A 144,179-nucleotide genomic window follows, 5' to 3' on the forward strand; every position below is an offset into this window, starting at 1 on the left:
ACGGACAACTATCGGGTAAAGTAATATAATTTTATTATACATGGGAAAGTCTTGTTGTTTTGGGGGGAGATGGCGCTTCCGCTATATCTTTGTGTGGAAAGTCCGCTGAGACGATAAAATGTATCCAGAGAGGAGGCAGTACTGCTAGAGTCGATAACAGCGTGAAAACAAAGATGAACCATTTTGTACCAGAAATACAAGAGAATTTTATTTAGGTTATTCAAGATAAATGAGTAAATCTTTAAGGAAATTACCACACACAAAAAATCATTTATTTTATGAATTGTGTTCACAAAAATTTTTCAAACACTGAATTCATAAATTTTATGAAAGAAGTATGTAATGTTTTATATTATGAATTAAATGTAGTTTCCTTTCAACAATGAAAAAAAATTACTTTTACATATTATTTATGAAAAGAGCAATACATTAAATAAAAACCCGACCACCTCAGTAGGTTAGGTTGGTAAGGTTGCAGCCCTATTTATCAGGCTCATTTAGACTATTCAGTCCATTGTGATACCACATTGGTGAACTTCTCTCTTACCACCGAGTGCTGCCCGATTCCATGTTAAGCTCAATGACAAGGGACCTCCTTTTTTAGTTGAGGAGTCATTGAAAACAAAGACAAAACTCATTATGGGATGCGACGCAAATGCACATCATACTATATGGGGAAGTGGTGACATTAATACAAGAGGAGAGTCACTCCAGAGTTTATTTTGCGTACTAATTTGGTAGTTTGCAATAAGGGAGATGCCCCAACTTTCGTCACTAAAAACAGGCAAGAGGTTTTGGACGTCACCTTGGCCTCGCAAGAACTGAATGAAATGATATCTGAGTGGCAGGTTTTAAGTGAACATAGCTTCTAAGATCATCGCTACATCAGTTTCAAATTTGATGTTCATACCACCAAGACCATATTTCCGCCAAATGTTAGGAAAGCTGATTGGAATATGTATAGGGAATCGTTCAATATGATGATACCGGATATACAAATATAACACTGTGCAAGATATCGAACATGCAGTGCGCGGATTACTAAGGCCTTCAACATCTCACTGAAAGCTGCATGCCCTAGAGGGAAGCTAAAGGGTGATACGGTCAAAATTTGGTCAATATAAACTTGACGTATTTCTTTCAATTTTGCATTTAAAAAACCTGAACACCCCTCATTTTGAAGGTGTGTGTGTGTAGAATGTTGCTCCTATTTTGATTTTGGAATTCACTCTTCAGTTGTCAAAATGCCGTCCAAGCAAGAAGAGCAGCGTATCAAAATTTTGCTCGCGCATCGCGAAAATCCGAGCTACTCGCACGCAAAGCTGGCAAAATCGCTAAAAGTTGCCAAATCAACCGTTACAAACGTACTTAAAGTGTTTGGGAAACGTTTGTCGACAGCCAGGAAGTCTGGATCGGGGGGAAATCGAAAACCGGAAGCCGCTGAGAAGACAAAGAGAGTTCCCGGTAATTTCAAGCGAAACCCTAACCTCTCTCTCCGAGATGCCGCAAATAAGCTGGGTGTATCGTCTACAACCGTGCATCGAGCCAAAAAACGAGCCGGACTATCGACTTACAAGAAGGTAGTGACTCCAAATCGCGATGATAAACAAAATATGACGGCCAAAGCGCGATCCCGGAAGCTGTACACGACGATGCTGACGAAGTTTGACTGCGTGGTAATGCACGACGAAACCTACGTCAAAGCCGACTACAAGCAGCTTCCGGGACAGGAGTTTTATACGGCAGAAAGGGAAAGGTAGCAGATATTTTAAAGAACATAAAACTGTCAAAGTTCGCAAAGAAATATCTGGTTTGGCAAGCCATCTGTACCTGTGGCTTGAAAAGCAGAATTTACATAGCTTCCGGGACTGTCAACCAAGAAATTTACGTGAAAGAGTGTTTGAATAAACGTCTGCTGCCTTTCCTGAAGAAACACGATTGTCCCGTACTGTTTCGGCCGGATTTGGCATCTTGCCATTACGGTAAAAAGGCCATGGAGTGGTAAGCCGCCAACAACGTGCAGGTGGTTCCCAAGGACAAGAACCCTCCCAACACGCCAGAGCTCCGCCCAATTGAGAAATACTGGGCTATTGTCAAGCGGAACCTAAAGAAGACCAAAAAAATTGCTAAGGACGAGCAGCAGTTCAAACAAACTGGCTTTCTGCGGCGAAGAAGGTGGCTGTACAAAATCTGATGGCAGGTGTCAAGCGTGAGGCCCGGCAATTCCGATTTGGAAAAGCGAAAGCCTAACTGAATATTTTTCCTGAATTTTATACTAATTGAACTTGAAAAAGAAATTTAATTTAATTTTTTAAATAAACGATTTCACCGATTTACACGCGTTTTCCCTTGACCAAATTTTGACCGTATGACCCTTTAAGGGGGAAAATCGACCACCATGGTGGTCTACGGAGTTAAGTAATATGAGGAAATCCTGCAGGAAGCTCTTTAACAAAAAAAATTCCACCAGAGCTCCTGAGAATTGGGACGGTTACAAGAAGAATCTGAGAGGATACAAGCGAGAACTGAGGAAGGCTCAGCAAGCGAGAACTGAGAAAGGCTCAGCTCTTGGAATGATTACTGCAGCAGTATTGAGAATGCGTCCAAGGCTTCCAGATTACGGAAGGTTCTAGCATCCACTAACTCTAGGTTTCATTAAAACATCGGAGGGCAATTGGACAATGTCCAGTGAGGAGACGCTGGAGGTACTATTTGACACACATTTTCCTGCAAATCAGACGGTTGAACCATGTCGGTCATTTTCTATCGAGGAAATTGTATCGGAATCTAGAATAAAATCGGCGTTAAATAGCTTTGGACCATTCAAATCCCCCGGACCTGATGGAATTACTCCTGCGGAGTTACAAGCAGTGATTGACAAAATTATCCCCTGGTTGTCGGCGATATATATATTTTGCCTCAGATAAACCGATCTCCAAACACACAAAAATTGGATCATATCGGTTCTTAAGTGTATATAGCCCCATTTTACAACCCCATATTTCAACTATGGCTCTACCTATTTGTAGACTTCTCTATATATACCGGTCAAGAGCTGAATTATATATTTCATCTGTTTTTTTGTATAATATATACCACGTATGGGCTACATTTTAAATTTAGTAGACGATGTTAAGAACTTTTATGTTGTCTTACCATCGGCAATTATTACCTCAACCCAAGTGCACAGAAAAAAATTTTAGTAGTTAAACTAACGCTAAATTTAATTTATTTTTATTGGAAAGAATTTATTTGCTTGTAACAGGTTGGCTGATAAGTCCCCGGTCTGACACATAAATGGCGTCGCTAGTATTAAATGCATATTATTTTTATATAGTACCAACCTTCAAATGATTCGTGTCAATTTGATGTCTGTAAGTCAATTAGATTGTGAGATAGAGCAACTTTCGTTATTGTGAAAAATGGAAAAAAAGGAATTTCGTGTTTTGATAAAATACTGTTTTCTGAAGGGCAAAAATACGGCGGAAGCAAAAACTTGGCTTGATAATGAGTTTCCAGACTCTGCCCCAGGGAAATAAACAATAATTGATTGGTATGCAAAATTCAAGCGTGGTGAAATGAGCCCGAAGAAGGGTGAACGCAGTGGATGCCCGAAATAGGTGGTTACCGACGAAAACATCATAAAAATCCACAAAATGATTTTGAATGACCGTAAAATGAAGTTGATCGAGATAGCAGAGGCCTTAAAGATATCAAAGGAACATGTTTGCCATATCATACATCAATATTTGGATATGCGGAAGCTCTGTGCAAAATGGGTGCCGCGCGAGCTCACATTTGACCAAAAACAACAACGTATTGATGATTCTGAGCGGTGTTTGCAGCTGTTAACTCGTAATACACCCGAGTTTTTCCGTCGATATGTGACAATAGATGAAACACAGTCGGCTGAGTGGACATCGAACGGTGAACCGTCTCCGAAACGTGGAAAGACTTAAAAGTCCGCTGGCAAAGTAATGGCCTCTGTTTTTTGGGATGCGCATGGAATAATTTTTATCGATTATCTTGAGAAGGGAAAACCCATCAACAGTGACTATTATATGGCGTTATTGGAGCGTTTGAAGGTCGAAATTGCGGCAAAACGGCCCCATATGAAGAAGAAAAAAGTTTTGTTCCACCAAGACAACGCACCGTACTACAAGTCATTGATAACGATGGCAAAAATTCATGAATTGGGCTTCGAATTGCTTCCCCACCCACCGTATTCTCCAGATCTGGCCCCCAGCGACTTTTTCTTTTTCTCAGACCTCAAAAGGATGCTCGCAGGGAAAAAATTTGGCTGCAATGAAGTGGTGATCGCCGAAACTGAGGCCTATTGTGAGGCAAAACCGAAGGTGTACTACCAAAATGGTATAAAAAAATTGGAAGGTCGTTATAATCGTTGTATCGCTCTTGAAGGGAACTATGTTGAATAATAAAAACGAATTTTTGTTAGGCCGGGGACTTATCAGCCAACCTTAGTTAAATTTTATTAAATCTTACTTTTTTGTCTCAAAAATTTTAGTTCAATGACCGTATAGTTAGAGTGAGTATAAAGTTCAATGACCGTACACATAAGTTCAATATGAACTAAAGCAAAAGAAGATGTTCGTACGATTCCCAAAAATAGTAAGAATGAACTACCGTATGGTTAAAATGGTCATGATTTGGCGCCAATGATTTTCTTCTTTACTTTTAGTTCATTTTTTCTTCTATGATGTAATTTCGTAAACTCAAGTTAAAGTACACAACAGGGCATTAAAATTTCCTGGTTTTAAAAACGCTTTGTGGAAATCTCAAAATGTGGAGTAAAATTTAGTTCAATTTTCGTGCGAGATAGTTCATTCTTCCTATATATACAGTTCACTTTTTTTCGGTGTAATTCGATTTTGGATGACAGTCTTTAGTAGGAATTTCTACGCAATTCATGGAGGAGGGTTCACATGTTAAGATTCGGCCTGGCCGAACATATATATGGCCGTATATACTTGATTTAAATTTTAGTAGATATTTCTATACTCGAGTGACAACCATGGTTGAGCTCTCATCATAGTGCTTTAGAAGAAAGCTCATAATACTCGAATATTCTGGATATACTAACATGATTTGATAGGCACATAACCTTCCTAGGTTTGAGTACAAAGACTACCTTTGCTTCGTGGCAGGACTTTGGAATGTAGGTATTTTCGGTCATATATAGTCCGTGCTATAAAAGCAAAGCACAGCAAATTATTTGTTCATCTTTAATTCTAATTCTAAAAACACTAACATATATTAAGTCTTTCACGCTAACCAATCCGTTCCCACGTTCACTTCATCGTAAATTCTCGGTTTGTTTAAAAACTTAAACAATTGCTAATCCTAAATCAAACAACTATAATTACTTACAAAACCAACATCATTATTACCCTTAGCCACTGATCCACTGATGGCAATTATTTGTCAATCCTTATCATTTTTACTAAATACTTTGCCTGTTAATCATTTCGAAAAATATTGAATTTCAATTATAGTCCTTTTGCGAATTTTTGGTATTCGAGGTCCCACTCCCCTTCAATTAATGTACCAAATTACCATCATAACTATCAATGGTCATGATTGTTATCAAAGTAAACGGCAACAAAAAGCTAATGCCACGTGCCATTTATTCTCAGCGCCAATGATAGGTAGCTCTACTGAGTGTTTATCTCATTCAGGGATTATAATCAACCGCACAATGGCCAATCCTATCGGGAACATATTGTCGACATCACTTACCAAAGTAGTGTTGAAAAGGGGTGTGCCAATGTGAGTGTGTGTGTGATGACTGTTGCACAATTTCATTATCTCTTAATCATCTTTCAATGGTTTTACGGTATCCCGCAGTCCTTTGGGAATTTTATTGAAATTTTGTGGCAAAGAAAAAAGGACCTCCCGTAAGTATGTGAATGCCTTATCAACAGGTTTGTATTTCGTGTAAGTAGATGAGCAATGACAAGTACTGGGCAGACAGAGAGTGGTGATTTTATCACTGTTTGAGTACACTGAAGTGTGGGAACCTTTTGTGGTTCGAGGATATTTTATGAATATCCTTTACAAGTTAAATTCACTTGTGTACTTGTAGTTGCAATATTGAATGAAAAACCAGTTTATCTTGTGAATTTATGATTTGAAGGTACTTGATTTTTAATTGAAAATATCAAATTACCCAAATCCGTTCTTTGTGAATTTGTTTTCAGTAGTTTTCTCAGTAATATTTGACGATTTTTTTGAAAGTAACATAAATACAAATGAATTGATACTATTATATTTGGTAAGGTTGGTCATTGGCAATACTCCCATTACCAATATGGATTTTGTTTCCACTACCAAAGAGAATTGACAATTCTTGGGATCACGGTTGCCACTCAAGCCCAAAATTTGGAGAAAAATTTACCAAAAACTACTAAACAAAAAAATTTTATTTTGCAAACAAAATATTATTTCTATAAAAAATTTTATCAAAATGTTATTTCTATAGAACATTTTGTCAAAATTTTATTTCTATAGATAATTTTGGCAAAATTTTATTTCTATAGAAAATTTGGCTAAAAAATTTATTTCTATAGAAAATTTTGTCGAAATTTTATTTCTGTTGATTTTTTTGATTTCAGCTTAAAACCATGCGTTGACTAAACTACAAGTGTAGCTTAACCAACAGAGGAAAATAATGTTTGTCAAATTTATTTGGGCAAAGCCCTATAGACAGCAAGATGGTTGGATGGACGCACGTTTCGGAATTACCACATTCCTCATCAGCATCCTCTACTTGCAGCAAAACTATCAACCAATTATCAGAATAAATTCAGGCAGTTCACTAAACCCAAAAGTAATCCACACTTGAACCTTCCGAAAAAAGGTTTTACATGATAGCCGGCCAACTGCACTGAAATCGATGATTTGACTTTGGCAAAGGAAAAGAGATATGTTTGTACGAATTTATTTCGATATAAGCCGAAAATTTCATTGCTATAGAAAATTTTGTCAAAATTTTACTTCTATAGAAAATTTTGTCAAAATTTTACTTCTATAGAAAATTTTGTCAAAACTTTATTTCTAGAGAAAATTTTGTCAAAAATTTATTTCTATAGAAAATTTTGTCAAAATTTTATTTCTATAGAAAATATTGTCAAAGTTTTATATCTATAGACAATTTTATCAAAATTTTATTTCTATAGAACGTTTTGTTAAAAAATTTACTTCTATAGAAAATTTTCTCAAAATTTTATTTTTATAGAAAATGTTGTCATAATTTTACTTCTATAGAATTTTTTTTTTTACGGCACGTAATATCAGTATTCGTCTTTAAACAATCGTAAACCACCCTATCCCTACACTGAAAAATATTGTCGTGACGCCAAAGATTTCATGTGTTTAAAATACGAATGCAAATTTAGCTTAGCATCCCAGCAAAAAAATTAGGAAGCACTTCTAACGGCACAACTTTAAAAGCACTTCCAAAAATGTCCTTCCAAAGATGTTCTTTATTTTAACTACTCAGGAAGTTCTTTAAATTAATTTTTTTTATAACTCGCTTTTTTCATACTTTTAAAGGGCAATTTTAACATTTTTTGTTTCAAATATTTAAAAAACAGGGTAAGGATTAATAAAATGATATACATTATTTAAATTTTGTCGAAAAAATTTCTAAATTCATTCTAGAAAAATTGCGAAATTTTGAACTTAAATATTGGTATCTTAACATGAAAGAAAATTTTGTTTGACTAAGGTCAACCTGACTTTAGTAATTCTTCAAAATTAATGAAATGGTCTTTTAATTTGTTGACTTTTGGTATCTTGACTACAAAGTAAAAAAACATTCAAAGCATTTTTACTTGAAGCATAGCATAATCTCTACTTTGAATCGAATGTGAATTTGGAAATTTAAGCTGTCGCTAATATATTTTAAAGGACTTTGATAGCACATGAATGAAAAATTAAAAAAAAAAACGAATAATGCCTAGAATCAAGTACGTAAAACTCAAATTTAAACAAGTATATATGGCCGTAAGTTCGGCCAGGCCGAATCTTATGTACCCTCCACCATGGATTGCGTAGAAACTTCTTCTAAACACTGCCATCCACAATCGAATTACTTAAGTTGCGGTAACGCTTGCCGATGGCAAGGTATCTTAAAACCTCATAACACCATCTTCTAAATTGTATGTAAGTCCATACGTGGTATATATTAAATCAAAAAAGATCGATCCAATACGTATATAATTCAGTTTGACAAAGTAGACATAAAATTTTGACAAAATTTTCTACAGAAATAAAATTTTAACAAAGTTTTCTATAGAAATAAAATTTTCACAAAATTTTCTATAGAAACAAACTTTTGACAAAATATAGAAATAATAATAAATATAGAAATAAAATCTTGGTAGATTATTTTTGGCTCGAGTGGCAACCATGATTATGAACCGAATAAAATTTGAACAAAATTTTCTATAGAAATAAAATTTTGACAATGATGAAAATTTTATTATGAACCGAATAAAATTTTAGCAAAATTTTCTCTAGAAACAAAATTTTGACAAAATTTTCTATAGAAATAAAATTTTGGTAGACTATTTTTGGCTCTAGTGGCAACCATGATTATGAACCGATATGGACTAATTTTTAATATGTACCAAATCATGTACCAAATTTTAGGCGGATCGGATGAAATTTGCTTCTCTTTGAGGCTCCGCAACCCAAATCTGGGGATCGGTTTATATGGGCGGCTAATGGGGGCTATATATAATTATGGACCGATATGGACCAATTTTTGCATGGTTGTTAGAGACCATATACAAACATCATGTACCAAATTTCAGCCGGATCGGATGAAATTTTCTTCTCTTTGAGGCTCCGCAAGCAAAATCTGGGGATCGGTTTATATGGGGGCTATATATAATTATGGACCGATGTGGACCAATTTTTGCATGGACCAACACCATGTACCAAATTTCAGCCGGATCGGATGAAATTTGCTTCTCTTTTAGGTTCCGCAAGCCAAATCTGGGGATCGGTTTATATGGGGGCTATATATAATTATGGACCGATGTGGACCAATTTTTGCATGGACCAACACCATGTACCAAATTTCAGCCGGATCGGATGAAATATGCTTCTGTTAGAGGCTCCATAAGCCAAACCTGAGGGTCCCTTTATATGGGGGCTATACGTAAAAGTGGACCGATATGGCCCATTTTCAATACCATCCCACCTAAATCGATAGCAACTACTTGTGCCAAGTTTCAAGTCGATAGCGTGTTTCGTTCGGAAGTTAGCGTGATTTCAACAGACGGACGGACGGACGGACATGCTTAGATCGGCTCAGAATTTCACCACGACCCAGAATATATATACTTTATGGGGTCTTAGAGCAATATTTCGATGTGTTACAAACGTCGAAATTTTCGTCAATTTTCATCCGACCCGATTAAAATCCACACTAAAATTGGTAAATATCGTTCGAAGATTACCAATATCTCTTATGAAAAATTATTCCACAGATTTTATTTCCTTAGCCTTCTGCATTGAAAAAAATATTTGCGTGATATTAAAAATTTCTCAACCTAAATTTTAGGATGCACTATTTACAAAATTGTCAGGACAAATGTCATTAAAATAATGACATTTTAATTAATTAAATTTATAATCTTTGCTTCAAAAATGTTTTTCATTAAATTTAGGACACGAATTTTGTAAATTTGCGTCTCTCCGTTAAAGTCGCATGTCTTTGAACAAAGGCAAATTTTCCTTAAAGTAAAAAAACACATTTTAATTTAAAGCAATCGTCCTTCAATTAACGGAATCTTTAGATTCAAGATAAAAACGCTTCAAATATACACAGAAAAAGTATCACGAAAATTCTTCCAATTAAAATTTTAATTGAGTTTTGAAAAATATTCAATTAAAAATTTAATTGATTCAACAAATTTTTTAATTGAAACAAAAGTCAATCACAAAAATTAATAGTATGAATCAATTTTATGAATGGATCAATTCATTTGTTAATAGATACTATCATTTCTGTGATTGAAGACATTTCATTACAAAAAATTATTGGATCAATTAATTTCATGATTGAATCAGATTTATTTTGAGTGTGTATGCTAATACTTATTTTGAGGATTTATCATCTTTGGTTTAAATTTTTTTTGGAATTAGGTAAACATTTTTTACTTTGAAGTATCCGTTATAATTTGAATTTTTAAACTGGCATTTGTTTCTACGTGAATAGCTTTATTAATATATCGCGAAAAAAGAATGAATTTCGATAAATGAGATCTGAATCCTAATTTTACTTTTATTGATCCTAGATTTAAGGCCAGATAGGTCGCTAAAAAAGTCTTTATTTTAAAGAAGCCGCATCTTCGGCTCGGAATCAATACCAAATTCCTTAAGGTTAAGGTCAATATCTTTGGATCCAAGTAAAGTTTTTTTATTTTGTTTTATTTTTAAAAATTTATAAGAAAATTTCCCGAGCCCAATAAATTTTCCTTTAAAGGAAAATTTAAATGGTAATGGTTTAAAATGGTAAAGATCTGGCGCTTAAGATTTTTTCTTTATTTTTAGTTCATTTTTGTTTTTCGAGAAGGATGCATTTCGTAAATGGTAGTTAAAAATCCAAATATGTCAGAAAATTTTCGTTAATGCAGCTATTCTCAAAATTTGGAATATAGTTCAGAATTTCATAAAATTTTTACATTTTACAACAAATGCACCCACATTGAACTTCGTATGGAGCTAAAAATCATGCAATTTTGAACTTCAATTTTTTTCTTCAAACTACAAAATTTACTTTATCAAGCGAAAAAAAATAATTATGTCTAATAAATTTTCTTGAATTTGCCGAAAAATATTTACTTATTTTTGTGATATCGGTTTGTTTGTAATACAGTTTGGATACATTTTTCTAAAATTAACCAAAATGTTATTTCCTGTTGGATTCACTGTTTTTTATACCCTGCGCCACACTGTGGAACTGAGTATTATAAGTTAGTGCATACCCACCCAGAAGGAGACGAGATAGACACATGGTGTCTTTGGCAATAACGCTCAGAGTGGGTCCCTGAGTCGATCTAGCCATGTCCGTCCGTTCGTCTGTCTGTGAACAAATTTTTGTGATCAAAGTCTAGGTCGTCTGTTTTGGGTCAGAATAGAACCCGATAGATTTTGGAAGAAATCAGTTCAGATTTAGATATAGCTCCCATATATATCTTTCGCCCGATATGCACTTATATGGGCCGAGAAGCCAGGGTTTTACCCTGATTTGCTTGAAATTTTGCACAAGGGGAACAATTAGTACTATATCAAGTGCGTCAAATTTGATTTAAATCGGTTCAGATTTAGATATAGCACCCATATATATCATTCGCCTGATATGGAGTAATATGGCCCCAGAAGCCAGAGTTTTACCCCAATTTGGTTGAAATTTTGCACAAGGAGAACAATTAGTATTGTAGTCAAGTCAAATTTGATTCAAATCGGTTCAGATTTAGATATAGCTCCCACATATTTGCACTGGGAGTACAATTAGTAGTGTAGTCAACTGTGGTAAATTTTATTGAAATCGGTTTAGATTTAGATATAGCTCCCATATATATCTTTCGCTCGATTTGCACTAATGAGACCACAGAGGCCAAAGTTGTACTCTGATTTACGTGAAATTTTGCAGAGGGAGTAGAATTAACATTCTAACTACGCTTGCTGAATTTGGTTTAAATCGTTTCAGATTTAGATATAGCTCCCATATATATCTTTCGACCGATTTAGACTCATATACCCACAGACACCAAAATTTATACCCGAATTACTTGAAACTTTGCACAGGGAGTAGAATTAAGGTTCTGGATATGCCAGCCAATTTTCGTTGAAATCGGTTCAGATTTAGATACAGCTCCCATATATATCTTTCGCCCGATATGCACTTATATGGTCCCAGAAGCCAGAGTTTTACCCTAATTCGCTTGAAATTTTGCACTAGGAGTACAATTAGTAGTGTGGACAAGTGTGCTAAATTTTGTTGAAATCGGTTCAGATTTAGATATAGCTCCCATATATCTTTAGCCTGATTTTCGTCATATGACCACATAGGTCAAAATTGTAATCCGATTTACGTGAAAGTTTGCACAGAGAGTAGAATTAACATAGTACCTATGCATGGTTGAAATCGGTTCAGATTTCGATGTAGCTTCCATATATATGTTTTTCCGATTTGGGCAAAAATACCCACATTTTCCTTTTAAAATCGCCACTGCTAAGTCGAAAACTTGTAAAAATTATTTCGATTTGCCCGTACTTCTAATACATATCTATCAACCGATAAATCATAAATACACTTTCGCGAAGTAGCCTAAAAATTGGTTCAGATTTAAATGTTTCACATATTTTTTTACTAACATTGCGTTCCACCCCAGGGCATAAACCGACTTAAATTAAAAGTTTATAAATTTTGTAGAACTCTAATAAATTTTGTCCAGATCAGGTCAGATTTAAACATATATATGGAAACATAACCCTTTATATATAGCACCCAACACATTGGACGGATTTGATATGCTATCGAAAATGTGGATCTACAAAGAGGTGCAGGATATAATATAGTCGGCCCCGCCGACTTTAGACTTTGTATGCATATCAGTACATAAATATATAGTTCCCATATACATATATTAACATTAACTGCTTGCTTCTCGATGCGTTACAATCTGAATGGCAAACTTATTACACCCCCATCATACAAAAAAAAAAACAATTTTATGGAAAAAAAGTCGGGCGGGGCCGACTATATTATACCCTTCACCCCTATGTAGGCCAAAATTTGTGTTACCATCTCAACTACTTCACATTTGCTGGAAGCTATAAAAAGGAGACAATTTTTTTACTTCTAAAAAATCTCTAGAATTAAAATTTAAATCGGCTAACGCTATAAATTTGTGCGGCAAAACCCTGGATTTTGAGGCCATATAAGTTCAAATCGGACGAAAGATATATATAGAAGCTATATCTAAATCTGAATCGATTTTGACCATATTTGGCACATACAATAATATCGTTAAAAGTACCGCTTGTGCAAAATTTGAAGTAAGTCAGGGCAAAACTCTGGCTTTTGAGACCATAAAAGTCCAAATCGGGAGAAAGATATATATCTGAGCTATATCTAAATCTGAACCGATTTTAACAAAATTTGACACACTTAACGATACTATTAAACGTACCCATTGTGCAAAATTTGAAGCAAATCACGGCAAAACTCTGGCTTTTGTGGCCATATAAGTTCAAATCGGACGAAAGATATATATGGGAGCTATATCTAAATTTGAACCGATTTCAATCAAATTTACCAAGCATTGGTAGAATGTCAATTCTACCCTCTGTGCAAAATTTCACGAAGATCGGTAGTAAACTTTGGCCTCTGTGGTCATATGAGTCTAAATCGGACGAAAGACATATATGGGAGCTATATCTAAATCTGAACCGATTTGGCTGATATTTTGCAAGATTTTCGAGATTCGTTAAATATTTGGATGTACGGTATTTCAAGAAAATCGGTTGATAAATACGCTAACTATGACCAAATCGGGGATATATATATACGGCAGCTATATCTAAATCTGAACCGATTTTTTCCAAAACCAATAGCGATTTTCTCTGTCCCAAGAAACGGCCCTATACCAAATTTGAGGGCGATCGGACTTAAATTGCGAGCTGTACTTTGTGCACAAAATTACATATACAGACAGAGGAACGGACAGACAGCCAGACAGACGGACATCGCTAAATCGACTCAGAATTTAATTCTAAGCCGATCGGTATACTAAAAGATGGGTCTATGACCACTATTTCTTAGCGTTACATACAAATGCACAAACTTATTATACCCTGTACCACAGTAGTGGTGAAGGGTATAATGAACTACTTCGTGGGAAAATTTTACTAAATTGTATTCCAGTTTTTGAGATTTCCATAATGTGTTGTGCAAATAATAACAATTTAAATTTTTTCTACCATTTAAAAAATTCTTACGTCCCATAAAAACAAAAATTAATCTAAATCTGAACCGATTTCGCTGATATTTTGCAGGTTTTACGGGACTGGCAAAACATTCAGATGTATGAAATTTGAGGACCATTGGTTCATAAATACGTGAATTATGATCACATCGGTGATAAATATATATGGCAGCTATATCTAAATCTGAACCGATTTTTTCCAACATTAATAGCGATTTTCTGTTACCCGAAGAAAGACGTCATACCAAATTTGAGGACGACCGAACTTAAACTGCGACCTGTACTTTGTGCACAAAATTACATGTACAGACAGACGGACATGGCTAAATCGACTCATAATTTAGTTCTAAGCCGATCGGTATACTAAAAGATGGGTCTGTGACTACTATTTCTTGGCGTTACATACAAATGCACAAACTTATTATACCCTGTACTACAGTAGTGGTGAAGGGTATAAATATTTGCGTCAAACATTATTAACAACGCTGTAATTCATTCTTAATATTTAGGAGAATTGTACGAAAATTTTCATTTAAAATTGACTTATTTATACGGTCATTGAACTTTTTACCCTCGTTTAGTTCTTAAAAATTTTGAGATATACTTAGGATAAAGAAAATGTCATTAAGTTGGGGAAATTTTTTTACAAAAATTAAAAATGAACTAAACATAAATTGCTTTGCTACAAACATAAGTTAAACTTTTCTGTGTATGGTGTTTGGTCATAAAAGTAAGCGAAAGTTTTACGTCTATGTTTTCACAATTGTTTTATTTAAAAAGACATTATAAAAGAACTTAAAGTACATAAGCAATAGACTGTAGATACCACAAGTACTCATACTCATTTAGATAAAAGAAAACAAAAATACAAACTTAATTATACATATGTGTGTGTATGTGCCTTATATAATTTCAGTTACTTTTCCAATATACTGTGTTTGGGTTCGATCTTAGGATCTTGAGGAGTTAATTTAACAATTTTCGCTGATTCTTCCCATATTTTCATGCCCTTCTCTACATCCATGGCGGCTGGATTCAAACTGGCTTCCTTACAATCCATAAAGTATTTACCATTAACATTGGCAACTTCATCGGAGGTGGCCAAATAGATGGTGGTTTGGGCACCACCTTTTGGTGTCTTAAAGAAAGTCTTGGTAAGGGCCTTCATGGGCAAATTTAATGGGAAAGGTACATTACGCCAGATACCAGAATCAATCATACCGGGATGCAAGAAATTAACAGTGACGCCACTGCCAGCCATACGTTTGGATAATTCTCGGGCAAAGAAGATATTGGCATATTTCGAAACATAATACAAATAAGCAGCTGGGAATGTACCAATTGGATTTAAATTATTTTCATTAACTGAAGCCAAACGATAGAGTTCAGAGGCCACAATGACGATACGAGATGGGGCACTCTTTCTCATCAAATCGATAAGTAAATGAGTCAACAAAAATGGACCAAAATGATTGGTGGCCATTGTCAGTTCAATGCCATCGACACTGGTTTGACCACGAAAAGCCAAGGCCATACCGGCATTGTGGATAAGGACATCGATTTTATTCTCTGTCTTAAGGATGTCAGCAGCAAATTCACGAACTGATTTCAAACTGCCCAAATCCAATTTCTTTACAATCAATTTGTTGTTGCCAGTTTCTTTGGAGATTTCCTCTGTAAATAAATTGCATTTTAGTAAGTATTTGTTTAATCGCAATTACAAATATGTATGTGTTACCCTTGGCAGCATTGGCAGTTTCCAAATTTCTGCAGGCCATAATAATGCGAGCTCCACGTCTAGCCAATTCGCGGGTGGTCTCTTTGCCAATACCACTGTTGGCACCAGTAATTAAAACAGTCTTTCCTTCCATTTTTGTCTGAAATTGAGAATATATATGTTATGTTAGTCTTGTTTTATATTAATGAGCTATAAATAATTTTAAAATATTTGGAAAGTTCAGATAAAAAGAGAGGGAGGATTAAATTGGGTAGACTACAATGGTTATCTAAGCAATAGTAACACATAATACTAAATTAAATTAAAGTCTTAATAAAGTAAAAAAAAGTATATATTTTTTTTAAAATTTAATTGATGAAACAAATTTTTTAATTGAAACACAAATCAATCACAATAGTATTAATTATTTTTTAATCGGATCCATTAATTTTTTAATTGACTTTCAATTAATTTTTTAATTGATACTATCGTAAATGTGATTGAAGACATTTCAATTAAAAAATTAATTGGATCAATTAATTTCGTGATTGAATCAGAAACATTTTTTTGTGTGTAGTGAAGAATTCATTTGTAGCCTTACTTTAAATGAAAAAAAAAATCCAGTCAAACACTTCCATTTAGAATATATTTATACTGAAAAAAGCACTTCCAGAAATGTCCTCCAAAAGATGTTCTTTATTTTAACTACACACATTTCTTTTATGAGGAACAAAATTTTAGACAAACAAAATTTCGTTTTGAAGCTAAAGAAATTTTTTTTAAAAAACAAATAAAAAAGGTTAGAGGCCATCGTTTGATCGTTTCTCATAAATACGTCTTTAGTTGCTCTTAAAGAAATACATTGTACACTGAAAACCAGTGATGCCAACTCCCGAAAGGCAAAAAGCACCAAAACTGTATTATAAGTTCTCATATACCACCTCGCACCACAAAAACTACAAAAGCCAAATAAAATTCAAGCTCTTCTATGCTTTCATCCAATTCATTTCGGTCAGTAATGTCTTACAAATTTCAAAATATTTTTTTAAAGGAGAAAAACATTTTTTCGACATTAAATTTGGAAATATTAATATTTATTTCAGTTATGAGTGATTTTGTTAATTTAATACAAACGTTTTTAATTACATCTTTTATCAAGTTCACAAATTCGGCACTTGTCGCTAGACATTTTCCAGCAAAAATTCCTGTTTCCAGGTATGAGTATAAGTACTCGTATGCCTGCGCCAAATTGATTCTAACCAATACCCTAAATACCAATATTGATTAACAAATGAATCTATACCATCTTAATAACAATCAAATTCTACATTTGGCAATGTAGTTGAGTTTAAGCTTTAAAAAAATATTTAACTTAATACTGTTCAAATTGAAAAAAGCACCAAAAGCACTAAATGAAAATGCCAGAAAACATCAAGTTGGTGCTTTTTTGAAAAGGAATAAAAAAGGAAATTTGGTGCTTTTGGAAATCAAAAAGCCCTAAATTTGGTGCTAAAAGCACCAAATTGGCATCACTGCTGAAAAAAAGATTTTGTCTTTACACTAAGAATTTTGGTATTGATTCCGAGCCAAAGGAGAGGAGAATTGAGGTAAGCATTCATTTTGTACACAATTATCTTTTAAATTTTAGTTTTGCGTACTTGATTCTAGGAAACAAATTTCAATTTATTCAATTTTCCGTTTTTTTTTCTTCGTGTGATATGAAAAAATTCAGACTCGATTTTAAGTAGCAAATATGCTATGTTTCAAGTAAAACAGGCTTTAATGTAAAGTATTGAAAAACACCTCCTATATTTGAATGCTTTTTAGCTTTGTAATCAAGATAGAAAAATTCAACAAATTTAAAGACTATTTCATTAATTTTGAAGAATTATTGAAGCGTTGACATTAGTCAAAGAAAAGTTTCTTTCATGTTAAGATACCCAGTTTTAAGTACAATCACTTAACTATTAAGACAAAACGACTTCATTGAAAAGTTTATCGACTTTTTAATAAAGAAAAAAACTTTATGTTGAAAAAAACCAATCTTGATTTAAACTTGTGAAACCGTTTATTCAAATTTTGGTATCTTTTGGTAGAAGTTTTTCAACAATTAAATTATTTTTATGTATACTGACAATATGTGAAAAGTTATACAAATTTCAATGATATTTTGATTTATATAAAATCTGGTATGCACAAGTAACAATTATTAACATATTCTCCCCCACGTAAATTGACTTGGGAAATTTTCATAAATTTATGTGGATTCGACATCAATTAAGGCCAGTTTAGATATAGGTCGTTTGAGGATGCCGACACTTGTTCTAACATCTGCTGATCTTGATATGCCGTCTTTTCCTTTGTACAAATGGACTATTCGACCAAGTCCCCATTTTGATCTAGGAGCGTTCGTATCACATATGAGGACCAAACATCCCACATTCATGTCTTTAGTTGGTAGGCACCATTTCACGCGACGAGTGAGATCGGGGAGATATTCTCTTATCCATCTTGACCAAAATCCATTTTTTAAGTTTTGAGCCACTCTCCATTGTTTTCTCAAACTATTGAGTTTTGGATCGTAAGTTGCAGGTACTTGATTTGAGTTTGTAGTTCCTAGCAGGAAGTGGTTTGGTGTTAAAGGTTCCGGGTCGTGGGGAGTTACTGGAGTATGCGTAAGAGGTCTTGAATTTACTATATTTTCAGCTTCTAGTAGGAGACTGTAAAACACTTCGTATTTTGGGATCATATCTCTCATCAGTACATGTAGTGCTTTTTTAACTGACTGTATTAGTCGTTCCCATGCTCCTCCTGAAGCTGGGTCGAATGGCGTATTGAAAAGCCATTTTATTCCCCAAAAACATGACGATCTTTTAATTTGGTCAAAGTCTAAAAATTCAAGTTCATTTCGAAGCTCTTTTTTTATACCAACGAAATTTTTTCCATTATCGCTTCTTATTTGAGTGGGAATACCTCGTCTGTTTATAAAATTTCTTAAAGCAATTAGAAAGGCATCCGTGGACAAATCGGTTACAATTTCCAAGTGTATTGCCCTTACTGTGAGACACGTAAATAATGCTACCCATCGTTTTTCGTGTCGGCGGTGGAAAGACACATTAAATGGCCCAAATATATCTACTCCTGCATATGTAAAGGGACGAATAAATGGTGTTACCCTATCTGCTGGTAGTATCCCCATTTGTGGTTGAGTTGCGTTTGCCTTCCTTATTTTGCAAAGCACGCACTGATTTTCAATTCTTTTCACTAATACCCTAAGGGAAGGTATCCAATACTTTTGTCTCACCATTCCTATAACAGTCTCTGTGTTTTGATGGCATGTTTTCTTGTGATAGTATTCAACAAGTAAAAACGAAAATCTATGGTCTTTCGGGAGAATAATAGGTTTCTTAGCATAGTCAGACAGTATTTCGGCATTACCTAGTCTTCCTCCGACCCTTATTAGTCTTTGCTCGTCTATGTACGGACTAAGAGACACCATGGAACTGGATTTATCAATTGTCGTTCCTTCTAGCAGCTTTGAATATTCCTCCTGGAAATTTTCTTTTTGAATCTCTCTTACCAAAAAGAATTCTGCATGTTGTATTTCATCGGAATCCAATTCGTTTCCTTTTGTTGAATTTCTTCTTATAATAGAAGCGAATCTCAAAATCCAACCCATGACGCGTATTACTTTAGTGTATTTGGATGACCGATTTATGATGGAATTAACAAATTCGACATTTTGTATTATTATTAATGAAAATTTCGACTTTAAGAATTCATCACTTCTATCTTTTATGTCCAACATCAAATTGTCTTTTGGCCAGTGCTTTTCATCTTGTTTTAGAAAGTCTGGACCAGTTTTCCAACGTCCCTGTGGTTCGTAATTGTATGAAAATCCTCTTGTAGCGGTATCGGCTGGGTTCAAGGCCGTGGGGCACCAACGCCAGTCTGTGATTTCGGAATCCTCTAAGATTTCCGAAACCCTATTTGCAACATACTGCTTATACTTTCTATGGTCTGATCTGATCCACTTTATTACTGTGTGTGAATCACTCCAAAAGAAAACTTCGTTAACCTTTATACGGTCGTGACATGTTGTTATTGTTTGCTTCAATCTTGTTGCCATTACAGCGGATTGTGACTCTAATTTCGGTATCGAATGATAACGTATAGGAGCGCAACTCGTTTTCCCGGCTACGAATACGACGTCTGTCTTTTCTTTGTAAAGAACTCTCCAATAGGCCACAGTTGCCATTGCGTCTTCGCTTGCGTCGCAGAACATATGTAGCTCGATTTTCACTGCTGGGTCAATTGAAAAATAATACCTGGGTATTGCATATTGAGCGACTTTGTCCAAATTTTGAAGCCATTTTTTCCATTTCTCATTTATTTCTTCAGGCAAACTATCGTCCCATTCGACTCCACATTGCCATGCCTGTTGCATCAAAATTTTCACCGATATCATATAATCGGCAACAAATCCGAAGGGATCGAAAACGGACATTGAAGCACTGAGAAGTTGTCTCTTTGTAGGGATTACTTTCATTTCTAAAACTTCCTTTGGAACTTTGTGAAATTGAAGTTTGAAAAGAAATACGTCCAAGCGTGGGTCCCAATTCATTCCCAGAATTCGTTCAATGTGATCTTTACCAATATGTACAGTGTTATCGTTTGATATACCTAGGGTTAGCGCTACGGTTTTCGAATTTGTAACGAGATTATGCATAGTAAACCCCCCCGCTTGGTGAATATGTTTTATATTTTGAACAACCCTAATGGCTTCTTCGTTTGTCTCAAAACAGTCAACATAATCGTCGACATAGTGATTATTTATAACACTATACGAAGCTCGCGGGAACATTTCAGAAAACTCGGCCGCGTTAGTATTCTTAACATACTGTGCAGTACATGGGGAGCATGTAGCTCCAAAAATCATTCTCTGCATCACGTATGTCTTTGGCGGCTTGGAAGGATCTCCGTCTCTCCACAGGAATCTCTGAGCATCTTGGTCTGGGGTTACTATCTTCACTTGATGGAACATTTCTTTTAAATCGCCGCACACTGCAATTGGAGCTTGTCGAAATTGAAATAATACTTTAATCAACGGCTGATTTAAATCAGGGCCTGGAAGTAGAGCCTTATTCAATGAAATTTTGTCTACTTCTGCTGCGGCATCAAATACAAGTCGAAGCTTTTTTTTGGTTTCAGTTTTTACGCCAAAATGTGGCAAGTAAAAACATTTCCCGTTTCTTGTGGATGCTTCTTCTTCAGATAGAATTCTTGCGTATCCTTTGTCAATATATTCTTGTATTTTGTTCCTATATTCTTCAGCGTATTGGGCGTCTTTTCCCATTTTCTTTTCTACGAGTTTAAGGCGGTTGAAGGCCATGGCATACGTGTTTGGGAATCTTTCAAATTCATTTCTCCATAAGAGTCCAGCCTCAAATCTATCCCCTTCTTTTTTTACCGTTTGTCTAAGAAGCTCTAAAGCCCTTTTATCATTTGGGGATATAGTCGGCTCTGTATGGCGTATACCGAAAGTTTCAATACCAAAATATTCCTTCATTAGACTTTCTAGTTTTTCAAATTTATCAGGCTCGTCGAACGTATTTAGTGGCCGTAAGTGACAAGAAACAAAGTCCTTCTTGATATTTTCTTCCACTGGTCCATATACTAGCCAACCAAGTCTCGTTTTAGTTTCAATAGGTTCAGAAGGTGATCTCATCTTGGGTGTTTCAATCGGAACGGTTAGGAAGGCATGAGCAAGGCTGATAATCATCTTTAGCTTCACGTCATTATAGCTGGAAAAGGGACATTCGACTTTAGTTATCTTGTTATCAAATTTTTGCAGCGGCAAATCAATTTTATCTGTAGAATAGACATTTTTCATATTATAACGCTCGCAATCTGGACCTCTTCCACTTATTGTGATATCCACGATTTCAACACTTTCCCGCGATACCTGGCGATTAATCCATTGAATTTCTAAGACGTCTTTTCTACCTTTCAATCCCAACAGATTTTTTACTTCCTCGTCAATCATCGAAACATTTGCTCCGTCGTCTATAAATGCATATATTTCAACGGTCCGGTTTGAGCCATATAAACGCACCGGAATTATCTGAAACAATACTGATTTTGCGTTTACCTCTGCTAGACAACTTCGGGCTTGAGTTTCAAATACTTCGGTTTTACCTTGCTCCTTGCTGTTATGTAAAACTTCGTTATGAATACTACAACATCCATTGATTCCACACTGTTTTTTTGAAAAACAGTTTTTTGTCTGATGTCCAAATTTTAAGCACGAGAAGCATAGCTTCAAATTCTTTACCTTTCTCCATTTAACCTGAACTGGAAGGTTTGCAAATGTTTGGCATACAGAGAGTGACTTACAATTTTCTTTACAAATCGGACATTTTCTGTCGTTAATTGTAACACAAGCGAATTTTTTCTTAGCCTCCTTGGAGTTCATAGGCAGAGAATCCTTGACTATGTTAATTACTTTTCGGAGCTCTGATAACCATTCTGCAAATTCTCTGACAGTAGGCATGTGGCCAAGCTGAAGCGATTTTTCTGCCCACGATAGTCTTTTATTTGGCGGAAGTTTTGCTACCAGCTCACTTAGCAGTAATGGGTTGGCAAGGTGATGGTATCCCCCTACGGAGCTGAGGAATGCAGTCATGGTTCCCACCTTGTGGGTGAATTCAATTAAGGCATCTAGGTCCGAATCTTCCACGTTTGGTAAAGATCGTATTTTTTCTGTCTGCGATCTTATTAGCTGTTCTGGCCTGCCATAAGACTCCTCCAGCGTTTTTATTATGTCGCTCACATTTTTCGAAGATGTTAGTAATGACTCTACCGTCTCTCTTGCTTTTCCTTCTAAGCAGTCCCTTAACCGCATTATATTGTGTAGGTCAGAGTATTGAAATTCTTCTGTGGTGGTTAGGAAAGATTCTTTAAAGGTAGGCCAGTCTTCCGGTATTCCGGAAAACTTTGGTAAGGGGTAGATTTTCTTAGCTCGATGTATAATAGGCTGCGATTCGAGGACAGGTTGAATTGTCTGTCCAGTTCGGTTGGGAGCCATTGGCGGTTGTTGATTTTGTTCGTGGTTATTTAAAGATAAAATTGTACTTACATTTTGGTTTGGTTCCCTAATTACTGATTGATTTAGTTCTCGAGAAATTTCATCTCTTACTTCTGCGCGAAGTGAGGTTAGTGACTCCCGCATTTGAATATTGTTGTTTTCAACCATGACTTGAATAGATGATATTTGACTCGAAAATAATAGCCTCATGGACTCGAATTGTTGTTGAAACATTGCAGTTACTTGGTTCAATTCAATATTTGGCGAAGTTATTGATTCAGGTGACGACGATGGTAAGGGAGGATGTAAATCGACCAACGGGATATTTGTTTCCTGGTGTTCTCTAGCTGGCGAGTTTGGTCTTCCACTTACTTGTTCTTGATGAGGGGAATCCTTTTCCGGAAGCCCTCGGGATGGTGAACGTGTCAATGGCATTATTGGCGAAAGACCCTGTAGTCTTCTACTTTTTCTCATAAATCTTCTACGTTAGAAGCAGATTGTTCCCAATATGAACAAATATCTTTATTTCAGTGATCCTTCACAAAAACAGATCCTATTCTCGTTTTCAAAACAAAATTTGAATAAATAATTGTTGAAAAAAACCAATCTTGATTTAAACTTGTGAAACCGTTTATTCAAATTTTGGTATCTTTTGGTAGAAGTTTTTCAACAATTAAATTATTTTTATGTATACTGACAATATGTGAAAAGTTATACAAATTTCAATGATATTTTGATTTATATAAAATCTGGTATGCACAAGTAACAATTATTAACACTTTATATCAGAGAAATGCGCCTTCTATGGTAGGCAAAATTCGAATTCGTATTTTATTGATACTAAAATTTTGTCTCACGACAATATTTTTTCTTCAGTGTATGTATGTACAGTAAAACGCCCTATATTTTGTCCACATTTGGGAGGTGTCCAGTTATAAGAGGTTATGCTTAAAGTGTTAATATAACAAACGTACTTATGAGACGTGTCCCAAGTTTGCGAGTTTTCACTGTACAAAGTTCTCAAAAAAATATAAGTTTCTTAAACAAACATAAGTTTCTCAAAAAAATGTTCACCTTTTTTCCTTCTAGTTGAGAAAATATTAGGGCAAACATCAATAATAGCCACTTTACATCCATGTGCAGTTCAACATCATTATAAAGATATTAAACATTTCAAAATGTTTTCATTTATATTCTTTTAATTGAATACTTTTTATTGTTATTTATACACACTTTCATTAGCTTTAAATACAATATTAGCTATGTATTTTTATTTTGCCGAAAATAACAGTTCGTTTCTATTGAATTTGTGTAAATGTTTCAAATAAAAAAAAATACAGTATTGAAACTCTAAAAAACTAGATTCATTAACTAAATTGTTTGAAAACCGGAAAGGGAGTGGTGGTAAATATGTTTACCAAAAAATATATCTACCTAATATACTAAATCGTCTGTCATTGATTTTTGTTATCATTTGCAAATATCTAAATATTTAGTCTATGACATTGACATTGGATTTTTTTCGCATATCGGTCTATAATGCTAAACATTATAGTCTATTGTAGGTATTGATCATCAACACATATTCAGTATATTGTAGTCATCCAATAAAGAGATCAGAAGTGAAAAGAGAGATACTATTTGCTCTACTCTTTTTTTCATACATAGTAGCTAACACAAAATGTTTCCAATTCAATAGACCATTGTTTTGAGGGAAAATATTCTTTTTTATTCTAATGGCAAAAGTATGTGGAAATAACCTAAATTTAGAAATCCATTCATTTTTGTTCTACACAGAAAAAAATATCAACAAAATATTTCCAATTAAAAAGTTGATTGAAGTAGAAATTTTTTTCAATTAATAATTTAATTGATACAAATAACTTTTTAATCAAGATAGAAACCTTAAGTTAATTAAGTCAATGATTGAAAATTTTTAAATTTTTTATCAAAAAATTAATTGATTCAATTAACATTTTAATCAAACTCGGAAGACTAAGTCAGTAAAAAAGTGATGGATTTTTTTAATTTTTAAATACAAAATTATTTCAAAATATATTTTTTTTGTTAATCAAACTAAAAATACAAAGTCAGATTAGAAAGTAATTGAAAATAGTTACCATTTTAATTAAAATATTAATTGAGTTTTGCAATCAACATCAATTAAATTTTTAATTGAATCAATCAAAAAATTAATTGAAATTTTCAAATTAAATAAATTATTTTTTTAATCAAATAGTTTTTAATTTTCAATTAAAAATGTGATTGATACTATCATTTTCGTGGTTAAAGACATTTCAATTAAAAAATTAATTGGATCAATGATGCCAGGATAGGGATTTCTAATCAGAATCAATACTTTTGAACTTTCAAAATTCTTTAAAAAATTTTAAAACATTTTAATTTGGAATAATCGACTTTTTTAAATTTTGAAAAAAAATTTTTTTTTGAATTTATAAAAAATTTTGTAAATTTAGTTTTATTTGCTCTCAACAATTTTTTAGAGCACTTTGACTTTATGACGCCATTTCTGTAGATAAATGTGCTTTTTTGTCTCCTCATCATGGCCCAGCAAAAAAAAACGTTGCCAAAAAAGTAGTGAAAATGTTATTTTTGGAGCCGGAAGCGGTGAAAAATTGGCACAGAAGCGATAAATTTAACATGGGCTTGACATAGGACAATTTCAACAGCCGTTGTGATTCGAATTCATTGTTTTGGATGCGAATTAAAAAAAAATATAACATATTGCCGAATAAATAATTTTTATATTTTTTATAATTTTTAATACATTCTAACGCTTAAATGATGTCAAATATTTTCAAAAATTCCCAATTTTTCTAAATTTGACTAAAATTTTAATAAGTTGTACCATTTTATTAATTCTCACTCTGTTTTTAACCCATTTGAAACAAAAAAAGTTAAAATTACCCATTAGAAATATGAAAGAATTAATTTATAAAAAAATAAATTAAAAGAAGTTCCTGTGTGAATAAAATAAAAACATCTTTTGGAAGACATTTTTGGAAGTGCTTTTAAAGTTGTGCCTTTGGAACAACTTCCAAATTTTTGCTGGGGAGTTTTTCAAACAATTTGCTGTTACGCTCACTAAGAGCTCCCTTTACCGAAAATGAATGCACATATAACGAGTAATTTCTCAATGAGGAAATTCAAAACACACTCAAAAAAAAAAGTGAACCCTCTATTTCACTAAATCCAATTTAACTTTATTGTAGTTCATGGAATTATTATGTTTTGAGAAAGTTTCGTTAACTTTAACAATTTTTTGCGTTCGTTTGTTAGATGGACTAAAAACACGGGAAAAACTATACACAAATGAGGTATATAGATTTACTAAATTCGTAATTTTCACTAAATAGTTCATTATTTCTTTAAATTTGTAAATTTTACTACAAATACGTCCATCGTGAACTTCATATGGCACTAAATAAATTCTTGCAATTTTGAATTGAAATCCAATTTTTTCCTTCAAACTACAATTTTTTTTTTTAAGAAATGAAAAAAATTTAACTTGATTTTGTCGAAAAATATTTACTTATTTTTGTGATATCGGCGTGATATCAGCGTTTGTAATACTGTTTAGTTAAAAATTTCTTAAAATAATTTAAATTTTCTAAAATTAACCAAAATTTTATTTCCTGGTGGGTTCACTCTATTTTCAGTGCAAACAAAATAAGAAAATCGCATCAATAACAATTTTGGCATCAATTGCCAGTGTTCAGAGACTCGATAGTAACTCACCGTAGTAAAGAATAGTGCAGAAGAAGATGAAAAAAACATACCTAAATTGACAAAAAAAATGTTGTCGTAAGCTAAACAATTTCAAGCCTAGCTTAGAAAACACATTTCGCTGATAAAAGAAATTTTTACTTTATAAAAGTCAATTTTCCATTAGAGCTATTTGGCTCTATATAGAGAAAGGCAATTTGATTCTAAAATGCTTATCCTTACTTAAAGAAGATTACATTAAACTGAAGTGTTATGGCTTTAATAAACCTGACCCATTTCTTAAGTATTGTAGAAATTGTCATTATATTCCGATATTTAATTTTGCAGTTAACATATTTGTGAAGATATGATAAAATATGAAAAAAGTCTTACATTATTTTTTTTTTTTCACAGTATCAAGTACACAAAACCTATATTATAAAGTGAATTGGGTTTTATATGTAGCCTTAGTGTAATTCCTATATTTTTTGGTTCGGAATCAATGACAAAGTAATTAAAGAAAAATTTTTGGAATAAATTATTTTTTTAGAGTAAGCATATTTGAAATCTTTCTTCCACAGTATAAACAAATTGGAAGACTTTTATACAATAAGTTTATTATTTGGTATTTTGAAAGGTGGGTTGAGGAAACAAATGTTAACATGTAACCCCTAATGTTTATTTTAACAAAAAAGGAAAGAAAAATATATAGTTTCGGAATGATGAAGTTTTCATATAATAAAAAAAAAAAACAAAACGTTTCCGATTCCGTGGAAATATATCTTGATTATCCAACACTATCGACATCTGTCACCTCTGTCATATAAACTGTATTTAAATAGGTTTCGGGTCAAGATCTTTTCGATTTATCATTAGTTTTTTTTTTCAGAGCACTTTAACTTTATAACGTCATTTCCTCAGTAAATTCTTCCGGCTCAAATTGTTTATTGAGTTTAGTATTTTTCCACAAATCGCTTACTATTACATTGAAAACGCATACGTAGATAATAACTGGGAAATACCATTAGGCCACAATTTGTAGTACATATTTACATTTATTAGAATAAGAGTAATGACAATATAGGGGGGATTTTTTTTGCTTATTTACAATAATCAAAAGACGTACTTAACAAAAAAGGGAAATTCAAATAGGGATTCTACAAAAGATCACTATGGGGATGGCAAAAAATATATTACCTCAGTAAAACACCTTCCGGCAGTTATACGCAAATAAAATCTTATACTTAATAAAGTGGCAACAAACCCAGAGATTACAGCCATTATGCTAATATCACGCATATAATTATCGCTGCTAGGCAACCAAGCCAACAAACCCATCTACAAAATATAGATGTGCATATATTTATTTATTTTATTTTTATTATAATTTTGTGTTTTCATTCAATATTCATTAAGGAGGTTAGCAACGTAACTGTCTAATCTTAAGATATATATAGTTCGAAAATTTCTCTCTTAAAAGTTTATATGCTGCTATTATATATTATGTTAATCGATTTTGACGTGATATTAAATCAAAGCAAAAATTCGAATTTAAATTTGACTCAATATACATATTTTGGTGGAATATGCAGAATGCAATGGGATTTTAGGTCGATGTCCAATCTTTATAATTTTTGTTTGTTTTTTGAATGGAAGATTTTTGCAAACGTTTATGACCATTGAACTTTATTTTTGCATATGCTAATATTGCCAAGGCCACTAAAGTTTACATAAAAAAGATGTATTTCAAGTTGTAAGCATTACCTTGGAATTATGTGCATTTTTTGTCAAAATATTACAGACATAAGAAATGCAATATAGAAATTGCCTTTTTCTGTTTTTGAAAATAGTTTGTCAATGTCGAAGTATACTCGTATATCGATCAAACATTTGTGAAAAGTACATTTGTAATTAAATATGAAGAAAGATATAAGTTCGAACTGTTCCAACTACACACTAAAAAAAGTGAATCTTCTATTTCACTAAAGCCAATTTAACTTGATTTCAGTTCATGGATGATCTGCTGAATTCGAAAAAAATGTTTAATAATTTTTTATGGAACAGTTTTTGAGATATCCCGTTATTTTTAGTTTTTCGCTCTTTTTTCACTAAACAAATTATATCTCGAGTTAGAAATGTCTGATTATATCGTTTTTTCACTAAATATAAAAAAATTTTTAAAAAAATTTTTCGAATTCAGCAGATCAAAATTCATAAGAAAAGTTGTCTCTCATCAAGTGTACATGGAAAAAAAATTTGTGTGCATACATTAGTTAAATGAACTAAAAAAAGGGGAATGAAGAAAACAGATATACTAAATTCGTACTTCTCACAAAATAGTACATTATTTCTTTAAATTTGTAAATTTTACTACTATGCGCCCATCTTGAACTTCGTATGGCACTAAAGACATTCTTGCAATTTTGAATTCCAATTTTTTCCTTCAAACTACAAAATTTTCTTGTTGAATTTGTCGAAAAATATTTACTTATTATTTAGTTAAAATTTTCTAAATATAATTTTTCTAAAATTTATCTAATTTTTCAAAATTTCCAAATTTTTCGAAAGTTTTTCTTCCTGCTGGATTCACTGTTTTTTTCAGTGCATGATACCCTAAACCAATATTAATTGAAATTAATTTATCCAATTCATTTTTTAACTTAATTTCCTACAATCACGAAAATTATAGTGTAAATCCCAGAATAAAATTGAATTAAAAAATATACTTTATTAAAAAAATTAATTGATTTCTGCGACACATTAAATTTTATTTCAATTAAAAAATGTAATTGATTTTGGTCAAAAAATTTTTTAATTGAGATAATAATTTATTTATTGTATTATTGCTTATTTGTTTTGTCTTTTAGATGACATAATTTTCTTGTAATAACATAAAAAATAGAATGAACCATTTAAATTTTGAAACAAATTATTTCCGAACAATTTTCAATTATATTTTTAAAATGAAATAATTAATATTTTAATTAAAAATGTAATAAAATTTAATTTAATTAAAAGGTGGGGCGTATCAATTGTAACTAAATTTTATTTTATTTTACTGATTGTAACATAATACTAATAAGTTCACTCAAAAAAAGTGAACCCTATATTTAATTTTATTTTAGTTCATGGAATTATTACGTTTTAAGAAAGTTTCCATGATTTTAATAATTTTTTGCGTAAGTAAGTTCGGCCAGGCCGAAGCTTATGCGCCCTCCAACATGGATTGCGTAGAAACTTCTACGAAAGACTGTCATCCACAATCGAATTATTTGGGTTGTGGTATCTTAAAACTTCTTAACATCGTTTTCCAAGTTGCGAGTTAGTCCATACGTGGTATATACTAGACAAAAAAGGTATGTATAGGTAAGTCTACAAATAATTACGAATCGATATGGACTTTTGCACGGTACGTAGAGACCCAGAATTGAAATATGGTGGTCGCTTATATTGGGGTTATATATAATTATGAACTTGATATGGACCAATTTTTGTATGATTGGGGATAGATTTATATGAGGGATATATATAACTATAGACCGATATGGACCTAGTTAGGCATGGTTATTAACGGCCATATACTAGCACAATGTACCAAATTTCAACTGACTCGGATGAAATTTCCTCCTCCAAGAGGCTCTAAAACCAAATCTCGCGATCGGTTTAAATGGGGTCTATATATGATTATGGACTGATGTGGGCCACTTTTGGCATGGTTGTTGGATACCATATACTAACATCACGTACCAAATTTTAACCGAATCGGATAAATTTTGCTCTTCCAAGGGGCTCCAGGGGTCAAATGTGGGGATAGATTTATATGGGGGCTATATATAATTATGGACCGATTTCGACCAATTTTTGCATGGTTGTTTGAGGCCATATATAAACACCACTTATCAAATTTCAAATGAATCAGATGAATTTTGGTCTTCCAAGAGGCTCCGGAGGTCAAATCTGGTGATCGGTTTATATGGGGGCTATATATAATTATGGACCGATGTGGTCCAAGTTTTGCATGGTCATTAGAGACCATATACTAACACCATGTACCACATTTCACCCCAATCGGATGATATTTGCTTCTCTTAGAGGCTCCACAAGCCAAATGGGGGGATCGGTTTATATGGGGGCTATATATAATTATTGACCGATGTGGACCAATTTTTGCATGGTTGTTAGAGATCATATGCTGACACCATGTACCAAATATCAGCCGGATCGGATGAAATTTGCTTATCTTAGAGGCACCGCAAGCCAAATCTGGGGATCGGTTTATATGGGGGCTATGTGGACCAATTTTGGCATGGTTGTTAGAGACCATATACTAACACCATGTACCAAATTTCAGCCGGATCGGATGAAATTTGCTTCTCCAAATTTGGGGGTCGGTTTTTATGGGGGCTATACGTAAAAGTGGACCGATATGACTCATTTGCAATACCATCCGACCTACACCAATAACAACTACTTGTGCCAAGTTTCAAGTCGATAGCTTGTTTCGTTCGGAAGTTAGCGTGATTTCAACAGACGGACGGACGACTCAGAATTTCACCACGACCTAGAATATATATATATACACTTTATGGGGTCTTAGAGCAATATTTCGATGTGTTACATGGTGGAGGGTATAAAAATTATATACAAATGAAGCATAAAGATTTCGCAAATTTGTGTCTCCGACAAAATAGTTCAGAATTTCTTAATTTTTTCTGTCAATTTTAAAAAATATATATATATGAAAAATAATAGTAATTTCTGTTTTAAAGATAACTTCATATATTTAAGAAAGATTGTGGAGTTTAAACTAAGCAAAACATTAATATGGAAATTCTTTTCACATTTGAAAAAATTTTGCTAAAATCAAGTAATTTTCCCGAAAGGTGAATCGTCTATAAATGTTTTTGGGACATTCAGACGCATAGCCTTTTTTGTCGTTAGCGGCCAGTTTTTATTATTGGTATACAGTGTTGAAAGTTGTTTTCTTGTTGAAAATAGGTTTCACCAGCGCAGTTGCCACATCTAATATTATTTTAAGAACTGTAGTGTGACTGAGTTTCTATGCACGCACAGAAAAAAATGTTTGGACATGGTTGCCGCATCCATTTAATGCTTATCTAGAGTAGGTAATGGTCGCGAAAATCATGTATTTTGTCTTTGTAAAACTAATTTTCGATCGGAGAAAAATATATGTTGGCAATAAGCATTTAAATGGTTCCCAAATGCCACAAACATGTTCTACTATTTAAATGATAGAATTTGAGACCATTACATGGTCGAGAAAATCATGTACCTGACCATTCATTTTTTTTTTACTTTTTTGCAGAGAAAAAAGTATTTTTTAGGTTACGTATAGACATGTCTAGAACCATTACATGGTCATAAAGTCCATGTACATTGTTTTCGTGACCATTTAATTTTTTATTTTATTTTTTTTTTTGCAGCGAAAAGAATTGTATAAAAACATTAAGCAGGTACACACGATTTTTATTTTGCGCGTCAGTCATGTATTGATTGTTTCTTGGAATGGACGGAGAATACCGAATTACTGAGTTTTATGTTAATTTATTTATTCAAAAGTGGCACGTGAACACAAAAAAGGAAAGTGTAATTGAAAAAAATGTACCTGTATTTTGTTCTGCATTTTGATATATGGTATAATTTATTTTTATTTGCAGTTACATGATGTCTGCGTTGGTACATTTGATGAACACGAAGTAAATATGGAATGATTACTTATTGTTGAAATTGAACCAAAATAGAGTGTGTAAAAATATGTGATGTTTGCTTGCACGACATTATAAATACAAATAAACAATGAATTAGTTTATAAATAAATAAAAACAAATAAATAAAGTTAATTTTGTGTTTTCTTTTCTCAAGTGGCGTCCTTTTTTCGACGATGAAAAAAATTTTTTTCATAAAGATCAAAACATTTTAGGTTGTGACCATGTTCTTTTAACTGGAAGAAAAACATTTTTGACGAATACCATAACATTTTAGATCGTGACCATTGTCTTTTAATGGAAACAAAATTATTTTTATCATTATAATAACATTTTAGATGCGGACAATTTTATTTTTCTTAGAACCATGTTCACTGAGCCAACATGGTTGCAGGTTAAAATGTTACATGGTCGTCGCAAAAATAGCTCCTATCATATTATTTTACTCTTCGAATATGATTGTGACAATCATGTTTCTTCTCTGCGTGTGCTCATTATAAAAATGGCTAGCAAGGTCTTTATGTATAGTTGTAGCTGGCTGTTTGACCAATATGTCTTAAGGCAATCAATGTAATATGGCATTAAAAAAAATCTGCATATGTCCTAATAAATACACCTGAGATACACAATGTCGCCATTCGATTATTTTTTCTAAATATATAGTATATCTAATTGTATATGGTAATCAGACCCATAATATTATTCTATGTCACCATCTTTATACTTTCATTTTCTAAAGAGAGCAATAGACTGGTTATAGCAACATTCCATAGTAAATTCCTCCTTGGGGAATATCTCCCTCTACATACAAAAATTTCTATGCCATGGAATAGCTCAAAATGACTTTTGGCGTTGTAGTAGTAAAGCAATCGAGTATGGACTATATATTAAGCAATTGGTACTGAGAAATTGTAACAGCATGCGATAGAGATTCATACTAGAATTTTTTTATTACCATATAAGTTAACTATGCAATAGTGAGATTCTATAAATTTTTGGTTTTAGAACATCATTTTTGCTACTGTAGGGCATATTTTACATTTTTTCATCTCTAGGGGATTTTTTCAATTAAATAACAATTTTATTTATATCTACAAAGTAAGATTAGAACGATCCAAACAATGTGTGAATTTAATTACCATTTCTATTAACACTTTGAATTTTATTACCTAACTTATATTTCAGATAAAATTCTTAGAGACCGCCATTTTACTCAATACAACTAACCTGTTTTTTTGCAAATCCCTTAAAGTATAAACAGTTTTTCTTTTCAATATTAATATAGTAAATGTAATAATTAATATGTGTATATTAACTAATAATTAAATGATATGACTTTCAATGTCAATAGTTCTATGGCTGTTTATACACTAAACCTAAGGTTACTGGCCCATATATGAAACTAGTGTACCTGACAAGCATTAATTATTTTATAATAAAATATATCAAAACTATTATATTATTATATAAATAATACAAGCGTAAATCCATCGTTATGAAATACATATCTATTTAGTATTGATGTTATAAAACAAAAATATATGACGGTGTTATCACACCTTTTGTGTTTCCACATTCAAAATTTCGAATTGTGATTTTAGGCTAAATACATGAAACAAATAATAAAACATAGATCAGTTTGTGCTATTATTAGGGTAGGTCGTTGTTTGAATTAAAACAATAAATTTATGTGTCCAAGTAACCTTAAAGACTGGAAACACTAGAAGTGATTATTCCCTTTTACAGTTAATGGAGACATCCCAAACAATGAAAAAAAGAATAAAATTAATATTTCCTATTACATATATTTTTCAAAAATAACTAGTTTATCCCAATAGTTGTTTACATAAATTTAAACAAAATCTCAACAAAATTAATTTAATTTGAAAAAATGTTAATCTAATTTGAGTTATAAAAAATCAAAATTTTGTAGGTGGAATGCGTCGCCTACTCAATTCCTTGCCAATAGTTGAACCTAATTATATATCAAGAAATTTTTCAATGAAATATTACTAATGATGACACTTATGCCATAATTATTGACCAAACATCATCCACAAATGCCAATAATCTCCACACGTGCAGACTGAAAAAGCTTCTTTTTGCGTTTTTAGGGTCCTGGACGTCCGTCCGTACATCGGCCCAGCAATTTCTTGTTTCCAAAAAACACAGCTCAAAATGTTATACAATCCCTATATAACTATGATGTTATTTTTGGATGGGTAATATGGAACTTTTTTGTCGCAAAAATGTAATTTTCTCTAATTTTTACAGATTCCTCCATATTTTACAGATTAACTATACCAGTAGTGTTGGTTGAGGATATAATATAGTTGGCTTTTATATAAGTGGGCTTTTATTAACTAATTTCAAAGTTGATTTAGCGTAATCCAATTTTTTTTTGTTTTACTCATATGCGAACAAGAGCAAAATATGCATTTTCGAACCACCCTAATCATTTTATGCAATCATTAACATAAAACTTAAAAAAAAGTTCAATGTCGAGACCAAAGAAAATACTTGTGTAACTATGTAGCCATCATAAACAGCACAAAAACACAATACAAAACAAACGATAAGAAACACAAAACGAATTCGATATCATGATAAAATGAAACTAAAGTTAATGACCGCAAAAGTAGCCGTGTAGTAGGGAAGATGGAACGGAAGAAGAAAACATTCCACGTCATTGAAAACTATGGAAAATAATTGGTGATGCTTCTTCCAACACTTACTGAAGTGGAGGCCAAACAATGGATTTCAGTAACAAGTAAAACATACATACTTGCATGTTTACTAAATTACAATTGGGGATAGCGACACTTTCCCAAAAGATTAATTAAATTTCTCCAAATGAAAAATTTTTTTGTCAACCCACCCTCATTACCACTTAATTATGCCATATTTCTCTGGGATTATATGTCATTTTTTTTACTTACCTTTTATGTGAGTGTTTTACAACAGTAGTTAATAAAAAAAGTATTTCTCTTCTATATGATTGCACTTATTTACAAGCCCCGGCTTCAATCTTTGGAGTTAATAAAATGTATACAACCTTCGCCTTGAACGTTTTCTTTAAGACTGGCCTTTAAAGCCATGAATTGAGCTTCTCTATATTGAAACTCATAGTAAAGCCACGTCTTGTTTGTATAAGTTACGTTTTAGTTTACACTGCTGTGTATTGGCCTACTTCTCATTTGAACTATGTCTCCTACCATTCTCACACAACTTCGGTAACAGGTTGTTTTACGCTGAGATTGCATTTATTGTTAAAGTCAAAACAACCAAAACTCAGAGACCAAACATTGTAAGTATTCGCTTTGATGCATTTTGTTTTCTTTCGATTTCCTTTTAACATTTTTTCACTCGCTCTCTCTCTCTTTCAGATTTTTTGATGCCTCATTATATTTTACTGTGATTGTTGTTGATTTGAATTTTAGTTTTTGGGGCCACTTATTGAGTACATGCATCAAGTTTGTTGCTTAAGTCTTTTGTTTACTCTGAGAAACAGAGAATATATTTCCTTTGTTCGTTTGTTAAACTAATATTGGTAGCAGCATCATGCGCTCAATGAATGTTGATGTATGTATCTATGTCAGAGTTTAAAGTACTTTATGGGTGACTCTATGAAATCGAAATTATATCTCTGTATTGCAAAATTGTCGCCATATTTTCATTAAGAAAGCGAGTTCAAAGAGTCATTGGCAATTCGTTGAAATACATAACACATTTGTGCTTAAATGGCTTTATATCAAAGTTTTATTTTCTTTATTGAACTATATAATGAATGCAAATATATATTTAACAAAGAAATTCAAAATAGAATGCCATACTGAAAAACACGCAAGAAACTAATACTTTAAGCTTAAGAACACATTAGTCTGAACTTACTTAGGTGGTCTTAAGCTTAATTTTAAATGATATTAACCTATAAATAAATATATAAAAAAGTCGTAATTTTAGACAATAGATTCCATAGCTTTTTAATGCCTAACGGGTTAGAGGTGTATTCAGGAACCAGTAGGACGAACAGAATGAGGTTAGAGATGTATTTCAATAGGGTAATTAGGTACGTTTATGGACTGCGCACACATGATCATGTATCGGCATATGTTAGGGACTTTTTGGGTTGTGCTTTTGACAATTTTATAAAGATTAGCCTGATGACACTAGTTTATAAAGTATACAAGGCCAGAAGTCCACAATATTTATCATCTCATTTTCGGTTTGGGTCATCTATCAGATCTCATTCCCTGATATGTCCCCGGTTTAATACCCTGATAATGCGGAATTTATTTGAGGTAAGGGTATGTCGTATCTGGAATATATGTATTCCATATAAGGGTAGACATTTTGGCCATTCAGTTCAAGAGTTTGATATCGGATAAAGTGTTGATAATGGGTAAATTTTTTTTTGTTTTGTGGGGAAACGTTTCATATCCATGAACATTCTATTTTTTTACCTTATGTTATATATAAATGAATCTTAGTGTCATGATACATTACTCTGTAATCATTTTGGCCCTTTTACGACTTATAGATTATGAATAAAATATTGAATTGAATACATTTCAATTCCAGCATTACTAAGAGGGGATAATACACTGCTGAAAAACTCTTTTAGTGTTTGGCCGAAGCTGGGATTGAACCCATAACCCTTTGTACGTATTGCTTACTACTGCACCACGGTGGCCAGTGTTGCCGGATATTGGTGATTATTCCCAAAGTTGGGGATATTTTTCGAGGATGGACAGGAACATTTTGAGTTGGGGACTTGGGGATCAGGGTTGGCCTGTCGAAAATTATGACTTTCGCGACATACGTGTACGACGGTATTATACGTATATCGCAAAAGTCGTAAACTCTTTCTACATTTCTAATTTTGGATAAACGAAATTGTGAATACTTTTTAATTTAATTTAGTTTGATGGCCTGTTCCTGTATATCGAACGAAAGCTTTCTTTCGTATTCCAAACGAAAGAAAATTGATTTTTGTTCTTCTATTTCGAAAGGCAAGTCACTTCATATTTTGTTGTCGAGCAATAAACGAACATATACAATAAGTGTCAAGAAAAAAGTAAAAATGTTGTTAACAAATGAATGAATTCTCAGGCGAAAAATTTGAAAATACTCATTTTTGATATTCAATGTCTTCTCATACAACCGAAACGAACTTTCAAAAATATAAAAACTCAAATTCATTCGAATTGGAGTGACTGCCTTTCTTTCGAATGGGTTTCCGTTCGATATACAGGAACAGGGCATGAGTATTTAGAAGTAAATTTTCGTTCATAGATACAGGGTGACCGAACTACCATTTTAATTATTGGAGCATTTTTTTTTGGTTTTCGATCACCGGTCTCCAGGTGTTATGTTTCGAAATCTTGATCGTATTGCAGCTCGCAAGCTGGTATGACAATAAATTTTATATTTTTTTTAATTTTTAAATTATTACGGATTTTCTTTGTTTTTTTTTCATAAAAACTTGTCAAATTGACAATTGAAAACGGCCCTTAAGGAATGGTTTTAACATAAATCATCTACCAGAGCATATGAAGCGAGAAGATATCATATTCATAAGACTTTGATGAATATTGACGTTCAACCATAAGTTCCCGAAACATCCCTTGAGGCACCAAAGTAAATATCTCTCATATCAAATAGTACAGCCCTACACCCAGAGAAGGAATATGATCACCTCAAACATGTTTTGAGAGCAAAATGTTATTTTTGGATGGTGACCATGTAACATGGTTTTCGCAACCATGTTATTTTATCGGAAATCATGTATCTGATTTCGGCAAGCAGGTTATATTTGACGAGAAAATAACATTTTAGTGACAAACATGTTACATGGTCACCATACAAAAATAACATTTTGCTCTTAAAACATGTTTGAGGTGATCATATTCCTTGTCTGCGTGTATATAAATGGGATCTTCCCTCTTATAGAACATTCCTAATGGCGTGATACATTAAGTATTTGCATGCAAAAAACAGTGAATCTACCAGGAAAAGTTTTAGTTAATTTTTGGAAAAAATAGATTAAATTAAGAATTTTTTTCTAAACTGTATTAGAAACGCAGATGTTACACCGATTTCACAAAAATAAGTAAATAATTTTCGACAAATTCAAGTAAATTTTTGACAAAATTATTAGTTTTCTTTTATTAAAGAAAATTTCGTAGTTTGAAGAAAAAATTGGAATTCAAAATTGCAAAAATGTATTTTCAAGATGGGCACATGATTTGTAAAATTTACAAATTTTAGGAAATTCTTAACTTTTTTGGGAGACTAAAATTTAGTTCAACTTTATGTTTCATTTGTGTATAATTTTTTCCTCTGTTTTAGTTAATTTAACTAACGTACGCAAAAAATTATTAAAGCCATGGGAACTTTCTTAAAATGTGATAATGAACTCAAATAGAATTGAACTTTAGTGAAATATAGTGTTCACTTTTGAGTGCATAGCACCTCTGTGGCTTCTGAAGTGTGACTTCCACACCTGACTGTTTTACTGTTCCTTCGAGCATTGTTTACAGATTGGTCAACATGTCTATAGGTAATAGATGCAATATGACTTTAAGGGATTTTTAAAATTTTTTTCATTCTCTATAGCATTTCCATTCCTGGTTGATTATGGGAAGGATCTGCGGTAAAGTTAGCAAGAATTTCGTCCCCATTGATCTCAATTTCTAAGCTGCAAGATAACAGCCTTTCATAAAGAAAAGATTCAATCTTTATAAAAATCATTTGTTTATTAAGAATAATACCTTAATACCTCCCAATTTAGTTGCTTTGTAGAAAAGTTATAAATAAATAAATATAAATACAAGAAAATACCAACTAGCTTAAATACGATTCGTGCTTTCATCTTCTGAACCTTCAAATTGTTTGGCCAGAGAATTGTACCAGTCATTGACGTGGTGTGACATAATATCCATAAGTTTTGTAACTTGAGTCTTTATGGTTTTTACAAACTTCTTACTAATGGAATCGATATCGTTATCCGATTTGCTTGTACTACGAACAGCTTCATCAACTTTGTATTCAAATGCACGCAGACGGCGTGGAGATATTTCATTGGCAGCCACTATGGGATCTTCATCCTTTGAAACCATGTTTTCATGCCATGAATGTGAATTATCTACGGATCGTTTGGAACGTAATGCAGTTAATTCCCACCAAGGTGTTTCATCAAATTTAGGCTTGGAATTGGAAGATTCTATTTCACGTTTTGCACTAGACTTATCTTCTTCCTCCTCTTTATCTCCTTCTCCAAGCAAACTTTCGCCCATAAAATTTGTAAAACGTGTTTTTCTGGTAGTGGATGATATTGATGATGCTCTTTGACCCTCATCATCTTCTGCATGGGAGGATTCTTCCTCTTTGTCATGATCCTCATTAATTGGTTTTCTATACTTCATTTCACTCATTTCCATTTGTGCTTGAACAAATTCATCGGTACTCTCACTAGTAGAATTTCCATCAGTATCTGTTTGTTTGATATGGTCTTCTTCGTCAGCATGATCATCACCATGCTCTTCAAAATGGCTGCCAAAAACATTCGATTCATCTTTCTCGTTTGCACTTTTCTCAGAAGATTCATCAAAGCTTAAAGAATTCAAAGTTGAGCCCTTATTCATCTTTCTACCCACAGATGATTTAGATGGACTAGCAGGCAATGATTCATAGAATTCAGTAGGTAATAGACGTATTGGTTTCATTTCATTAACGATGGTTTTGACAGCTTTTACTTTCGACTCTTTTTTAGATTTCTTTACCGGTTCTATGGTCAGCTCCTCTTCAGGCACACTATCACCATTCACAGAGGCTATATTCTTCAGATAAATATCACCTTCGGGGAATTTCACATAGGCTGGTTCATGTTGAACACCAACGTTTTTGAAATATTTTTCCTCATCAAATTCCAAATCTTCGATTGGACGCTTTGTAGTCTTCTCAGGTTTCTTTACAGTTGCTGTCCTTCTGGTGACTGTGGTCTTTTTTCCATCACGTGTCATAAAAAAAGGTCCCGAATATGTATCCGAGTTTCGAGCACTTCTACGCAGCAAAGGCAGATCCACATTTAGAGGTTCCTGGAATAGCTTACCCAACCACTCCATGGCCGCTTTTGTTCTCTCTGGTGAAAATACATCGCGTTTGATAGGCGCAGTTTCCGAAAGATTCGGCAAGTTAATACCTTCGGCTATTTTTTTAAGAACTCCAGGGCCATCAAATGCAGTATTATCTAAAAGAAATCTTTTGTGACGTTCATTTGGATCTAAAGAGCGTCGGTGGCGATATTTTTTACGTCCCGAATTCGAGGTCTTTGCAGCAGCTTCTTTTATAAGTTCTTTAAGCAGGCGATCAGAAGATGTATATCTTTTCTTTTTCTCGGTTGATTCTTGACTTTGTTCCTCTGTGGAAGATGACTCTTCTACTTCGGTATAATGGCAATGCTCAACATTAGCATTTGGTAATACCCAAAAACTAACCGATGAGGCTGGTGTTTTAAGATGCACATAGGAATGGGATTGCTTTCTCTTTATTTCCGGTTCCAATGTCGAATTAATACTAACTGGATTATTGTTCAGCATTACTTCACCATTGGACATGGTCAAAGCATATTGCCAAACCTCATTGTCCTTTAGTTTACTCATCGATTTTACGGTAATCTGTAAGGGTGTACTCTGCTTATTTATAACCATAAAGGCAAGACCTCCCGACTCACTACTAGCACAATGAGTATACAATTTATTGCTGCGACCAAATAGACCAGACAATGGTTTAGCTGCAAAAACTCTGGAACCCATAACCTTCTTGTACAATGCCGTCACATAGAAACTATACTTGGGAGATTCCATATCGGAAAGCGATATGGGTTTAAATATGACATTGAAACCATTATGAGCAGCATCGCCCATTGTTTGGGCCCATTTAAGACCTTCTTGGACTTCATCATCATCCATAAAAGATAAGGTTGGATTAAAGGTCTTTGGTAGTGTTAGCCAAACGGGAACTTTCTCTTTGAATAGGACTTTTAAGGCGGGATCATGTTCATTAAAAGCTCCAGTCAAGCTGTTACCCAAAAATGTTTCTGATGAACTAAAAAGGAAGAAATGAAAGTAATGCAATTATACGGTGGAAACTAAGAGAACAGAGAACAAAATTTTCTATAGAAATAAAATTTTGACATAATTTTCTATAGATATAAACTTTTGAGAAAATTTCCTATAGAAATAAAATTTTGAGAAAATTTTCTACAGAAATAAAATTTTGAGAAAATTTTCGATAGAAATAAAATTTTGTCAAAATTTTCGATAGAAAGAAAATTTTGAGAACATTTTCTATAGAAATAAAATTTTGAGAAAATTTTCTATAAAAATAGAATTTTGAAAAATTTTCAATAGAACTAAAATTTTGAGAAAATTTTCGATAGAAATAAAATTTTGAGAACATTTTCGATAGTCTTAACATTTTGAGAAAATTGTCTATAAAAATTTAATTTTGAGAAAATTTTCAATAGAACTAAAATTTTGACAAAATTTTCTACAGAAATAAAATTTTGAGAAATTTTTTTCGATAGTAATAAAATTTTGAGAATATTTTTTATAAAAATTGAATTTTGAGAAAAATTTCAATAGAACTAAAATTTTTTGACAAAATTTTCTCTAGAATAAAAATTTTACAAAATTTTCTATAGAATAAAATTTTGACAAAATTTTCTATAGAAATAAAATTTTGACAAAATTTGTTATAGAAAAAAAATTTTACAAAATTTTCTATAGAAATAAAATTTTGACATAATTTCCAAAAAAAAAATACAAAATTTTCTATGGAAATTAAATTATTTACAAAATTTTCTATAGAAATAAAATTTTAAATGTTATATGGAAAACAGTTTAACTCCATGTCAAATAGTTAAAACGAGTAGATTGGATCGTCATATATTCTCAAATATCACACAGTGTTTTAAGACTTACCCAATCCAACCGAAAGCCGCATTTAAATCTTTAGACATTTCTACATAATTTTTAGTTTCATCAGGACTACTGCCAGAGGAAATATCAGCACCCATAATTTTCCAATTGATGTCGGTGTCCCGGAAAGAATCCACCATTAAATCGAATGTCTTCATGTCATTAACATAATCCGAAGCAGCCGATGTACCAAAGTCTAAAATCGGATATACACCTTAAATCAGTTGGGAAAATAAAAGTGAACTATGAGTTAAGCAATACCACTCATACCTGTACCCAATTGCCAAATACAATCGGTAATTCCAACAGCTTGGGAGTTATTTAGAATTTTAAAGGCATGCATAGGATCCCAATCATTGGGGGCATAGGGGACTGGTATAATCATGGACCAGTCCATGGCTCTATAAAATAATCAAATCATAATCAAAACGATGGAAATTACATTTCTTCAGTGGCCTAATTAAACCTACCTAGTCCATTTGTTGAAACCTTTCCAAACAATCTTTGTGGGATTACGAAGTTTTGTATTAGTTTCGGATGCAAAGTAATAATCGCCAACAAATTTAAGATGCGAATGATTCAATAATGAAGCCATACGCGTTATAGATTTCCTGTAAAATAACCCATGGACAAATCAATGAAGTTTTCTCCTTTAAAAATCGCCCCTTTACTCACCTATGGGAACCATCTAAAGCCTCATACAAGTCCTCTGGTTTCATTGTGAAACTAATAAATTTATCACTTACATCGTTAACAGGACGATTTATATTCAATTGAACCACAATATCGCCAAGGGTTATTCCTATCCATATTGTTAAAAACCCAAGGGTTATTAAATATCTCCAGGAGGTCATCTTTTCAAGATGAAATTAAGTTACTGAATTTTTAGTTTAGCTTCTATCTCACGATATTCTTGTGTATTCCAAGCGTTGTATCTAACTAGACCACTTAACCATGATATGCGTGTTATTTTAAGATTTTTCTTTTGGGGCTCTGAATGTTGATGAGTTTTTATAGAATTTTACAAGAAATTCTTAAATGTTCTTGAATGCATGGTCAGCGCATTTCTTAGAGTTCATTGAAGCAAAAGACGTGCATGAGAAGCAAGTACATTTTCATAAGGTTTACTGAAATGCAAATCTTAGCGTACACATTTGGAGTTTTTATATATATAGTTATAATGACAAACACTGAGAGAAAATCTTCTCAAAATAACATCAAATATTATGGTATTCTATTATAGTTAATTTTATCTGAAGCGTAGAGCCCTTTCATATTAGGCTCGAAATCTACTAAAAGTGAAATTCCTTTTTTTATAATTTGAAATCCCATATCTTACACTCAAAGAAAATAATGGTAATAACAGCAAACAGTTTTGTATATTTCAACTACTTCGGTCTGCTGAAGAAGGGAATGCTGCCTGCCGCTTCGAGTACACATAATTTCAGCAAGGCCAAATTTTTCATTCTGCTATCCTACTAACATATTCACCTTATCTGACACGAAATTTTGCCATGTGAATCCGTCCATGTTTCGATGTAACCTTCATATAGCCCGATCTCCCAATTTGACTTCTTGAGTTTCTGGACACCAATATTTATCCGATTTGCATGAAATTGAAAATCTAGAGGTATTTCAGGTCCACACATAAGTGTGCCGAAGATGATGTGCACCGGTCCCAGTTTCGGTATAATATACATGCCGATTTCCCGATTTGACTTCCTGGACTTCTAGACGCCGCAATTTTTATACGAATTGCCAGAAAGTCAAAATTTAGATGTATTTTAGGCCGATAACCAAGTGTGCCGAAGATTGTGTGAACCGGTTCAATTAAATCCATGTCAAGTACACACAAAAAAATATTTTTTGTCTTCAATCATGAAATTAATTGGTAGATACAATATAGCATAAAATCTTTACCTGTTTTAGTAAATGCACCTGAAGCACTCTATGGGACCATTTGTTGCATTCCTTCTGAAATCGCCTGGGGAACACGTTTGCCACTCTAGTCAAAAATAATCTACCAAAATTTGTAGAAAATTTTACCACAAAACTACCAAACAAAAAAAAATTATTTTGCACAATTTTATTACTATAGAAAATTTTCTCAAAATTTTTCTTCTATAGGAAGTTTTGTCAAAATTTTATTTTGACAAATTTTTTAATTTTTCTATAAGTTTTATTGCTTCAAAAAATGTTGTCATTTTGTTTATTTATATTGAAAATTTTGTCAATAGTTTATTTATACACAAAATTTTATTTCAAAAGAAAATATTGTCAACATTTTATTTCTAGAGAAAATTTTGTCAAATTTTCATTTCTATAGAAAAGTTTGTCAAATTTTCTTTTCTATGGAAATTTTTTAAATTCTTCTATAAATTTTATCAAAATTTTATTGCTTTAAAGATTTTTGTCATTTTGTTTATTTATATTGAAAATTTTGTCAATAGTTTATTTATATACAAAATTTTATCAAATTTTATTTCCATAGAAAATTTTGTCAAAATTTTATTTATAGAGAAAAATTTTTGTCAAAATTGTATTTCCATAGAAAATTTCGTCAAAATTTTATTTCTATAGAAAATTTTGTCAAAGTTTTAGAGATAATTTTTGTCAAAATTTTATTTCTAGAGAAAATTTTGTCAAAATTTTATTTCCATAGAGAATTTTGTCAAAAATTTATTTCCATAGAAAATTTTGTCAAATTTTCATTTCTATAGAATATTTAGTCAAAATTTTATTTCCATAGAAAATTTTGTCAAATTTTAATTTCTATAGAAAATTTTGTCAAAATTTTATTTCTATAGAAAAAATTTCGTCAAAATTTTATTTCTATAGAAAATCTTGTCAAAATTTTATTTCTAGAGATAACTTTTGTCAAAATTTTATTTTTAGAGAAAATTTTGTCAAATTTTCATTTCTATAGAAAATGTTGTCAAAATTTTATTTCCATAGAAAATTTTGTCAAATTTTCATTTCTATAGAAAATGTTGTCAAAATTTTTATTTCTATAGAAAATTTTGTCAAAATTTTATTTCTATAGAAAATTTTGTCAAATTTTTATTTCTACAGAAAATTTTGTCAAAATTTTATTTCTATAGAAAATTTTGTCAAAATTTTATTTCTATAGAAAATTTTGTCAAAATTTTATTTCTATAGAAAATTTTGTCAAATTTTTATTTCTACAGAAAATTTTGTCAAAATTTTATTTCTATAGAAAAGTTTGTCAACATTTTATTTCCATAGAAAATTTTGTCAAATTTTCATTTCTATAGAAAATTTTGTCAAAATTTTTTTTCTATAGAAAAGTTTGTCAAAATTTTATTTCTATAGAAAAATTTTTGGCAAAATTTTATTTCTATAGAAAATTTTGTCAAATTTTTATTTCTACAGAAAATTTTGTCAAAATTTTATTTCTATAGAAAATTTTTCCAAAATGTTTTAAAAAATTTGTTCCTTTATTTATATAGAAAATTTTGTTAACAGTTTATTTATATACAAAATTTTATCAAATTTTATTTCTATATTTTGTCAAAATTTTATTTATATTTATATAAGTACCTATAAGTTGGAGAGGAATATATTTTGCAAAATCTACCAAAACATCAAAAATTCTACCAATCTACCAAACAGTAAAAAAATCTACCATTTTTGGTAGGATTCTCAATCAATTCCTAAAGTTGTGATCACCGAGACCACTGCTTTCCACTGTTAAAAGTCGTCATTGCAATGTGGGTACTAACCTTGCTCTTGGCCCTTGCATTTGTGCCTTTGCAGTATTTACTCCCAGGCCATTCTCCATGATCAATTTCCCGGTAGTCCGTAGCGGTTTCTATATGAAATCTCTAATTGTACCTGTAAATCTCCCGCTGTACCACATCATCTGCGTATGGCACTAATTTTATCCTTCCTCATTGGGTGAGTGCCCGTTCACATGTTTGTTTTCTTAAAACGGCTAAAATACGTCTTTTTTATTAAAAGTTTACCAATCACCCCCTTTATCCTTTTATCGGCATTTAAAGTTGACAAAGCATTTATTATTGAACTCGGATGTACATTATTGAATACTCCTTCAATGAGCCTTCAATAAAGTCGACTATTTGGTGCAAGAATATTGGACGAAAATCCTTTGCAAGTCCCTTATGAAAATATTTCCGCATTATATTAACCAATAAAATTCGTAGTAAATATTCTGGTATTTTTCACTCTATTAAGTTTTAAATTTTATTTTTCTCTTTCTCAATTAAACTAAATTGTTTCACATATCTTTGAAAGAATTGCTATTAATATGGACACAACAAAATTAAAGTCTTGTACTTAAAAAGGAATCTGTAATCAATAACTTAATGCGAATTAATTTCGACTTTTCCAATATTAAAGACAGCCGCACTCGTATTCATCGCAAAGGATACAACATTGAGAATTTTTTTGTAGAATTGTATGATTTTAGTTTTTTCTCATAATTTTTGTTTTTTTTTTTGCAATTTAAATTATTATATTAAATGATAGTACAATTTAAATTAGAACAAAATTACAAATACAACAAACCACTAGCGGCAGCATGAGCCATTAGAGTATTGGCAGCTTGTTGAGTTTCCAATAGCAAACGAGTTTCCTTTAACCAATCGCTAGCAATTTTACGGGGAGCACCTTGTAGCAGGTTCATGTATTTCAAGGCAGTCATTAGGTCACCACGATCCACAAAATACCTACGATTAAAATACAGAAATGTTGTTTATGCCAGTAAATGTTCAAGATATATTCGGCCTTACCTGGCCCTATTCAAAATATCGTAAGTATCTAATTTACTGAAATCGAATTTCTTATTTTGAAGCTCATCTTGTGAAATGGGATCATCGGGAGTAAGAATGAAGAAAGATTGTAAATAGGATAAGAAATATTTGGGTATACTGGCTCCTTCTTCGGGTACCAATGCTAGTTTACGAGCCACTCGTTCCACATTCAAGAAGCGTTCACGCAAAGCATCCTCAGGGAAAACGCCACGCTCCTGAGCTTCTTTTGGTAGATTTTGAATAACAACAGCAACCAACTCGTCACCCTCTAGAGTGAAAAAAGAAAATATCGGGATTTAGAATAAGTTCTTAGAGGATAGTAAAGTTTAAACATTTACCTGCAACTTTAGTAATGGCTTTGATTTCTTTCTTTAGTGGGCGCAATTTGTTTTTCCAATCTTCACCGGGTTCACCAGTCCTCACGGTTGACCATAAAGCTTGACAAGCGGCCCACAAAGCCTGAGCTTGGTGAGCAGAACGCTCGGATTCAGCACGAGCTGAAATATTACAAAAAGAATGTTTGAAAAACCTGTCGTGAAACCAGTATGTACGGACGACATTTTCGCATACAATAAATTTTACTAAAGGTAAAACCCCGCAACGGCATAACTTAGGTAAGGGTCATATATTAATATTACCCAACTACATGGTCAATTTTTGTTGTTTTCTGCATATGACCCACTTTTATTACAGTTTCAAAATTGCATAGTAAATGGGAGAAACTCAGGTGGCAGATTTTAAAGGGCACCAAATTCAAATTAGGAAATCAGTTATATCTCATTATGGATGTGGTTAATATAATACACCAATGTACTTATATACCCAATTTCAGCCTTTCTGAATGAAAAATGAATGACATAAAATATTTATAAATTAAACTAAATAGATGTGAACTCGTATCAAGGAGTGCTGCTGCTTCGATGAAAGGGGATATTAGAGTGGCGTGTCTCATTACGTGTGCAACAACATAGATACTTTAAAATACCCAGTATTACTGAGAGGCGATTTACCACAGCTGAAACAATTTTTGGGTTTGTGGCCGAAGCTAAGATTGAACCCATGGCACTTTGTAATCAAGGCGGGCATGCTAACTCTATCACTCACAGGATTCTATAATAACTATCGATTGAAAACCTTGCGCCACTCTTCGTATCAGTCACCATCACATATCAAATGTAAAATATAAACCCTTCTATCGACTTTGGGAAAGGCAGCTGCAGTCATCCATAATTCTGATGGGTGCCATCGCTAACCGTGAAAAATATGGAGTTATCAATTAGCTCTGGCAAGGCTATATCCCTCTGGACGATGTCTACGATAGAATCACAAAGCTCGTGGTAGACATTAAAGACAACTACTATAAACCGGTTATACCCAATCGGCACACTTTTTATATCTCTATCTCGGCAGCTGCATTGTAATGGTGCAAGCTACCCAGCTGGGTTTCATGGATCACCGCGACATTGACTCTTTTCCACTTCATCATATCTACGAGATCGGTTACACCCACCAAAAGCCGTACGGTGGAGTATATGATTCCAATAGCCGGGCGGTTCAATATTTCCTCTATCCCGTATAGTACCAGAACACTACGGAGGAGATTCCCCAGATGAATATATATAGCTTAGAATTCCATGGCAATTAAGAATAAAAATATTCTATATTGTATTGCATATGGTGTATAGAAATAAAAAAATATAAATAAAAAAATCCAAATGTATGCTAACTGCCAATTATAAATGTGTGAAATAAAGAAAGTACTACCTTTTAACTCAGCATCAATATCTTAAGCAGCATTTAAATAAGTGTTATATTGAAATATGTACAACATTATAATTATCTACAAGAAGACCTACCTTGTAAGGCGGCATCCATACCACGCAATTTACCCAACATTGCAGCCAATTGCAATTTGTAGTTTGCCTTCTCTGTAGACAATTTGTCTTCCAACTCCTTGGAATAGTTACGTTTCAATTCACTTTCCCGCATGCTAATGGCGTCCTTCAAATGGTCCATATGGGCTTCGGCCTGTTGTTTCAAATGTTGACGTAATTGTCTCTCAGCTTCAGCACGAATTTGCACGATTTTCTTTTGATTTTCAATGGCCAATTTACGTTTCTCCGTTTCCAACATATATTCCAATTGAGCCTTTACAGCCTCGGAATCATTGTCACCACGTAAAGCATCAATGGCACGTTTCAAACGCAATTCACCATCGGTTTGCAAACGTTGCAATTCCTTTTGCAGAGCCAAAACATGGGAGTATGCATGAGTGATGAAAAGATCCATATCCTCCGAAGACAAGAGCAATTTTTTATCAGCCAAATTCAATCCGGGAAAGATGGATTCAATTTCTTCAACAAAATAATTGCGAGCTTTCTCTACCTAAAAATAAAGATAATGTTTTTAAAAAGGGAAAGAGTCGTGCAATGCAATACGAAATGTTAAACCCGCTGTAGAAACCAAAGAAATTTAACCTCATAGGGAAGAAGTTTGATTTTGTTTTAGCAAAATCGAGAAAAGCATTATTAGACAACTTAATTAGGATTTTTTATGCATTGTGTCAAAAATCGGTCCTAAATTAACCATCTTCGACACAACAGTTTGAGAATCACAATTAACACCTGATGTTAAGCTACTAAATCCATCGCTCAATCGATCGATAGCGAAGCTATACCTAATATGACTAATAGTTCCAGACTCTAGAGCAATCAAATCGAAAGTTTTTGTCATTTTTAAAACTGTGAACGACTAATTTATAACATTAAGGGCTAGGTTGGCAAAAATATGTTTTTTTCTCTATGTATTTAACCTAAGACATACACCCAAAGAAATTTGTTAGTATGGACAGCAGAAAAGTCTGCTAAAACAGCAGAAAGTCTGCTGAAAAAGGGACAGCAGTCACTGTTTGCTAAAATAGCAAACATTTCCTGCTATTTTTTAAGCTCGATTACACTAAAACATGTTTTATTTTGTCAACATAGGAGCTATCCTAACAGAATTAACACAATATTTTATGAATATCTATAGTATTTGAGCAAAAATCTGAATATTTATCGAATTGAGGCATAACAGCAAACAAAATGTTTGCTGATCGTATTTAGGAGCTTGTAAGTATATTACAGAGCAAAAATATACCAAAAACTACTTTTGGTTCTTAAATATGCTTTGGGGAAAATTTTATAACCTAAAAATTTTATAAATTGTTGTTCATTAGGCCCTGAAGTACAAAAATATAACAGCAGACATCGACTGCTGTTTTTAGCAGACTTTTTTCTATGAGTGTACACATTACACTTTTAAAATTCACTTTAACTAGATTTCAACTGTCATTTGCCTTATAAAAAAGGGATTTCAAATCCACTTTTAGTAGATTTCAAGCCTAATCTAAATGGGCTATAAAACATTGGAAACTTTTTTCTAATGAACTTAATATTTTTTGGGTTCGAATTTTTCGGAAATCAGAATGCAAAAAATATACCATTTAACGTTTTGTAGGATATTTTTAAGCAAATAAACTTCGATGAGCCTTACCCCATGTAAAACCTAGTGAATGGCTCATAAATGATGTTATTCAACCAAAATGTAAACAAAATATAAAGTCTTTTTATTCTGCGACACGCGAGGAATTGAATATTCCTACTTACATTTCTCCAGTATTTCTCGGACATGCTAGCGAGATCCTTGTTCTTGTACAGCTCATCCTTAACAGTGTTGATGTGATCAACTAAAGTTTTGACTTTGTTGCGTACAGCAAGGATTTGATCATGATTATCGGGTTTAGCGGCCTTTGCCAAAGCAACTTCACATCTTTCTAAACCAAATACAGATATGTTGACATTTAATTCGATATACCATAAGAAAAATTAAGTAAACGTCTTACCTATTTTCTCAAGGGCTTCACGAGCTAATTTTTCTGCTGTTGCTACAGAAGTATCGCGAGCATTGGTTTTATTCTTCAAAGTTGTCCATGTTGAGGAATCTAGATTCTCAACAGCTACGTCAACAATACGGCGAACATCATTGTTAAAACTGTAAAAAAGTCACATACATTCGAATTATGACTAGGATATATACGAAACCAGTTATAGTTACTTTTTGAGAATATCTATAGCTTTATTGTATTCCTGAACAGCTAAGGCAGCGGCAACTTCTACAGCATGTTGCAATTCTAAAACATCAGAAGGTAATGGTTCGACAGGTTTGGGAGCTGGTTTCGGTTCGGTAGCTTTGGCTGCAGGTTTTGCTTCTGAAGGTTTCGATGCAGTTGCTGAAGGCACCTATATTTTCATCAAATATTAAAAACTCCAAAAACACCCTTTTAAAATTTTGTTTTAAAATACTTACAGCTTTCTGTACGGGAGCTTTTGTCTTAACCTCTTCCGTTTCTGTAAACATTAATAGTCAAATGATAGTACATGGTTTCCATTTTATATATCGTAAACTTACTTTTAGGTGTATCTTTCGCCGAACCTCCGAATAATCCGGTCACGGTAGATGTAGCACCTTCAATGGTTTTTGACACACTGTCAAATTGCTTCTTAACACTATCAAATTTTTCGTTGATACCTTTAAATGGACTCTCTTCTTGCAAAGCTATTTTAATAAGGGATTCGGCACCGGGTACATTCTGTTCGAGGGTTTTTCGAAAATCTTTGTCGTATCTGGTTATTTATGTGAAATTAATAATATATAAGATTCGAGAAATTAATTTTGAATTACTGATTTACTTACTTCGCATATTGTATCGCACCTCCGACTATTGCGAATGGTGTAAGAAGTACAATAACTTTACCAAAGCCGGCTTCCCGTACATTTGGTGGTAAGCCATTACTGTTGCTGTATTGTCTACGAGACTGCTGTTGCAGAGTTCTCTGAAAAGAAGAAAGCGATACAAAAATTATAAATATTGTGAATCTCTTCATCCTCATTACTTCTGCACACGGCTTCAATTGTTCTGAATTTGTAATTTTTAAAATTTTTGAAATTATGGAAACGTGGACCTTGCGACTTTAAAACTATGCTAGCATCACCTTTTTGACTTCCAAGATCATTGTAATTTGGGTATGTGGCGTGACTTAGATTTTTTTGCCTTTTAATTAGTTTTTCGTTAAATCGAGCTAACAACAAAAGTGGATCTGCCTATTTTGACCAACATCGAACATCGATTAGTCCATTTGACAGATAATAAATAACAGATCTGAGTCGACGGTTTCTACTGAAAAAATTACTTCAACCAGTTTCAACGTGGTCGGTTTATGAAAGCAAACAAAACAAAATCAGCCATTTGGAGGAGTACGAGCTATCTAAAAAGTAGGCATTGGATCTGCATGGAATTTTTAACATGAAAAATATATCGATGCTTTTTTCATTTAGTCTGGCCATCAAAGGCTTCGTGAGATCATTTCGGAGCAGTGTTTGGCTCTTTTTTACTCGACCGGAAGCGCTAGGACACTCCACAACGAATGTCTGGAGAAGGGTAAGACGTTCCCAGGACTGTACAATTACGAATTAATGGGGCATTTCCACCACCACTTGGCGAAGGCAATATTGCTTCTTAAACACCATAACCCTTGTTATTCACCCATCGCTTCGCCGTCTTGATCAAACGAAAATCGCCGATTGGTTTATATAGTCGCATATAAAAGAAAGGCTAATATCATTACCATGAAATTAGAATTCTTCACCTAGGGAGAAATTCCACCCTAATTTTTATTCGATAAAGTGCGATTCTAGGATATTCAAGAAACTACTTTTTGTGATATATTTATATTGACAAGTTTTGTTACGCTTAACGTTATTTCAAATAAATATATACTAATTTTGTTGGTAATGTTAACTCAATGTAACGATGGCCGAGGGAGATATCTTCTGCAATATGATCAATTAGAATTGTTGCAACTTAGACAAACTAGAATAATTTACCATTGCCAACTATCTCCTTATAAATTTTCCTCCTAACCGAGCAATTTCATATAATTTACAAGGCAAATCGTAAATATAAAAATATATTAATATCAAACAAATCTATAGGACTAGATTGCAACAGTCGCTATTCAATGCCATAAATTTAAATAAATGATGGCATCAGCTGCTCAATAGGAAAAGAACAAACTGAGAAGTACCACTTAAACTACAACACTAGAAATCTATTTTGTAACAATATTTTATATTTGCAGGCAACTCCGACCTAAGAAGCATTGTTTTTCGTAGTAAATCATCAATATTTCAAACTCCATATTTTGGAAATATGAGGATATATCCAAGTATCAATGGTGACATAACAGTCCGATTAATTTTTTCGACTTTTTTGAGTGCTACCACACTAAAATACATGGCAAGAAAGGTGAGGGGCTATGGTATGTTTTGCACAAACAATATCACGCACACACATGTCATGAATGGGGCACTGACTTTGGATAGCTGGCCTCAACTCCAACTCACCTGCAGAGCATTTTTGCAAGGCTCCCTCAAGACCAAACGATACATAATTGTTTAAGCTAATGTTCTGGATTTCGACGCTAGTCAATTTTGTTTGGACCGGCTTTGAACCTTTTCTTCCTAGAAGGTCTTTCCGAAATCAACTTGACCGAGAGCAGCAGAATAACTACAGAGAGAAATAAAATTAAATCAGCAGTTGTCAAACTAAAAGTGTCAGGTAACGAATGTCAGCATTGAAAGAAATGCCAACAACTTAGTGAACATAAGAAAACTCGTTTATTGAGTTAAGTTAGGTACTGTAGTCGGTTCAGTGCTTAAGCTGAGTACTATGTTCAGTTTTCACGGTTACTTTTTTAATTAATTAATTTAGAAATATAAGATTATTTGCAATCATTTCCTTGGATCTTTTCCATCCATTATTTGACAAGACTTGATCAAAATTTAATCGTCTTCATATATATATTTGTACTTTTAATTTAGTGTTTTGGTGAAAAATACGAACATAGTACTCACCTTTTTACTAAAATCTATATGACGAAGATTATATTTTTATGAAGTCTTGTGAAATAATGAATGGCAAAGATCTAAGGAATTGATTGTGAATCATTTTATATTTATAATTTAACTAATTTAAAAAAGTAACCGTGAAAACAAGCTGTTTTTCAGCTTGAAAACTGAACATAGTACTCAGCTTAAGGTGGGTATTAAGTTCGAGTTTAGCCGCTAATGCTTAGTACTAAGTTCGTTTCTGCGAAAAACGAATATCTTCATCTATCTCCGCAAATAGGGTTTCAAACCCAGGGATGTTAACTTATTTATGCGAAATAATATGCCTGCCTATTTTTTCGTGCGAAAAATCCAGGGTTGTATAAATATGTGTTTGAAAATGCTCAAAACAAAGATTTCGCATTTATTCCGCGCTAACGTTTTTTGTATGGAGTATAACAGTTTTTCGCGCGAAAACGTGATCTTAGTACTAGGCTTAAACTCGAACATAGTGAAGCTGAAGCCAGCTTATTTTCACGGCTGAAACCAGCTTATTTTCACGGTTACTTTTTTTAATCAATTAATTTCGAAATATTAAATGGTTCGCAATCAATACATTGGATCTTTTCCATCCATAATTTGAAGAGACTTGGTAAAAATGTTATCGTCTTCATATATATTTTTGCACTTTTAATTTAGTGTTTTGGTGAAAGACTCGAACATAGTACTCACCTTAAAATCGTCATTTTTTCACGATTACTTTTCTTTAATAATCCATTTTAAGGAATACAAACATTGTGAAAACTTGCTTTGGGATATTCCCCATCAAGTTATAATGAAATCTGCATCAAATATGTATAATTTTATGCCTTTATTTTACTGATTTAGTTTTCACTTTAGTGAAAATTAGCGGCTAAAGGTGGGTATTAAGTTCGAGTTTGGCCGCTAAAATCGCAATTTTTTCACGATTACTTTTCTTAATTAATCCACTCTAAGGACTACAAACTTTGTGAAAACTTGCTTTGAGCTATTCCCCAACAAGTTATAATAAAATTTGCAACAAATATGTATAATTTTATGCATTTTTTTTACTGATTTAGTTTTCACTTTAGCGATTTTAGCGGCTAAACTCGAACTTAATACCCACCTTAAACTCGAATTTAATATTCACCTTTAAGGTGACTACTATGTTCGGAAATAGTTCCATCGAAAAACTAATATCAGCATTTATCACAGTGAATGGGGTCCCAAACACATGGCGGTTAACTTATATGTGCGAAATAATTAGTGAAAATGGGAGAGTTGCACCAATATATGTTCAAAAAAGTTTCAAAAAGATTTCGCAGTGTCCATTTTTGTAGCGTAGCTCCAATGACACAGTCCATATGACAAAAATTCATAGCTTTTTCCATGGCTGAACAAGAAGGTTAAATCATGGGCCCATATGATTACAATTTTTTTATTTCTACAAAATTTTAAGATGTCAAAATCATATGTTTATGGTGGTTGCAGCTCTCCAAATGACACTGCATAGCAAATGCATCTCAAACAAAATCACACATTCATAGCTGGAGAATGATTCGAAGATGACTTGAGTATCTTGACAACATATTCCAGACCCAAAATACCACGCACATCAGTTTTTAAACTGCATCATGAACTGTTTTTGTTAATAGCTGTCGAAGAGCCATTTGACTGACTTCAATTCTTAACTTTGGTGGGTATTATAGTCTTATTTGTCTCATATCGGCGTTCCTCGGATGAATTATCCACTTCACAATCACTCATAGGTGACGAAATTAAATTTGAACCTTTATTTTTCTCTGGATTTGAATTATTTTTTCAGGACAATTGAAAGAATAAGTAATTGCCATTTTTACCAATGCCATACGATTCTTTTATCAGCTGATTTTGACTTCTTAAACAACATATTTAAATTTTTGTTTTTTTTTTTATCGTGATTCAACCTCCTTATTCAGCCATGGCTTTTTCGGTTTGGTCAGCCAATATAACCGAATACTACTAAGCTACGGAACGGTTTTTAGTAAAATTAAAACTCACAGAAAAGTATGATTTTGACAATTTGTTATTGTCTTGTCATTCGTATTCACACTTCTCTTGGTTATGTGACTTCGATTTTGTAAAATATATGTTAAATATTTTATAATAACTGAAAAATGCTGCGCTCTTTAGTTGGAAGTGGTAAATATACGTTATATATTGCTTAATTACAACAATTTGTAAAATTTTATTTTATTTTAGCAATTAAGAGCGCTTGTTATGTTTCTGCATTGCGTTCAATTACAGTTGCTTCATCGCAAAAGTATTCATTCTCCACACTACAAACCTTAGCTGGAAGTAATGTTTTCCCAAGATTGTCTTCGCCCGTAGTGCAGGCTAATTTATTGCAGCAGTCCATTGCCGTGCAAACACAACAATCACGTAGTGTAACAAAATTCTCCTTGAATAAAGGTAAACGTAAGTCGGTGAAAGCTGTTGTGAAAAGGTTCCGGCGTTTAGACTGGGGTGCTTGGATTCGCACCTATACAGGTCGACAAAAGAAGTTATTCTCCAAATCATCAAAAACTAAACGCCGCCTTCGCCAACATGTTTTCACTAATTCAACTCAAAGTTGGTTGCTCGATAAAATGGTAACTAGTTTCTGGCGCCGTCCCAAAAATTGGGTAGATGATGTCTATGCTCCATACCACAGACGAGATGAATTCTTTGCAACCAAAAGTAAAACATTTAAGGTCTAATTTAAGGAGATTATTTTAAATAAAATTGTTATCAATCTGAATTCAGTATGGTTATATGAAGATTATCATGGAATAATTGCCCAGCAATAGCTATGAATATAGTGAGTATGCAACCACCACTGCAGTTACTTCTACATACCAACACCGGCACGTGATACCTTGCCTTTTCCTAGGATTGCAAGCATATATTGGATTATACTTATTTTCCGAAAAATATGCACTTCAGGGGATGTAATGTATTTTATGAAGTTCGATGCTTAGTACAATTCGATTTTATTAAAAAAAAAAAAACAAAAGAATATTAAAGTAAATTATAAAACAACTTCGAATTGCTATCATACTTAACGAACATGATGAAGAAAAGAAATACAAAAAAATATGGTAAAAATAAATTAAAAAGCAATTTGATATCGCTATCTTATTCAGTAAAAGATTTTGGCTATACTGGGTATATGTTCGTACACTTGTGTTAATCCTTTTGTATTACATCGTTTTAAGTAACTTTTCAAACATTTCAAAGCATCCAAATGTTTACCAAATGTCGCCGGACCTTTTATCATCGTTTTTATGTGGCACGAATTCAAGGCCGTAGCCAGGATTTTAATTCGGGGGGGGGGGTTCAACTTAAAAAAAATATATTCATATAATCTCATGTGTACAAAATTTTATTTATGCATAGGTATGTATACAATATTTTTATAATATTAAATTGAGCCGACGGGCTTTTTGGGCAGCAAATAAATCAATGACTTCTTCAGTCAGCACATTTATTCGGCGATGAACCGACATTAATGCCAATCCATTGAGTATACTCTCGCTAGTCGAATTTCTACACTGAAAAAAAAAAGCATACTCGGTTCCAAAGATTTTGTCTTTACTTTAAAAAATTTGGTATTGATTCCAAGCCAAGCGGAGAATACAAGTAATGATACTTTTAAGACACAATTCTCTTTTAAATTTAGGTTTTGTGTATTTGCTTCTAGGAAGCAAATTTTAATTTTTCGCTTTCTCAGCTTTTTTTTCTTCATATGCTATCAAAGTCCTTAAAAAACGATTAGGACTCGACTTCCAGTAGAAATTATGCTATGTTTGAAGTAAAAAACTTCTTTAAAATAAAGTTTTGAAAAACATGTCCTATATTTGAACAATTTTTTGCTTTGTAGTCAAGATGCAAAAAGACAACAAATTTAAAGACAATTTCATTAAATTTAAAGAATTTTTCTGAATTATTAAAGTCAAGTTGATCTTAGCCTATAAATTTTTTCTTTCATGTTAAGATACCCATTTTAAGTCAAATCACTTAATTATAAGGACAAAACGACTTCATTGAAAAGTTTATCGACTTGTGGACAAGGAAAATAACTTTATTTTAGAGAAATGCGTCTTCTATGCTAAGCAAAATTTGTATTCGTATTTTAAAGACATGAAATCTTTGACCTCACGACAATATTTTTTTCAGTGTAAGATACGTCTTTAATCTCATCATTGTTGAAAATGAACGTTTGGATGAGCACGTAGTAACTGCAGGGATGGAAAATGCAGTACTATAGTATAGTAATTAAGAAAAGTTGACTTGGATATGAAGATGGATATTCCTTCAATGATTTTGTTTTTGATTCCGAGCCAAAGATAAGGCTTCTTTAAAATAAGGCATGTTTTTACGGAGCTACACTGAAAAATATATGTACGTGATATTAAAGATCACGCAACCTAAATTTTAAAATATTAACGAAATTTCCACAATATTAAGGACTAATTTCTTTAATGTAATGAAATTTTAATTAAAATAAAAATTTTGGAAATTTGAGTCAAGGCAAAACTTCCTTAAAGTAAAGAAAAACATTTTTGATTTAAAGAAATCGTCCTTATCTTTTGAATCTTTGGTTGAAAGTTTTTTCTTTTAATTAAAATCATATTTTTTTACTTCGAAGTATCCGGTATAATTTTTATTATAAAATTGGCATCTGTTTGTACGTGTATACCTCGAAGAGAATGAAAATTTGATAAATAAAATATTTATCCTAATTTTAATTTTATTGATCGTAGATGTAAAGCCAGATAGGTCACTAAAAATGTCTTTATTTTAAGGGAAGTTCAAAATCTTTGGATCCAAATAATTTTTTTTTTAGTGTATCTAGCTTAAGATCTAAGCCATAGGCGTAGGAACGACTGTGGGGTGGGGACTTAGACCCCGCAGAAAAATTTTAGACCCCCACCCCCCAGAATTTGAAAACCTATTTACGAGTTTCCACTGTGGTGCAAAATCTGCGCAGAAGCGTTGAATTTAACGACGAACAAGTAATGAAAAGATTTAATTTTTTTTCGTATTTTATCAAATGATATCCGATCCAAAAGCTAAAATTTCAATGCTTAGTGGGATTTAGTACCTTTTGTGTAGACATTTTTGAATGATTTAGTACTTTTTGTGTAGACATTTTTGAGTCGATATCAGATTTATGGTACAATAGCTTTGACAAAATATTTTAATATTTTGAGAAAGTCTTTATCAACCTTATTTGCTAATAGTCTTTTACAAATATGGCAAAACAGATATGTTCATGTGGGAAGAAAATCTTGATTTTGTAAAAGACATAGTCAAAAACAGGATTTTATTGAACTTCAAGAATGTTTTAGTCGAAAAAAGAATGCGATTCTATATTATCGATTTTTATTTCTATATAGAATTTTTGCAAAATTTTATTTTTATAGAAAATTTTGTCAAAATTTTATTTCAAGTGAAAATTTTGTAAAAATGTTATTTCTATAGGAAATTTTTGCAAAATTTTATTTCTATAGAAAAAATTTTGCAACATTTTTTTTGCAAAATTTTATTTCTATAGAAAAATTTATTTATATAGAAAATTTTGTCAAAATTTTATTTTCTTTAAAATTTAGTCTCTTGACAATAATCTTCCAGTGAAATTTTTGTTGAAATTTAGTAAAAAGTACATTTCTGCTCAAAAAATACCTTTTTTGTACTTTCTTAAAAATTGTATTTTCCATCCCTGAGTAACTGGCAAAGTGACCAAAATTTTTAAAAGAATATGCGCGTTTGGAAATATCACTTTATTGCACTCTCCAAGTGCTTCCATCGCTGAATTAGGCAGGTTCTTTTCGCAGGTTTTGCGCCATTTCATTTACACATGTGTGTTTGGCTGTTTCGTTGTTGTTGCTATGGCCAAACAAAGCGAGTCATGTTCACAAAAAGAACAACAAACACACATAAAAAGCAGAAATACGTTTTCCAAAAATGAAATTTGTGGTGCGAGAACAAAAATAATTTGTTTTTTTTCGACCGTCGTTTGACGGGCTTTTCAACTAGTATTCTATGATTTGTGCAAGTTTTATAGGTAAGCGTTTTTCAAAATAAAACCTCCCGCTTTTCTTCAACATCTTCGATAAGATTTTTCTATGCAGCTAAAAATATATATTTATTTATATAAAAATATTCATTCATTTCGGGGGGGGTTTGATCCCCCTCATCCCCCCCCCTGAATACGGCCTTGCACGAATTGCATTTCACATGAACTCATTGTTCAAAGGAGGATAGTTTACTTAGATTTTTTTACGAAATTGTGCTTTTTATAGTATACCTCATTTATAATAAATTTTTACTCACGGTGTACCATAAATGTTTATTAGCTCAATTGGGTCGAATATGAAATCTAAGGCCCATTTGCTCTGAATGAAGACTACAATTTATTAATAAACAATCTTAAAAAGGCACAAATTTTAGAAATTGGGGTTATTTTTTCGGGACCCCCCGAAAAATCCCGGGATTTCGGGAAGGGATTTATCCCGAGTGACAGCCCTATTTATAACTAGAAAGGAACTGTTCTGAAGTAGGCAAGAGGTTCAAAAACCACCAGTACTCGTCCAGATACAAGTCAATAAGTCTTTCAACATGGTTCAGCGAACATATTAGCTAAATGCGCAAGAAGTAAAATAGAAGCAAAAGTAATTGGTTTATAAATGAAGGTGTAAACTGGTTTCAAATGTGAAACAGATAGAATGATCTACCCTTTACACAGCTACTTTATAGCCCATTCACTTTTTTGTAAGGCAAATGACTGTTGAAATCTATTTAAAGTTGACTTTGAAAGTGTAATGTGTATGAGTTTTATATGAAGGAGCATAAGCGTAGGAAGGCCTCTGGGGAGGGGGCTTAGACCCCCCCAGAAAAAATTTAGCCCCCCCCCCAGAATTTGAAAACCTATTTACGATTTTACATTTTTATTAAAATTAAACAAGTATATACAACCGCACAAAGTTCCGATGGCAATGTTTGAAGTCTGATATTTATGAAATAGAGCTATGATTGAACTTATGGTTTAGTTTAATAACTAAAGCTCCTTTATTATATTGTTTAGCCTGGTTTAGTCATCTTAATTAAAAAATAGTAATTGGTATTAAAACTATTCTTTCATAAATTAATAATGCTACAAAAAAACGTCGCCAAAAAAGAAGTGAAAATGTTCTTTTTGGGTCCGGAAGTGGTGCAAAATTGGCGGAGAAGCGAAAAATATTGTCGTGAGGTCAAAGATTTCATGTCTTTAAAATACGAATACAAATTTTGCTTAGCGTAGAAGACGCATTTCTCTAAAATAAAGTTATTTTCCTTGTCCAAAAGTCGATAAACTTTTCAATGAAGTCATATTGTCCTTATAATTAAGTGATTTGACTTAAAAATGGGTATCTTAACATGAAAGAAAAAATTTATAGACTAAGGTCAACTTGACTTTAATAATTCAGAAAAATTCTTTAAATGTAATGAAATTGTCTTTAAATTTGTTGTCTTTTTGCATCTTGACTACAAAGCAAAAAATCGTTCAAATATAGGACATGTTTTTCAAAACTTTATTTTAAAGAAGTTTTTTACTTTAAACATAGCATAATTTCTACTGGAAGTCGAGTCCTAATTTGGAAAATAAAGTTGCCGTTAACTCGTTTTTAAAGGATTTTGATAGCATATGAAGAAAAAAAGCTGAGAAAGCGAAAAATTAAAATTTGTTTCCTAGAAGCAAGTACACAAAACCTAATTTTAAAAGATATTTGTCTTAAAAGTATCCTTACTTTTATTCTCCGCTTCTTTGGCTCGGAATCAATACCAAATTTTTTAAAGTAAAGCCAAAATCTTTGGAACCGAGTATGCTTTTTTTCAGTGTAATAGGAACTCGTCATAGAACGAATGTCCAACGTTTCAACAGCCGTTGCAATAAATTTGCATCACTTCTTACGGTGTGATCAGAATTCAGTGTTTTGAATGTGAATTAAAAAATCGTGTGATATTTTCCCAAATAAATAATTTTTATATATTCGTTTTTTATTTGATTTTTGGTCGACCTTTTGTTAGAATTATATAAGTATTTATAAAGACCTCGAGCTTCAAGAAACATTAATTTGTAATAATTTTTATATTTGTTTGAATATTTTCAAAAATGATCGATTTTTCTATAATAGATTTAGCAGTTTTGTGGCAAAATTTGAATAATTTTTACCATTTTATTTATTCTTACTCATTTTTTAAACTATTTGAAAAAATAAAACAACAATTACGCATTAAAATATGAAAAAACTGAAGTAAAAACTTCCTGTGTAGTTAATATAATTAACTTCTTTGTGAGGACATTTTTGAAAGTGCTTTTAAAGTTGTGCCTTTAAAACAAATCCTAATTTTTTTGCTGGGAAAAGTGTGGAACTACTTTTAGTTGCTTTATTATATATTATTTTGATGTCTTTTTTCATTCATTTTTATGAAATAAAACAATAATTGCTTCAAATTACAAATAAAGATAATAATAATAATAATAATAATAATAATTGAACTTATGAGTTCAGTCTATAAATTTTTAGCTAGGGGGGCTATAGCCCCCCCTAGGAAAGTTGTCCAGCTACGCTAATGTGAAGGAGTCGGGTCACATCTTATCTTATTATACCCCACAACGATTTATTTTATTTATTTATTATTTCTTTCCGAATCCAAGCAGCACCGCCATATATGGATTCCAATTTTAACATTACAACTGCTTACAAAATTTATATACAAACGAATAAATATAAAACAGTTAACAAAAAATATGAATATTTTAAAAAATATAAAAACTACACCATGGTAATTCAGCTGAAAAAATGAATACAGTAGCAAAAATTGTTTTGCTTACAAAAAATCATAAATAAAAAACAATAAATGAAAAAAGAACAGATCCAACATGAATATATGTACGACTATTCTTATATGCTCACATGGGTTTAGCCATTTCCAAATTTAAATAACGGACATTTTCATTAACATTGTACGATAAATCAATTTCAAGGGTGTAGTTTTGTGTACTAAATTGTTCTAAAAATACAACACTGTATTGTAGTGTTCTTTGATTGAATGTTCTTTCTCGTTCAACCACCATCACAATTGAAACTGACAATTTGCTTACCGCATATAACAAGTCAGGTTGGCCGAGCGGTCTAAGGCGCCAGATTTAAGCTCTGGTTCCCGAGAGGGAGCGTGGGTTCGAACCCCACACCTGACAATTGCTTTTTATATTATTTTGTTTTTAATATATTATTAATTAAATACAATTAACCACCCTAATGATTTTTTTAGCAGTTGTACTACTCTATAGAGTTAATAGTTTTCGGTACCATATAGAGATTATTTATAAGAATTCATTGTGATATAGCTAAGAAGGTTTATCGATGCATGTGATATCTGCTCAGATATATGCTTATGATTAGCACCTTCGGGAAACAATTAAAAATAATGTTTTTTTACCAACCTTCGGGAAACAATTAAAAATAATGCTTTTTACCAAAATTAGTTTTGGTTTGGAGAACAAATAAAATATGCGATATCGATACTTATAGAAAAAAAAAATCTGCTAAGAATATAAGTCGATGTCTGCTATATTATTTCGGGTTTTAAAATGTTACCTAAAGTAAAGAATAATGTCTATCCTCAAATATCCCTAAAAACATACAAATTCTGTTTTTTGTTTCTTTCGTACGGTCCCATCGCCCACTTTCCCGCCCCTTCCGACCGTGAGGGCCTCGTCCCCATGACGTAGGGACAGCGTACACAACATGATCCGGACCATGGCGGGGTGGAGGCAGAGGGATTTAAGCAGCTACAGAGGACTCATCAGCCGAATATATTACAACACAAGACCAAATATTAAGTTATTCAATAAAACAAATGTATTAGTTATCCAAATATGCTAAAATTCTGGACTTCACCGTTTCAATACTTAAGTTAGTGTCAACTAGATGATAGATTGAATTAAAATTAATGCACATCCTACGAATAGGCTCCACAGAAGCATAATTCGAACGTTGAAAATCAATGAAAAGTAACTGGTAATTCCTAGATGCCCTAAAAGGAACATTTATCCTAACATTTAGCCTATACATCATCATGGAGCTCAACATCGTCCGTCGACTCCTAAGAGTAGGCAAATGAATCAGCCTCAATCTAGAAGTGTAAGGAGGAAGTATTCCGATTTTTAGCAATTAGAACTTTTTATTGCATTGCGATAGATTATATAGATAGTTAACTTTTGTTTATTCGTTTCAGCCAAACTAATTTGAGAGAGCCACCTATTAAACCTATATACCAAAAATACTCCACATTGGTCCATGTGGACATTTTGGCCCAATTTTTATTAATATCGGCAGATTTCTTTATTGTATTTGTAATTTTCAATATTTGATGATCCATATTTCTTAAACTGTCTGATATTATTTTTATTTATTTTGCAAACCATTTTTATTTATTATACGATCGTAAAATAAGTGATAACATCATCGACGACAAAACTTTTATTGCTAAAATTTTATATAAACAAAATTGATTTCATACAACTTATTAAGAATATCATGTATTAATTAAATGCACAAATTTTTTGATATTAGTAACATGACCAACATATTATACATTTGCAACAATTAACTAAAGCGTTATTGTTTTGCTTGAACAAATATACAATGGCACAGTTTCATATTATGGGGCTACTACTTTATTCACCAATTTACCGATGCATTGAATTTCACTTTCAATAACATCGCCAGCTTTAAGGTATTCGGGAGGGTTACGATACATGCCAACACCTTTAGGAGTTCCAGTTAAAATAATATCACCAGGAATCAGTGTCATAGACCTACATAAGGTAAACAAACAATTAATTGATTAGTTACAAAATGACAAAAATCTTAAAATTATAGTGTAGGATTATAAATTATATTGTCCTAAACCATATTGCTCAAAAAACTTACTGAGACAAACGGCTAATCATATCATCAATTTTGTATATCATATTGTCGGTATTGCTACGTTGTTTTTCTACTCCGTTAATTTTACACACCATTTCCAAATTTTGGGGATCTTTTATGAGACTCTTATGTACAATAGAAGGACCTATTGGCAGGAATGTATCCATAGATTTACCAATTAAAAATTGTCCACCATTTCGTTCTTTTTGCCAGTCTCGAGCAGATATATCTTGGGCTACGCTGTAACCAAATACATAATCTAATGCTTGTTCACGGGTTACATCTTTGCATTTCTGTCCTATGATAACTGCCAATTCCACTTCCCAATCCATTTTCTGAAATAGATTTAAAGTGTCATGGAAAGTCGTTTAGGTTGTTTTAAGAGATAACGAAATGAAATATCTCTATTTTTTGCTAAAAATTTGTCTTTGGCTCTATATGTTCAACAATTTTCGGATGTTGAAGTATTCTATTCAACTAATTAATGTTAATATTATTCAGTAATTAATATTAAACGCCAGCGTATTGATAACATAAATGTATGTGTACTCACGTTTGTTATTTTGTGAGCTATAACATTGCCCCTTGGACCCACAAGTGTGTTGTTGAATTTACTAAAGAACATAGGTCTTTTTGGTGGCTCCTTATTTTGTTCCTCGCAATGATCTTGGTAGTTAAGACCTATACATATAATTTTTTCAGGATTGGTAACGGGTGGGAGTAGGGTGATTGAATCATTCATTTCCTCGCTTTTGAAATTCTTCAATTTTTCTTCCAATTCAGATAACGAATAATTTTGTTTGATAAATGTGATCATGTCGTTTGAGACACATGATCCCGATGATAGTTCAACCAATGAGGTTCCATCTTCCGTTACCACACCCAAACGTTTGCGATCATCGTTTTTACGTAAGAATTGGACAAATCTCATTTTTGGCACCTTCCTTTGCGTATCAATAAGAAACAAGAAATTATCGCTTATCGTGATTCCAGACCTTCACTAACTTACGTTTCACTACTATACGAACGCATACAGCCATACAATCCAGTTGTGGGTCGGTGTGCGTGATATCTTAAGATTCCAAATGCTCGTACCGCTGCCATTCTGTCGATGAATTTATGCAATTGCAATATAGTTACTGATAATTTATACCCTATATAGCACGTTCTTATATAAGGGATGTGATCCAAGTTAGATCTTTAAGAAAAATTCGCAAATAATTTGTTGTTTTTTGTTTCCGATAGGATGTAAATAAATAATAGCCGGAAAATTTATGCAATCACAATAACAAATTTGACATTTCTCAACAGATGTTACTTTACACGATGACTTTAGTATATTATAGCTTAAGGTGGGTACTATGTTTGTTGGCACGAAAAAAACTTCACTTAACCATTCTTTCGCGTTGAAAAATGAGAGTGTTGACAATACATTTCGAACGAAGAAAACAGCTATTTTGGAGCTATTCCGCGTTTATTTCTCCGCAATTTAATTGACAGCATCGCCAAATGTCATACTATTTTTACTTATACATACGCAGCAGCTGATTGTTTACATACACGCATTCATGATAATTGTTTTGAAAAGTGTTTTTCTACCAGTTTTTGGATTGTTTTGCAAAAAAATCTCATACAGCACTGGACACTAATAATTGTTAAGAATAAAGCACCAGCCGCTCTACTCCTGGTGTCTTACCACATTCTGCAACAGCTTTTACAACATGTGGTACATTGTCTTCTTCAGCTTTTCCAAATGGATACCGTCAATTTGTAACGCACATCAAAAAAACATATAATTCCGGTGTTATGCTAACTTTTACATCGTGCGCAGCAATGGACTCATTCATCAACAAACTTAGTTCGTTAGTGTCCACAATATCTACACAATCGCATTGCAGTACCATGCTGTTGCCGCCTCACTAGCAATTTCAAATCCAGTGGTCACCACCACGGTTCCCACAAAGGATAATAACGCCATTTCATTTGCCAATGTTATTACATCGGGGGGAACAACCAACTTAAGCCCATAACTCAAGTTCAAGGGTAGTTCCTAAGCCAAAGTCACTGTTCCCGACTTATATTTCGTCACAAAGGGATGTTAGTGTTCTATACCAGACTCTTCGTTGACTGAAATTAATACATTGAGAAGCAATTGGCTGGTTTACTGAAGGATGTTATACTCTCCCAATGTATAAGTTCCAATAACTATTTCAGTCACGTTATGAAATTCAACCAGTGTTTTGAATTGATAAAATGCAAGAATGCCGCTAACTGAAATTTAAAAGCCACAACGAAATTAAATCGTTTCATTCCAGCCTATCGCAATCATTTTGGACAAATGATGAATACAAGAAAATTATTTTGCTATTTAAATAAAAATTATTTAATTATTTGCTATAAACATTTATTTTGGATATAACTTTGTTCAGAAAAATTTACTAATTTTATATTAAAAAGTATAAAACGTATAAGACCACCCAATTACTTATACCCCGGTATATAAAAATAAAACTAGTTCGATTATAATTTTATTATGATTTTTTATTAATTTGTACATTTATACACTAATTAAAGACCCTAGAACACAATGTTTTCTTTTCTGGATTATCAGCTTTTTTCATTAATATTGTTATATTTAAAAATTTTTAATTATCATTTCTCATATTTAGCTTTCATGTTGTTTCCATTAAAAATTAAAATTGCATTAACATTTCTTTTGTTCAGTTCTCATTCATTTACGCCTCTTACACACAAAAAACGAGCTCGCTTAACAAATAGAAAAGGGAGCAATTACGAGGAGCGGTAAAATAATAAAAAAAATACAATTCATTTCTTTGTAAAAAATGGGTGTTGAATGTAGAAGCACTGGGTTTACAGAGATAAGACGAAATCGTTTTTAAGCATATTTTAAAAAAGAAATCTTCATCGATTACATCTGCAGTATTATGACAATTAGCTTCTCCTACTTCTTCGTGTTCTGTGCAAACATTATGTTGCATAACATTAGTCAATTCTAAATTAGCAGGGGATGATGATAAATGGTGGCCTGGTTGTATCTCTACAATATGCCGCTGATGGAATGCTATTGTTGCTGATGGCTGAAGCGATGATGGTACAGTTGTAATAGGCGGAGTTTCCAACGGGCACCGGTCGCCGATTGGAAACTCCTAGAAGACATTCTTTAGGGGTAAAATTTCACCCGGCCACTTCTTCGCCAGCAAAATCCAATTTAACAACATCACCTGGTAAACATTCCTCCACATCAACTTCATTCTCTGCCGTATTTATACGGTTCAATGTCATTGTAATATCTGGACCAGACTTAAGTCCCACGGTAGCTCCTGCTAAAGCCATTGTAGTGGTGGGAACAACAACATTCGATCCTGCTGCTGGTGATACTATTGTGGATGATTGTGAAACCACCATTGCATTAGTATTGAATTTGTATTACTAACGGCAGCAACAGTCGATATTGCATTTGAAGAATTAGTAATAGTGGCTAATGTTGGAGTAGTATTTGCTGCCACCCCAATGGGACCACTCACTACTTGGGCGGCCGTTGTATTTGGTTGTTGCAATACAATATTTGCGGTCACAGCCACTGTGGTCGTGGCAGGTGTTGAGGGTGCTATGTTGGAGTTGTTCACTGTAGCTGATGTAGTGGCTGCAATTGTGGGTGTCAGGGATGTGAGGGCAGATGCTACTGTGGCAGAAACGGCTACAGAACCTGATGCTGTTATATATGTTATATACATATAGCACTCCGTTATTTTTATTTCGTCAATCTAATTGCATTTTTAAATAACAACGCGAACCAATTTTGTATTCTAATTTAACACAAACCATTTGAATAAATCAATTATTTCTTAATTCACATTACAAATGGCGCCATGTTTTGAAACTAACTAATCTCAACATAGGGAAGGATTTAAAGCCGACCTAATTAGGGACTATGCACTTTATGTCAGTTTTTCAACTCGAAAAAAAAAAACAAAGTACCACAAATGAAAAAATATTTCGGTAGTTTTTCGCATTTTTGGTTTTGTATGGGATTTCGCTTCGGAAACCGAACATAGTACCTACCTTTATGAAGATAATCATTCACGCAACAATTAAAAAGTAAACTTGAATCTGAAATTACTTTCATTTGATGGTTTCGTTGAATACTTCATAGCGAACGGTACTCTCTTTTCTGAAAAAAAAAAATGATTTGCCTTCATTTTGTCCATGGCTGAACAAGAAGGATAAATCATGGGCCCATATGATTACAATTTTTTTATTTCGACAAAATTTTAAGATGTCAAAATCATATGTTTATGGTGGTTGCAGCCAGCGGTGCCAACTCTGACGATTTTTCGTCATTTTGACGATTTTTGATGGTAAATTTTGCCTTTGACGATTTGACGACGATTTTAAACAACGTAGTTATGAGTTGACGATTTTTTTAAATGCTCGACACAAGTGTTTCTTTTTAACGTTTTTTATGACGATTTGACGATTTTTCAAAGTGATGTAGTTATAAGTTGACGAATTTCATAAGGTGTAATGTAAACAAGCTTTTTTAATCTCAAAATATGACAATTTATATGTAGCTTGCTCCCAACCGTCTCCAATGTAGAAAGAAATTTCAAAGCAATCAATATAAATAAACCTAAAATGCGGAATTCCTTTGAAACTTAAACATTGCAAGGTATTCTTGTGTCTTGGTTTAGTTAAATTCACTTTATTCATTACCGATAATAGAAATAATACAAATTATACACGAGCCAGTAATAAGGATTTAAATTCGCTTGGAGAATATGACATTTTTCTGTCAAGAAATTTTTGTTAAACAATGTAGTACATGTAGTCACAATCAGAAATATTACTTTTAATTAATTAAAAATTTAATTTAATTAATCTTCGTTTAAAAAACTGGAAACTAGATGACTTAATTAGAGGGTTAAACGGAATTATTAATGTTTTTTTAATAAAACTTTTAATTTGTTCCTTTTTCAGCTATTTTATGGGTGACGATTTTTTGACGAATTTTTTGGGACAAATTGACGATTTTGACGAAAAATATTTTAAAAATTGACGATTTTCAGCCCAAAACAGTTGGCACCACTGGTTGCAGCTCTCCAAATGACACTGCATATCAAATGCATCTCAAACAAACTTGCGCATTCATAGCTGGAGAATTGTTCGAAGATGACTTGACCCTGCCAGCATTTCAAAGTTCCATTTCATCCTCATCGCTACCACAGACTCGTATGTGACACTGCAACAATCGCCAACTGTGATAGTATTTTGCCATCACTATTCGTAAGTATTTTGCCATCACTATTGTTACAAGAGCCATTTTATATTTTGTGAAAAACCAAGCACAACTAGCTTCTTATAATTTATTTAAATAAAAACGATAATTAAGTGCTGAAAACATAGTTATTTCGCTTAAAATTGTGAAAGGTATATTGGTGAACAATTTTTGACTTTTCAAATGGAATAAAGTGATAGTTTTTCAAATATTTTTCCCGACAGGCTGTCTCCATTGGGAATAAAAACACTGGTTGATAGACGCAACAACATGTAACTTGCAACTTGAAACTCAACTTCAATCTTTTATTAATGCATAAAAATATGTTAATTGTGATGTGATAGTCGTATAAATGTTATATTTATGAGAATTTATAAATGTTTAATAAAATTAATAATCATCTAAACAATCGTGTGTTACTTGACCACAATGATTCTTTTACAACTATCATAAAATGCACTTTCTCTGATTGTTTGAAGGGGCTCTTATTGGCGTCTTTCTAAATGTATCCAGATGGGCACCTAATAATTGCACTCATGCGATACTTTTTTGTAGTAACTTGGCGTGGTACAACTTCTCAATAGTGACGGCGCTTTTCCGAGGAGTTTTGGATATCGTATACGACTGTTTTCGACGTAGTGGGGATTCTCAGAAGCGCCCCCAAATTCAACAAATGTTGGCAGGGGAGTATCATGATAACATATTCCAGACCCAAAATACCACGCACATCAGTTTTTAAACTGTATCATAACTGTTTTTGTTAATAGATGCCGAAGATCCATTTGACTGACTTCCATTCTTAACTTTGGTGGGTATTATAGTCTTATTTGTCTCATATCGGCGTTCCTCGGATGAATTATCCACTTCACAATCACTCATAGGTGACGCAATAAAATTTGAACCTTTATTTTACTCTGGATTTTAAATATTTTTTTCAGGACCATACGATTCCTTTATCAGCTGATTTTGACTTCTTAAAATTGTAAACAACATATTGAAATTTGTTGTTTTTGTTATCGTGATTCAACCTCCTTATTCAGCCATGATTTTGTCTTTAGTATTTTATTCGCTTTACAGACTATCAGTTATTCCAGACGGAAAGTCGGTGTTTGTAAAGAATCTTACAGTGTGTCGGATCGATACGACTTGTCGGCGATGACTAAATAATCGGTAAATGTGTTATCGATCTCATAAACATGCAGCAGTATCGATTATGCCTTCGGACTTAACTTATAACCCTGCCAGCATTTCAAAGTTCCATTTCAACCTCATCGTTACCACAGACTCGTAAATGTCACTTCAACCATCATGAAAAGGTACATCAAAAAGTACATGCAAGTAATTTGCCATCCCTACTGTTAAAAAAGCCATTTTTTTTTTTGTGAAACGCCAAGCGCAACCAGCTTGTTATATTTTAATTAAATAAAAACGAAAATAAAGTTCTGAAAACATAGATTATACGCTTAAAATTGTGAAAGGTATATTGGTGAACAATTTGGTGATTTTCCAAATGGAATAAAGTCATTGTTTTTCAGATATTTTACAGACACGCTGTCTCCATGGAATAAAAACACTGGTTGATAGACGCAGCAACATGTAACTCGCTACTTGTAACTCAACATCATCATTAATGCCAAAAATTATGTTAAATGTAATGTGATAGTGGTATAAATGTTATATTTTTAAGAATTTGTAAATGTTTAATCAAATTAATAAATATCTAAACAAACGTGTTTTACTCGACCACAATGATTCTTTTACAACTATCTTAAAATGCACTTTTTCTGATTGTTTGGAGGGTCCCTTATTGGCGCCGTTCTAAATTGATCTATAAAGGCACCTAATAATTGCACTCATGCGAAACATTTTTGTAGTAACTTGGCGTGGTACAACTTCTCAATAGTGACGGCGCTTTTCCGACGAGTTTTTGATGTCGTATATGATTGTTTTCGACGTAGTGGGGATGCTCAAAAGAGTCCCCAAATTCAAAAAATGTTGGCAGGGTAATGTGCGCAATATATGGAATACGTACGACACTAGCACTGTCGTCCGGAATAACTGATAATCTGTAAAGCGCATTAGAGACTATCAGTTATTCCCGACGGAATGTCGGTTTTTGTAAAGAATCTTACAGTGTGTCAGATCGATGACTAAATAATCGGTAAATGTGTTATCGATCCCATAAACATGCAGCAGTATCGATTATGCCTTCGAACTTAACTTAAGCGGACCTTAGACGGTCGGATAAACACTCCGACAGAGGTTCGTCTATTTGTTGTGTGTTTTTTAATTTTTGAAAAATAATATTTTTTTGATAGTTTTTGGTAAGATTTTCTCCAAATGTTGGTAGATTATTTTTCTCTCAAGTTTCGACCGTGACTGTAATGGCTTTTATAAAAATCGAGATTTTCTTCCCGCATGAACTTGTCTGCTTTGCCAAATTTGAAAAAATATTAGCAAATAAGTTTGTCTCAAAATATTAAAATATTATGCCAAAACAATTGTACCATACATTTGATACCGGCTCAAAAATGTCTAAACAAAAGGTACTAAATCATTCGCGGGGGTACTACGGTACTGACCAATGTGAAAAAGTATTGAAAAAAGTACTATAGTACTGCAGTTTCCATCCCTGTTGTGCACATTATAAGTTAAGTCCGAAAATTTATGAAAATTTGCTTTGGGCTATTTCCCATTAAAGGTAAGTACTATGTTCGCTTTTCGCGTTGAAATTTTCGCGGTTACTTTATTAAAACAGTTCAATATAAATCAGATAAATTAACTCAATTTATGCACAGTTGCTTGTTCCTCTAGATTTCGGCAAGACTTTACAGGAATAAGTTTGTTTTAATTTATAATATTGATTATTTAAGAAAAAGTAATCGCGAAAATAAAGTGGTTTTCAACTCGAAAAAGGAACATAGTACACACCTTAAGTTATAATAAAATCTGCAACAAATATGTACAATTTTATGCCTTTTTTTACTGATTTAGTTTTCACTTTAAAGGCCGGTACTATGTTCATTCTTGAGAAAAATTTTTATAGAAACCATTATTTCGCACATAGAAAGCGGTGTTTATTTAGGTAACTAGGAGCGCTATTTTACAGGGAGCGATATTGAATTAAGTTGGTGGTTGCTGTTTGTTATTACAAAATTAACATTTTATTTTCATTGGGCGATTGATCTGCTGCTCCTATGATCCTTTGCATAGTTTCGGAACAAAAATATAATCCGTGTTTGTGTTATAAACCCACAAAAATAGTTTTACTAAATAAATTATTTCTTAATTCACATTGCAAATGGCGCCATGCTATAAACGTCAGTTTTTCAACTCGAAAAAAACAAAGTACCACAAATGGAAAAATTTCGCTAGTTTTTCGCATTTTTTAATTTTGTATGGAGTTTCAACGCGAAAACCGAACAGAGTACCGGCCTTAAGGTAAGTACTATGTTCGGTTTTCGAGTTGGTTACTTTATTAAAACAGTTCAATATAAAGACCGGTATGCACCTCTAGCGAAAAATTTAATTCCCATAAGAAATGCATTGATATTTATGCTAACGAAATTTTCGGTAGCGTTCAATTTCGTAAGCTGGTACGCACCTCTAATGAAAATAACAGGGTTGTTAAAAGCATATTTTGGCAGCAAACATTTAATTTATTACAATCATTGTGTGCGTAAAAGTTTTAAAAGGTCTGTAAATAATAAACAATTTATTTGAGGCATTTCAAAGATCCATTTCATCCTCATCGCTACCACAGACTCGTATGTGACACTGTAACAATCGCCAACTGTGATAGTATTTTGCCATCACTATTCGCATGAAAGCAGTTTGCCATCACTATTGTTACAAGAGCCATTTTATATTTTGTGAAACACCAAGCACAACCCTGCCAACATTTTTTGAATTTGGGGCGCTTCTGAGAATCCCCACTACGTCGAAAACAATCATATACGACATCAAAAACTCGTCGGAAAAGCGCCGTCACTATTGAGAAGTTGTACCACGCCAAGTTACTACGAAAAAGTTTCTCATCAGTGCAATTATTAGGTGCCTATTTAGATCAATTTCGAAGGACGCCAATAAGAACCCCTGCAAACTATCCGAAAAAGTGCATTTTAAGGTAATTGTAGAAGAATCATTGTAGTCAAGTAAAACACGATTGTGTAGATGTTTATTGATTTGATTAAACATTTATAATTTCTTATAAATATAACATTTTTCGGTTTATCTCATCACATTTAACATAATTTTTTGCATTAATAAAAGAAAGATGTTGAGTTTTAAGTAGAAAGTTACATATTGCAGCGTCTATCAGCCAGTTTGTTAATTTTCGATGGAGACAGCGTGCCTGGAAAAATATTTGAAAAACGATCACTTTATTCTATTTGGAAAGTCGAAAATTGTTCACCATATACCTTTCACAATTTTAAGCGTAATATCTATGTTTTCAGAACTTTATTTTCGTTTTTTTGAATTTGGGGGCGCTTATGAGAATCCCCACTACGTCGAAAACAATCATATACGACATCAAAAACTCGTCGGAAAAGCGCCGTCACTATTGGGAAGTTGTACCACGCCAAGTTACTACGAAAAAGTTTCTCATCAGTGCAATTATTAGGTGCCTATTTAGATCAATTTCGAAGGACGCCAATAAGAACCCCTGCAAACTATCAGAAAAAGTGCATTTTAAGGTAATTGTAGAAGAATCATTGTGGTCAAGTAAAACACGATTGTGTAGATGTTTATTGATTTGATTAAACATTTATATTTTTTTATAAATATAACATTTTTCGGTTTATCTGATCACATTTAACACAATTTTTTGCATTAATAAAAGAATGTTGAGTTTTAAGTAGCAAGTTACATATTGCAGCGTCTATCAGCCAGTTTGTTTATTTTCGATGGAGACAGCGTGCCTGGAAAAATATTTGAAAAACGATCACTTTATTCTATTTGGAAAGTCGAAAATTGTTCACCATATACCTTGCATAATTTTAAGCGTAATATCTATTTTTTCTGAACTTTATTTTCGTTTTTATTTAAATAAAATATAAGAAGCTGGTTGCGCTTGGCGTTTCACAAAAAATAAAATGGCTCTTCTAACAGTAGTGATGGCAAAATACTTTCATGTACATGTTGTACTTTTTGATATGCTTCCCCCATCACAGTTCGCGATGGTTGTGGTGACATTTACGAGTCTGTGGTAGCGATGAGGATGAAATGGAACTTTGAAATGCTGGCAGGGATATGAACAATTTTTAAAAACGATTAGCTGGTTTAAAATTTGTGTACACAGCCCTGTTTTTTTGTTGTAGACTTAAATAAATTTTTGCTACCGAAAATTTCGCTAGAGGCGCATACCGGTCTTAAAGCAGATAAATTAACTCAATTGATGCGCAGTTTCCTGTTCCTCTAGATTTCGGAAAGACGTTATGAGAATGTGTTTGTTTTCAATTTTAATTTTGATTATTTCAGGAAAAATAATCGCGAAAATAAAGTGATTTTCAACTCGAAAATAGTACTCACCTTTAGCGGCTAAAGGTGGGTATTAAGTTCGAGTTTAGTCACTAGGTTAGGTTAGGTGGCAGCCCGATGTATCAGGCTCACTTAGACTATTCAGTCCATTGTGATACCACATTGGTGAACTTCTGTCTTATCACTGAGTGCTGCCCGAATCCATGTTAAGCTCAATGACAAGGGACGTCCTTTTTATAGCCGAGTCCGAACGGCGTTCCACATTGCAGTGAAACCACTTAGAGAAGCTTTGAAACCCTCAGAAATGTCACCAGCATTACTGAGGTGGGATGATCCACCGCTGAACAACTTTTTGGTGTTCGGTCGAAGCAGGAACCGAACCCACGACCTTTTGTATGCAAGGCGGGCATGCTAACCATTGCACCACGGTGGCTAGAGTTTAGCTGCTAAAATTGTCATGTTTTCACGATTAATTTTCTTTAATAATCCATTTTAAGGAATACAAACTTTCTGAAAATTTGCTTTGGGCTATTCCCCATCAAGTTATAATAAAATTTGCAACAAATATGTGTAATTTTATGCCTTTTTTACTGATTACAGTACACATGTTTACCGATAGTGCTGAAAATGCCCTCAATTTTCCGCTGTGTGGGACATTATTTTCAGAACAGAGTTCGGAACATTTCGAACTATTTCTTACAAAAAAATGAAAAGGTTATATTTCGGACAAAATGTTAATTACTACGTACTATTATTTTCATAAGTGTTAATTCACAATAATCTGAACTCGGTATTCATGTACCCAACTGTAGAAAATATTAATCAAATGTCAGTTCACAGCTGCTGAAGGAAAGGGAAGGTAAAGAACAAATTGGCAAAACTTTTTAAGTTTGAAATTGGGGATTTATAACAAATATTTGAAAATTTACAGAGGTTTACGGCATTTCTATACTTTGAAAATCAATAATTGACATGGCTATGTTAGCTAGAAACCTTGGACGTACTCTTGTACAGGTAAGTCGGAAAATGTTTCAACTTTGTAAGCGGCACTAATGATAAAATGCTTACATAAACACTTGATGCCCTCAAAGTCAAAGAAGAGTGACTTCTCAATGAGATGAAGATTGCATGGAATTCAAGTTTGAGGTTATAATCCTTTAGAAAAAACAATGAATCTCTCTCAAATGTTCAGCTATAAGTGAATAATTTTGATCATCTATTTACAGGGTCTTCAGACCACCGCTGCACGCTCCATTCAAACCACAGCTGCTGTCAACAGTGTAAATATATAATTACGTTTTTTCTATTATAAGTGTACTTATTTTTCAATTCCACTTAGGATCCCGGTACTCATGGTGGCAATCGCACCACATGTACATTGATCCCTGGTGATGGTGTTGGTCCCGAATTGGTTTATGCTTTGCAAGAAGTTTTTAAGGTTAGTTATTTGTTGGTTTATTCTAAACGACTATAATATTTCATAAATATTACATTTTAGGCTGCTGATGTTCCTGTTGATTTCGAATCTTATTTCCTCTCTGAAGTCAATCCAGTATTAAGTGCTAAGTTGGAAGATGTTGTGGCATCAATCCAAAAGAATAAAGTTTGCATCAAGGTATGATTATATTTGAAAAAATTTCCAACATTCTTTTTAAGTAATATTTTTTTGTGAGAATTTTGTGAATTGGAAATCAAGTTAATTTTTGAGTAACTATACATTCACGCGAAACTGAAAATCGTTATTTTTAAAATTTCGAATACCATTAAAATATATTGAAGTGGTCTACTCATATACAACACATCGAAATATCCTTTTGCGGCTAATTTTGGTTTTTTCGTTTGTCTGTCTGTGTTATGCTACAGTCTTCAATAATGATACCAAAAGCTATTCCATATTTTAAATGTGAAATATAGAGATCTTTGGGTCCCCATTTTTTTATGGAAATGTCCATATCCATACATGTTTTGGTGTATCCGGGTAAATTAAATATTAGGAGCTGAGAAAAGCTTCGTATATCCCAAAATTTATTATTGCTTCCGTAAAAAATTAAATCAGGGAAATAGTTTATGCAGGAGATATGTGAGAAAAATAAAACAGTTGACAAATTTTACTTCAAACGACACAGCGTTCATTTATCCCCCATGTTCTGGTTTACGAATTCTCAAAATGTTGGATTGTCATTAACTCACCATTTTTCCCTCTATAACAAAAATGTCCAACTATATTCCTTACCCATACGAATATTTTGAAATTTTTTGTCTAATATATACCATTATGATTTGGGCAATAAAAATTGAGAAAATTCTTGTGTTTTACGAATTCGTAAACCAGAGCAGGGGCTACAATGGTAAATCTATTTTAATTCCAACCAATGCTGAAAGATATAATAATACAATATGTGCCATAAATAATTTCGTATAGATAAGAAAGTGAAATTAATTTGGGTTCAGTTCCGGATACAACGTTATAAATAGATAAGATTTAAAAATTGCAAATAAATGAACATTTAGGACCATCATTAATCGATCTTGTTGTACAGATTACCAACTGCGAGGTTAGGATAGGTACATTAAAATTTACCAGTTTTTAAGCTGACATTTTTCTTTAAAATTGGACTTTTCGACCTTTTTTGAAAAATATGACAAGAACTAATTGTATCAATCATTTATTAATAAGATCAATTAATTTATTAGTTGACCTTAGTGATAGATCCTATCACATCTGTGATTGAAGAAATTTCTTTTCGACCTTTTTTTAACAGTATTTTCGAATATCACAAGAATTAATTGTATCATGTATTTATTAATTAGATCAATTAATTTTGTAATTGACGTTAGGTTATAGATACTATCATTTCTGTGATTGACAAAATTTAAATTACAAATTAATTGGATAAATTATTTTCTTGATTGAAGACAAAAAATATTTTTTCTTTGTATAGTTAAAATAGATCTATCACCCTAGAAATATTATTGTTAAACCTAGACAATCTTTCGCAAGCATGTGTACTGCAAATCTGTCGTTATAATATAATCAATTTATGATTTTTTCAATTAATAGATATCCTCCATACATTTAGTCACCATCAAAAGTCGGGGAAGTCGAAGAGGAAAATCGCACAAAAGTGAATTATTTCTAATAGACAAAAGTCGAATTTAAAAATTACCAAATGAATAGGTCGATTTTTTGAAAATATAGTTTAGTCGATTTTCACGTTTATATCCAATGTTTAGGGCCCTCAGAATTTTAGTAATTTCTTACCAATATAAATCTATTTAATGAATCAAGGAAGAGGAGACGTAGGATCATTTATATACCATCATTTTAAATAACTAGAACCTTAATATACTTTTATTAATTTTCTTAGGGTATTTTAGCCACACCTGACTACAGCGTTTGTGGTGAACTCCAAACTCTTAATATGAAACTGCGTAATGACCTCGATTTATACGCCAATGTAGTACATGTGCGCAGTTTGCCTGGTGTTAAAACACGTCATCAGGATATCGATACTGTCATTATTCGTGAACAAACCGAAGGTGAATATTCTGCATTGGAACATGAATCTGTTCCCGGTATTGTGGAGTGCCTAAAGATTATCACTGCCAAAAAATCTATGCGCATTGCCAAGTTTGCATTCGATTATGCTACCAAAAATAATCGCAAGAAGGTTACAGCTGTTCACAAAGCCAACATTATGAAATTGGGCGATGGTTTGTTCTTAAAATCATGCGAACAAATGGCCAAATTATATCCACGTATACAATTTGAAAAAATGATTGTCGATAATACTACCATGCAAATGGTATCTCATCCTCATCAGGTGCGTTATTTGCGAGTTTATGACAATTTACTTTGATATATTTTAATGGTGCAATTTTTATTTTACTTTAGTTTGATGTAATGGTTACACCTAATTTATATGGTAACATTGTTGATAATTTGGCCTCGGGTTTGGTGGGAGGTGCTGGTGTTGTTGCTGGTGCTTCATACTCTGCTGATACTGTAGTATTTGAGCCTGTAAGTCTTAATTCGTATTAGATGATCAAAAGTGTTTTCCTAATTTCTTTTTCGATTTTAGGGTGCACGTCACACTTTCGCCGAGGCTGTCGGCAAGAATGTTGCCAATCCCACTGCTATGTTCTTGTGTGGCACTAAATTGTTGCGTCACATAAACTTGCCCAGCTTTAGCGATAGAATCAACAATGCTCTGCATCGTGTGCTTATGGATGGTAAAGTCAGAACCAAGGATTTGGGTGGCCAATCTACAACTCAAGATTTTACTCGTGCCGTAATTGCCAACATTCAGTAAATGCACAGTCGCAAGTGTATTGAGGCCTTTATTTTTGCTTTCCTTTATGAACCAAATATTAAGTTATAAAACGTTAGGCAGGAAGCATAAATGCATTGGTGTCGTCTTTCACCGACCCTCCACCACCTTTTGGCCACACCCTTAAATATTTTTTTATTGTTTGCTATTCAGCTGATGCATACTTTTATTTTTAATCTGTAAATCCTTTGAGTATTAATTTGGCGAATATTTTTATTTTATTTAAATTCTAGTTTTCTTTATTTTCTTTTAGGAAGTTATAGTCAATTGTGTTCTTGTCCCTCCCCCATCTTGATCCTTCTATATGTATTTATATCTTCACCAATACAGATTGATGATGATATTGATTATTTTAATCTGTTGTAGTGTAAATTTCCTGCCATTGCCCTATTGCGTTGTCCTCCATTTTAGTGTTAACTTTTTTTTTATTTTATTGAGTTTTATTCATTCGAAACAACATATAGATTTAATAATAATGGCATTTGGAAAACGGTGCATCTTTCCTTTGAAAATGTCACAGATGTTACCAAACAACGTCTCAAATTGTATGAAAACATTACGATATTTATAAGAACTCAGAAAAGATATAACCTGTTTAAAAAATGAAACAATGTTATCAAAGATATAATACAATTGAAATTAAAAAAAAAAACTATTTGTATTTTTAATTATTTTTTTTTTATAAATCAGGCAGATAATTAATTTTTTTTTCATTTATATACATAGATAATTGACATTTATGGTTTTTATAAAATAAATCACTTTTCTATGGAAGCTAAGGTCCAGATGGGACAAATTTCAAACCTAGGCTTCGCAAAAAATTGAAAAAAATTATAGTAACCATTAACACCCAGTACCCATTCCTCTATTGAGTTTATAATAATGCAAATAATTTTCTATAGATTTTTTCACTTATGGTTTTTAGGCGTTGACAATTGTATTAAACGTGGGGTTGCCTTAGCTTGCAAAGCTCTTCTTGATACAGAAAAAGGATTGTCGCGATTATTCATATCCGAGTAATCTTTTGGAGTTGCCAATTCCTTTGTACGTTTTGAGGCTATTGCTTTCAAAGCTCTAATATTTGTTTGGAATGGATTTTCCGGTAGCTGTTTTTCAACTTTTATTTTGTTTTTGGTTGGTTCGGACAATGCCTTAATACGTGGAGTTGCTGAAAATGTTAAAATAATGTATGTTTAATGTGGTTATTTAACTCGAGAATTTTTTAAAATTTTAGAAAAAAATGCTGTATTGCACAATAACCGATAAACATAATAAAAATACAAACTAATTCTTCAAAAATTTCAATAAAAATATAAAATAGCAGATAAGAAAATGTTTGAATTTATTTACGCTAAACATTTTCTTCTATCCCAATTAACAATTTAATTAAACATATAAAAAGTTAAAAACTTACCCCCATATTCATAAAAGTTAACGTAAACTTTAAACCTACTATTACCATACAAATTCCTTCCATAAACTTTCAATAAATTATTATGAATACGGGCATTAGTGTTTATTGAATCTTAAAATCAAATAATTGTTCTTTTATTATTTGGTAACACAAATAGGGGTACTAGTATCGAATATGTTACACTCAAAAGAATTTTTTTTACAACAAGTTCTAATTAAAATCAGAAGATTTAGAAGGGGAAGGCAGAAATTTGTTAGTAGACACAGCAAAAATATCTGCGAAAAAAGCAAAAAATCTGCTGAGAAATGGAAAGTAGCCACTGCAGTAGCCAATTTTATATGATTTTACAATATTTGGTGTTTCATCAAGAAAACAAAGGAAAGAAAACAAATTAAAGCTGAATTGAAAAAAACACTCAATTGCAGACGAAAAAGAGCCATCTACGGTGTGCAGACAAACTACAGCGCAGTGAATTCACCTCAATTGGTCTATGGTCGCATTTACGAGAATTTAAGGATAAAACAGCAGACACTGCCTTTTTAGCAGATTTTTTCTATGAGTGTATCATTATATTTTTGAAGAACGATATTAGCATAGACCAAGGAAGGTATAGACAACGAAAGTGAATTCACAGCGCTGTAGTTTGTCTGCACACCGTAGATGGCTCTTTTTCGTCTGCAATTGAGTGTTTTTTTCAATTCAGCTTTAATTTGTTTTCTTGATGAAACACCAAATATTGTAAAAGCATATAAAATTCTATACATCCACACCTTTTTTGACTGATTTGTACGGTAATTCTCGTTTTCCAAAAAGAAATTGAGTCACCTGAGTGCGCAATTGAGTGGAATGACTGCGCACTGCAAATAAACAAAACCATGGTGAATTATCAAGGTATGTCTCTATTTTAATTGGTCTATGATATTAGCATAGCTTATCGATTAGTATAAGCATAGACCAATTAAAATAGAGACATACCTTGATAATTCACCATGGTTTTGTTTATTTGCAGTGCGCAGTCATTCCACTCAATTGCGCACTCAAGTGACTCAATTTCTTTTTGGAAAACGAGAATTACCGTACAAATCAGTCAATTTGCATTACAAAAAAGGTGTGGATGTATAGAATTTTATATGCTTTTACAATATTTGGTGTTTCATCAAGAAAACAAAGGAAAGAAAACAAATTAAAGCTGAATTGAAAAAAAAAACACTCAATTGCAGACGAAAAAGAGCCATCTACGGTGTGCAGACAAACTACAGCGCTGTGAATTCACTTTCGTTGTCTATACCTTCCTTGGTCTATGGTATAAGTGAGTATTTGTTTACCTTTATATTTTAAAACATTCTGTGGAATATGGACCAATGCCCCGTCATCGATTTGAGTTTCATGTATTTTTGGTTGTGCTATTTTCAGTAATCTTTTCGAGGGTTTAAACTTCTTCAACGCGTCTGTCAAAACCCATTCGAAAGGTTGATCTTGTTTGTAAATTCGAGGCTTACTTAATTTTCGAATACGGTTCATTTTTGGACCCTCGCTCGGTTTTGGCAATTTCGAAGATGATTCTTCTTCTATAGAAATAATTTTTTTCGGTTCTGCTAATGATTTAATCCTTTTCAATAATTTTGCTTTACTTTCTGAACTCAACGTTGTTGGTTTTTTCCTGTTTAAGGAAAAAGTAAAACGTTTTTTTTTTTTTTGAAATCGAAAGAAATATATACAGGCTTACGTTAGTTTTTCCGGAACCACATTCTGTAGACGTGAATATAAGGAAAATAAATTTTTTCGTATTAATCGATTAACCTCACTTTTTCGGATGTCGTGAAAAGATTTATATGACGGATGATTTTTAAGACTATTAAGTTGTCTGAAAGAAGAAATATGAAAACAATATTTTCTTATAAAGATTTTAAGAAAGCTTAGGTAAGGGCAGATTGAAAAGAGGATTCAGGTTGCCCGGTCTCATGTCGGCTGACATACACCCAAGTAAGTATTCGGCTTCTTCTTTCCATCGTATTTTTCCTTTATTCTAGGAACTCTGTGTCTCTAAGGAATTACCTAATTAGTCCCTGTTTTCCAGCTGGACCAGGTGCCGAATTTCTCCTTGACTAGTTATCCAGTCTTTTTTTATCTGGGTCATCCCACAGTTAATGTTTTTTATTTGAATCGGGATTTCTCGTTACCATGTACTCGCCCAAATTATAAATCTGTTTAATTTACCCTTTACATATGTAGGTATACCTTAATTTCGGAAAAGCCAATTGTTCGGTTCTTGTCCTTCCTGTTTTGTCCGTCATATCGATTATTTCAATTTTAGACGTAATCCTATCGGGGCCTTTCTTTTTCTGTCGATATTTTGTATTTTTATATTTCGGTTGGGCCAATTTCCAAATTTCTTCACGCTTCGTAATTGATTTCTGATAACGCTGATGTAGTCTTTCATAGCTCTGTACGATTTCGCTGAACATACATGTATATTCAGAAGGTAAAGAATAGAACTCGGTAGAATATTTTTGTTGAAAATCCCGCATATTTATAATTGATTTTGATTAAATTTCCAAACGCTTATCAATATAAACATAGCAATATTTTGCTTTGTTTTCCCAGAAAGTCATTTCATTTGTTACTAATTTGTACCCCTAAAGAAAAAATCTGTTAATAACAATTAAAAGATGGTGATTCGTTTCGTTGATCATTTGGAAAGACTTATTTTTAACTATTAAAAAAATTTTAACAAATAAACAAAAAGAAGAAAAAAGAGGAAGTTTTAATCAGTACGTAAAGAAAGTTAATTGACAATTAACAATTAACCATCTGACTATCGAAGTCTACTTAGAGGGGCTTTCGAAAACAACACCAAACTCTATTTTCCAACTTAGTTTCGATTTATTTCTAGATGTTATTTTAAAGCAGAGGCTTTAATCAAAATAAGCTGTAAATATTGGGTGAGCACTAAAATGCATTTTTATAAACTTTTTAGCAATAAACGAAAATTACGACATTTTGAGGCCATTTTTCTACTGTATGTCTCTAGTAAATGGGAATTCATACAAAAACTGGTATTTCGGGTTCTGTTTTATATTTTTCCTCACACTTTGAAATATATTCTAGGCATTGCGGTATCTAGATAACTTTAACCAGGGCGGCTATAGCCCCTCAATATATATACTACAGCGACAATATTTTTATAATGGAAAATTATACATAGGTTTTCAAATTCTAAGGGGGGCTTACTACGCTTATGATTATAGGCCAAATAGCGCTATTTTCGTAAGGCTATTTAGTCACAATTCAAGAATCAAGTTTTAAGAACAAACTCATATAGCTCTTGAAGTAATTGAGGTAGGTACTTGGTGGGTAGGTACTTGTATCCAAAGATTTAGACCTTCCCTTAAGGATTTTGGTATTGATTCCGAACCAAAGATGCAGCTTCTTTAAACTAAAGAAATTTTTTTGCGACCTTTAAACCTAGGACAAATAAAATTAAAATTAAGATTCAGATCTCCTTTATCAAATTTTCATTATCTTTTCGCGGTTTATTAATAAAGGTACTCATGTACAAGCAAATGCTAGTTTAAAAACCCAAATTATAACGGATACTTCAAAGTAAAAAATCTTTTCCTAATTACAAAAAAAAAACTTTAAACCAAAGACGCTAAATCCTCAAAATAAGTCTTAGCCTATATTTGAAGCTTTTTATACCCTCCACCATATGATGGGGGTATATTAACTTTGTCATTCCGTTTGTAACACATCGAATATTGGTCTAAGACCCCATAAAGTATATATATTCTGGGTCGTGGTGAAATTCTGAGTTGATCTAGCTATGTCCGTCAGTCTGTCCGGCTGTTCGTCCGTCTGTGGAAATCACGCTAACTTCCGAACGAAACAAGCTATCAATGTAGATCGGATGGTATTGCAAATGGGCCATATCGGACCACATTTACGTATAGCCCCCATATAAACCGATCCCCAGATTTGATCTCCGCAGCCTCTTTTAGGAGCAAATTTCATCCGATCCGGTTGAAATTTGGTACGTGGTGTAAGTGTATAGTCTCTAATAACTATGAAATAATTAGTCCATATCGATCCATGATTATATATAGCCCCCATATAAACCGATCCCCAGATTTGACCTCCGGACCTTTTTGGAGGAGGAAAATTCATCCGATACGGTTGAAATTTGGTATATTGTGCTAGTATATGGTCGCTAATAACCATGCCAAACGTGGTCCAAATCGTTCTGTAGTTATATATCGGTTCATTAGTATATATAGCCCCCGTATAAAGCGTCCCCCATATTTCAATTCTGGCTCTCTACTTACCGCGCAAAAGTTCATATCGGATTGTAATTATTTGAAGTCTTCCCTATATATTTGAAGACTTCCCTATATATACGTATTTAATCTGCTTTTTTTTGGTCTAATATATACCACGTATGGACTAACCCTTGCTATCGGAAAGTATTACCACAACCCAAGTAATTCGATTGTTGATGACAGTCTTTATTAGAAGTTTCTACGCAATCCATGGTGAAGGGTACATAAGATTTGGCCTGGCCGAACTTACAGCCGTATATATGTTATGTTACTTGTTTATCTTAAATCTAAATATTCAATATTTCAGTTAATTTAAGGACGATTTCTTTAAATCAAAAATGTATTTCTTTATTTTAAGGAAAATTTTCCTTAGTTCAACGACATGCGACTTTAACGGGGGGACGCAAATTTACAAAATTTGTGTCCTAAATTTAATAAAAAAAAATTTTGAAGCCTAGATTATAAACTTTATTTTAATTAAAATTTCATTATTTTAAAGAAATTTGTCCTTAATATTTTGTAAATTGCGCATCCTAAAGTTTAGGTTGAGTAATCTTTAATATTACGTAAATATTTTATTCAGTGTATGAGCAACAACAGAAGAAAAATTATTTCGGTAGTGAAAGAGTTAAAAAAGGACCTCGAGCCATAATAAGAAATAAATAAACAAATTAAAACAAAAGGTTAATAAAATTGAGAATATATGTATATAATATTGGTGCATTTTATTTTAAGTAGAAAAGGGAATAATCCAATGTACCAATTCAAAAAGTTTATTTTCTTTAAAATAAATTATTAAGGAAAGGTAACCTTAAAACAATTATTATTATCGCCCGATAATGCGAACTTTCTACCATCTTTAAAGGTAGGTATTAAGATCGAGTTTAGACGCTAAAATCAAAAATAAAAGAGCAAAAGAATAATATTATAACATTTTTTTGGTAAATATTATTATAACTTAGTGGGGAATGATCTAAAGCAACATTTGAAAAATTCTATTTTCTTTAAAATGAGTTATTAAAGAAAAATAACCATGAATTATAACGCGATAATGCTAACTTAAACTGATTCCGCGATATACAATCCCGCCGTTTTTAGTATTTTTTTAACAGATCTTTTATCTTCTACTATTGGTGAAAATTGAAATAAGCGGTGATATATTATAATTGGGTATAACTACCCAGCAGTCCTTTTGGACAAGTCGTAGAACGTATGGAATTAGGTCGTTATAAGTGAAAATATAAGTTTTGGACAATTAAATTTCGCAAAAAAGGATAGAAAAAGTAAAAAAAAAATTAAAAATTAAAAATAAATTATAAAAAAAATCATCCGCGCTGGGATTTGAACCTGTGCCGTTTGACTTTTTCACATCCATGGAAGTTCTCTTGGGAGGGTTTTGAAAATTACGATAATTTTTAATTTGTTGTTGATTCTTAATGGGAAAAATATATATTTATACAAAAATATATGCCGAACCAGTAAGGAAAGTCTAAAGTCGGGCGGGGCCGACTATATTATACCCTGCACCACTTTGTAGATCTAAATTTTCGATACCATATCACATCCGTCAAATGTGTTGGGGGCTATATATAAAGGTTTGTCCCAAATACATACATTTAAATATCACACGATCTGGAAGAATTTGATAGACTTCTACAAAATCTATAGACTCAAAATTTAAGTCGGCTAATGCACTAGGGTGGAACACAATGTTAGTAAAAAAATATGGGAAACGTTTAAATCTGAAGCAATTTTAAGGAAACTTCGAAAAAGTTTATTTATGATTTATCGCTCGATATATATGTATTAGAAGTTTATGAAAATTAGAGTCATTTTTGCAACTTTTCGGCTAAGCAATGGCGATTTTACAAGGAAAATGTTGGTATTTTGACCATTTTTGTCGAAATCAGAAAAACATATATATGGGAGCTATATCTAAATCTGAACCGATTTCAACCAAATTTGGCACGCATAGCTACAATGCTAATTCTACTCCCTGTGCAAAATTTCAACTATATCGGAGTTAAAAATTGACCTCTGTGGTCATATGAGTGTAAATCGGGGGAAAGCTTTATATGGGAGATATATCCAAATCTGAACCGATTTCAACCAAATTTGGCACGCATAGTTACAATGCTAATTCTACTCCCTATGCAAAATTTCAACTAAATCGGAGCAAAAAATTGGCCTCTGTGGGCAAATGAGTGTAAATCGGGCGAAAGCTATATATGGGAGCTATATCTAAATCTGAAATATATATGGCAGCTATATCTAAATCTGAACCGATTTTTTCCAAAATCAATAGGGATCGTCTTTGAGCCGAAACAGGACCCTATACCAAATTTTAGGACAATCGGACTAAAACTGCGGGCTGTACTTTGCACACAAAAATACATCAACAGACAGACAGACAGACAGACAGACAGACAGACAGACGGACAGACAGACGGACATCGCTAAATCGACTCAGAATTTAATTCTAAGCCGATCCGTATACTAAAAGGTTGGTCTATGATTACTCCTTCTTGGCGTTACATACAAATGCACAAACTTATTATACCCTGTACCACACTAGTGGTGAAGGGTATAAAAATACAAAATAAAAACGATATATAAAATAAAAAAATAATTATAAAGAACATCTCAGGAAGTAGTTAGAATGTCATGCCGTGGTGTCATATTAGGTTCATATCACAAACATTTTTTTTTCAAATTTCTTCATCCAATTGAACTTCCAAGGCACTACTTCTAAAGCAATGCAAAGGATCCAAAAATGGAGTACTTCCGTCCTATGACAAGCCCATGTAAAATTCATTGGAGATGGTCCAAGTTTGCACTACTTCCGGATCACAAATTGGGGATTGAAATATTGAATTGAAAATATTAAATTAAAATATTGAAGTTTTAGATTTAAAATAAAAACGTTTCACACATAGGCTAAGACTTTGTTTTTGAAGATTTGGCACCTTTGGTTTAAAGGTTTTTTGGAATTAAGAAGTAATTTTTACTTTGAAGTATCTTATATAATTTGGATTTTTAAACGGGCATTTGTTTGTACGTGAATTGCTTTATTAATAAACACACTTGTTGTCTTTGTTAATATATATACAAAATTTTAATAATTGCAACATGATACAAATAAGTTAATAATTTTTGTCAAATTGAAGAAAATTTATTAAAAATAATATTGTTTTTTTTTCTATTGCTTAATTTCATATTTTGGAAGTAAAATTGTCATTTAAAAATTGTTAAAATATCTTTAGTGCTATATGAAGTTGTAGACAGACACAAATTAAATAAAAATTATTCATTTGAGAAAATTACGAACTCAGTTTCAGCAAACTGCATCCTTTTTAGGAAAATATGAACTTTTTTCATATCTAGTAAAATTGTGTACTTCATTAGTATTAAACTTTTTTTCTAGTGTATAGTTCACGTAATTAAAGTAAGCAAGACATAATTAAAATAAGAAAAATTTTCTCACATTTGGCAAACTTCAACCAAAATCAATTAATTTTCATGAACTAAAATAAAGTTAAATGGACTATAAAAATGTTTGTTAATTTTTTTCTGATGGTACTCGTATGAACTTGTTTCATACCATTTATGAATTCCGTGTTTGGAAAAATTTTGTGAACACTATTTATAATAAAAAAAAAAAATAAATTATTTTGTGTGTGTATAACGATTTATAGAGTGATACATAAATGGATTGCTCCCTTTGAGGTGCAAACATGTATCCAGATATTCGGAAAATGATTCTGGAAAAATGTTTGACACTCATTTTTGTCAAATATTTGACTAGTGTGACCATAGCCTTAAATTCCTTTCAGTCAAAATACTACAAAAGTACTTTGCTTTTGCTTTGAATTTTCGACATTTTCAGTATACAAAATTATCTATGTCGTTTTTTATTTGTAACTTTTGAAATTGTAATGTGAAAAGTCAAAAATATAACTTAATTAAGAGAATAGTGCTAATAAAATTTTCTGTTAAAAAATTGTAATTAAAAAGTTTAGAAAACCATTAGAAAAAAATATAAATATACAAAAAAATATAATTAAAATTACTTAAAAATGTGGCTTAAAGAATGCAGTGACGAATGTTGTGAAGTTTTCGAGAAATTTCCTGAAGAGCTAAAATGTTTCTTGCCCGACTTGTACGGGGAATTGCAGCACTTAAATCGCCTGCACAAAAATAGTTTTATAAAAAATCAGCGCATTATGGATTTGGCCAAAACTAAAAGCATCAAGAGAACACCACGCTTTATGCCAGTTTGTCCATGCAAATTTACGAAACCCATCGAACTAATACATTTGGATCAAAGGGAAAATACAAGAACGGAACAGTTGTCGTATCCAAAAGCAAGGTTGGAAATATCTTTCATATAGTTTCTTCATTTAAACATTAAGCTGAATTTTTTCTATTCCTAATTTTTTTATCGACTTTTTATAAAAGATTTGAAATAACATTTTAACAAAATATTCTATAGAAATAAAATTTTGACAAAATTTTCTATAGAAATAAAATTTTGACAAAATTTTCTATAGAAATAAAATTTTGACAAAATTTTCTATAGAAATAAAATTTTGACAAAATTTTCTATAGAAATAACATTTTGACAAAATATTCTATAGCAATAAAATTTGACAAAATTTTTTATAGAAATAAAATTTTGACAAAATTTCTATAGAAATAAAATCTTGACACAATTTTGTATAGTAATAAAATTTTGACAAAATCTTTTTATAGAAATAACATTTTGACAAAATTTTCTATAGAAATAAAATTTGACAAAATTTTGTATAGAAATAAAATTTTGACAAAATTTTCTATAGAAATAAAATTTTGACAAAATTTTCTATAGTAATAAAATGTTGACAAAATTTTCTATAGAAATAAAATTTTGGTAGATTATTTTTGGGGATCGGCTATATATAACTATAGACCGATATGGACCAATTTTGGCATGGTTGTTAGCGGCCATATACTAGCGCAATGTACCAAATTTCAACCGGGTCGGATGAATTTTGCTCCCCCAATGGCTCCGGAGGTCAAATCTGGGGATCGGTTTAAATTGGGGTTATATATAAATAAGACCGGTATGGACCAATTTTTGCATGGTTGTTGAGACCATATAACATACTAACATCACGTACCAAATTTCAACCGGATCTGGTGAATTTTGCTCTTCCAAGGGGCTCCGGAGGTCAAATCTGGGGATCGGTTTATATGGGGGCTACATATATTTATGGACCGATATGGGCTATATAATTATGTAACGATGTGAACCAATTTTTGCATGGTTGTTAGAGAGCATATACTAACACCATGTACCAAATTTCCGCCGGATCGGATGAAATTTGCTTTTCTTAGAGGTTCCGCAAGCCAAATCTGGGGATCGGTTTATATGAGGGCTATATACAATTATAGACCGATATGGACCAATTTTTGCCTGTTTGTTAAAGACCTTATACTAACACCATGTACCAAATTTCAACCGGATCGGATGAATTTTGTTCCTCAAAGAGGCTCCGCAAGCCAAATCTGAGCGTCGGTTTATATGGGGGCTATACGTAAAAGTGGTCCGATATGGCCCATTTGCAATACCATTCGACCTACATCAATAACAACTACTTGTGCCAAGTTTCAAGTCGATAGCTTGTTTCGTTCGGAAGTTAGCGTGATTTCAACAGACGGACGGACGGACAGCTTACATCGACTCAGAATTTCACCACGACCCAGAATATGTATACACTTATGGGGTCTTAGAGCAATATTTCGATGTGTTACAAACGGAATGACAAAGTTAATATACCCTCCATCCTATGGTGTAGGGTATAATAAAGCAGATTAAATATGAATATAATTCAGTTTTTGACCGGTGTATATAGGGAAATCTACAAATAATTACGAACCGATATGCATGCCCGCCTTGCATACACACGATTCCATACGATTCCTGCTTCGACCGAAAACCAAAAAGTTTTTCAGTGGTGGATTATCCCCCCTCATTAATCCTGGTGACATTTCTGAGGGTTTCAAAGCTTCTCTAAGTGGTTTCACTGCAATGTGGAACGCCGTTCGGACTCGGCTATAAAAAGGAGATCCCTTGTCATTGAGCTTAACATGGAATCGGGCAGCAATCAGTGATAAGAGAGAAGTTCGCCACAGCGGTATCACAATGGACTGAATAGTCTAAGTGAGCCTGATACATCGGGCTGCCACGTAACCTAACCTAAAATAACCTAGAGAGGCAGAATTGAAATATGGCGATAGCTTTATATGGGGGCTATATACAATTATGAACCGATTTCGGCCAATTTTTGTGTGATTGAGGATTGGTTTATCTGAGGGCTATATAACTATAGACCGATATTGACCAAGTTTGACATGGTTGTTAGTGGCCATATACCAACACAATGTACCAACCGAATCGGATGAATTTTGCCCCCCATCCCCCCTCAACTAAAATCTGGGGATCAGTTTACATGGGGGCTAAATATAATTATGACCAATATGGACCAATTTTCGCATAGATGTTAGAGACTATATACTAACACTACGTACCAAATTTCAACCGGATCGGAGGCTCCGAAGGTCAAATCTGGTGATCGGTTTATATGGGGGCTATATATAATTATGGACCGATATGGACTAATTTTTGCATGATGGTTAGATACCATATACTAACACAATGTACCAAATTTCAACCGGATTGGATGCTTCTCTAAGAGGCTCCGCAAGCCAAATCTGGGGGTCGATTTATATGGGGGCTATACGTGAAAGTGGTCCGATATGGCCCATTTGCAATAGCATCTGACCTACAAAACTGTTCGAGTGATGGTCTATATCCCAATTTGGGATTTTAGGCTCCTAGAAATCATAGTTTTTATCCGCCTTGGTTGAAATTGGAAATCTTGAGGAAAAGGCGGTGTCGTATATAGACCGATGCACTGATTTGACTTCTCAAGAATCCAGAAACCCCAATTTGTATCCGATTTCCCTGAAAATGTATATCTATAGGTATCTTAAATCCGAAAATAGGTCTATTGAATATGGGTCCAGGGTTTGGTATAGGCCCCATATATACCGATCTCTCGATTTGATTTATTGGGTTTGTAGATATTGGAATTTTTTATCCAATTTGCCTGAAATTGGAAATCTATACATTAGGTCCACAAAGGCCTGTGTCGAATTTAGTATTGAAGCCCTGGGTAGATAAACCTTAGGTTAGGTTAAGTATAGTGGCATTCCGATATTTCAGGCTCACTTAGACTATTCAGTCCATTGTGATTCCACAGTAGTGAAATTCTCTCTTATCACTGAGTGCTGCCCAACTCTATGTTAAGCTCAATGACAAGTGACCTCATTTTTATAGCCTTTCATCTAAGAATGACTTAAAAATGAGATTCTTCGCTTTATTTTAATCCGTTGTACTTTTGACCTTTAAAATTGAGCTTAATCGATTTTGAGAAAACTCAAAAGGCTAGTCTAAATAATATTTATATTACAAAAAGTCTACTTCAATTTTCTAGAAAACTTTTGTTAGATTTATACTAATTAATTTTCTGTGTTTAATTTTATGATCTTTAGGAAATTATTGGTTTTTAAAGAAGAAATAAAAAAATTGTTTCCACCAGAACGCATTATGAATTTAAATCGTCTAATAAGAAAAAGTTTATTATCCTTATATAGCCGATTGGCTAATGTTCAACCCCCAGATGAGATGTAAGTATTTAAGGGCTTATTATATAATTATATAAAAAAGTAATTTCATAGTATATCCAAATTTCTAATTTACTTTGTTTAGTCAAGTCATCAAGAAATGGGATCGTGCTGAGTGGGCAAAGCATTTGAAAAGGTTAAGAAAATTGGCAAGACCCAAAATTGCTAAAACACAACCGAGAATAGTAAGTTTAATTATATAATCAATCTCTGGTTATTCCTCCCAACTTATACGTATATTTATATTCCACGAATATGCCGTTAGAGAAAAAAGCATGTCACACAATATTAGGAACTTTTTATATAGAAATATTTTACAAGACTGAAATATTAATCCAGCATTTCTGAAATTTCAATCCTCGTTTTAAAATGGTTGGTCTGTCTCTATATTAGATTGAAACCACACTCGAAATTGTCTAATAATAAAAAGTTTAGTATTCTTATGTAGGTTAGGTTAGGTATAGTGACATTCCAATATTTCAGACTCATTTAGACTATTCAGTCCATTGTGATATCACAGTGCTGAACTTCTCTCTTATCACTGAGTGCTGCCCGATTCTATGTTAAGCTCAATGACAAGCTATCTCCTTTTTATAGTCGAGCCCGAACAGCGTTCCACATTGCAGTGACACCACTAGAGAAGATTTGAAGCACTCAGAGCTAGAGTCTAAGACTAAGTGGAGTTTTAATACAGCTGATTGATTTTGTAGACCCTACGAAATTTTACATGATGCATTTAAATGGGCCATAACGGACCATTTTTAGGTGTAGCACACATATGAAACGACCCTCAGATTTGATCTCCGGAGTCTCTTGGAGGACTAAATTTCATCCCAACCGGTATATGCATTGTTGTTGTCACAACCATGCCAAAGTTGATTTATATATATCTATCCATAATTATATAGCCGCTATTTAAACCGATCCTCAGATTTGACCTCCGAAGTCTCTTGAAGGAGTAAATTTCATTCGGCCCGGTTGAAATTTGGTAGGTGTTGTCAGGATATGCTCTTTAACAAATGTTAAAAGCTTGGTCCGTAGCTGTACATTATTATACATATATAGCATCCATAGCCGATCCCCCAGGGTTAGACTTCTGAAGCCTCATGGAGGGATAAATTTTATCCGATCCCGTTTAGCCCCCTAAATACCAATCGAAAATTGTCTCATATCGTTTCATAATTATTTATAGAATCCTATATATAAGCCGATAAAGAACTGAAAAAGCTTATATAGGTATTTAATCTGCCTTTTTTTAACTACTACAGACTCCATATGGACCAAGTTATAATTTAGAAGACAATGTTACTTTCGGCCGTACATACTTGTTAAACAATAATTTCTTAATCCCTATTTCATTAGTTTCTATACTTTTGTATTTTAGCCTAATAAACGAATGCCTCTTAAGAATATGAGACGTTACAAATATCTGTCGAAGCCACTTAAACGCGAAGTGTTGGAAAAACCTGATTGGACATTGTCGTATGAAATGAAAAGCTATAAAGCTTCAGATCGTCTCATGAATTTAGCTAAACCAGTGATACGTGATACGTCAATGTTGTATCAGGAATTGCCCGTAAGAATACCGCAGACTGTTTTAAAATATAAAGGTTTGTGCATATTTGCCATCGTTTGCCAACAATTAATCTGAATATGATATTTGTTTTTTTTTTTTTTTTTTTTGGATAGCTTCTAAACGCACACTTGACCTCTCGCAACCGAATGCGAGAAGATTAAATGAGGTAAGACCAACTGATCTACGTGAAAATCCTTTTGGAATTTCACCCAATGCTCTTAAAGCAAAGGCATCGAAACGAACGAAAGAGTTGGCCGAACCAAAGGAATATGAAAATGCTCATATACGTGAAAATCCTTTTGCAATTTCTCCGGCAGCACTTAAAGCAAAACCAAAACCTAGAACAATAGAATTGGCCCAACCAAAGAAATGATATAAATTTTAGAAGATGAACGTTTCAGGATAAGAATTGTGGTAGCGAAATTGTTCAAATACTGAATTGTGTAAATTTTAAAGTGTAATTTTCTATTATGGTAAAAATGTTTTTTCTATACACTAAAAAAAAAATTATTTGGATCCAGTGTTTTTACCTTCCTTTAAGTAGCCATTGATGCGCCCTCTTTAAAATGAAGATGTTGTCTATGCACCCTCAAAAAAAAAAAAATCGCTTCTGTAACATACTCGTATACCCCAAACACATTTTGCTTCAAGCATATATATTTTCAGGATGGGTCCAAACAAAATATTGTTTGTATTTTTCAAGCATATTATGTTTCACCTTAGGGCATACACTGGTAGTAAACAATTTTAATAAAATTTTCTTTGCGTGGATATATTTTTAAGTCACCAATTGGTTACTTCCATTATTTTACTTACAGCATACTCTCTAAGTCTCTCTTTCTAAACACATATATGTTTATAGGCTATTTCCAAATTAATATATGTTTGCATCTAGGCATATTATATTTACAAACATTTTATGTCCCAAACATAATATGTTCTAACATATTAACATACAGTATGTCAAGAAAGTCTTTTGACATTGCCAAATATTTCAAATTCCAGAATTAATTGAAGTAAAAATTGTTTATTTTTTTTCAGCAATGATGTGTACCTGTGTATACTTTGCAAAATACATAATAAAATATTTTTTAAAATTTCATTATATTTAATTATGGAACAAAACTTAATTTTTATCCTATTGTCAAAGCACTTTTTTGACATACTCGTACTGTATATCTCGTGTAAAAATTGAGAGATCTAATCATGTCTAATAATATCAAAGTATATATAATTATATCTGCTCAGATATGGTTGTAGATATAAATAGATCTACGGAGATATGTTATGTATAGTGTTATAAATGATTAGATCCGATTCAAGATCTCATTATATATGTTGTTATATCTATTTATATCAGTCATATCTGGTAAGATCTAATTGTATATCTTCATATATGACATCATATCTAATTATATATACTATATATAGCTCCATATCTAATTATATATATCGCATTAAATCATGAACCAGTTCTGTAACACGGATAAAAAAATATTTGTATATGTTTGTGTTTAAAAATAATGTGTTTGTTACGAGAATATTAACGTGATATACTTGGTTACAAGCACGTATGTTTGGTCGTACATCAAAACAAGTGGTGAACATAACCAAACAATCTTTATATGTTGTGACAGTTTCAAGAAACCCTTTTAAATATCATGTTGAAGTGTCTTCATAAAATGCTTAACTTTCAGACACAACTGCCTTTTTGTTTTCAAAAATGTCACCCCATAACTATCACCATTAGCAACGCCTGTTGTTATTAAATTTGAAAAAAAAAAAATATATCAAATATTTGATAATGCGAGTTTGATATTTTTATTTCATATAAAAATCTAATGTCTTCTCATTTTTTGAGGAAGATAAAAAGAGTAAGAGAACCTGTGATAAGGTAAGTTTATTGTTTTGTTGCTATTTTTATATAATGAATATTTTCTCTTTTTTAGGAGGATGAAGTTGTGGTAGTCCAGGAAAAGATTAAAAGGAGACAGTGAAGCAACGTAAAGATTTGTGACCAGGCTATATCCGAAGTTGCGATAGAAGGAAGTATTATCCAATATCAAAAGGAATAAAAATTTGGAGATGACTTGTATGTTCATAGTATGGTATTTGGGGCTTCTCACAAACCATTCAATATAGCGTTGGTTTAAATTATTGGGTACGAGATGCAAATTTTAGTAAGTATATGTATTATTTACAAATATATCTTTAAAGAAACTGATAATTCTTCTGTATATTTTATATTTTTCAGAGTTTTCATTCCGAGCGGCCAAATGAAGGAATTGCGAGACTCACTTAAAGAACTGTTTGCAGAGAGCAATGTACTAATGCATTGGAAAATTTAAATGCCAGAGCCCTTGGTGGCTATGTATATATTAGAGGTCTGCACAATTCCATTTGTAAATGCAGAGTACACGTGTACTTGCTACATGAGTACATCTATTTGAGAGAGTCGCAAAACTATTGGTACACATTTTGATGAACACCAAAAGTCACGAGTAACTTCTTGTTGCTACTCTGATGTCTTCACTACCAACAAACACATATTCCTCTTTCTCTCTTATTGAAGTGTACTCAGAGTGATCACGTCGAGTATGTTGCGAGAACAAAACTTCTTAGAGTACTCCATGTACCAAGTGCAGTTTCAGAAATACAAAAAACAGTTAATCTCCATAATATATGTTTTGGTTTGTTATAAAGAATATATAAATATATGAAATATGTGATATACACACATATCTATGATTAATAATAATGGAAAGTTTTGCTTCGCACATAACTGAGAAATACTTGTGGTACCACGTGAAGTGAAGAGAATCCATGTTGTACTTTTTCTCAAGTACTTACATTTTTATTGTTCCTTTTTTTCGGAACACATATTGTTTCGGATAAGTACTTGGTGGTATTTGACGAGCAAGTGTTCTCTTCACTTCACTACTTGGGCTCTGAGAGAAAGACAGTGTATGTACTATATTCGACAGCGAATTGCATACATGTACTGAAAAGTTATTCGATGCAGACCTCTAGTATATATATTCTGTTTTTGTTGTTGTTGTTTTTTTTAATTCTTAGACTTTTATACCTAGACATATATAATGTACATATGTTTGATCCAACTTATACAAAAAACAGTTAATCTCCATTATAAAACCATAAAATAAATCTTTTTTTATTAGTTACTGTAATTTCACTAATTTTGGAAATTTGTAGATAAAATTATGTATAATTAGATGTATTAACATCTAATTATATCAAATTAGATATAGTTAGATGTGGGCCAAATTTGAGATCTGGTCAGATCTAATTCCTTTAGAATTAGATCTGATCAGATATTACCATTTTTCGGATCTGTCCAGATCCGCCTACATATAATACCATATCTAATCAGATATGGCAGGAGATCTAATAATATCTGGCTAGATCCACCAATTTTTACACGGGATGTCCTAAATATGTTATGCTAGTTTATGAACATTATTTGCTTGCACTTAAAAATATTGTGTTAAAAAATTTGAGTTCCACACATATAATTTTTACACCCAAGCATATGAAAAACAGTCTTTTTTGTCCGTGTGGAGCTATCTATTTGCCCAAATTTCAACCGAATCTTTAGGTACACGCACAGAAAAACCATGTTTGGACATGGTTGCCGCATCCATTTAATGCTTATCTAGAGCATGTAATTGTCGCGAAAACCATTATTTTGTCTTTGTAAAAATAGTTTACGAGCGGAGAAAAATGTATGGTGGCAATAAGCATTTGAATGGTTCTCAAATACCGCAAACATGTTCTATCATTTAAATGATAGAATTTGAGACCATTAAATGGTCGGGAAAATCATGTACCTGACCATTAAATTTTTTTACTTTTTTACAGGGAAAAAAGTATTTTTATAAGTTAAGTATAGACACGTCTAGAACCATTACATGGCCATAAAGACCATTTACATTTTTTTCGTGACCATTTAATTTTTTAACTTTCTTGCAGCGAAAAGAATTTTATAAAAACATTGAGCAGGTACACACGATTTTCATTTTGCGCGTCAGTCGTGTGTTGATTGTTTCTTGGAATGGACGGATTTACTGTGTTTTGTGTTAATTTATTTATTCAGAAGTGGCACGTGGTTTTATGTGAAGAAAAAAAAGAAAGTGTAATTGAAAAAATGTACCTGTTTTTTGTTCTGCATTTTCCTATATCATTTATTTTTATTTGCAGTTACATGATGTCTGCGTTTGTACATTTGATGGGCACGATGTAAATATGGAATAATAACTGATTGTTGAAATTGAAATAAAAAAGAGTGTATAAAAATATATGATGTTTGCTTGAACGGCATTATAAATACAAATAAACATTGAATTCGTTTATAAATAAATAAAAACAAACAAATAAATTTAATTTTGTGTTTTCTTTTCTCAAGTGGCGTCCTTTTTTCGACTATGAAAAACGTGTTTTTCATAAAGATCAAAACATTTTAGGTTTTGACCATGTTCTTTTAACTAGGAGGAAAACATTTTTAATGAATACCATAACATTTTAAATCGTGACCATTGTCTTTTCATTCAAACAAAATTCTTTTTATCAATATAATAACATTTTAGATGAGGACAATTATATTTTTCTTAGAACCATATTCACTGAGCCAACATGGTTGCAGGTTAAAATGTTACATGGTCGCCGCAAAAATAGCTCCTATCATATTATTTTGCTCTTCGAATATGATTGTGACAATCATGTTTCTTCTCTGCGTGTACCTTCGAAGTTCAAATCTGGAGATCGGTTTATTTGAGGGCTATATATAATTATGGACCGATATGGACAAATTTTTCTAGGGTTGTTGTAATCTATTGACTAACACCGTCTACAAGAGGATCAGCAAACAAAATTTGGGGATCGGTTTATATGGGGGCTATATATAATTATGGGCCGATATGGACCCATTTTGCATGAGTGTTAGAGGCCTTATAGTTACAGCACTTACCAAAATTCGTTCATCGTATAAAATTTTCTCCTCGAAAAGGCTCTATACCTAAAAGTGGGGCTATACCTAAAAGTGACCCATTTGCAATACCATCAATAATTTATAAAATTGGTAAAATTTTCTATTTTCTATATTGCAAAAATTTTCTATAAGAATACAACTTTCACATATTTTTTGTAGAAATAAAATTTTGCAAATATTTTATATAAAAAATAAATTTTTGCAAAAATTTTCTATAAAAATAAAATTTTGACAAAATTTTCTATAGAAATAAAATTTTGCAAAAATTTTCTATAGAAATAAAATTTTGCAAAAATTTTCTATAGAATAAAATTTTGCAAAAATTTTCTATAGAAATAAAATTTTGACAAAATTTTCTACCGAAATAAAATTTAGACAAAATTTTGTATAGAAATAAAATTTTGATAAAATATTCTGTAGAAATTTTCTATCAAAATGTTGAAAAAATTTTCTATAGAAGTAAAATTTTAACAAATCTTTCTGAAGAAATAAATTTTTGGAAAATATTTTTTTGGTAGTTTTTGGTAAGATTTTCCAAATGTTGGTAGATTATTATACCCTGCGCCACACTGTGGAACAGGGTATTATAAGTTAGTGCATATGTTTGTAACACCCAGAAGGAGACGAGATAGACACATGATGTCTTTGGCAATAATGCTCAGGGTGGGTCCCTGAGTCGATATAACCATGTCCGTCTGTCCGCCCGTCCGTCTGTCTGTGAACACATTTTTGTGATCAAAGTCTAGGTCGCAATTTAAGTCCTTCAAATTTGGCACATGTTCCTAATTTGGGTCAGAATAAAAACCTATTGATTTTGGAAGAAATCGGTTCAGATTTAGATATAGCACATATATATATCTTTCGCCCGATATGGACTTATATGGCCCCAGAAGCAAGATTTTTGGCCGAATTTGGTTGAAATTTTGCACTAGGAGTACAATTAGTAATATAGTCAAGTGTAGAGGTCTGCACAATTCCATTTGTAAATGCAGAGTACACGTGTACTTGCTACATGAGTACATCTATTTGAGAGAGTCGCAAAACTATTGGTACACATTTTGATGAACACCAAAAGCCACGAGTAACTTCTTGTTGCTACTCTGATGTCTTCACTACCAACAAACACATATTCCTCTGTCTCTCTTATTGAAATGTACTCAGAGTGATCACGTCGAGTATGTTGCGAAAACCAAACTTCATAGAGTACTCCATGTACCACGTGCAGTTTCAGAAATACAAAAAAACAGTTACTCTCCATAATATATGTTTTGGTTTGATATAAAGAACGGCAAACGTTAAGGTAAGTGTGTGACATATATAAATATATGAAATTGTGATATACATACATATCATTGATTAATAATAATGGAAAGTTTTGCTTCGCATATAACTGAGAAATACTTGTGGTACCACGTGAAGTGAAGAGAATCCATGTTGTACTTTTTCTCAAGTACTTACATTTTTATTGTTCCTTTTTTTCGGAACACATATTCTTTCGGATAAGTACTTGGTGGTATTTGACAAGCAAGTGTTCTCTTCACTTCACTACTTGCGCTCTGAGAGAAAGACAGTGTATGTACTATATTCGACAGCGAATTGCATACATGTAGTGAAAAGTTATTCGATGCAGACCTCTAGTCAAGTGTGCAAAATTTGATTGAAATCGGTTCAGATTTAGATATAGCTCCCATATATATCTTTCGCCCGATATGGACTAATATGGTCCTAAAAGCCATAGTTTTGGCCCAATTTGGTTGAAATTTTGCACAGGGAGTAGATTTAGCATTATAGCTTTGCGTGCCTAATTTGGTAGAAATCGATTCAGATTTAGATATAGCTCCCATATATATCTTTCGCCCGATATGCACTTATATGGACCCAGAAGCCAGAGTTTTATCCCGATTAGCTTGAAATTTTGCACAAGGAGTACAATTGGTAGTATAGTCATACGTGCCAAATTTGATTGAAATCGGTTCAGATTTAGATATAGCTTCCATATATATTTTTCGCCCGATATGGACTTATATGGCCCCAGAAACCAGAGTTTTGGCCCAATTTGGTTGAAATTTTGCACTAAGAGTACAATTAGAAATATAGTCATGTGTGCCAAATTTTATTGAAATCGGTTCAGATTTAGATATAGCTCCTATATATATGTTTTTCTTATTTTGACAAAAATGGTTAAAATACCAACATTTTCCTTGTTAAATCGCCACTGCTTAGTCGAAAAGTTGTAAAAATGACTAATTTTCCTAAACTTCTAATACATATATATCGAGCGATAAATAATAAATAAACTTTTGCGAAGTTTCCTTAAAATTGCTTCAGATTTAAATGTTTCCCATATTTTTTTACTAAAATTGTGTTCCACACTAGTGCATTAGCCAACTTAAATTTCGAGTCTATAGATTTTGTAAAAGTCTATAAAATTCTGTCCAAATGGAGTGATATTTAAATGTATGTATTTGGGATAAACCTTTATATATAGCACCCAACACATTTGACGGATGTGATATGGTATCGAAAATTTAGATCTACAAAGTGGTGCAGGGTATAATATAGTCGGCCCCGCCCGACTTTAGACTTCCTTACTTGTTTTTGTCTGTAGTTCCGACCGTGACTACAATGGTTCGCATTCTTTTAGTACGAGATCGATAACTTCTTATCTAACTTCATGTGGAAGCGTAATATAGAAACACATGCATTTTTTAACTAAAAAATTATTGAAATTCAATAAAATCTTGTTTTTGACTATGGCTTTTACAAAATCAAGATATTCTTCCCGCATGAACTTGTCTGTTTTGCCAAATTTGTAAAATACTATTAGCAAATAAGTTTTTTTTAAAGACTTTCTCAAAATATTAAAACATTTTGTTAAAATATTGTACCATAAATCTGATATCGGCTCAAAAATTTCTACACAAAAGATACTAAATCATTCGCGGGGATTCTACGGTACTGACCAGGATGAAAAAGTATTGAAAAATTTGCTATAGTACTGCATTTTCCATCTCTGGGTGGAGGGTATAAAAAGAATTTCATGTAAACCGAATTCGATCATATTCCCAAAAATTTCCAAATTTATGGATAGTCTCCACAAACTCCCCAAGTCCCCCAAGTAGTTGGATGTTTCTTTGGATTTGACTCAAAATTTAATGAATCAATGGAGTCATGGAGAAACAAAAATTTTCAATAATATTTTTAATTGGAAATATCTTTTTTATTTAATTAAAATGTTATTCGGGATAATTAACATTTTAATTAAAAATATTCAATAATTTTCTTAACTGACCATAGTTTTTAATTTGAGTAAAAAAATAATTACAGCAGATAGTTTTTTAAATGATTACATTCTCAACTTCAATCAACTTTTTAATTTGAAAATAGTTGGTGATATTTTTTCTGTGTAGTATCAACTTACCTCCAATTCCTTATAGTAAAATTGCATTCAGTTATTTTATGTTTTTTTTCTTTTATTTTATTTTTCATATAATAGCAGTATTCATAAAAAATACTGAAAGAGTATGCTCCATGTTCACATCATTTTTTGTTTGTCGGTTTTGTGTTTTGTTTTTTTTTTCTGTTTAATATACAATAGGTAAAGTACATTTGTTCGGTTTGGTTTATTTTCTGTTCTTTTATTTTTGTTTTACTATTTTTGTCAGTTATTTTACAACATTTTATGATTATTCCGGCTTTAAAAACTTTTCATTAGCTCTTCAATTAGCAATTTCTTCAACGAGTTTTCTTGTTATGGGGGGAATCTTTCGGTTTGTGACTTTCAAACACATGATATTATTTATTTTCATGATTTCAGTTTATACACAATTTTTGTTTTCTTTAACTCTTAATCAATTATCCCGATTCATTCATTAAAGCGAAATCATTTTATTTTCAAAAATTGCTCATAATTAAAAATATTAGACATAAGGTATATGTATAAAAATTATAAAGAAAAAAGGAAGGAAATTTGAAAAAAAAAATACAATTGATTATTAAATAATAATTTTAATGTATATTATTTTTTTTATTACCCAAATATATGTAAAATAATTTATTTTTAATATGTAAATAGCACACATTAAGTACAGTACACAATGAATGATATTTTTTTTTTACAAAATTTCTTAGTGTTTGTATGTGAATTTTATTTGTATAATAATATTTGTATGTGTGTGTTTTATGTCATATAATATTGAAATAGCATTGGTTTAGTTATTCAAATTATGAAGCTTTAATTTTGATGCCTTTTTCCCAAAAGAATTATATAAATAAATGTTTATCTTCCGATTAAACATCTATTTTATAAATAACGGCAAATTTTGATATCCAATTTTTTTTTTTATTTCTTATTTTATTTTTTTGGGAAACCCACTTAAAATGCCATGATTTGTATTTTGCTTTCCTCTTTTTTCAAGAAAAATTAATACATATTATTTATTGTTTTCTTTTTTTCTAATTTTGTATTAAGCTACAGTTGCTTTTTCTAGTTTTGTAGACAAATAATACGTTAAATTTTGATAAGTGCCTAAATTTATGAGAATAGTCTCCATTGATATTAATAATTTCCTATATAAATAAATTTTACATTTTTTTTGAAATCGTATACGCCAGAAATGTTAAGATTTAATTTATATATTATTTTACAACATTTATAATAATTTTGTTATTTATGTCCAAAAGTTATGTATATTTAATTGTCCTTAAATAGTTGATTTCAATCCAAAAAAGTATATACAAAAAGTGTTTTTGTTAGAATTTCTGTTTTAGGCCTTGATTGAATTTAGTTTTTGTTAATTCGCTTGGATATGAATTGTATTGAGATTTTCAGCTTTGTGTTTTATTTGCTTTTAGGGGGGTTTTTTTAGAGTTTCACTTTTGAAGTCCTGCTTTTGATGACTTTTGTTTTTATTTGTGTTTTTTTGATTTTAATCATGTTTGTCTATTTCAGAAAATGTTTATTTAATTTTCGGCTGTTCTTAAATATTTCTTATTTTTGGTCCCTGAATGATAAGTTTGCTTTATTACGGCTTTTGTGTTTGTTTAATTATATGTTGCTTATTTTCTTTTTGTTTCCTTTCAAAAAAATAAATCTTACTTTTGTTGATGTCATACGTCTAAACTAAGTTTTATTGTTCAAAATTTTACAGTCATTTAGTTTGTTTTGTTATGGTTAATAAAGATACCCTCGCTTATATATGTAAGCTCTGAGAGAGTTTCTTGATCTGCCTGTCACTCTCTCTCTCTCTTTGTATCTCTTTGTGTAGTTTTCAATAGTTTAAAAGTTTTTAAAAATAACGGTTTATTCTTTTCAAAAGCATTAAGTGGGCTATGTATGTCAAAACTGAAAATTGTGTTGTTCTTGTTATTATGTCCGAAAAACAAATCTATTTATATAGCGTTTTTTATAAAAAAGGTATTTTAACATAAGTAATAACAAACAAAAACTAATGTAAATAAGAATAAAGTTTAGGTTTATAAAAACATAATCGGATCAAATCGGAATTGTTCGGTTTCCTTTCTATTGATATTTTTTGTTCATTGACTATTGTATTTTGTTGGTATATCCTTATTTATTTTTGTTGTTGTTCTTGTTATTGCTTTGGAGCCAATTTTTATGTGAATATGGAGCAAATAATGACAGTGTTAGTTGATATATTTCTTTCAAGGCATATCAACGTCATTCCTCTTTTTCTAGAGAATGATAACCTAGCATTCATTGAACTGTCGTCGTCGTTGTTAATTCACAATAAGCATTCTTCTTGTGGTAGATGCTTCTCTGCTCTCTCTCTACTCTACTACTCTTTTGTATTCATTCTGATTGTCCTCTTCTATCATTACCTACCGGTATACGATCACTCAATGTAACGGAATGTTTAATACGTCATTGTATGCTGTTCCCATTGGTTGGTGGTTTGGGAACTAACTAACACAGTCAATATTTACTTTGGTCTATTGTTTGTTTTTTATATATTGAATAAATATTTAGTTTTCAGTTTGTTGTTTTTTTTTTGCATATACATATGTATTTTTCATATTAGTTAATTATATTGTATTTTATTTTTTTTCGGTTTTAATCTGCATCTGTATTCATATTGTTGCTATTTGTGTGGTTAATATCTGTTTTGCAATTGGTATATTTCTTGAATGGAGGTTTGTTTTTTCGATCTATTGGTTTTGTTTTTTTTTTTAGAATAATATGGGTGTTGGAGGTTTTTGATGTGTGAGTGCTTTTGAAATTATAGTTTTTTTTAATAATGACAAAAAATGAAAGAAGAAAAAAGAAAGGAGCAATGAATAGAGAAAATTTCGTTAATGTTCACTGTTTAAAATAGTATGCAATGTGGGCATAAATGATTCTATATTTGTTTATTTCTTATTGTAAAAGCTGTCGTTATATATCCATCGACAACCAAATCGAAAACCGCTCCATAGGGAAAATAGAACGCAAAAATGGCAAAAAATTAAAAAAAATAAAAAATTATAATTAAAAAAAAAAAAAATTAATAATAATAATAATACTATGCACATATTCACTACCTAGAGAATGTGAATCAATTCTACCGCCATGGTTTTTTAATATCCATATTTACCAGATATTTCGTGAAATTAAAATAAAAATGGTAAAAGTTGAATTAGGTAGTACTCAAAGAATTTAAAGGTTTTTGGAAAGGAAAAAAATATATTTAATCAAAAAATAAATAAAAACAGAGGATTCCACTTATTCCAATCTTCACACTAGTTAATTTTTGTTGACTCCAGGACACCAAATATTCACGTTCGTAGATTGGTCGTGAATAGAGCAAATGGAATTGAAGTGGAATTAAATATGGGATATGGAATTAAAGTATATAAAGAAAATGATCACCTTCTAGAATTTTTTTTTGGACGGTGAACATGTAGCATGTTTGTCGCAACCAATATTCATGTAGAGCTCATCTAGTCTAGCGATTTCGGTGCAAAAAAAAATAAATTTGCAAGTGTAGTAGGTATATATTTTAGGTTGAGATGTGCACGTGAGTAATACTTTGCTCACACACACTCACGACGGAGAAATATTATTCACGCACGATATTTTTTGGTAGGACTCACGCTCACGAAAAGAAAATTTGTACTCACGCACGAAAATCTTTTAAATGTTGTGACTCACGAACAATTTTATGAGTGATTTACCTATAGAACCTGACTGAAAACATGAGTATGGTTAAATTCGAGTGCGTTATAAAACTCATACTACCTAGGATGTCACTAAAATTATAAATGAATTCAACTCATAAGCATTGTATGTTCGTAAGCGGGATTATTTTCGTGAGCGTGTTTTTCCGAAATTCGTTGCTCACGTACCCAAAGAAACCAAAGAAACTTTTCATTAAAAGTACGAAATATTTCGTACTTTTTACGAAGAAAAATTCTTCCAAAATTTTCGTAGTTTGTAAGAAAAAAATTCGTACTTTTTATGAAGAATCTTCGTACTTTTTATGAAAAATCTTCGTACTTTTTATGAAACAATTTCGTTCTTTTTATGAAAATGTTTCGTACTTTTTATGAAAAATGTTCGTAGTTTTTATGAAAAATTTTCGTACTTTTTATGAAAAACTTTCGTACTTTTTTCTGAAAAATGTTCGAACTTTTAGAAAAAAATTTATAGTCGAAAGTGCATTTGGTTGTGGTTGCAAGTGTGAAAAATGACATCACTACTTTACATCTTAAGTTTTTGAATAATTTTTAGTTTTATTGCTTCACTATCGCGCTATCACCCAAATGAGAAGTAGCATAGACTTGCATAAAAAAATAGAATAAAGGAATGCACTCAAGCACATTATAAAAGACAATTTAATGCCGCGAACGGAAATTTTACAACTTCAATGAAACTTCTTCGTTATTCCAAAGAAAATGTTTCGAACTTTTTATGAAGAAATTTTAACGCAGAATGTTTCGTAAAATATTCGTAAAAACTTCTTCACAAAATTCATGAAATGTGAAGAAAGTTTCGTTAAAAGTACGAACTTTTTACGAAGAAAAGTTAATGTAGAATGTTTCGTAGAAGTTTCGTATATTCGTAAAATGTTCTTCGTAAAATTTACGAAAATGAATGAAAATTTCGTTATTTTAATGAAGAATTCAGGGAGAATAGTTAATGAAGAATTCTTCGTAAAATTAACGAAGAGAATTCTTTCGGTGTACACTTACACCACTGTGGCATCACAATGGACTGAACAGTCTAAGTGAGCCTGAAATTAGAGGTGTGCACGTGACAGGAAATTGTCGTGACTCACGCATACGCACGACATTTGGTTGGTTAATCACTCACGCGTGAGTCACGACAATTTCGTATCACGTGCACATCTCTAATTTCAGGCTCACTTAGACTATTCAGTCCATTGTGATGCCACAGTGGTGCAAGTATAGTAATTGTGTATTCAAAGTTATGCTACATTTGCACTATACTCAAAATCTTAATTTTTTTTAATTAGAAATCGAAATTTGAATCGAACGAAATGTACACGAAAAATATTTATAAAAATTAAATACAATAGATTAGAGATAATCGCTAAATAATTTATCACAAAGTTGGGTTTATTTGCTCGTAAAGAAAATACTTTGTAACAAAGGGGAATTTCGCTTGTCTAAACTTTCGTTCCGGAAGGAAGTATGTTTTTGGATTTTTTTCTTTTTGGGTTGATGATTGGACTCTACCATCTTCTAATCGCACTTGCCAAAACAGATATTGACATGAACGTTAACCCTAACATGTAAAAAATTTAAAGTAAAATGGAAACATACTTTTACCTCGTGAGTGTGATCGCATAAAAAAATTTCATGAAAATGTTTCCAATTAAAGTCTTAATTGAGTCTTGAAAAATATTCAATTAAAAATTTAATTGATTCAACAAATTTATGTAATTGAAACAAAAGTCAATCACATAATTAATTGTATCAATTAATTTTTTAATTGGATCAATTAATTTTTTAATTGATACTATAATTTCTGTAATTGAAGACATTACAATTAAAAAATTAATTGGATCAATTAATTTTGTGATTAAATCAGAAAAAAAATGTTTGTGTGCGAGCATTATTAAACTCATGAGTATGAGTGATTTCGTCATCGTTAGGATGATTTTTCAAAAATTTTGAACACGCAATATGCCATGAGAGACATACGTTGAACCTTCACAATAAGAAAACAGTTTTTCGGTTGATAACTATTTTATAGTATAGTGAAATAAAAAAACACAACTTATGAAATGAAAACAGTTTTTGTTTCAATTTTTTGAATACTAATATATTTATTAATAAAAAATATGCATATATTTTTATATTTATTGTTGTTTTTTTTGTATTTTTTTTTGTAAATTATTAAGAAGTTTATGATAAAAATATAATCAAAATAACGAAAAAGCATACAACTACAAAAGAAAAAATCATAATAGTCATCGTAATAATAATGGTTATAGAAAATAATAAACAATTATCCAGGTTTTTTTATTTTTCCGTAATTATCTATAATCTTTTTGTTTTTGTAAATTATAACTTAAATACAAAATGATTTCTATGTTTTTTTATACGTATTTTTTATTTTTTCTTTTAATATATATATGAATTGTAAATTATTAGGTAGAGGTTCAAAAGAAAAGTGGATGTCTTACAAGTGAACTGAACATTAAATTTAAATTTATAAGGTAAACTTAAACATTTCTTTATGGTTTACAATTAAACTTTTAAATTATTTCTAATTTTTCTGTTTTTCTTTTGAGAAATTCTTTTTTTTTGTATTAGTACATTTGCATATAATAGAACAAATGGGGGAATGGAGAAGGAACAAGTGGACAATAGGCTAATAAAACAAATGTTAACAACTTTATTTAGAATAAATGGTTAAAAGTAAGGCATAATCCAGGGATATAGGGAGAATAATAAACATAAACATGTATAAAAAAGTTTAATTAATAATAAGTATATATGCATAAAAACAAACATGAAAGAAATTATATAACACAGTTTATACTTATTTGATTTGTTTCTACTTTGTTAAAAAAAGTTTTAAACAATTTCAAATTTTTTGTTTTTTTTTTTGACATTTTTCTTCCTTAAACTCAAAACTGGAAAAAAAATAGAATTTTGCAAAAAGAAATTATAACACTTATGAAACTTTAAAGTAGGCGGGGCGGGAAATTATATTTTGTATATAATTTTGTATTGTATGTATGTGTGTATTTTTTGGGTTGTACGCTATTTTCTGTTTTATTTTCAAACTTAAATTCTATTGTTGTCATATTACATATGTACGGTAAGAATGTGTGGTAAAAGTGAAACATAGTTTAGTTTTTTTAATATACATGTTGGATTTTTTTATATTTTTTTGTATTTTTGTGTAATAATGATTTCAATTTTGTATTTTTGTGTAATAATGATTTCAATTGAAGCCAACTAAAAAAATAAATACATAAAAAAACTGTCGTATATATTTATTTTTGATATAAATATTGTTTATTAAGTCACAAACACAAAATGAAAATATAAATTATACATGTATTATTTTATTTGATTTTAATATTTATCTTATACTTCTTTCACATTTAAAAACGAGAAACATTTCGATTATAAATTATTTCATTTATAAATTTAATTGAATCTTAAGTTGTTGTTGTTGTTTTTTTTTCTATTGTTAATATATTTTATGGTTGTGGTAATGCTGTTTTATTGTTGTGGTTGATGTTTTTACTATTGTAATTCTGATCTATTTATATACGGCTGTTGTTTTTAGTTTGGGTTTTTATTTTCAATTAAAATCTATTGTAATTATATGCGAATGGGGCTTGTTGTTGTTGTTTTTTTGTTTTGTTTTATGTTTGGAAATTGGATTTGGGGAGGGAAGTACAAAGAGAGGATTATTTCGGAATTCATTTGAAGCTTAAGATCTATTGTTGTTGTAGATGTATTTAAAAATCTATTTTATAATTTATATGCTGATCTATTGTAATGTTTTGTTGTATTTTATACTGTGTTTGTGTGTGTGTGTGAGAATTTGTGTGTTTTCTTGTTTCTCAGAAAGTAGAAGAATTACGGTTGTTCTTTTTTTTTGTATTTATTTTTAAGAAAATTTTTTTCTTATTAATTGGTTATCTTGTTTATTTCTTAACTATTGCTTATATAAATTGTATAGAATTGAAAAGTGAATATGTTGTAAATTAATCCATCGATATTTTAAGACTAATCTTAAAACAATCAGTATAGGATTTTATACGGTAGAAATTCATATTTATCATTATAATTCACAACAATCTAAACAGTATTGAATATCTTTGAAATATTTTTTTTTGTGTTCGAAAATTTATTGTTTTAGATTTTCCGAATAGTCTTTGTCTGTTTTCTACATTTATTGGAGTTTTGTATTTCTCTGGATCGAAAACAAGGAACTTTATCCGAAAAATTCCTCTAAATTGCTATCCCAAAAAGTTTAATAAATTCAACAAAACAAAAACTAATTTTAATTTAACAAATAAAACGCATTCAAGTTCGGCCAGGTTAAATGTTATATACATATCCTCTGCCATAGCAGAAGCACTAAAAAGAATTATATATAGGGTGACATATACTAAAAAGTGACTCAAGGACATCAGCTAATGCAAAATGTAAACAACTTTAAAACTTTATTTGAAAGAATGTTTGAGTGTGGTTGTAATTCGTATTAGTTTCAAATATTGTTGATTTCACTGCGGTTCGCTTTCTATTGATACGTTACATTTTGTTTTAGCATTACTAAAAGAAAACATCGTGAGGAGATAGTGAGTGAGATGATCTCCTAATAAAAATAGAAGTTCTCAAAAGCTTTCAAATGTTAAATGAGCATACATATGCTTTGCGTGTATCATTTTGAATTGATAGTTCTTCGAATCACAATAGAAGATTATTGTGAATTAGTAACAACACACGAAGTATAAAAGCAGTGAAGACAAATATTTTTCTTTTGAATATATTTGCTAAACAACAAATAACATTTTGTAATTTTTTAAAGAATAATTTCACACAACAATTAAACAGACAAACAATTAAAAGTGTTATATTTTCCCTCAATTTATTTTCAAATTATTTCGTAATATAAAGTGTTGTCGTGTTTACTTCTTGCAGAGGATATGTACATATGTACAAAGGGTATGTCATTTTGTAATATACCCTTGAATATGAATAAATTAATTACTTAAGGTTTTCCAATCTAATGCTTTAGATTGTTTTGTTTTTGTTTGATTTTTTACTTGGAGATTTCTTTTTTTGAATTTCAAACAGTCAATTTCCGTTACGAGTTTTATGATGTATTTTTTGAAAGCGGTAAAACAAAAATATTTTATTGATATTCTATTGTTTTTGTTGTTGTTGCAATTGTTGAATTTCATTAGTTTTCTTTCAGTATGGCTATTGTTTTTAGTTTTTCTGTATTCTTGTAAATATTTTTTAAAGAAGTTTTGTTTTTCTGTTTATAATGATATATTAAAAAGACAACTATTGTTAATTAAAATTGTTTATTAATATGGTTTGCTGCTTCTGCTGGATATACTATTGTATTTTTTTCTTCTCAATGTAAATGGTTTTTCTTGGTATAAGGGTATTTTCCTTCAATCAATTAAAAACTATTGTTAATTATCATCTGTTGCAGAGGAGTTGTCGGGGTAAGGTTGGAGCGGGGGTTTGTTATATATTTACTGTTTTTTTAGTACTATTGTTGTAATTGGTTGGTTGGATTATAGGTTATTTTGTTATAAAGGATAAATGGCGACGGCGGCATTTTGTTATATAGTTGCAATGAGTTTTTTTTGTCTTTTTAATGTATCTTCTATTGTTGTTGCTTGTGTGTTAGAAAGTGTATTTGGTTAAATTTCCATGGCTATTGTTCTTGTTATGGGGGGAGGGTTTTAAGCTAATTCTTTGTTCTCAGTTTGTTTTTTCTTCTGGGTTTAAATGAAACTCTATTGTTATTGTTGTTGGGGGGATAGATTGTTTTTTATGATTACTTTTCATTTGGTAAACGGAATTCATTGATTTTGTTTTCGATTCGGTGATAAACGAAAATAAATCAACAATCGACTGTTAGGCATTGTTTTCTTTCATTTCTTCGGGCTTCTTCTTCATTTATGGTTCTTATTTGGTTGTTGTAATTGGTTTATTATGTCATTATCTGTTTCGAATTCATATATACTCTCTCTCTCTCTCTTGTGAGAGATGTTATATGAATATTCATTACAGAATTGTTTAGGTTTTGCAATTGGTAATAGTATTGGTTGTATCTGTATAGGTCTATTGTTAGTTTTGTTACTCTCAGCCAATAGAGTATGTAAACACTGATATTGTCACTTCTCTTGATTAATCAATCGTAACGGTTGAGTTGTGATACACAGGGTGACAGAGTCACTTTATCATGTTTAATCAATCATAACGGTTATGTGTTGCCACAGGGTGGCCTTTCGATCACAGAGCTGTATTGCTATGAATACAGCCGTATTCTAATGCTTATATAAAAAAATCTAATGCGAAGAATATTTTGAAAATTAATGAGAATTACAATTTGTGGCTACAAAGATTAAACGAATTTAATTAACTGGTTTTATGCAGAAAACAAAATAATATAAGTAACCATTGTGAATTTCAGTTTTCATCTGTTCTTTTGAGTGATTTTTGAATTATATCAATTTATGGGATTATAGCAAAGAATTTCTAAGGCTTTTACATATTTCTGAATGAAACTTCAACAAACCGTTAAAGAGTTTTGTTATCGAAAGGGTCATAGTGAAACTATGACAGACAGATGACAAGAGCTGGTTGCTGATAAAAATTCAAATTAAAAAAAATATATTAAAAAAGCAATGATAACTTCATTTATTTATTTTGTGGAACAACTCAATCCGCAATTTGTCAAGGATCGATTATATAATAAGGCAACAGTATTCAAATTCTCTATTGACTGTATAAAAGTGCATTGGGCTATTGTTGTTGTTGTTGTCAATATATTTTATTGTAGATGTGGCTATGGTGGCTGTTGTTATAATTGTATAGTAGTATTATTGGTAAGTTTTTCTTCTGAGCTATTGTGTTTGTTGGTTTCTTGTTCTAATCCGAAAAAATCCTTAAGTTTCATGCTGTTCTTGATCTAATTATTTTTGATGATGTTTGTAATAAATTTATTCAATATTCTTGGTGTTGTTTCTTATATTAAAATCAATTTTGAAATGCCAACAGTATAGTATACATACTTCTTTTTTTATTTATAAAAGTACGTATATACAATTTTCAAAAGCCAAAACTTATGTTTGCATTGTAAAACAGAAAGTTTCTAATAAAGAATATGTGAAAAAATCGTGTTTCTCGTTTTTGTTATTTTGGGTTAATAGTAATTGTTTTTGTTTTCTCTTAAAAAAATTGTTTCATAATTTTGTAAATAAATTATTGTTGGAAATAGTTTTAATAAAACAAAATATACATTTGGTTCAAGAGGTCTTTGCAAGATTTATGCTAATTTTTAGCTTATATTCTTCTAAATAATTAAGTAAAAAATATATATATCGTGTTTCATGGTTTTACAATAATCATAATTAAAAAATACATGTTTTTATGTAGTATATAACTCTTTTTTGAGTGGGAGATTTGCTTTTTTACCATTATTGCATACACCTAAAGATTATAAGGTATTTTTTTGTAAAAAAATATATATAATACAAAAAATGTTTTAATGATTTTGATTTGTTTTCCTTTGGAGTTTTTTTTTGTTTATTTAATTTAAAAAAACAAAATCGTATTAAATATATATGTGTATAAAAAAAAAGATTTTAAGGATCGTTTTACATTTTTCGTCACTATTAATATAAATCAATAAACAATTGCACTATAAATTCAATATTATTATGTTATTTTTTAATCGTTTTCTGGTTTGCTCATTTGCTGTTTATTTGCCTTACCGCGATTCAAATTTGTAACTATATTTACAAAAGAAATTATTTATAGAAATTAGGCGTATGTATTATGTATTAATATATGCCTAGGGCATGGCTACTAACTTAAATTGTATAAAAAAAATAAAACAACACAATAGTACACAAAATAATTAAGACAAATGTCCAGTTTGTTTTTGTTTTTAAAAAAATGCAAAAATATATATCTGATAATAAAAATTTAATGTTTTTTTATGAATAATCAATCTTTTTTCTCTCCGTTACTAAAAGAACACATACCTGAGGGATTTTTTTTTTGTAGTGGTCATGGAATCTAATTTACAAATGCTACATTTCTCATACACACATATACACTATATATATGTGTGTATAAGATTGATGTCCCAGTAAACATTTTTATTGACCACTATAAACAATATACGTTATTCCCCTTTTTGCAAACACTGCTGAATACGGAAAATTTTTCCTGTGTTTTTACTACAAATGACGCTTTTCTCTTCCTTGCTTGCTTCCACTAGAAATGGCTTACGAATAATATTATCTATATTTTTTTGTTGCATTAATTGTCCCTCCTATTCAAAAATAAATTATATATATATTTTTGGTAATTTTCTTGTATCTGCATATTGGCGTATATGGTTATGGTTAAATTATAGGAGCTTTTTCTTTGTCTAATGGGCCGTTTGCATATACATGATGGATGGAAGGTGGTCGCTCAAACAACACACAATAGTTTTTCTGAATGTTATGGTCACTTTTTTTAATTCTTCGAAATAAAGAAAATTACGACAAAAAAGATATTTTGTAAAAGTGTTTATTTATTAATAACAGTATAACCGTTATTAAATTCGCATTATTGCGCAAAACAATAATAGGGCTGTTTTCTTTTAGCAAAAAAGAGCAACACTGTCATCAGCTGTTTAAATACAATCACAGAATACAAGTGAATTCTTGCATTTTTAATGTATGAGATGCCCAAATAGTAATAAATATTTACTCCTGCGATTATTTATGACACTATACAACTTTGAACTTCATGTTATTCGATAAAATAGTCACAATAAATTGCTATTGTGAATCTAAAAAGAGTCACTTTATCAAAATCCAATCTGGCAACACCAATGCGACTGTTCTAGAGAGCCCATACAAATGCTACATCCAGTGCTAAAGGAAAACAGCCCTAATAACGAAGAAGTTATAAATAGTAAGACATTTTTGGTATTAACGGAAGTTAAACAATTTTATTAAAAAAAAAAACTTTTGTTATTATGCACTGCTTACAAAATTGAAATCCACAAATACCAATAAACCAAATATATCTGTGGTCACAACCCATAACAGCCTAAGTCTGTTTTTCAATATTTTCAGTACAGGAGTTTAAAGTTTTGAATCTTCACTGAAAATCAGGAGAAGGTGTTTTTTGGATTAGGATTAATTGCCTTCCTAGAAGAGATACAAACATGAACAATTTAGAGCGAATAAATTTAGATACGCTGGTGCTAATAACGTACGATGGTGCTAATACTCAATTGTGTCCTAACTCGAGTTAGGCTGTTAAGGGTTGTGACCACAGATATATGTTTTAATTCAATCCGCTTGCTCTGACAAACGTGTTAAATCATGTTGAATTCAAATATGGATAAAATGCACTTCATTTTGCCATATGTATAACGTAGAATCGCCCTTGCATGCAAGTATGCAATATATAGTTTGTAAATGTTAGACCAAATCATTTCTCCTCCTAATTCAAACCATAGCTATAGATAAATGCAGACACTAACAAATTATTTGCACTTATTTCAGAAAGAAATTAAAACAAATGCTTTTGTATATATATGAATATATGTGTAAAAAAAACTCTCGCACAATTATGGCCAAAAACTGTTGTATAATAACAAATTACTAAAATAAAATTAATGCGAAAAACAAATTATACATATGTGTATAACGAAATTATGGAAAAATCAATTATATATAGAAACATTTGCTTTTGTAATTACATAGTTACAATTTCAATAAATATCTAATATTTCTCAATATGACAACACTTCTACAAATTAGACAATTTTTCTAAACCAATTATAATAATTAAAAAATGTCTTCTTGGATAATGGGTTTTCCTAGAATTATTAATTAGATTTGTAAAAGTAAAATTATTGAATGAATGCAAACATTCAAAATTTTTATTTTGTTTTTTGTTATTTGTTGCAATTTATACTTTTTTTTTGTGTTTTTCTACAAGGTCTTAACGATCAATTTATTTATATCCCTTTCATTAATTTTGTGTTAATAATTTTATTAAATTTTGCTGTAGTTACACCGATTTATGGTGAACCAATTCATTAATACTATTTATTTAAATTAATAATTTGTTTGTTATTCAATTTTTGTTTACCATAAAACAATCTACTATGTTTCACCATGTTGTTTTCATGTTCATGTTGTTGCTTTTTTCAATATTTTCCATTTGTTTATTAAAAAAAATATTCCACATAATTGCACTTTTATATATTGTTTATTATTTGTTTTTGTTTTCATTTATTCACACCGTTATTAGTTTTGTGTATAAGGTTTCGACAATATTTTACTCGATTTAGACTAGTTATCAATTTCGGCCTTTTTCAGTTTTTATCAATCATTTCTATTTAATTTTATAATACAAAACATTTACAAAATGCTCTTAAATTGATTTTCATATTTCAAAGCTTTTGACAGATAAATAATGTCTAGATGATGATGCCATTGTAGATGGATATGTTCTAAAGCAGTGTATTTATTTCGAAGCCCATTTTGTTCATAAGTGAAATTTTACAAAATAATCCAAGTGATAGACATGCCATGCCTAATTGAAACTCAATTCACAATAGGCAAAGTGATGTTTGTGAATGGTCTTAAATCATTTGAAGGTTAACAAGAATCAATATTTATTTGAATGAAAACCATTTTGAATTGAATCCCATAGGATCCCACGTAGGATAAAATAATATAATTAAAAATATTCCAAGAAATGGGGTTCGCTTATAAAAACAATTCTTTATGCTGACATCATCATTAAACCTAAAAAAAATGATTTCTTTTATATTTTGTAAATAATATTTTTGGGGTATATAATACGCGCTCATTTTTTAATCGTATTTATATACTTATTATCCACATAAGTTTGTATTAATTTTATGTACTTCATGTTCCACATAAGATTCATATAATTATGTATATAGTTTATCATAATATATATGTGTAGATGTTGTTATATAATATGTTTGTTTATAATCCGATCATCATTGTTTGTTGTTATTATTATTTCCCTTTTATATTTAAATTATTAGCTAGTTCTTTATGTTGTTGGTTTTCTTTATTTATTAATTCCTCAATGAATTTGGTTTTTTTGTTGTCCTTGTATTTAAGTCAGTTTTTGTGTATTTTTTTGTTGTTAAAGGTTGTTTTATTTTTTGTTTAGCTTTTGCTTGTCATTAATAGATTTTATTTAGAAAATTGTCATCAAAAAATTTTGGATTAAAAATCACAGATAGTGTCTAATGTGTATATAATAAATATGTTTTTTTTTTGTTTACTTTTTTATGTTGTTTATATTTTCAAAATATCATAAAATTAGCATAATAAATATGATTTTTTGTTTTGTGTTTATAATGTAATAATATATGTTTTTTTTTATTTTGTCAATTTTTTTTTTCAAGTGGGGGTATTTTTTGTTTGTCTACCAAATATTTTAATGACCACGACATTTAATTATAAGTATTAATAAATAACTTTTTTGTTTTGAAATGGGATTTTTTTTCACAAACTAAGAATGACATAATTCATTATATTATTATAATAGAAATAAAATTTTGTTATCATAGAAAAGTATAAACGAAGTGGTATTCTAATCAAACGACCACAAATGATTTCCTTGCTGGTATTTGTAATTCACAATAATCTAGTATTGTGAATCGAAGACATATATTTGGAATAGTTGTTTTCGAAATTTACATTGATCTGAATTGAATTTTGCAGTGAACTGCTCCTTAAATAAAATATATTAATAAGAAATATGTAATATATTATAAAAGATAATGAATTATGTCGACTTAAGTTATTTTTCAAATTTAAATATTTTTATGCCAAATCGAACTAAGTTATGCACACTCCATTAAATTTAGTATCTATTTATACTTATATGATAATCGAAATTTTTGTTTTAAGCCAAAAAGAGTGTTTTTTTTTATTTTTTATAGAGATTAGAGAGTGCTTTTGTTTTGATAATTTTGGTTAAATCTGGGGGGGGGGGGGTGTTCCACATGATAGACATTTAATTTTGATACATTTTTATTTTGGATTATCAGATTATTTAATGATTCTAATTTTGTTGATGTTTAAGAGCTAATTTTTATATTCATTATTTAAATATATAATTTTGTTGATTTTTTTTGTTTCATTCTTTTTTGACACTTACTAAACTAGCACACAAAATATTTTTAAGGTACATTTAATTTGAGATTTTTTTGATAGAGGTTTTTCTTGCTTGTATGTTTGCAATGGAATTTTGGTAAAGTTTTACTTATATAAGAAGAAAATAATTGTTTTGTGTAGAAAGAGATAGATGGCTTGGTTTATAAATTTTGTTAATGTGGTCTTTCGAAAAGTTGTAGAATAGAACCAAAAACGAAAAATTTAAGTGATAATATTTTTGCATTTTGAGGTATACGCGATAATAAAGACACACACTTATATAATATATAATAAATATATATATGTATGTATATTCTCATATGTATATATATTTTGGTTCTAAATATTGTTTTGTATTTTTCTTGATTTTTATTTTTTTTTGATTTATATGCGAAATATATAAGCCAAATATGTATTTTAGAGTTTATATATATATACTTTTTTTACAAATTTATGCCAAAGTTCTTAATAAAAAAAATAATAAAATGATTATTAAATGAATATTTTTAGGGGGGGGAATTGTTTAAAAAATGGGGGTTCGTTTTAGCCAAAATACTTGGATCCGGTTCTTGTGTATATTTTGTGTGCTTTGTTATTTGTTTTTCTGAAATAGAAATTTCTCGGTATTAAATATTTGTTTTATTAAATTTACTTTTTTGTTTTGGTTTCTTTTATATTTATTTGTTTTTACTTTTTGTAAATTTGAAGGCAGCTTTGTTTATTGATTTCCGTTTTCTTCTTGAAAGAAACACAAATGAAAAGTTTTAAAAAAACAGGAAACTTTTCGTTTCAAAATTATACATCAAATTTGACGAGTAACAAAAAAATTAAATATTTAAATTTTTCTAAAACGTTAATTTGCATAAATTTTGTTATCTGTTTTTTCGTTTTGTTTTTGGTGAAATTTTGAAGTCTGCGGTTTTATTGTAGGGGGTTTGTTTGTTTGTTGTATTGTTGTTGTTTTATTATTTCATTTATATATATATTGATCGGATATTGTTTTGTTGTTGTTATTGCTGGTATTGGATTTCAATTAGTTATGGTAACTATGGTAAAAGAAAGAGCATTGGTTATATTTGAATAATAATCTCGTTTTTATCGAATTGAATGAATGTTACATATTAATAAAAAAATTTATTAAATTTGTATTTGTACATTTTTCATCATTCATATGCGATCATTCACGATGTTACCATCGTCGAATACAATATCCGGTTAGGGTTACCAGATTAATTTTAGTAAAAATTTTGAGACAAGCGCCTTAAATTGTCAACATTTGAAAATCATAAGAATTCAACAAATTTTCAAACAATTTTCTTGGAAAAAGATATAACCGGCAATATCGTTCAAAGAACTTACAGAGAGTAGGAAATACAAAAAGGCGAAAAGTTCTCTTTTGCAAAGAAAACAAATGTCAACCGTATAGATGTCCCACAATGACCGCAGCGTTTTGGTATTCCCGGCGTTGCGGTCGAAGCGCAGCTTTGATAAATTAGTTTAAGAAACATCGGCGGTTATAATTCCAAAATGTCTGCCAAAAATTTTATAGAATGAAAACATTTATAAAAACTAACATTTGTCATTACAAAGTGGGTTCTAAATCCTATTTTCCTTAAGTGTTGTAAAGCCGGAAGTTTTAAATATAAAAAAATTGTAATTGTTCCGATAGTTAAAATAAAATAAAATATAAAATAATTTAAAATAGTTCCCTGTTTACATATCGAATTTATTACACGGCTATCTCGTAGGTTAAAGTGGCAGGCCGATTATGTTTCAGGCTCACTTAGACTATTCAAATCCATGGCTATCCCTTATGGATCATTCTAACACGACGTCTATTCGGTTTCTGGCAATATCAAATTATATTCAATATAGAATGAATAAGAAAAGAGATTCCATTCAAATTTCGCCTCATGCTAATTCTTTTATTAATGTTTAGTTGTTGTTGTTGTTGCTGTGGTAATATTGTGGTGATTGTTTATATTGCTGTCAATTAGTTTATTGTTGTTGTCTCGGCTTTGATAAATTTATTTCATTTTATTTGTAAAAATGTTAATTCTTCTCTTCATATCGTGGTAGTAAATACTATTTCAATAAAAAATGTATTGTAATAATAACACATAATTTATTGCATTTTATCTTCAAAAGAAACGAGATTTTTTTTTTTATTATTTGGTTAACAAATTTAAACACACACACATATGTGTTAGTGTCGATTGTAACAATTTTTAATATATAGACTTGTTCAAATACAATCAATAAAATCTTCCTAACACAAGGAATACAGTGAGTGTCAGATCAGTCGTTGTTGTCAAAGATATAAACATGAAATAAGGTAACATCGCTAACACATCTAACTAATAGCCTGTTTCTGTATGTCGAACGAGCTCTATCGATCGACTGAAATGGAAACAAACAGCTGAATTTATAACCAAAAATCAGCTGTTTCTATGCATTTCAGTCGATCGATAGAGCTTGTTCGACATACAGAAACAGGCTGTTAATGTTTTCTCCAAATGTCTAGGAGGTTTGATTTTATTATATAAAAATAACAAAGAAGCCAAAAAACTTCCATGACAGTTTGTTATAAATCTCAACTAAACGGTACAAAATATAAGTACTTCCGGTTAAACGGAAGTTCAAATTTTTGATGTACGTAAAGGAAGAATTAAGGCCTGGTTATGGATCTAAAAATGTTGTCGTAACGTAGAGGCAACTTATGTTTTTTTTAACGATTAGTCAATTAAAAAAGTACCATATGATCACCAAACTGTCGAAAAGAGGGTAGCTGCTATTCTGCACTGAATTTATTATAAATACAGTCACGAATAATATCAATTCCGTTTGTATGGGTTGCCGTTTATCAAAAACAAACTGCTGTCACAACAGACCTTTACAGGCAATGTGTTATTACACAGAAAAAAAATCATGAAAATTTTTCCAATTAAAATCTCAATTGAGTTTTAAATATTCAATTAAAAAATTAATTGATTCAACATAGTTTTTTTTTAACAAAAATTAATAATATCAATTAATTTTTTATTGTATCAATTAATATTTGATTTGACTTTCATTTTAATTTTAATTGATACTATCATTTCTGTGATTGAAGACATTTCAATTAAAATTTAAATTGGATCAATTAATTTCGTGATTGAAGAAAAAAAAAAAACATTTTTTTGTGTGTATGGCTTTTAGTGAGATTTTGATTTTGGCATTTGCGAAGAATTATAAAGCCATAAAGTGTAACTTCTATTTAAAAACCTTTCTTGCAAAAAAAAAAAAAAACTGGAGGCAAATTGAACGGAATACTAATAAGCCCAGGTGGTACAAATTCAGTCAACTGTTTGTGAAATGTTACCTTATTCCATTGTGAGTTATCTTTGCATCAGTACCGATAAATGACCGTGATATATTTGCATTATGGCATCTCGAAAACTACTGGCTACATTTTTCAGAAATATCATACAAATGCCAAATTTTAATACGTCAATTGCCAGAATGTTTACAAGAATATTATGCCAGTACTGAAAACTGGGAAAGTTTATGCACATTGAACATTTAGAATAAACTGTTCTTTATGCCTATGTTGTTTTATCTTATTGCAAAAAGTAATCACAATAAATGGTTATTGTGAATTGATGATGCGTCATTTTACGAAATTTCATTCTGGCAATACTGGTGAGATTTGCACTGATGTGATGTTCTGTATTGAACTTCACTGCATGAGATCTTTCGTTCGACTGATATGTTAAAAACAGGTTCAATACATTTCAATTGAACGTTTCGATATAGCGAAACAGGGAGTTTTAAAGGGAATGGATGTACGCTTTAAGTATGAATTTCTACTAATATACCACATTGGCTAATTGTCGTATAACGATTTTTTAATTGTTAGTAAATTTAAAAACGTTAAAGGAAATAGCAACCAATGCCAGTGTGTGGGTGATATCACCCATTTTTGTGTTGCGATTTTTGTACAACAGCTTGTATCCAGATCGAGGAACTCTGCTACTAAGTTGCAATGCGTCCACAGTGATCTGGTGGTGAGTGGGCAAGGTTTTGCTGGGCAATCAAAGAGCTGACGCGTAGCATCAAATGGGACACACATCAGATACACAGATAGGTAGACGGCTGTCCTTGCCTCGAGTCTACAATGGGAGATCTCTTTCCTCTTTTCAGATGTTTGATTGTGCTGGGTGTTAAGGACCCTTAAGGATTCAGTAACGATTCATGGTAACCCTTAGTAGTGTTGCCATATCACAATTTTTTCTACGGTATGCTCTCACATGACACTCACTGATATTACTGTTATTATAGGAAAATAAACACTATGCGTTGTTGTTGTAGTTTCTTTTTCATTATTTGTTGTTTTGTATGCGTTTTTCTATTGTTATTTTTCTGTAATTGTTTTGTACAAGTGCCTATTGCTTCGTCGTCGATTGTCAAAATTAAAAAAAAAAAAAACGAAAATGAAAACACAAAGTAAATCAAATGAAAGAACAATGTACTAATATATATGTAAAATCGTATGCATACATATGTATTAGCATAGGACATACATAAATATATGAAAACATTGTATACAAATCGGTCAAATAGGTATATATTTACTTGTGGTAGGTATATGGTTTTTGTCGATTTCTTTTGTATTGTTGTTGGTTGGTAAATCTACAGTATTGTAAAGTTTTTGATGTTGACTTTATTAACTATATTGGGCTTTTAAAAAATTGTTAAAAATGTTATTTTGTTTTCCGGTGTATGTGTCTCCGTTTATCTTCTATGTACAACGAATCCATATATTTTAACTTAAATTTCATGGATTTTCTGTCAAGAAAATGATTCGATTCCAATCGATCTTTTTCTTAACTTTTGTTTGTGAAAATCTGTAGGTGTTTATGTGTGAGTTTTTGTTTTTCATTAAAAAAATGTTTGGTTATTTTCACATTGTTGTTTTCAAAACCTAAATACACTTTGTGGGTTCTTTCTTTAGTTTTTGTCACGTTTATAGAAAATTGAAAAAAGGGTTTTGCTTTTTAAAGTAAAATATACAGAAGAAAATTTAAACAAAAAACAAAAATTTTGACTAAGTTCTTCCTTCATCATCTTACATCTGATACATTTTTGCATACAAATGCAAGCATAAATGACGCTCTCTTAGCATGCCACTACTCTCTTGCTCTATCTCTGCTTTTCTCTATTTTAGCTCATTTTGTTTGCATTCTCTTGTGTTGTTTTTTACGCTTAATTTTACTAAATTTCTTTACTAATATTGGTTTTTTGTTTTGTTTACATATGTGTGTTTGATGATGTTGTTTTTGTTGCTTTCAGCATTTTGCTTTCCCGCTTGCCAATTTGTTACCGTTACACAATTTCAGTAACTGTAATAGTTATTTGCTAAGGTATCACTGACACCCGATCCATGGGCCATTAACCATGGATTGTGATGATGATCATCGTAGTGACTCTGTTCATACCATGACGGCAGGTGGTGGTGGGGGTGGTGTTGCTGATGGTGTTGGTGATGACGAGGGTAGTGATGATCGGTCGCCGCCGATACATAGTGCATGATGCTGCTTCCTCTGCCGTCGCCACCACCTACGCCACCATATGGTATTTGATTCTATAAATTCTCTTCGTTTTCCTGTTGCTCTGCCTTGATTTGTGAGAGTTTCTCTTGCAAAATGGAGGTGCCCGATTCGAGTGTAGGAATTTCGTTCTTCACACTAACAGCAGAGTTGCCACCATTTAGATCGCTACTACTGCCGTTATTGTGATGGCCATGCAGATGATGGTGGTGATGACTGTTGATGTGTAGTTGCTCGCTCTTCATACTGCTGGCATCAGTCTCCGAAGCCATTGAGTCACGAGATCCTATGCGACTGCGTTGTTGCAATACCGTTTTCAGACCACCATTGCCACTTTTAGTGCTGTTGTTATTATTATTGTTCTCTCTGTCGTACACTTCATCAGCACCACTTTGAGAGGTCTCATCTTCCTCACTACCACTTTCTGTACGCTCACGTTTAATCGCTGCCGATCTTAATGATAACGGACTACCGGTTCTTTTGTTTGTCTGTAGGTGAGTGGGTGAAAGATTGTTGTGGTCGCCAATGAAGCCGCGATTATTGGTAAATGGCAATGGAGTCTTTTTCATTAATAGTTGATCTAAGAGCACTCCTCCGCCGCCACCGCTACTACTACTACTACTGGGATTTGGATTGATTTCATTGCTTTTACGATCGAGGGTTTTGCGTATAATGCCATCTAGGAAAGTGGACCCATTGACCACATTAGTTTCGTACAGTTCTCGCGCTCTGTTGATATCATGGCTGGATAAAATCGGGCTCGATATGGGACTGGGGCCGTTGGAGGAATTGGTGGTATTGCCACCCACTCCCACACCACCGGCAGCGTCTTGATACCTTTGGATGTGTGATTTCAAGATTTCATGGTTGGCCTCCGTGGGCGACACACTACTGGGATTGGCTGACGCATTGCGATTGAAATCCATTTGCAATTGACTGAAGGCAGCTGCTTGCGGATGTTGCCAAAACATGGGCGGTAAATGGGTTAAGGCGGGTTCGAATATGGGCAGTTTCATGCCATTGCTGGCATTTCCCGGAAATGCTGGTGTGCCAGTGCCACCATTATTTTTCAAAGCTCCTCCGCTGAGTTTCATGCTGGCATTGGTACCATTTCCGGCCTTCAATTTATCAAGACCCGTAAGTCCTGCTGGAATGTTGGCATTCGATTTTGAACTATTAGTGGTGCCATCAAGACCCGGCTGAGGTTTTGGCTCACGCTTACGCGGTCTCATCAGATGACGCTCTTTAACCTTGTACTCTAGGGTTGAATGTGGAACTCCATAATAACTTCCGGCCCTGTGCACAGACATTTCTCCCCTCTGCACAGCCTTAACAGCTTCAACTAAACTGTCCCGATCATAGTTACGGTATTTGCCCCGCTTAGGTCGGGTACCTTTGCCGGCCGCCAGTGCTGCCGCTTCCTGGTTTCTCAGATGCTGCAAGTGAGCGGATTGATGGTGGTGGTGATGTGAATTATGGGCTGCAGCGGCAGCCAAGAGATTTGGCGCTGCTCCAAAGCGTGATGTATCCGTTCCGCCTATATTCTTAACTACTGATATGGTAGGTTTCTTATAGTCGAGGCCAGAAGAGCCGACACGATCACCATCTACTCCGGCTAATCCAAGAAGTGAAACAGAAGCCGCATGAACCGCATCTTTGTTGGCCTGTTCGCTCATCGTGCGCTGTATACTATTGGCAATAACGTCACACATTCTCAGTGACTGTGGAGACTGTGTGTCAACGCTGCCATGCAAGTGAGGTGGTGTCACAGACATATGTTTGTTGGCGCTTAATTGATTCTTGGCAGCGGCTAGCAGTAGGGGACCGGGACTATCGCCATTGCGATTCGTGTTACTATTACTATTGTGACAGTGCAAGGAAGGTGATCCACGCGCACTATTTGTTCCCATAGACGAGGAAGTTCCTGCTACTGGGGTATAGGACGGAATTTTCAATATCGCCGAGGGATCATCGCACGTTTCATTGGGATCGAGTGATGAATTGGTTTCAGGTGTTTCAGACTTTGGTAAACTTCGACCAGCGGCATATGTTGTTTGCTGTTGTTGCTGATGTTGTTGTTGCAACAACATTTGCAGTAGAGGACGGTAATCCTGCTGTTGAGTGTTACCATTATTGAGACCTGCACCAAGACTACTACTGCCACCGCCAGTGTCAGTTGTAGCCGAGGCAGCACCGGCATTATTGGCACCCAACAGTATATCCTTTAAATTAATGGTGGAGTTCAGGAGCACTGCACTAAAGAGATCACGTATACTTTTGTCGGATAACAGTAAAGTTTGCAGCAACAAAGCGGCATCTAGTTGTGGAACTTGTGGTTGAGCTGGTGTTAGATCATTGATTACCTCATTGGTTTGTGGCTTTGAGGACTCAGTATGGGCTGGCTTCGGAGAGTTCAGTAAATGATCTTCGGCCGCTTCACCTTCGCCATTATTGGCTAAACATAATTTTTTCAATAGGGTCGGTGTTGTGATTCGTCTCCCCTCATCGTCAGGCTGAGGAGTTGAAGCATTACTCTCCATCTCGGCCTCATCAGCAGATAAATCTTTTTCGAGTTCCTGTTGCAGGTGTAGTATTTCGGCCGAATTCTGGTCATTGTTGCGCTTGGCCTCCAATGTGAGTTTGTACATTTTGTTGCGCAACGTTGAACGTGGCACATTAAACTGAGCGGCCGCTTTGCGAGTACCCAATCTACCGGACATAATCTCCTGCAGAGCGTTAGTAATGTCCTCTTCACTGTAGGTGCGACGCGTCGAAGGAACCGGAGTAGCACGTGACGATTTTATTCTGAAATGAAAAGGTGAAAAAAAGGAAATGAGTAAAAAGGGCTTGTCATATCGAATTCTTTGTTCGAAAATGAGCGTTATAGAATTCAGCATTGTTCTTTTCTTTTTTATCAATGCGTAGTGAAAATTGCGAAATATATATTCCATTACTTATCGTTTAAGGAAAATATGAATAATTTGATAAAGGGTATGTTATCATTTGCAAAATTTATCGGTATTTTTAATCGCCTTATCTTATTCAATATATTTAATTGGATTTTCAAAGATTGCCAAAGTCGTAGGCTGTTGTTTCCATAAAATTTCACCGATATGTTATCACGATGGACTGAATAGTCTAATTGAGCCTGAAATAATGGGCTGTCACTATACCTAATGTAATCTAACTTATACACGTGAAAACTAATGCATGCGATATAGGAAATATTTAGTCGCACTATTTTTATCGTTGTTTACATTTTATTGTTCAAGCAAAAAATGTCGGAAATAACATGAAATTTGGACTAATTTTAGATTTCTTCGAATTGCGACCTTCAAACAAATTCCTCTCATGCTGCACAAAAGTGCCTCTGCAGTATTTTGACCCATTCCCAGCGAATCGCCGTATTGAGATGATCGACACGTTGGTATTCTTCAGTGCCAACATTACTGCCCCAAATGCCCCAGGTGCAACGAATTCAGATACGGAAATTTTGGAGGTCATTGATCGAGGATCCTGCTTTTGGAGACATTCTTGGTTGACGAGTGCTGAGTGCGATGGACTGATTCTTGTTGGAATGTCCATAGTCTGCGACCGAATTGTTTGTCTGCCCAGGGCTTCAACACTCTCTTGAACGTATTTTCCCGATAATATTCGGAATTTATTTTCACCCCACGGTCGATAAATTCGAGAGGGGCGCGACTATCAGCCGTTACCGTGGTCCACATCATTACCATCGGTGGCGTTTGATTTCTGGTGTACATCTGCAGCTGACATCTTTGGCAAGTAAATCCTTAAATCATTTTGTTTGTTCAACAAATTCCTTCTTAAGGAAGAAATCAATAAGAGTTACATTCGTTCCTGCGATATGTTCAGCTCATGAGAAAGTTTTCTACCACTGAGGCGGGGATTTCGATTAAATCTGGTGTTCACTTTTCGGATAATTTCCGGTGTTTTTATCGGAAATCATTTTATTGCTTCCACGAAGTGGTAATTAAAATGTTAGCTGTTGGACGAGTGGTTTAGAAATAATAGCAACCTGATGTTGGTTATATGTGTTGTACGATTTAAAAATTAGTTAGCTAACCTTGTCCCAATGGAGTTTCATGACTTTTCTAAATATTGAAATATAGGGCATCCCTAAATAAAATACAATCGAAATCACATGTGGGGAAATTGGAGTTGCCAACGAATTAATCGCAGTATCGCAAGACATGATTTGTTGTACAAATTCTAGGCGATTTTCATTAAAATATGGGTATCATTGATTCCAATGAATACATTTGAAAAATCATTAAGGATGGCGTTGTGAAAAAAAAACGTATTTTCATCCTTCTTGCTTCTCTTTTAGACTCCAACGTAAAAATAACATAAAGTAGCCCTTTCAAGATTCTTTTCAAACAGTTAGTATGGTATTTTTTCGTTCACAAAAAAAGAGAAAAGAGTGACATTCATACAAAAAAGGAATCTTCTTTTTTCAAATTTTTGATGATTGATTTTGACAGTTATTCTCATGTTTTTTTTTTTTGTTGCATCTACAACAAGAACGGCTTTGATTTCTCGGACAGCTAAAGCACAATGATGGTGGAGTGGAATGTCAACAACAGAAAGACCACTCTACCAAAATACTCGAATATAAAGCCGAAAAAATGTTAGATATCACAGTTACGAAAATTTCTTTCATCATGAATTGCAAATGAATTTTAGTCTCCGTTTTTTTTTTGGTTTAACAATATCCATACATACATATGTCCTCTGGGAATGAGTCGTCTCCTAAATTCATGATGAAGGAAAGCGAGAAGAGATAGAAAGCTGTAGTAAGAGAAATCGGAGACAATGAAAACATTTTTTGTTATTGTTGGAGAGGCACAAGGAATGTCGACTTTCGTTATTATTCTGAGGAATGATATTTTATAAGGACAGGGTGAACCATAATAATTTATTTTTATAATTATATTTTCAAGCGAAATGTATGATAATGTTAAATTACCAATTGCGACGGAATACCGAGATGTCCAGGGGCGTATCGGTAAATTAAAATCTATTCTAAATTATTTGCGGCAAATGGGATAACTTAACCCTTTCACTGCGCAATGTTGCTGCTTGACCATGTGTCAATAATTTTATCTTCGAATATATAAAAAAAAAATAATACAAAATAAAATGCTTTCATTCGATTACAAATTCGAAACTATATATAAAAAAAAACACAAACAAACAAGAGAAGAGTATATTTTTCCTTACATGGTTATTGTATTTGTTCGTCGCGGCAAAAATCTAAAAAAATCCTATCGTATCTCGACATTGTTGTATTCAATCAAAATTAAGATCACATCATAATTCTAAAGGTTGAGTTACATATCATGCGTTAATTCGTGCGTTGATGGCTATATTGTTGGCTATAAATGACATATTGTTTTATTTTCAGACATTTCCACCAAACAAATTTCACAAAGATATTCTGAGTTTTAACTACTTAGGAAGTTGTTTTAATTCAAAATTTTTTAATTCACTTATTTTATTTCTAATGGGAAATTTGTAAGTTTTTTCTTTCAAATAGATTAAAAACAGAGTAAAATTTAATAAAATGGTACAAATTATTTAAATTTTGTCGAAAAAAAATTCTAAATAAATTCCAGAAAAATTAATTTTTGAAAATATTTTAGGGCAAACTTTACAAAATTATAAAAACAAAATCTGTACAAAATTTTCTGAAAATTGTATTTCTATAGAAAATTCTCTGAAAATTGTATTTCTATAGAAAATATTCTTAAAATTGTATTTCCATATAAATTTTCTCAAAATTTTTTCATTTAGATTTTTTTTTTTCAAAATTGTATGTATATAGAGAATTTTGTCAAAATTTTATTTCCATAGAAAATTTTGTCAAAATTTTATTACTTTTTGAAAATTTCATTTCTATAGAAAATTTTGTCAATATTTCATTTCTATAGAAAATTTCGTCAAAATTTTATTTCTATAGATAATTTTGTCAATGTTTTATTTCTGAACAAAATTTTGTCAAAATTTTATTTCTATAGAAAATTTGCTGAAAATTGTATTTCTATAGAAGATTTTTTTAAAATTTTATTTCTACAGACTTTTTTTTGCAAAAGTTTATATATATATAGACAATTTTTTTAAAATTGTACTTCTATAGAAAATTTTATAACAATTTTATTTTTATAGAAAATTTTGCCAAAGTGTTATAAATTTGACAAACATTATTTTCCTCTGTTGGTTAAGCTACACTTGTAGTTTAGTCAATGCATGGCTTTAAGCTGAAATCAAAAAACAACAACAATGCTTAAAGAACAAAACCAACAATAATAAAACAAAACGAATGAAAAAAAGGGGAAGCACGCTCAAAATAAACCCAGCCAACTGCACTTAAATCGATGATTTGACAGTGACATAGGAAAAGAGATATGTTTGTACGAATTTATTCCGGCATAAGCCGGCTATCATGCAAAACCTTTTTTCGGAAGGTTCATGTGTGGTTCATTGTTGGGTTTAATGTAATGAACTGCCTGAATTTATTCTGATAATTGGTTGATAGTTTTGCTGCAAGTAGAGGATGCTGATGAGGAATGTGGTAATTCCGAAACGTGCGTCCATCCAACCATCTTGCAATCTATAGGGCTTTGCCCAAATAAATTTGACAAACATTATTTTGCTCTGTTGGTTAAGCTGCACTTGTAGTTTAGTCAATGCATGGTTTTAAGCTGAAATCAAAAAACAACAACAAAATGTTATTTCTATAGAAAATTTTATCTAAAATTGTATTTCAGTAGAAATTTTTGTCAAATTTTTCTTTCTATAGAAAATTTTGTCAAAATTTTATTTCTATACAAAATTTTGTCAAAAGTTTATTTCTATAGAAAAATTTGTCAAAATTTTATTTCTATAGAAAATGTTGTACAAATGTTATTGCTATGGAAAATTTTGTTTTTCAAAATCTACCAAAACATCAAGAATTCTACCAATCTACCAAACCGTAAAAAATCTATTATTTTAGGTAGAATTCTATTAACTGTGGCAACCGTGGTTAGAATACACTAAATATCATAAACAAGCATAAAAATTATTTATTTTGCAAATTTTTACAATATTTTTTAATTCACATCCAAAACACTGAATTCGGATCACATCTTAAGAAGTGATGCAAATTCATTAAATTCATAGCTTCTGCGACAATTTGGCACCACGTCCGGAATCAAAGACAACATTTTCAATAAGTTTTTGGCGATGCGTTGTTTGCTGGGTTGATTTATTTTTTATTTTATCTTCAAATAAAATGACAAATAAGAAATTCCCTACTATTACCTACTGGCACCCCTATCGCTTAGGAACTAGAATAGATTTTAGTTGTCGAAAGGCATCTTATAAGAAGTACTGACAGCCGTCGTTGTTAAATTTACACCTTGATAGTTTTTCCCAACTGTGATTAACTGTAAATCTACGAGTTCCATTTAAAGTCTCTTGTCCGATAGCGTTGAGTCTATGGCCCATGGGTAACCCTGTCATTTTCCGTTTCCACACCAAACAAAAACGAAAAAATATATATATATTCCAAGAAAAATAACAAAATTCGGTATAAAAACCGAAATGAATGAAGGAATGATAAGCAACAGTGGTGCGGTGGCAGCATTATAATACTGCTGCATGATTATAATGACGCTTGATGGGTCATGGAGACATAAAGATGACAAGTGTTGTTTTCGAAATAAGAAGACATCTAACATCTTGTTTTCCTTTCGAAGTTCATTAGATGATTTTGTCCTTTTTTTGGTGTGGCATTCAGGGTGGGCTGGTGCATCGGCGAAGAGCTGCTTTACTCTGGTCTGTTTTTTTTTGTAAAGGCATTGCACTTGAAATTGAGACAGCAAAAACCAAAGGAAAGAAAAATCGCATTGCTGCATTCAAGTCATGGACTTTGTGTGATTTTGTTTTTGGGGAGATTTGGTTAAAGGATTGCAACGGAAGGCAAAGAAACTCTGTGTTTCCTGGCCAAAGCAAAGCAAGCAAAGAAAGGTACTCACTTATGGCGTTGACATTCATACGTGAGCCCACAAGATAAAGGAAACCTGATATGTTTTCATGCCCATGAAAACTCCGCAAGATGGATGGGGTTGATAAGACTTTGTATAAGGATATTCGTACAAGGACATGGAACAAATAGAAAATTCAACTCAAGCAGAGAGGTGACAAATGATGATTACAACAAATGCAAATGCATATCAAAATTAACAAAAAATAAAACACAAAAAAAAAACAAGAAACAAAACATTTTTTTTGACAAACTTTGGGGGAGTGGTGTCTATTTTTTGTCAACTTCCCATGGGGAAAGAAGAGGAGCATGGGATACAAGTGCATCCTTATTACAAAAAAAGAAATGCATATTTGCATCACGTCATCATATAATCATCATCCCTGAACCTTTGCCTTTAAAATGCATTGCATTTGATGTCATTATCTTCCCCCTGCTGCCAGGCAGGTGAGGAAACCAATACAACTCTTCCACTTTTTTTTCTTGTTTTAATGACGATGAAGTTGTTATTGTCAAAGCTTGACAAAAATTTGCAAGTCCTTAACATCCTGTCACAGACAAGTTATGCATTTGGTAAAGTACTGCAATGGGATAGATGAGTGAACAAAAATATAGGGAATGGGTTTTCCCAAAATTCGAGTACAGTAAACGTGTATGAAATTATAATGCAATGCATTATCTAAAAAAATGGTAATACCATGCATTTCATTGATTGCATTCTTAAATTTGACTGCATTTATGGCCGAATTTCAATCTCTCTTAGGACCATTTTCATTTAGCTCCGCTGGTGCTTCGTTAGCTAACGAACTTTTCTGATATGCCAGTTAGGAACTTAACTACTGAAAATTTTTCAGTTAAAGTTAACCGGACCAGTGTTACCAGTATTTTTCTGGCTCTTGTACCAAAATTATGATGTTTTCGTCCCCAAAAATCCCCAATTTAAACTTAAATTCCTAACAAAAATCCCCAATACATTTTTGACAAGTTTTTTCGAGAAAAAATAAAGCAAGAAACGAAAGAAAATTTTCTATATAGAAATAAAATTTTGAAACAAATTTCTATATAAAAATAAAATTTTAAGAAAATTTTTTGTATAAAAATAAAATTTTGAGAAAATTTTCTATAGAAATAAAATTTTGAGAAAATTTTCTATAGAAATAAAAACAGACAGCGGAGAAAATCCTTGAAAACGGTTCTGACGAAGTCAACCGAAATAAATAAAAAAAAAAGAAACCAACAATTTCAAGTTTAATTTATAGACCTATAGACGAGATTATGAGAAAAAAATCATAAAAATTAAAATAAAAAGGTCAGCAATATCAACAACAAATACGAAATAATATTTTGACAAAATTTTGTATAGAAATAAAATTTTGACAAAATTTTCTATAGAAATAAAATTTTGACAAAATTTTCTATAGAAATAAAATTTTGACAAAATTTTCTATAGAAATAAAATTTTGACAAAATTTTCTATAGAAATAAAATGTTGACAAAATTTTCAATGGAAATAACATTTTGACAAAATTTACTATAGGGACAAAATTTTGAAAAAATTTTCTATGGGAATAAAATTTTGACAAAATTTTCTATAGAAATAAAATTTTGACAAAATTGTCTGTACAAATAAAATTTTGACACAATTTTCCATAGAAATAAAATGTTGACAAAATATTCTATAGAAATAAAAGTTTCACAAAATTTTCTACAGAAATAATATTTTGACAAAATTTTCTATAGAAATAAAATTTTGACAAAAATTTCAATAGAGATAAAATTTTGACAAAACTTACTATAGGAACAAAATTTTGAAAAAAATTTCTATGGGAATAAAATTTTGATAAAGTTAAATCGGCTAGAAAAAAGGTCGTCTTTTTCTGGGGCTAATTATGCATTCAGTGAAGGCCACTACATCCTATAAACGAATCTCAGTAGACCTGCCCTTCATTCATTTAGTTTGAGTAGGGAACGCTAGTGAGGGAAGGGTCCCAAATAAGATCTCCTCAATAAAGTCATTTCTTTTAATGTACATCCAAAAATGCTCTTCTAAAGACAAACTTAAACTTCACTTCACAACGAGTTCTTTTGAGGTGATATATAAAAATATTTAGTTTTTATGCAGTTTTCGCAATAAAATAATAGAAATTTTCAAGAAGTCGAATAAGTAAACACAAACGTTTATACATGCTGCCAATTATGTTGAAGAAAATTTTATGAAGAAAATTTTACCAAAAATCTACCAAATTTAAAAAAAAATGTATTTTGAAGTTGTTGATCAAATGTTTACAAAATTTTATTTCTACAGAAAATTTTGGCAAAATTTTATTTCTATAGGAAATTTTTGCAAAATTTTTTTCTATGGGAAATTTTTGTAAAATTTTATTTCTATGAGAAATTTTTGTAAAATTTTATTTCTATAGAAAATTTTTGCAAAATATTATTTCTATAGGAAATTTATACAAAATTTTATTTCTATAGACAGTTTTTACAAAATTGTGTTTATTTCTGAACAATATTTTGGCAATTTGTGTTTCTATAGGAAATTTTTTTCAAAATTTTATTCCAAAAAAAATAAAAAAAACAGAAAATCTACCATAACAACAAGAATTCTATCAATCTTCCAAACTGTAAAAAATCTACCATTTTTTGTAGAATCCTACCAAAAAAGGGGTTTCGACAAATAAATAAAAAATATTTTATACTGATGACATAATGTATCTACACCGATAAAAATCCGTAGTTAAACTAACGCTAAATTTAACTTTTTTATTGTTTCGAAAATTTCGACGATGGCCCAATGAAATTTACTTTTTTGTGAGTAGCCAAAAAATGGCAAAACGTGGTCGTGGTGACCACCAATAAAATTCATAAATGTAGTAAAAATGTGTTAAAGTTTGAAAAAAATATATATGTATGTATATCGCCTTGGACTGAAACGTAGGTCCAATCACTAGAAAAACATTCGAAAAAAATTCATCGATATTGTCTCAAGTATGCTATGATTTTTACATTATTTTGAGGTTAATTAAATAAAAAATCTAAACCAGGGCATATGAAACGTCTTATGGTCTCGCCTTTTAGCTTACGTAATTTGTCAAATTACATCATTTTATAGATTAAATAGAAATGTCAAAATTCATTTTTACAAATGACATTTGAAATAAATGAAAACAGAATACACTAAAATATGCAACTTCGCTTCCTTTAGCATTCGTAATGACAGTTGGTCTTATCATTAGATCGCATGGTGTGTCAGAGCACTCTTTTCTCAAAAAAATGGGTCTGAATAGGGTCTTAAAAAGCATTTGCAATTTTTGTCATTAAATTCATAGACACAAACATTTATACGCACACACACACACCCACAAAGATTTGTACGCACGCTAACCTAAAACAAAAACCGACAACGACATATTCATGCACACATGATGACATTACATTTTGGCGGTAATTTGGCGATTTTTTGTTGTTGTTGTGAAAAAAGCTTACCCACCCACCCATCACCTGTCGCAAATCCCCGCTGTATCGTGTCTACGATTACAATAAAAGGTACAACGTTAAAGACGACGACAACAATCACAATAACATTGTAACGTTCAAAGTGAAAAAGAGCTCGTCGGCGAGACTGTGATGATGATGATGGTAGTTGTATGGCGGAGAGAAACAAGGAGTATGGTGAAAAAAAAAAATGAAAATAACAACAAATACAACAACACGCACTCATTCAGTTTTTATACAGAGTATACCACGAATTCAGTGTCGTTTGATGTGTATGAGTTAAGTCTACCTTTTTGCATCAAGCATTTGGGCTCACCCATACACGCACACACAAACATTTAGGCTGCAACTGTATAATTGTGCAATGTGCAAGTGCAACTGCTGCAATCGCTATTCCAATTGCTGTACTGCAGTTGAGCTGTTTGTTGTTCGTTTTTTCGTCATCCATCTCTCACGATAGAATACCACCACCCCCCATTACCACATTTGCACAATGGGATGATTACGACAAAAATGAATATATTCATATTTTTTTTTTTAATTTGCGACAAAAATGAGTATATTCATAATTTTTCATAGGAATTTTATTCTAATTAACCTGAAAATATTTAGAGCATAAGCGGCAAGATAATTAAAAAAAAAATACAAGCCACGCATTTGGTCGGCAACACTAGGGATACGAAAACCGACATTTCGGCTAAAAACAAAAAAGTCGAAATCGATTTTTTGTAATCTTCAAATTCGACTTGTCGACTTTTGGTATTTTTAAAAGTCGACTTTTGATGTTAGCCAACATCGACTTTAAGGCAAAAAATCGACATTGGATTAAGGGGGAATTTGACGCAAATATTTCTTGAATCTCTAGGAGCGTCTGTAGACGATATCACTTACCAGGTATACCGGTAGGAAGTGAGCGTCAAGATACATATGCCTCGATATGGAACATTTGTTGCGAACGAGCCCGTATTTTTTTTATTGTTTGTTTGCTTCGACACCTGTGGAAAATATTTAGCATACATTAAGTCATTGAACAGAGAACATCATAGTTTTTATCGTGTTAAAAACGTCGAATTTTGTACCAGAAAGAGATGATTTGCGGAAAGCATTAATTATTTTAATTTGAAGAAAAGTACTGCAGAGTAGCATCGAATGCTTGTCGAGGCATATGGCGATCATTCTCTATCAGAAGTAACATGCAAAAGATGGTTTCAACGGTTCAGAAATAATGATTTTGATGTGACAAATGAAGACCGTGGAAGGTCACCAAAAAAGTTTGAATTGGATGGAGATGATACTTTGAGTCAAAAGCAAATGACAGCAATGTTAAATGTTGCACAACAAACAATTTCTGACCGTTTAAAAGCTATGGGAAAGATCGAAATGTGTGGAAAATAGGTGCCACAAGAAAAAACGCTCATTTCATACCGGTATACCTGGTATTATTAAAGAGATATATGTGCAGATATACGATGAATATGATTGTGCCACATTGTCCGGTTTAACCGAATGAAAAAACGCTCATTTCATACCGGTATACCTGGTATTATTAAAGAGATATATGTGCAGATATACGATGAATATGATGTGCCACATTGTCCGGTTTAACCGCAAATCATAAAATTTAAAAAGTCGAAAGGATTTTTCCAAAATTATGAAAATTTAGCGCGAGTGTGTAAACACAATAATAGCGGCTGTCGGTAGGCGAAACTTGTTCAACATAAATGTATTTTTTGTGTAAGCCCAAAGTACACGACGGATATCTGCAAATTAAAATCTGTTTTAATTCCTTGGCGGTAAAGACACAGTGTTGCCATTTATCCCAAACCCAGCAATACAAGGCTCAAAATAGGGTATCTCTTCGAGTGTTCTGCAAGCTTTGCAATCTTCACACCAACTTCTCTTCGGACATATTCAGTAATGGCAGCTTGCTTTCTCGAGCTGTATATAGGCGCTTGAAGTGATGATACAGATATTCCCTGGGGGCTACAAAACCAAATATTAGGTTCCTATATCTCATAACGATGGAAAATTGCTTCATAATTATTATGATGGTTGGCCAAGGTAAAATATATTCTCTTAGAAGGAATAAACCAGGTTTGCCTTAAGATGGAGTAATGTCTCCCCTGCTTTTTTTTAAGTTTTATGCGACAAGGACTTCTCTTCTACCACTTGATGGCTACCTATGCGGACGATTCTTCCATTGAGATGTTAAGAAACTTGAGTGGGAGATCAACGATTACTTCTCCGTATTTAGGGACTTCTGTTTCCGAAGGTATCAAACACTAGGCTTGATATTCACATCACTGCCCAGATTATTTCCGTGTTCTGAAACCCTAAAGGTTCTTCACGTGACACTTCATAACCTGTTCTTCTATCCTATAACCATTGGCTGCTCGCACTTTGGGGATAAAGCGAGGAATCGATTTAAAAGACTTACGTCCCCTTATCAATTATGTGGGTGACATTTGGACTCCCAGTATTAGCGAAACAAAATGAAGAAGCTTTCATTCCGAATTTTTGTTACCAGAAACCAGATCCTGTAGCCATTGGCTTCTAGAACCTTGGCAAAAGATACGGAGGCGATGCTATTGGACGTCGTCTTATCGGTTATGTGAGTGACATTTGGACTCCCAGTATTAGCGAAATCCAACGAGAACCCTCAAGCCGGCTTTTTCCATTCATATACTCGTATTAAGAAAGTGGGAGATCAATAATAACTTGTCCGCACTAAGAAACTTCTTTATCGGGTGGAATCTGCCCAGATATTCCCTCCTTCACTAAGCTTCTCCGTGTGGTCCTTTAGTGGGTATCAGCGATACTTTGCCCGCCCTTATTTATTGGCAGGAATCTGAAATTTTCTGTCCTCAACTCGTCAGTAACTGTCTTCAAGTCATGGACTAACCGCGAGTCTGGATATTTAAATTAGTGGCCATAGTCTTCGCGAGACATCTGCACTTCTACACTTGACCAGATCCTTTGGCAGGGGAAAAGATTAGGGGACTATTTAAAAGTCTCTGGATCTTATTGGACGTCCACTTATCGATTATGACAATTGGACACCCACTATAAGCATACACCAATGCAGACGCATCCAGTAGTATATACAAAATACTGAGGTGAAATTCCACAGGTTGTCACTCCAAGACATCGGAACAGTATAAACAACATGAGTCCAAAATGCTCTTGGACATTCATGCACGGGAACAGCTTCTGCAGCATGGGTCCAAAATGCATAAGTGCGAATGATATAAAAAACTGTTGTACATATTTCCATAGATTTTTGTTATTTTTCACCCGACATCCAACCAGAGATCTTCAACCTATTGTGCATATTGTAGTCGCCATCGCCGTCGATGTACCTTTCTTTTTGTTGCATTTCAAAATTTCGAATTGCAGTTGCAGTTGCATTTGCACCAGTGGCAGTGACAGTTGTAACTGCCTTTGTTTGATTTCTGTCCCAACGTCGAAATAGGCACAAACGCATTTAATAAAGGGTGATTTGTTAAGAGCTTGATAACTTTTTTTTTAAAAAAAACGCATAAAATTTGCAAAATCTCATCGGTTCTTTATTTGAAACGTTAGATTGGTCCATGACATTTACTTTTTGAAGATAATTTCATTTAAATGTTGACCGCGGCTGCGTCTTAGGTGGTCCATTCGGAAAGTCCAATTTTGGGCAACTTTTTCGAGCATTTCGGCCGGAATAGCCCGAATTTCTTCGGAAATGTTGTCTTCCAAAGCTGGAATAGTTGCTGGCTTATTTCTGTAGACTTTAGACTTGACGTAGCCCCACAAAAAATAGTCTAAAGGCGTCAAATCGCATGATCTTGGTGGCCAACTTACCGGTCCATTTCTTGAGATGAATTGTTCTCCGAAGTTTTCCCTCAAAATGGCCATAGAATCGCGAGCTGTGTGGCATGTAGCGCCATCTTGTTGAAACCACATGTCAACCAAGTTCAGTTCTTCCATTTTTGGCAACAAAAAGTTTGTTAGCATCGAACGATAGCGATCGCCATTCACCGTAACGTTGCGTCCAACAGCATCTTTGAAAAAATACGGTCCAATGATTCCACCAGCGTACAAACCACACCAAACAGTGCATTTTTCGGGATGCATGGGCAGTTCTTGAACGGCTTCTGGTTGCTCTTCACTCCAAATGCGGCAATTTTGCTTATTTACGTAGCCATTCAACCAGAAATGAGCCTCATCGCTGAACAAAATTTGTCGATAAAAAAGCGGATTTTCTGCCAACTTTTCTAGGGCCCATTCACTGAAAATTCGACGTTGTGGCAGATCGTAAGTCTATTCATGATGAAATGTCAAAGCATACTGAGCATCTTTCTCTTTGACACCATGTCTGAAATCCCACGTGATCTGTCAAATACTAATGCATGAAAATCCTAACCTCAAAAGAATCACCCTTTAGAATTGCATGTAGAATACAATCGTGGTAGCAGGGTCCCCGACTTCGGCTCCATTTGCTGGGGTTTTTTCCATTCTGTATTTTTTTTCGGGGTTTCGTTTTTTCGTTGTTGCTTTATTTGTGTGCGTGTCTGCGCCACTTTTTTTGTTGTTGCACACGGCTGGTGCATTTCATTTGGCAGTTCCTCCTCGCATTGGGATTGGGACAGAGAAGAGGTGAAAGGTGGTTCTCGGTGGTGATGGTGGTGGTGTTTGTGGGCCAAATGCTTTTTTGTTTGTGTGAATTTTGTAAAATTTCGTTGCAATTTGTTGAAAAAAACCCATGGAAAAGGGTGGATTTTTACGTTGCATTTGGTTTTTGTTTGTTTTGGCTCTTTTGTTTTTTTGGTTGTTCGCATTCATCCCACATAAGTGGGTGAATATATGACAGCAATTGCAATATTGTTCGAACGAAAAATGTGTATGAGTTACGGGTGCATGCGAAGGACTGAAGAGGTCACCCCACATGCAGTTATTTTTGCTTGTATTGCACACGCAGGGAATACTCTGTATAAGGCCTCTGTGATATAGACGAAATGAATTTGAAATTTTTCGTGAATTTTGTATGTCCTTAGGATTTTTGTTTTTGGGGAAAATGACAGTGGGCGGGGTGTTTGCCTTTTGTGAATTTGGGGAGAAGTGGGGATTTATTTTCTATGTTGGTTACTAACTTGACAGGACATTAAACTCTGCTCCCGGTGAAACCTCATCCCATTGTAATAATGGTATTTTTTTAGGTTAACGTCAGTGATTGTAGACATCGTACGAAAGCGTAAAAAAATATCTTGCGCAAAAATACAGAATTTAAAGTGAATGCTATTGGGTCTATGAATTATGAATTTGTATTTGCCATGGCAGAGACTGAGTTGGATGGTACCCTTTAACATTTTAAATCAATCAAATATCACGTAGTTTTTACCATGATTGAAAAACTTGTGGGGAATGATATTTAAAAGAAACTTTATTCCTGCTAATTACACTCCAAGATAACCTCAAATTCACATAACAATTAACTTGGGATTCTTAAGATGCATGGCCTTCGTCTAATTGAATCCATGCAGTCTTGAATTCACATTAAATTTAAGTCTAGCTTATTGACCTTCTTTGAATTAGGTTTAGTTGAAAACAGGGAAAGAATATAGTCACTTTAAACAAGATAATAATGTTACTTCTTGACGGAGAATATGGTAGCAAAAATAATACATTCAAACATCCGATACATAATTTCCGACAAAATAACATGGGTGTTATAAACATGGTGAAAACTGGGGAGTAGGTAGTACTCATCTTGCGCTCCCCTTCGACACCTTCCTTCGACTCTTTACACTATCGTCCAACTCTACTTTAGTAGTTGTCTACACAGAAAAAAATTTCACCAAAATTAAAATTTTAATTGAGTTTCAAAAAATTTTCAAGTAGAAATTTAATTGGTTCAACAAATTTTTTAATTGAAACAAAAATAAATTCCACAAATTAATAGTATCAATTAATTTTTCAATTGGATCAACTAATTTTTTAGTTGATACTATAATTTCTATGATTGAAGACATTTCATTTCGTGGATCAATTTCAGATTTTTTTTGTGTAGTCATCATTCCTATTACGGTTACTCCTGTTACGGTTCCGGTTTCAATTTTCAAGTAAAAATTTAATTGGTTCAACAAATTTTTTAATTGAAACAAAAATCAATCACAAAAATTATTAGTATCAATTAATTTTTTAATTGGATCAACTAATTTTTTAATTTGTTCTCAATTATTTTTTTAATTTATACTATAATTTCTATGATTGAAGACATTTCAATTAAAAAATTAATTGGATCAATTAATTTCGTGATTGAATCAGAATTTTTTTTTTGTGTGTAGTCATCTTTCCTATTAGGGATACCCCATAACGTTTTTCTCCGAACTCTACCCATGTGACCTCTAGAGGAGGTCGCCATACACTTATGCAAAGTTAGGTTAGGTATAGTGGTTTCACGCTATTTCTGGCTCACATAGACTATTCAGTCCATTGTGATACCATTGTGGTGAACTCCTTTCTTATCCCAGGGTTGATCCAACTTTTCTTAACCCTTCGGAATAATAAGTTTCCTCAGAGCCTAAGAAAAGGCCTCCAAAAGATGCTGGCGATAAGTGAGTTGCAGCGGGACAAATCAGCAGTAGTTTGCAGAGCAGATCGACCAATTTGACCGTAGCAAGGGAGGGGAATAATTCGTTATCATAGTGGAAGAATATGAATTTCTTTGCAAAGTGGGAATATCATAGTGGTGAATTGCTCTCATATCCCAGCGTTGCTCCAACTTTTCTTAACCCTTAAGTACGTTTCCTCAGGGCCTAAAAAATGTCTCCGGGGATTCTGAAGATACGGGCGACAAGTGAGTTGCAGCGGGACAAATCACCAGTAGTTTGTAGAGCAGATCGACCAATTTGATCGTAGCAAGAGAAGGGAATTATGCGTTATCATAGTGGAGGAACATGTATTTCTTTGCCAAGTGGGGCCGTTTTTCCTCTGTTCTGTATCGAATCGGTCCACTACTTCGGCACAGTTTTTCTCTTCTTCAGGTAATCAAGGTGTATCTTCCCAGAAAACTATGGCCGCAAACTTTTCGGTCTTCTTCGAGGCAGAGGAAAATCTTCGTACCAAAATTAGTAAGAATAAACTACGGCTATGGTTAAAGTGAAAATAGGTTATATCGGTCCAGGGTTTGATATAGACCTATCTACGATTTGGATTCTTGAGCGTCTAGACAAAGCAATTTGTATCAGATTTACCTGCAATCGGAAATCTGGACGTAGTTTAGGTCCATGAACAAGTGTGCGTAATGTGGTATGTATCGGTCCATGTTTTGGCATAGGCCTCATATGGACCGATCTCCCGATTCGACTTCTTGAATGTCAAGACACCGCAATTTTTGTCAGATTTAACTCAAATCGGAAATCTAGAGGTGTTTTAGGTCCATAAACCAGTGTGCCGAATATAATGTGTATTGGTCCATGTTTTCGTAGCTTCTAGGTAACGCAATTTTTATCCGATTTGT

The 144,179-nt window shown here is 32.1% G+C and overlaps 9 protein-coding genes, 3 long non-coding RNA genes and 1 other non-coding gene across 17 annotated transcripts in view; 5 read left to right on the forward strand and 8 right to left on the reverse strand.

The window, feature by feature from the left end:
• Window positions 1-14,765: 14,765 nt before the first annotated feature.
• On the reverse strand, window positions 14,766-35,377 carry LOC142221952 (retinol dehydrogenase 14). 2 transcript variants are annotated; one of them, XM_075291841.1, is made up of 4 exons: window positions 35,220-35,372; window positions 27,752-27,892; window positions 15,763-15,901; window positions 14,766-15,698 (listed from the first exon to the last, which is right to left on the reverse strand). In XM_075291841.1, exons 2-4 carry the CDS (start codon window positions 27,890-27,892, stop codon window positions 14,941-14,943), a joined length of 1,038 nt encoding a protein of 345 aa, XP_075147956.1. In that variant the 5' UTR covers window positions 35,220-35,372; the 3' UTR covers window positions 14,766-14,940. The 2 variants fall into 2 exon arrangements, with proteins under 2 accessions (XP_075147956.1, XP_075147958.1); XM_075291843.1 differs by lacking the exon at window positions 27,752-27,892 and having other exon boundaries at window positions 35,220-35,377.
• A 3,642-nt stretch (window positions 35,378-39,019) lies between these two features.
• LOC142221953 (uncharacterized) lies at window positions 39,020-43,242 on the reverse strand. 2 transcript variants are annotated; one of them, XM_075291845.1, is made up of 5 exons: window positions 42,939-43,242; window positions 42,734-42,874; window positions 42,534-42,664; window positions 42,267-42,459; window positions 39,020-41,388 (listed from the first exon to the last, which is right to left on the reverse strand). In XM_075291845.1, exons 1-5 carry the CDS (start codon window positions 43,115-43,117, stop codon window positions 39,132-39,134), a joined length of 2,901 nt encoding a protein of 966 aa, XP_075147960.1. In that variant the 5' UTR covers window positions 43,118-43,242; the 3' UTR covers window positions 39,020-39,131. The 2 variants fall into 2 exon arrangements, with proteins under 2 accessions (XP_075147960.1, XP_075147959.1); XM_075291844.1 differs by having other exon boundaries at window positions 42,267-42,477.
• Window positions 43,243-46,453: 3,211 nt separating this feature from the next.
• On the reverse strand, window positions 46,454-53,685 carry Mitofilin (inner membrane mitochondrial protein mitofilin). 2 transcript variants are annotated; one of them, XM_075291846.1, is made up of 12 exons: window positions 53,501-53,685; window positions 51,791-51,930; window positions 51,506-51,720; window positions 51,404-51,444; window positions 51,152-51,336; window positions 50,940-51,088; window positions 50,704-50,870; window positions 48,913-49,441; window positions 48,821-48,841; window positions 47,395-47,553; window positions 47,036-47,324; window positions 46,454-46,972 (listed from the first exon to the last, which is right to left on the reverse strand). In XM_075291846.1, exons 1-12 carry the CDS (start codon window positions 53,543-53,545, stop codon window positions 46,795-46,797), a joined length of 2,118 nt encoding a protein of 705 aa, XP_075147961.1. In that variant the 5' UTR covers window positions 53,546-53,685; the 3' UTR covers window positions 46,454-46,794. The 2 variants fall into 2 exon arrangements, with proteins under 2 accessions (XP_075147961.1, XP_075147962.1); XM_075291847.1 differs by lacking the exon at window positions 48,821-48,841 and having other exon boundaries at window positions 53,501-53,683.
• Window positions 53,686-56,036: 2,351 nt separating this feature from the next.
• mRpL35 (mitochondrial ribosomal protein L35) lies at window positions 56,037-56,783 on the forward strand. The gene is made up of 2 exons (XM_075291848.1): window positions 56,037-56,185; window positions 56,246-56,783. The coding sequence occupies exons 1-2, from the start codon at window positions 56,161-56,163 to the stop codon at window positions 56,740-56,742; spliced, it is 522 nt and encodes a 173-aa protein (XP_075147963.1). The 5' UTR covers window positions 56,037-56,160; the 3' UTR covers window positions 56,743-56,783.
• Window positions 56,784-63,185: 6,402 nt separating this feature from the next.
• Window positions 63,186-63,269, forward strand: TRNAL-UAA (transfer RNA leucine (anticodon UAA)). Its single transcript has one exon. It is a non-coding gene; the product is annotated as a tRNA-Leu (tRNA).
• Window positions 63,270-64,524: 1,255 nt separating this feature from the next.
• On the reverse strand, window positions 64,525-66,291 carry LOC142221956 (oxaloacetate tautomerase Fahd2a, mitochondrial). Its single transcript, XM_075291849.1, has 4 exons — window positions 66,014-66,291; window positions 65,558-65,948; window positions 65,008-65,339; window positions 64,525-64,892 (listed from the first exon to the last, which is right to left on the reverse strand). Exons 1-4 carry the CDS (start codon window positions 66,106-66,108, stop codon window positions 64,736-64,738), a joined length of 975 nt encoding a protein of 324 aa, XP_075147964.1. The 5' UTR covers window positions 66,109-66,291; the 3' UTR covers window positions 64,525-64,735.
• A 5,245-nt stretch (window positions 66,292-71,536) lies between these two features.
• LOC142242664 (uncharacterized) lies at window positions 71,537-72,049 on the forward strand. Its single transcript, XR_012724162.1, has 2 exons — window positions 71,537-71,778; window positions 71,836-72,049. It is a non-coding gene; the product is annotated as an uncharacterized LOC142242664 (long non-coding RNA).
• Window positions 72,050-74,444: 2,395 nt separating this feature from the next.
• LOC142242675 (uncharacterized) lies at window positions 74,445-74,788 on the reverse strand. The gene is made up of 2 exons (XR_012724164.1): window positions 74,722-74,788; window positions 74,445-74,654 (listed from the first exon to the last, which is right to left on the reverse strand). It is a non-coding gene; the product is annotated as an uncharacterized LOC142242675 (long non-coding RNA).
• A 227-nt stretch (window positions 74,789-75,015) lies between these two features.
• LOC142242671 (uncharacterized) lies at window positions 75,016-75,397 on the reverse strand. The gene is made up of 2 exons (XR_012724163.1): window positions 75,290-75,397; window positions 75,016-75,222 (listed from the first exon to the last, which is right to left on the reverse strand). It is a non-coding gene; the product is annotated as an uncharacterized LOC142242671 (long non-coding RNA).
• Window positions 75,398-76,606: 1,209 nt separating this feature from the next.
• Window positions 76,607-80,339, forward strand: Idh3b (isocitrate dehydrogenase [NAD] subunit beta, mitochondrial). Its single transcript, XM_075291851.1, has 8 exons — window positions 76,607-76,640; window positions 76,713-76,795; window positions 77,008-77,061; window positions 77,121-77,219; window positions 77,280-77,396; window positions 79,150-79,605; window positions 79,677-79,802; window positions 79,864-80,339. Exons 2-8 carry the CDS (start codon window positions 76,754-76,756, stop codon window positions 80,092-80,094), a joined length of 1,125 nt encoding a protein of 374 aa, XP_075147966.1. The 5' UTR covers window positions 76,607-76,640; window positions 76,713-76,753; the 3' UTR covers window positions 80,095-80,339.
• Window positions 80,340-80,530: 191 nt separating this feature from the next.
• Window positions 80,531-84,220, reverse strand: LOC142221958 (uncharacterized). The gene is made up of 4 exons (XM_075291852.1): window positions 83,765-84,220; window positions 83,253-83,390; window positions 82,852-83,186; window positions 80,531-81,280 (listed from the first exon to the last, which is right to left on the reverse strand). The coding sequence occupies exons 1-4, from the start codon at window positions 84,052-84,054 to the stop codon at window positions 81,021-81,023; spliced, it is 1,023 nt and encodes a 340-aa protein (XP_075147967.1). The 5' UTR covers window positions 84,055-84,220; the 3' UTR covers window positions 80,531-81,020.
• Window positions 84,221-89,762: 5,542 nt separating this feature from the next.
• Window positions 89,763-95,662, forward strand: LOC142242681 (uncharacterized). Its single transcript, XM_075314246.1, has 5 exons — window positions 89,763-90,211; window positions 93,439-93,573; window positions 93,656-93,755; window positions 94,955-95,180; window positions 95,260-95,662. The coding sequence occupies exons 1-5, from the start codon at window positions 89,919-89,921 to the stop codon at window positions 95,517-95,519; spliced, it is 1,014 nt and encodes a 337-aa protein (XP_075170361.1). The 5' UTR covers window positions 89,763-89,918; the 3' UTR covers window positions 95,520-95,662.
• A 21,927-nt stretch (window positions 95,663-117,589) lies between these two features.
• Eip93F (Ecdysone-induced protein 93F) overlaps window positions 117,590-144,179 on the reverse strand; it is a 586,579-nt gene continuing 559,989 nt past the window's right edge. For both annotated transcript variants that reach the window (XM_075291853.1, XM_075291854.1), the window contains one exon: window positions 117,590-127,935. In XM_075291853.1, coding sequence (XP_075147968.1) covers window positions 125,166-127,935 — 2,770 coding nt within the window. In that variant the 3' untranslated portion in view covers window positions 117,590-125,165. The remainder of the gene's footprint in view (window positions 127,936-144,179) is intronic.

Source organism: Haematobia irritans, chromosome 1, assembly GCF_050003625.1.
Source record: "Haematobia irritans isolate KBUSLIRL chromosome 1, ASM5000362v1, whole genome shotgun sequence".
NCBI classification, from domain to species: domain Eukaryota; kingdom Metazoa; phylum Arthropoda; class Insecta; order Diptera; family Muscidae; genus Haematobia; species Haematobia irritans.

Excerpts from the sequence above, each read along its gene's own strand:
- LOC142221952 (XM_075291841.1), bottom strand. The coding sequence starts at position 27,892 with ATGGGTTTGTTGGCTTGGTTGCCTAGCAGCGATAATTATATGCGTGAT. Across the intron at positions 15,902-27,751 it reads CCGGAAGGTGTTTTACTGAG|ACAAAAATGGAAGGAAAGAC; the intron begins GTAATATATTTT and ends TCTCAATTTCAG. Across the intron at positions 15,699-15,762 it reads AACTGCCAATGCTGCCAAGG|AGGAAATCTCCAAAGAAACT; the intron begins GTAACACATACA and ends ATTTATTTACAG.
- LOC142221953 (XM_075291844.1), bottom strand. The coding sequence starts at position 43,117 with ATGACCTCCTGGAGATATTTAATAACCCTTGGGTTTTTAACAATATGG. Across the intron at positions 42,665-42,733 it reads GGTTTCAACAAATGGACTAG|AGCCATGGACTGGTCCATGA; the intron begins GTAGGTTTAATT and ends ATTATTTTATAG. Across the intron at positions 42,478-42,533 it reads TATTTGGCAATTGGGTACAG|GTGTATATCCGATTTTAGAC; the intron begins GTATGAGTGGTA and ends AACTGATTTAAG.
- Mitofilin (XM_075291846.1), bottom strand. The coding sequence starts at position 53,545 with ATGTATCGTTTGGTCTTGAGGGAGCCTTGCAAAAATGCTCTGCAG. Across the intron at positions 51,089-51,151 it reads GCTATAGATATTCTCAAAAA|TTTTAACAATGATGTTCGCC; the intron begins GTAACTATAACT and ends ACTTTTTTACAG. Across the intron at positions 49,442-50,703 it reads CCGAGAAATACTGGAGAAAT|GTAGAGAAAGCTCGCAATTA; the intron begins GTAAGTAGGAAT and ends CTTTATTTTTAG.
- mRpL35 (XM_075291848.1), top strand. The coding sequence starts at position 56,161 with ATGCTGCGCTCTTTAGTTGGAAGTG. Across the intron at positions 56,186-56,245 it reads GCGCTCTTTAGTTGGAAGTG|CAATTAAGAGCGCTTGTTAT; the intron begins GTAAATATACGT and ends ATTTTATTTTAG.
- LOC142221956 (XM_075291849.1), bottom strand. The coding sequence starts at position 66,108 with ATGGCAGCGGTACGAGCATTTGGAATCTTAAGATATCACGCACACCGA. Across the intron at positions 65,949-66,013 it reads CGTTCGTATAGTAGTGAAAC|GAAGGTGCCAAAAATGAGAT; the intron begins GTAAGTTAGTGA and ends TGATACGCAAAG. Across the intron at positions 64,893-65,007 it reads ATGATTAGCCGTTTGTCTCA|GTCTATGACACTGATTCCTG; the intron begins GTAAGTTTTTTG and ends TACCTTATGTAG.
- Idh3b (XM_075291851.1), top strand. The coding sequence starts at position 76,754 with ATGGCTATGTTAGCTAGAAACCTTGGACGTACTCTTGTACAG. Across the intron at positions 77,397-79,149 it reads AGAATAAAGTTTGCATCAAG|GGTATTTTAGCCACACCTGA; the intron begins GTATGATTATAT and ends TAATTTTCTTAG. Across the intron at positions 79,606-79,676 it reads TGGTATCTCATCCTCATCAG|TTTGATGTAATGGTTACACC; the intron begins GTGCGTTATTTG and ends ATTTTACTTTAG.
- LOC142221958 (XM_075291852.1), bottom strand. The coding sequence starts at position 84,054 with ATGCGGGATTTTCAACAAAAATATTCTACCGAGTTCTATTCTTTACCT. Across the intron at positions 83,391-83,764 it reads TTGGCTTTTCCGAAATTAAG|ACAACTTAATAGTCTTAAAA; the intron begins GTATACCTACAT and ends TTCTTCTTTCAG. Across the intron at positions 83,187-83,252 it reads GTGGTTCCGGAAAAACTAAC|GAAAAAACCAACAACGTTGA; the intron begins GTAAGCCTGTAT and ends TTCCTTAAACAG.
- LOC142242681 (XM_075314246.1), top strand. The coding sequence starts at position 89,919 with ATGTGGCTTAAAGAATGCAGTGACGAATGTTGTGAAGTTTTCGAGAAA. Across the intron at positions 93,574-93,655 it reads GTTCAACCCCCAGATGAGAT|TCAAGTCATCAAGAAATGGG; the intron begins GTAAGTATTTAA and ends TACTTTGTTTAG. Across the intron at positions 93,756-94,954 it reads CTAAAACACAACCGAGAATA|CCTAATAAACGAATGCCTCT; the intron begins GTAAGTTTAATT and ends TTTGTATTTTAG.